The 127,199-nt window shown below is 33.1% G+C and overlaps 8 protein-coding genes, 1 long non-coding RNA gene and 2 pseudogenes across 11 annotated transcripts; 7 read left to right on the forward strand and 4 right to left on the reverse strand.

Annotated features, from left to right (window-relative positions):
* Window positions 1-9,811: 9,811 nt before the first annotated feature.
* On the forward strand, window positions 9,812-11,890 carry LOC107953008 (uncharacterized protein C24B11.05). 2 transcript variants are annotated; one of them, XM_016888234.2, is made up of 8 exons: window positions 9,812-9,892; window positions 10,235-10,300; window positions 10,431-10,496; window positions 10,569-10,666; window positions 10,817-10,942; window positions 11,071-11,277; window positions 11,356-11,421; window positions 11,503-11,890. In XM_016888234.2, exons 2-8 carry the CDS (start codon window positions 10,243-10,245, stop codon window positions 11,653-11,655), a joined length of 774 nt encoding a protein of 257 aa, XP_016743723.2. In that variant the 5' UTR covers window positions 9,812-9,892; window positions 10,235-10,242; the 3' UTR covers window positions 11,656-11,890. The 2 variants fall into 2 exon arrangements, with proteins under 2 accessions (XP_016743723.2, XP_016743722.2); XM_016888233.2 differs by lacking the exon at window positions 9,812-9,892 and adding an exon at window positions 10,018-10,146.
* Window positions 11,891-41,598: 29,708 nt separating this feature from the next.
* Window positions 41,599-44,264, forward strand: LOC107953009 (uncharacterized). Its single transcript, XM_016888235.2, has 3 exons — window positions 41,599-42,199; window positions 43,127-43,294; window positions 43,995-44,264. Exons 1-3 carry the CDS (start codon window positions 41,723-41,725, stop codon window positions 44,196-44,198), a joined length of 849 nt encoding a protein of 282 aa, XP_016743724.1. The 5' UTR covers window positions 41,599-41,722; the 3' UTR covers window positions 44,199-44,264.
* Window positions 44,265-44,449: 185 nt separating this feature from the next.
* On the reverse strand, window positions 44,450-48,183 carry LOC107953010 (putative expansin-A17). The gene is made up of 4 exons (XM_016888237.2): window positions 47,435-48,183; window positions 45,464-46,901; window positions 45,019-45,340; window positions 44,450-44,914 (listed from the first exon to the last, which is right to left on the reverse strand). Exons 2-4 carry the CDS (start codon window positions 45,606-45,608, stop codon window positions 44,605-44,607), a joined length of 777 nt encoding a protein of 258 aa, XP_016743726.1. The 5' UTR covers window positions 45,609-46,901; window positions 47,435-48,183; the 3' UTR covers window positions 44,450-44,604.
* A 505-nt stretch (window positions 48,184-48,688) lies between these two features.
* LOC107953011 (LRR receptor-like serine/threonine-protein kinase RPK2) lies at window positions 48,689-52,527 on the forward strand (annotated as a pseudogene).
* Window positions 52,528-62,012: 9,485 nt separating this feature from the next.
* On the forward strand, window positions 62,013-65,491 carry LOC121232256 (uncharacterized). The gene is made up of 3 exons (XR_005930602.1): window positions 62,013-62,289; window positions 64,357-64,428; window positions 65,326-65,491. It is a non-coding gene; the product is annotated as an uncharacterized lncRNA (long non-coding RNA).
* A 1,486-nt stretch (window positions 65,492-66,977) lies between these two features.
* Window positions 66,978-68,578, forward strand: LOC107955836 (mannan endo-1,4-beta-mannosidase 1-like; annotated as a pseudogene).
* Window positions 68,579-80,887: 12,309 nt separating this feature from the next.
* LOC107953012 (glucose-1-phosphate adenylyltransferase large subunit 4, chloroplastic/amyloplastic) lies at window positions 80,888-85,994 on the reverse strand. Of its 2 annotated transcripts, XM_041117901.1 has the most exons (17): window positions 85,749-85,906; window positions 84,877-84,984; window positions 84,620-84,761; window positions 84,381-84,503; window positions 84,104-84,277; window positions 83,791-83,883; window positions 83,529-83,612; window positions 83,382-83,437; window positions 83,001-83,094; window positions 82,801-82,913; window positions 82,487-82,559; window positions 82,296-82,376; window positions 82,118-82,204; window positions 81,916-82,020; window positions 81,576-81,682; window positions 81,358-81,418; window positions 80,888-81,147 (listed from the first exon to the last, which is right to left on the reverse strand). In XM_041117901.1, exons 3-17 carry the CDS (start codon window positions 84,620-84,622, stop codon window positions 81,046-81,048), a joined length of 1,356 nt encoding a protein of 451 aa, XP_040973835.1. In that variant the 5' UTR covers window positions 84,623-84,761; window positions 84,877-84,984; window positions 85,749-85,906; the 3' UTR covers window positions 80,888-81,045. The 2 variants fall into 2 exon arrangements, with proteins under 2 accessions (XP_040973835.1, XP_016743727.1); XM_016888238.2 differs by having other exon boundaries at window positions 84,620-84,984; window positions 85,749-85,994.
* An 820-nt stretch (window positions 85,995-86,814) lies between these two features.
* Window positions 86,815-89,264, reverse strand: LOC107953013 (uncharacterized). Its single transcript, XM_016888239.2, has 2 exons — window positions 89,006-89,264; window positions 86,815-88,540 (listed from the first exon to the last, which is right to left on the reverse strand). The coding sequence occupies exon 2, from the start codon at window positions 88,451-88,453 to the stop codon at window positions 86,885-86,887; it is 1,569 nt and encodes a 522-aa protein (XP_016743728.2). The 5' UTR covers window positions 88,454-88,540; window positions 89,006-89,264; the 3' UTR covers window positions 86,815-86,884.
* Window positions 89,265-110,530: 21,266 nt separating this feature from the next.
* Window positions 110,531-111,042, forward strand: LOC121232257 (uncharacterized). Its single transcript, XM_041117902.1, has one exon. It carries the CDS (start codon window positions 110,531-110,533, stop codon window positions 110,933-110,935), a length of 405 nt encoding a protein of 134 aa, XP_040973836.1. The 3' UTR covers window positions 110,936-111,042.
* Window positions 111,043-111,107: 65 nt separating this feature from the next.
* Window positions 111,108-113,851, reverse strand: LOC107953014 (pentatricopeptide repeat-containing protein At4g01570). Its single transcript, XM_016888240.2, has one exon. The coding sequence runs from the start codon at window positions 113,665-113,667 to the stop codon at window positions 111,241-111,243; it is 2,427 nt and encodes an 808-aa protein (XP_016743729.1). The 5' UTR covers window positions 113,668-113,851; the 3' UTR covers window positions 111,108-111,240.
* Window positions 113,852-115,386: 1,535 nt separating this feature from the next.
* Window positions 115,387-118,791, forward strand: LOC107937025 (ribosome production factor 1). The gene is made up of 11 exons (XM_016869837.2): window positions 115,387-115,854; window positions 115,943-116,023; window positions 116,121-116,216; window positions 116,335-116,418; window positions 116,534-116,603; window positions 116,735-116,817; window positions 116,985-117,064; window positions 117,771-117,869; window positions 117,962-118,070; window positions 118,302-118,391; window positions 118,500-118,791. The coding sequence occupies exons 1-11, from the start codon at window positions 115,618-115,620 to the stop codon at window positions 118,536-118,538; spliced, it is 1,068 nt and encodes a 355-aa protein (XP_016725326.2). The 5' UTR covers window positions 115,387-115,617; the 3' UTR covers window positions 118,539-118,791.
* The last annotated feature ends 8,408 nt before the right edge of the window (window positions 118,792-127,199 follow it).

Genomic DNA, 127,199 nt, shown 5'->3' on the forward strand with positions numbered 1-127,199 from the left:
GGACAATTCTTGTAGACTTTATCAATTAATATATAATGACCTAAGGGGTTTGATACCTTAACCATAAATTCAGTGGACTCAGGTAAACACTTACTAGACACTAATCTCGTACACACATAAGAATGGGTTGATCCCAGATCAATCAAAACAGTTATATTAGTGTTATAAAGAGAAAAAGTACTGGTGATAATGTCTGGCACCGATGCATCCTCACAAGCGTGAATAGTGTAAGCTCTAGCTGGCGTCCGTGCCTTAGACCTCACAGCAAAATCTCTCGTTGCACCTCGTCTACCACTCATATTTCCAGTATTTCGAGGTGGTCTCCCTCTAGCAGTAGTATTGCTCGGTCGAGTAGTCGGATGTTTATCTTTCTCGAGTAACTCAAGACAGTCACAGATAAAATGCTCCTGTGAACCACATCTAAAACGGGCTCTGTCATTCATTCGACATTCTTTAAAATGTCCTCTTCCACATCTTTGACACTCCTGTCTATTTGCCTTAACACTACCAACGCTCGCTACTAAAGTGGCTTAAGCTTTTGAACTTACCCCACTGAAGCAGTCGAATGGTTATAAAAATCCTTTGATTTATTTGACGAAGAATGATATGACTTACCCATTGATCTCTTTATCGAATCTTTAGCCTTAGAATAGACTCTTCTCTTTTCTTTGTTAAGCTACTCGGCTTTGTAAGCTCTATCAACTAGAACTACAAATTCTTTCAGTTCAAGTATTCCGACTAAAAGCTTGATGTCTTCATTCAACCCGTCTTCAAACTGTTTACACATAACCATCTCAGTTGGAATACACTTACAGGCATACTTACTCAGTCTCACGAATTTTCTTTCATACTCGACTATGGTCATATGACCCTCTTTCAACTCTAGAATTTCTTTGCACTTTTGATCAAGAAACTGTTGACTTATATACTTTTTTTCTGAACTCGGTTTGAAAAAATTCCCAAGTGACCCTTTCTCTTGATACTGCAGATATTAATGTATTCCACCACTGATATGCGGTATCTTTTAGAAGAGACACAACACATTTAACGAATTCTGATGGTGTACAAAACAACTCATCGAAAACCTAGATCGTATTTTCTAGCCAAAACTCAGCTCTCTCGGGGTCATCATCAACTGTAGCCCTAAACTCTTCATCCCCATATTTTTAAATTTTATCAACTGGCGGTTTGTTCATGTGTACTAGCTCTAAGACTTGAGGAGCTACAGGGACTGGTTGGGGAAAAGGTGGGGGTAGAGGTTGCTGAGCAGCCGGACTCGTTCGAACAAACTCTGTGAACCACCCATTCATCATTTGGAAGAAGGTTCCCTTAGCTTCTCTTCCACGACCCTCAGACACGGGTCTAGATCCAAACGATGGTACCCCGCGAACGGATGCCGGCGCGTTGCTCTTAACATCATTAGAGTCTACTCGATTGGAATCCATTGTTATATGAAAAACATGATTGTAAGCTGTCAGGAGTTGTCACACTTTTACAGGTTAATAAATGGCATGTATAGCTAGACTCACATATTGTAACACCCCAAACCCGGCCTAGAAGTCTAAACCAAATTTAGATTGCTAAATAAATCACCGAAGTGATCGTGAGGAAATTTTACAAATCAATTTATCCCAGTAAACCAAAAGCATTTAAAATCGTTTAATAACTAACCAGTTCAAATTTAAAAAAAAAACTCAAAGTAAAACCTGTTAAAAATATACAAGTAAGGCACAAATTGAAAACGGTGCCACAATATTATAAATCCTTACATTTCAAATTAAACCAAATAACAAATAAAAACTAAAGTGAAACTTATAGTTTAGTTCATCTAAGCTTGTCTGAGACCTCCGCGTACTGATTCCAGCATCCAGAATTCAGAACTGTACCTAAAAAGGGGAAACAGAAGAGGGGTGAGCTACTCGAGCTCAGTGTAAGAACAAAACCAGTAAAGCTACGGAAACAAAAACAGAACAGAGACATAAAAGCTTTAGAACAGTTCAGGTTTAGTGGCGAAGTAGAACCAACCTATCGAATTGCCCGGAACCAGCCGATATATGCAAAGCAAACCCTACTGTCAGATGATAGTCGAGTATGTACGCCAGTAATCAACTTACCCCATATATAACTTTACAGTCATATGGCCCAATCAGTTACAGTAGCAGAAATTTCCATTAGTTACAGGTTTGGCCTAAGCCTTTTCCAGAATCAGTATTACTAGGGTCTTAGCCCATCATATTAACTATCTAGTGAGACAATCCCAGTCAAGTCTATGAGGTTTTCTTAGGCATAAGTGCCTTTCATTCGATCAGTCAATCACATCCAAGTACAGTATCACGTTCAGTCAAACATATCATTCAGACATCTCTATCGATCAGTATAGTCACATTTAGTCAACACACCATCCCATCATCCAGCCAATACTTCCAGTGGGGATTTAATCAACCCACTCATCCCTACACTCTGAGTAAAACCTCGAAAAGCCTATCCAACCTTACACTCTATAGGATGTCATCCCGGGTTACCCGGCAATGATGATCAGCAGCATTTTTCTCGACCCTCAGGGAATTAGGATCCCCCTCGACCCTCTGGAAAACTGCCAGTCTCATATATTACACAGCAATACTAGCGTATAAGCTGTACTATACACTGCGGTAAACCGCGGTACAGACGTACAGTATGAACTACTAAATCAGATAATGGTACGTAGCATAGCTAACGTACATGCGGTATAGTGCAACGTGGTAATCCATTATACCGTTATGACGTCATTCCAAGTTGTCCAAAAAAGATGATCATTCGTATTGTCCACGACCCTCAGGGTATTGGGACCGCCCTAGGACTTCTGGGAATTGGGGATATTAGAATGCAGATAAACTTCCAAATCATAAATCTCCCTTCTCTTCAACATCCTACCCCAAAAGCTTTGTATACAGATGTATCAATTCAGAATACAACTTCAAATAGTCATTCACAATCAGTCAATCAGAATCAGAAATGCATAATTCATTACTTGAGTTCAAATAACCTCGCTTATCAGTGACACGCAGTCAGACAGTCAGATAAAACTAGTTGTGCACATACTCACCTAGCTAACCGGGTTCAGAATCAAACATGTTATACAACCAATCACCAATAACGCATTATCCAAACTCAGAACAAAGTCATACTTACCCTTAGTAAATTTCAGTGACGGTTGGAACACACAGAGTTGCGATTGCACTTAAATTGCCCTAAAATCAGAACTTGGTGAGTTAGGGCCACATGCCCATATGCTTTGGTCGTATGGGGAAATTTAGGCTTTATGGGGGTCCAAATGCCCGTGTGAAGAGTTGCATACGACCATGTGGCAGAGGCACACGCCCGTGTGAACCAGGGACACGACCGTGTGAACAGGCCGTGTAACTCACTGTCTAAAATCACTAAAATAAGGTACAGGGAAGACATGGTTGTGTGAGGGTCTCACACGCCCGTGTACCCACCAGAAACGATCGTGTATTCTGAAACACACGCCCGTGTGGGATCCTTAAATCCCCAAATCAGCCACACGATCGTGTAGCTAGACCGTGTGACTCCCAAAACTCAGAATCCCTAATTCCCAAACCCACACGCCTATGTGCCTAAAGGACACGGCCGTGTGAATTCTGACAAAATCTCTAAATCAGCCACACCGTGTGGCACCCAATATTGGTCAAAAACCCTAATTCTCAATTCCACATGTCCGTGTGCCTCGGTACACGCCCGTGTGGCAGTCAAGGAAGCCACGAAACCACCCTAACTCAGCCCGAAACAGTTGTTTAAGCCACCGTAATAGTACCTAACATTCACCTTATCAAGGCACATCAGAAAAAGTAGCTTTCCTTTCACTTCCTACGACTAACACACAAATTTCTGAGTTAAAGCTCAATCACGAAAAACTGATAGATATTTGCAAAAACAGTCAAGCAAAACAAACAATGTAGTCAAGTTTGAGTCCTACACTTGTTAGTTGCAATCGGAGATGGTGGCAAGGAGCGAAAATCCCAAATTCACAAGTCAGAACCGAAAAACTAAAAAGAAAAGGGAAGAGGGAGAGGAGAAGAGAAGAGAAGAGAAGAGAAGAACGTGAAACTAATAGAGATAAAAAGAGAAAAATAAATAATAAATAATAAATAATAAAAATAATATCAATAATAATATGTTAAAGAAAATAATAAAAATTTAAGTAGCACCAAAAGATAACTTAATAAAACCCAAAAATAAAACATCCATTCACGCATAGAGACTCGAACACATGACTTTTAGCAACTTAACACTCTCTTTAACCACTAGACCAGCAGTCCCATTCTTGTCACTAAATTGCACAATCAATCACATGTGTGCAACCCTCTCACTACCCCTAAGCTCAAAACTTCAAACTTCTAGGCCCAAAATTCGGGGCGTTACACATACGCTATGTTAGTCCAATAATCGACTAAATTGTAGCTCTGATACTAATAAATGTAACACCCTTAACCTGTATCCTACGCCAGAACAGGGTTATGGAGCATTACTGAACTTATAATTCAAACATTTCAAATTCATTTCTCATTCCAAACAAAAAAACATTCAAATTCATTCATATAGTCCCTAATACGAGCCCTCGAGGCCCAAAATAGAAATTGAAAATGGTTCGGGACTAAACGGAGTACTGAAGGAATTTTTAGAAAAAACATGAAAAATTTTCAAAGTGCAGGGGACACACGCCCGTATGGATTGACCATGTGGCACAAGTCAGTATATTCTCCAGTTTTCACATCGCCTAGCACAAGGCTTGGCACAAGGGCATGTGAGTCCAATTTGAAGAGTACACGGCCTAGCGCACTGGCGTGTGGTCTGGCCGTGTGACTCAAGTCAGTGAGTTACACGGGGTAGGACATGGGCTGGGACATGGGCTGGGACACGACTGTGTGTCCCTATTTCAAATGCCCACATGGCCTGAGACACGAGTGTGTGTCCCTTGCACTTTGAAAATTTTCCATGTTTTTCTAAAAATTCCTTAAGTACTCAGTTTAGTCTCGAACTACTTTTAATGTCTATTTTGGGCCTTGAGGGCTCGTATTAGGGACTTTATGAATGGATTTGAATGTTTTTTTTTGTTTGGAATGAGAAATGAATTTGAAATGTTTGAATTATAAGTCTGGTAATACTCCGTAACCTTGTTTCAGCGTCGGATACGAGTTAGAGGTGTTATAAACTAATTTTAAAAAATCAATATATAGGTGGGCCAGGTTGGGCCCAAGTTTACCTTTCTTAAATGGGGTTAGGCTTGGGCAAGAAAGTAAGCCCATTTTTTGGGCCGAGCTCAACCTTGAAAAATTGGTCTAGATACCTTGCATGGGCTCGACCTGAACCTAGTTTGGCCTGGCCCATGAGCACCTCTATATTAGAGTAGTTGACTTGGGAACCAATACAGATTAATTGGGTGGTTGAATCGGTTAAACCATTTTTTTTAATATTTTTATTTTTATGATTTTTTAATAATTTATTTAATAGAACCAAACAGACCAATCGAACCAAGTGGACTAACAAACCGGTGGCCTAATTAGTACAATCATATAATTTGATTTACTTAAGAATTAATTAAAAGGCAGGGATTTATAAATTAAAATTGTGGAAATTACAATATAAATGAAATTTTTGAATATTTGTACTACATTAAATTGAATGCATGAAGCTTTTTTTATTGTTTGAATAAGAAGTCAGATGGGTTGACTAATGAACTGATTGAATTAGTTGAATCAATTCTATCTATTTTTAAATATTTTTATTTTTAATAATTTATTCAATTGAATTGATTGGACCGATTGAATAGGTTGAACATGAAACCAGAGGTCTGACCGGTTTGTTTACGGGTCAAATTTTAAAAACCTTGAGCTTCGTCGATGATATATTATAAGTAAAATTAATTGTTCATATATTAAAAGAAGTGTGAAAGAAGAGAGAACAAAAAAATTCTCATGTTTTTTTAATCAATCTTAAATTTTAAAATAGATTTTAAAATCCAAAATTTATTTTTTATGAAATTGAACTTGTATCCACACAAATTCAAATCAATTTTTTATTATTTGTTGTATTCAAATCAAAACTTTTTATTTATTATTAAAAAAATTAAAATTTTAAATTCAAATTCAAATTTTTGATATGAAATCATGATTTCCAAAAATAACTATATTTGATTAAATTTTGTTTTTCATTTTGCTGTCTTAAGTTACTCTAAGAGAAGTTACCATTGGTATACTTTATAGAATCCTTTCTTAGCCATAATCAACATAATTAATTATTATCATGGATGAAGTCATGAATTTGATATTGGAGCTAAAATAAGTTATAAAAATTTTGTAGTAAAATTAAGAAATTTACTTTTAAAGGTTTAAATGGAACTATTGATTATTGTGAGGAATTAAAAATGTTATAACTTCATTAATAGAGTTCACATCAATTCAAATTTTTTGAATTTTTAAATGTCGACATAATAAATTATTACTAAACCATATTAAATTAGTTTGGTTTGGATTTCAAGTTTTTATATTATTTTTGAGCTCTGAGTTTTTGGACTTTATTTAAGCAAAATTGTTTTTGGATTTGTACATTTCAACTTTAATTAAATAAAATTATCTTTGTCTTATATTTCTTAGACACTATTTGACAATTTTAAATTTGTTTCAATTATACATAAAATCTCAATTAATATATTTATCTAAAAAATAATTTGTAAAATCTATAATTATAAATGGCTATTAAAAATCTAATTAAATCTTGATTTAATCACTTTCAATTTTCACTGAAAATAATCAAATGCTAAATTATTTGTATTTTATAACTCTTAACGTATAATGACTTCTAAAAAACACCCAACTTGAAAATGTTAATAATGATAACCAGAATTTTATAAGTTTTAACAACAATAATAAAAGAACACAATACATAGTAAGTAAAAAAAAGATGAACATTTGAATTCTTGGAAGTTTTAATAACAACAATAAATAAGTAATGAATTCGTGAGAGATTGACACTGAAAATAGATTTAAAGTTTTTATTTTTACTTAATTATAGAATATGTAAATGTATAATAAAAGTTATATTTAGAATTTAGAAGCAATGAGTTTTGTTTGGGTTTTAAATGAGTTTATATATTAAGTTTATATGTTTAAAAAATATTGGATTTTTCTTTGAAATTTTTAAATGGTTATTTTTGGATTTTTCACATCCTAATGGAATAAACCAAAAGTGAACTAAATTGATGTGGCATAATAACATCATCAAATCGAAACTTAAACCAAATAGAACTATAAAGAAAACTCGAACCAAACCAAATTGTTGGTTCAACTTGGTTTCTTGATTTGGTCTATCCATGAAATCAAGAGGTCAAGGCTCTTACTTGTTTTTTGGCTATAAGCTTGATTACAAGCGGTAATTAAACTCAAATTGATAAACAATAATATATCTCAATGATTAACTAGAATACGTAAGTAAACTCACACATGGTGACATTTGAATATAGAGAATTTAGTTAGTTATTTACAAGTATATATTAATTTGAGTAAAATTTGAAGTTTATATTTTGAATTTAATTGAACTTAAGTAACTATATTTGATATTAGTACCATGTATCCATTTGACTTAAATTCATCTATAAACACTTCTAATTTCTAAGTAAGTGTTAGCTTTTTTTTGTTTTTAACTTTGTTGATTTCTTTTTTTTACTTCAATTTCAATTGAGATTAATGGATGACGATGTGTGTGTTAGTGCATTCGTACTTAACTTTCAGGTAAACTTTATTTTATAGGTAGCATCGTATGTTGGATACAGATTAAGAATGACCCAACTTTAGGTTCCACTTTTTCTTTCTTTTCATGTATTTTATTTTTATAGTATTTTTCTTCCTTCTCAACAATTGTGTAACTATTCATGGTATCAAAGTCATTTTTTTACTTTATATTATTCCATGGAAGTTTTTTTTCCTTTTTTTTTATTAGAAAAAGCATTTTTTTTCCCTTCTTTAAAACTACTTTATGTGGAGGTTGTGAAAGGAATGGTAGATAAAACTCTTTCAAGTTTCGGATGAAAAGAAAATAAACATATTTGCAAAGCTAAGATTCTACACCTGCTCATGAGACGAGTAGGGCTCGTCCGAAAAATGAGAAGATTTGAGTAAAAATATAGGCCCGAAAAATAGGTTTCGGTAAAAAATAAGACTCGTTTAGAAATGAGTCAGGCCTCGGGTAAAACATTTTTGGCCCAAGCCTAGCTCGGCTTGAATTCACAAAATGACAAAAAATCTGCTACTTTTCTTGTTGTTTTCTCTCTATTTTGCTACTATTTCACTATTATGTTACTACTTTTTTGTTGTTATTGTTTGAATATTGTATAACAATTATTTTATTGTTAATTTTGTTATTATTTTAGAGGGATTTACTTGTTAAGTTGTATCTATATTAGTATTATTTAAGTATGCATATTTTTTAAAATTTATTTTCAATTTGTTGGGAAATATTTATTTTAATATTTTTAGTATTTTTAATGTATTATATATTTAAAAATTATATAACAAATTAATACATACAGGCTGAGTTGGGTCTAAGTTCTAACATTTTTATCTGAGTTAAATTTAAATAAAATTTTAGATCTATTTTCAGGCTAGGCTAAGCCCAAATCTAATAAACAGACCTAATTTTTTGTTGGGCCTAGCCGACCCACGAGCACCTCTACATAAGACACATCGGCTGCATGCCCTATCCCTTTTACAGCCATGCTGGCCATAAACCCAAAAATATTCATCATATATACTCTCTTCCCTTGAATTTTCTTTTATCTTTTCCTTTTAGTACCAAGCGTAAAACATTATGCCATTACATGTATCTTGTCGACTTTTTGTTTTCAATATAGTTATGTCAAACATTTATATAAAAATAACTCCTCAAAAAAAAAATTTAAAACATTCTTGTCAAACATATATCCATACCCGATACTAGCATCGGATTCCGAATGTACCTTATCTGCTAAAGTTCTTATTACCAATCTTGGCAGCAAAGATGGGTTGATAGAATAAAGGGCACTCTCCAAGAATAACACTGGTTTGACACTGAAAGCAAGAGTTGATGTGGTTTTGGCTTAAGTCACAAGGCACGATCTAGAAGCATGTTATACTTGGTTAATGATTTCAATTGCCTCCTGCTGCCATTGATGTTAGTATTAGGAAACTACTCATTTAATTTCTATTCATGGCAGCTGGTAGATTCAGTTCATTTATACATCTTCTAGTTCAAGCAAATTATAGCTTTTAAGCTCCATGTGAAAGGTTAACCCATTTGCTGGTAAGTTTTTTATTCTATATGCTATTATGCTTTTAAAAAGGAATATAATACTCATCTTAAGTTATTCACAACCCCACTTTGATGTTTCTAATTCTAGCCCCTTATTCTGTTCCCCTAGATTCTAGACCAACTTGGAAATCATTCCTTACTCTCTGATATAGCAAAGTGCATTGCAAATCATGCATCAATATATTGTATTTTATTATTATTATTGTAAGTGACATCTACAAAGGTATGAGGTGGCTAACATGCATTGGAGCCCACGGAATTTTTATTTTATTTTGGGGTCCAAAATCAGTACATTTTGTATAGCAAGTCAGCAACAATCACAGAAAAAGGACAGGTAACTTAAAGCAGGATAGTTTTAACAATTCAGAATCACATATCTTTATGTGTTTGGTGACTAACTACTTCATAATCATATTACTAAAACAGAGAAAATATGCTGGCCACCTCAGCCATTTCAGCATCAACCTCACACATTAAAATAATCCATATAAATAGGTCCTATCAGCCACTATGAATTGTGCATCAACTGTTTTTCATCCATTACTCTAAGGTATCATTGCACTATGATGTTTAATTGTTTTCTTGCTGATTGTTTTCTTCTAATAAGAGTTTTTGAGACTGTTCTCTCTTGGTTTATGTGGTTAATATTAATGGGACTGCCTTGCTTTCATCATAATCTTAGTGGAATTTGCTGAATATGCTTTCATTCTCAAAATGAAGACACAAGGCTATTTTGTCTATAAATAATTAAGCTCTAAGCTCTAGTCTCTGCTCTTCCATAGCTTTTCTTGATGGGTTCATTAGGTCTCTCTCAGATTCTATAATTTTACTGCTAAATATGCATAGGACTGCAGGGTTATGTCTGATGGAACTTCTTTTCTTTTTCTTACAGGTACAGTCATGAAGATGGACACTGTTGGGAGGGCCGCTGGAGCTAAATATGAATGCTTGCTTTTTGGTATATATATGTAGCACGATTAATCATTAAGAACAAAATCATGTGATATAACAGTTTTAGCTCAATCATCCTCTGGTTTTCAGGCTTTTAGAACTATTTCTGATTTCTGGGTTCCGATTATGATTTACAGACATGGATGATACTCTATACCCCTTGAGTACAGGTTTCAACTTGGCTTGCCGCAAGAACATAGAAGGTATGGCCCTAAAACATATACATGATTTTTTTTTTGTTACGATACAAGCAATTTGACTTGTTTTAATGGTAGAATTCATGCTGAAATACCTGAATATTGAAGAAAGTGAAGTTCCAAGAATGTGCTTGGAATTATACAGGGAATATGGAACAACAATGGCTGGTTTAAAGGTGCCTGAGAATATTATTCTGTCCTAAATCCCTTCTTTTGTCGGTTCTTTTTTTTAGCTCCTTTTGCCCTTGTCTGCCAAAAAAAAAAAAGAGCAACGGATTCACCGTTCATGCATCTGAAAATTAGAGTCCCAAATGCCAAAATTTCAGGTTCTGGGATATGAATTTGACAACGATGAGTTTCATGCCTATGCTCATGGAAGATTGCCATACGAAACACTGAGACCAGATCCTGTGTTAAGGAACCTTCTGCTTGCCATGCCACAGCGGAAAATAGTAAGTGAAAGTATGAATTCCTTTCAATTAAACCAAAAAAAAAAAAAAATAGTTGATTGAGAAAACATATCTTGTCTGTTCTAAGATGTTCATATCTTGTCTGTTCTAAGATGTTTCTTTATGTTTAGATCTTCACGAATGCTGATAAGGCACATGCGCTACAAGTTCTGAAAAGATTGGCCTTGGAAGATTGTTTTGAAGGCATCATATGCTTTGAAACACTTAACCACCCTCCGCTGCAACCACCTGCTTTGAAGTCACCAATTCTATGTAAACCCTCGCTGGAAGCTTTCGAAGCTGCTATTCGGGTCGCAAATCTTGATCCAAAGAAAACAGTACAAACCCCATCCTTAATTAGAACACAGACACAGTTGTTTTTTTCTTTGTTTGATTCTTTTTCCTTTTTTCTCCAGATTTTCTTTGATGATAGTGCTCGAAACATAGCTAGCGGCAAAGCAGCAGGGCTTCACACAGTTATAGTAAGCTACATAATTTGGTTTTCAATCTAGAAAGCTGCCTATAAACGATTCAATGGGTAACATGGGAGAATATGATGGCAGGTGGGGAACTCAACGCTGGTGCCAGGTGCAGATCATGCCTTGCGTAGCATCCACAACATCAAAGAAGCAATACCTGAGATATGGGATGGCGATGAGGAGCAGATGGAACAAGTTATACAAGCAGCTGCTGTTGAAACCGTGGTCCTTGCTTAGATTTCAGTTCAAATTGAAAATTAGAGAGGCTGCCCTTGTTATATTATTATGGACATGGGAAGCATTCATCTTAAGCTTATTAAATAAATGACTAAAGCTCACTAATATATCGATATGTACTTAGAATATAAGCAAATGGTTCTGTATTTATATTGTATCTAAGATTTATGTACTAAACCCAGACTTATGGGTAGGGATGGTATCACCCTTTAAAAATAGGCTTAAGGCTTTGCCATACTCATTTTTAAGTATATAATATATATTCAAAAATAGACTCACGCATCAGTTCCCCTGAGAAGCACACACCACTGCAATACAGACCAGAAAATACGAAGGGAAAAAGACACCCCCAAAATGAAACAAAAACAGTATAATTAGCAAAACACACACAGCACTAGAAGGAAACTGTAGGCTGAAACTATTCTTGCATTGCATTACGTGGATTTTGCTTCCTCTGTTTCGTTTTTAATGCAGTTTGAGGTTGACAAACTTTTTTATTGGATCAGGTTGAGAAATGGATATATTATGATCCAAAGGAAATTGCTTCAAGGTTTCCCAAAATTTTCGATAATGATAGAAATTTATGCGGCCCAAATTCTTAAGGTACCAGAATGATTAATCTGTTTATCAAACTTAAAATTACAGGGTAAACATAGATATCAAACCTTTAAAAATGTTATATTAAAAATAATATTTAAAAAACCAGGCCGTGGCCCAGCCCAAAAAGTTAAAACCCATTCAACATATATCATATAGGCATCGTATAAAATCCCAAATGACCAAACCTCGGACCGAAATTAAGATTCTTATATACATATTCTAGTATATAATTTTCTAAAATTATTTTAGTGAAATGCATAAGTTAAAAGATATATATATATAATAAGGAAATAGTAATAAAGTGTAAAAAACAAAGAAAATGGGAGAAGGTAATTTTATTAATCAAATAGGGATGTTTATAATAATTTTTCAGAGTCTATATTTATAAACATAATAAGTATAAATGAAATAAAATTATATTTTTAATGACTATTAGAGTCCTCAAGTATACCAAAATTATCTTGACATTGATGGACATTTACTTAATAATAAAATATTTATAACACTCCTCCTTGGATGTCCATTGGTAGATATGTGTTTCGTTAAAATTTTACTAAAATAAAATTATTGTGAAGAAAAAAAAGTACACACATCTATAATACGTATAATATATTGCCTCATTAAAAACCTTACTAGGAAAACCTAGTGGAACAAAATATCGATTAAGGAAAAAATAGTACAACGTGTATTTACTCATGACAACATCACATAATATTGCATATTCCACATATTCAATTTTGAATACTAGCTTTTCAAATGATCACTCGAACGAAGTTTGATAAACGTTTATATCATCACTCTTTTGAATGTCATGAGTGAGGAAGAGTTTTGGGGAAATATATTTTGATCTCTTTAGGAGTTCTAACAATAATCATAACAAACTTTAATCACGACTCTTCTAAAAATACATGTGTATTTTGGATCATTTTATAATCTTCCTTCAATAACCATTCACTAAGTCAAATTTACCACATATATTCAAATTATTTCAATTCATATAAATGTTTACGCAAACATATTGAACAATTTCCTGAGAATTTCTATATGCTTCTAGCATTCTAAATCATTCAAGAATTTTAATAAAAACTTCACTATATAGTGATTCATATGATAGGTGTAACAACAAACACTAGACGCATGTCAAAATATGTCATGAAACACTAGATGCATCTACCACAAAGAAATATCTTTCATAATTAATGTCATTCCAAGACTCAGCAAGTTTTCAAAAAACTACACATTTGTATCCCCACTGGTCTTATATATTTAGATGTTTGGACCACTAGTCCAAAAATTTTCTAAATTTAATTTTACTTGCATTGCGTCTTTCCATTTTGGCTAATTTATTCCATGTTTATAATTCTTGATAAATTTATTCAAGAACCTCATTAATTAAAAAGTACTATTGCATACAAAACTATTGTTGACAACATTTCATTATCGGTTCCACATTTTCTTCTATAAATTATCGAGACCTCTTTATTTTCACTATTTCCATCTTTAGGTACCTGAATCTCTTTTGAACTTTTAATAATTAGTTATGTTTTGGGTCTATTTGGGAGCACTGCCTCCATTATATGACTATCTTGATTTATTATTTTAATTTCTTTTACGAGAATTTTCATCTTTGAAACCAATTAATCTACCATGCTTCAGGCATGAATTAGTTTCATTTATTCTAATAGGTTGTCCTACTGGGACTTCAACACATTAGCTGGTATATAATACTTGATTATTCTCATTAGGTTAACTTGAAATAAAGTGAATTACCCTTTTTAAACTTCTAGTTCAAATTACTTTCTATGAGGATCTAAATAATGATAATTTATTCTAAGTAATTATTTCATTCAACTATTATTTCTCTCCCCCTAATGTTGGGTAAACTGTCAAATCAAAATACTAATAAACTTATATCTTAATTAAATATTCAATTTGTTCGAAACATCTAATAATAAAAAGAAGATTCATAATTAATATTGTAATAGGCTAATTTTGGCCTGGGCCCCTCAAAAAATAATAACCGAATAAATAAAGACAAAGGATGCAATCGGTCGAAAACGAGCCAAAAAGAGCCAAATTGAAAGACAATCATTAAATTGTGGCCAAATCAAAAAGATGGAGAAAGCCAAGGAGTTCAAAATTTGTTGATTTGGTAAAAGGCTAAAAATAGGAAGATATGATTTTATTTTATTTTATTTTATTATTAAATTATTTAGGCTATTTTTAGTAAACCCCATGTATATAAATAGGGGTATTTTGTTTTTTGAAAGGGGGAGACTTTGATGAATTACTTTTGTATTCCTACTTCAATTTGAAATTTGATTATTCTTTCTTTTCCTATTTCCATTGAAATTGAATTATTTTCTTTTATCTTTCAATTACGTGGGAATTTGTCCATTTCATTTCAATTTCTTTGTTTTTTCTAAATTCATTCAATTGCTTTTAGCTCTTCCGTTTTTTTATTGTTTTGCAATTAATTTTTTTTGCCCTAAAATTTGTTTTGACTGCATTTTGGTCCTCCTTGAAGTTGTGCGTTTTGGAGGGTGGGAATTATTTCCCTTTTGGTCCCTCCTTGTTATTCACATGTTCAAATTGGTCCATTTCCTTTTATTTATTTCTGATTTTCCCCAAAATTTTGCTTTAAGGTTCGATTTAATCTTTTTTTTATTTTCGCTATTTTATTATCAAATTAACTATTTTAATATATTATTACTATTATTATTATGTTTTTATTCATATTTATTTTGTTATTCTAATACTATTATTATTTATCTAATTTTTATTTATCTATTTATATTTCTACTATTATTATATTTCTATTTATTATATTTTATTTCTATTTATATACTAATATTATTTTCATTACTATTTTTCTTATATATGTTTTTTACTTTTGTTATTAACATTCTATTTATTTATTTTATATTTTTTGTTATTATCTATTTTAACTTTTTATATAATGCTCATTTCAAATTTTTATACATTATTTACTTTAATATTTTCATAAATTATGTATTTCAAACTTTTTTTTCACACATTATATATTTTGAATTGTTTATATATTATTTTTAAAGAGTTTTATATATTATTTTATCTTGAATGGATACTAATTTTTTTAAAATTATTTTATACACTTTAGGTCGCTTTTATAATATCCATTTTAAATTCTTTTTATGTATCATTTGCTTAGAATTGTTTTATATTTTATTTTAGATTTTCTTACTTTGTATTTATTTGTTATTTGTGATTCATTATTATAACATTTTGTTTATGAATTATTACTTTGCATTGTACATTATTATTCCATTGCATTTTATTCATTTAAAAGGTCGTGTTTTAATATCGTTTAAGTTTTAAAATCATTTTATTCAAAAGTTTTCAAAATAAGACAATACTCGGTATTTGGCATCTTCGACAAGATTGTGCCCTAACTTACTGGGTCCCAATTTTCCTCGTTGAATCTAAGTAACCGAGTACCCCTTTTTCAATCAAAACGCATAAGTTTCAAATAAAAGCTTATTCTCAGGAATTCGAGGTGTTGTGTCCTAACTTACTGGATATGACATTTTGTATCTCGAGATAAGGATTCTTAAAAAAATAAAGGCAATGTTCTATGTTTGGAAATTTGAGAAATCGTGCCCAATCGTGCTGAGTTTCGATTTACCGTTTGACCAGATAATCAAATATCCTTTTGAAATTCAAATGCATAAGTTTTGGAAATTATGAGATAATCTTGTACCGGGGGTTCGAAATGTTGTGTCCTAACGTGCTGGATATGATATTTTATTTCTTCTGAACGAGAGAATCTCAATATCCAATTCAAGTTATCCAAACATTTTTAAAGGAATTGTATTTTAAAATCTTTTCAAGTTTTCAACATTAGGGCGTTAATCGATCAATACGGTACCAATTTTGGGCGTTGCGAGGGTGTTAATCCTTCCTCGAGCATAACTAATTCTCGAATCTGTTTTCTAGCTTTTCGTAGACCAAAAACATTGTTTTAATAAACCAAAATGCTTTATTAAAATGATCGATCACAAGGTGACCCGATCACACCTAAACAAAAAGGATTAGTGGCGACTCCATTTTCGCTTTAAAGTCGACCCATTTTTTTCAAAATAAAAATGGTTTCGACAAATATATATCCAAACTTTCTTTGAATGCCCATTTTGTGCATAATGGTAGAGCAACTTAAACATATATTGCATATTCAAAAATTCTAAAATGGGTTGTATTTGGCTCTTGACTAAAAGTCAGTTGTAATAAGGAGTATTTATCATAACTTATTGACTTGATGTATACGAATGTCGATTCATATAAAATTTAATATCCTTATACATATATATACAAAAAAATTTATTCTCAAAAGATATGTTTTAACTACTAACTGGAGGCATTTACTTCATAAATTCTGCTAAACCATTTTATATGTATAAACAACACACTTTTTCAATATTTAATTGCACTAGCAATCTAGCATTCAATAATCATTGAAAGCCTGATAAATGAACTCACTAACATTGGCAAGAATTGTCTCGATTGCATAATATGAAAGTTTTGTTTGTAATCAAATCATTAAACAAGTAATCTCACAAACTACATGTTGCAAGTTGATAACTTACATGTGATTAACTTGTATATGTGTCTAACAAAGTTATATCAAAACATCCACTTGTTGGATAAATGAGTTCATATTTCTTTCAAAACTGCTAGAGATTCAATCTCGACTTTTGTTAGTGAGATTATAATAATTCATATTATTTGAGAATAAGTAGCATTTAAAAAATCTTTAAAATAAAGAATCTTCAGGTGTTTTAATAAACTTCCATGTAAATTCTCATTTTGCCACATTATTATAGATCAAGATAGTCTAACTGATCATGCCAACTAATTAGTATACTTGGACTAGTAAACTTCCAATTTACTATGCATATTATTCGATGATACCAGTGTAAACTTCTAGTTTATCATCTCATGATATTTAACCATATACAAACTAGAGAAAAGATGGTAATTTCCCAACACAAAATTCTTGCCCAATATAATAGATGTAATATATAGAAATCAACTGTCTTCTCATCTATAATCTCAATATGATATTTGTTATAATATATATGATTTGTCACAACATTGTGACAAATTAGAGTCTTTTCGGCACTTAATGAGCTTGCTTTCAAGTCATTTTATATTATTTTGTTACGTTTTCCATTTATAGTAGTTTATATTGAATTTTAGTAAAATAAATATTTTTACGTATATTTTGGTGATGTAATGACCTAATAGGCCAATACGAGCCTATAGAAGGATTGATAAGTCAATTTTGTGTGTAGAATACCATTTTTAGGCCAACACTAAGGACGACACTAGCATTGTGAAACTAACATGAAGTGTCGCAACATCACATTTCAAAACCAAAGAAGTCCCCTGCGAAGTTCAATGTCATGACAATGGACCGACGAAAGACAAACATAAGCTAAGGGTCTTTTTGTTGGAAAATGTGTCCATATTATAGTAAACATGTAATTGTTTTCTATGTATTTGAAAAATGAATAAATAAATAAAATTAATTTCATATTTCACTATTCTGTCTTTCATGTTTTGCATGTATAACAAAATTGTGACAAGCAAATATTAGCTCATTGATTGTCTAATTTCAAATGGATGATAAGTGGCACTGTAAGAATGTTTACATTGCGAGAAAGACATACATTGTGAGAAAGACAACTTACTTCAGTAGATAATCTAAACGAGTTCGTAATCCCGTAAAAGAATCAAAGTGAGTGTTTAATTCAAATGCTTAGAAGGATTATTATGTTGTCTACAATTCTAATTGGGGAGATGTCTAATCTTGGCTATCAGAGCAGTTGACTCAATGGATAGAGATATAGATGTATTTATTGGAAGAATAATACATTAGACTGGACCCAAGATGAATTAATTTTGGATCCCATTGTGAATTAATTCACTGCTGATGTTCATGGTGTGATTTACCTAAATCCTGAGTTAGTCATTGACCATGTGTATGTAACTCATGTACTTTGATATAAGTGAAGGCTTATACTCTAAAAATGATTGAGCCTATAGCCAGTATGTTGGGTACATGACTAGTGTATGGCATGGCTTTACTAGCAACAATGAAATTCATAACTCGATTAAAGAGTTAACAATATCCTCTCATTGGCATTGCGAGGGTTGATAAATATGGAACGTGGGTGTTAAACTAAGCTTTATTTGATAATATGTTTTGATATAACAAATTAAAATGTTTTTGAATAAAAGTTAAAGTTGAACAAAATTTGAAAATGATAAAATCAAGTTAAAATGGTTTCAATTGAGTTAAACATTTTCAATCAAGTTAAAATTGTTTTAAAACAAGTCAGTATTGCTCTTGGCCAAAAGCATCAATACTTTTTGGCCTTTGACCAAGTATGATTTTTTTCAAAATATCGATACCCATTCTAAAATCAATACTAAATTGACATTCTATTTTCAATTTACACAAAAAAGTATTAATGCTTTTTACTAGGTACCGATAATTTTTCTTTGGTATAATTGTAAACTAAGTTCAATGATCATTGAATCAGACATTAAATGCTAATAGTATAGATACTCATAGAAAAAGTATCAATACATTTTGTAGCAGGTGAATTTAATGATATGATATTTTTATCCCCAACGACTCTATTAACCTTCACAACAACCCCAATAGTTGGAAATGTATTAGAGGGTATAAACACCATGTTCCAAAGGTCCCACAGTAAGTACAGAAATTATCAAGCTTAAAGATCAATCAAAACAACCATAGTGTTTAATTCTTTCATATCCTTATTGCAAACACTTGTGAGCTTTCATTGTATTCATTCAGCTCAAGTGTTATTCTTTGTAATTGTACTTAATTGGCAAACACATCAATCTTGTAAGGATTAATTCTTATTTTGCTATTTGTTATTCTCTTTGAGAGGGTTGAGTTTTAAGGTTTGAGTAGAAACCTTAAGGGAGTTGCAATTTTAAGATTTTGGGTAGAAATCTTAAAGGAGATTGTAAGGTTAAACCTTACCCTCAAAGGTTGTCAAATTAGTGAATTTAGGAAAATACTTAGTTGTGGAAATCTAAGGTAGTAGAGTAGGCAATTGGGGTTGAACCACTATAAATTGTTGTATTCATTGTTGCACATTCTTTTGTTACTTCCAAAATTTTTCTTAAAGGTTAATTCACCCCCTCTTGGTGAATTCAAGTTGATATTTTGAGCTAACAATTGGTATAAGGGTTAGTATCTAAAGATAGTTTAACAACTAACAGAAGATCCTCAGAGAAGCTCAAACGATAATCAATCCATTCTACAAAAATGACATCTACTTTCAGGTCAATTTTTTTAGTGAGTCTCGATTTATCTTTAAAACTTCTTATTTCAATTGTGCTAACTCTTCTTATTGGAAGACTAGGATGATGTTGTTCATCCAAGCAAATAGTATTTCCAAATGAGACATTATTATAGATGGTCCTTCAATTCCATCCAAACAAAGAGAGCTTTTAGTTCCAAAAAGTAAGAAGAAATGGAATGAGAAAGATAGGAGAAGCATTCAACTCAATGCCAAGGCAATGCTCATTCTATTTTGTGCACTTGGGCTGGATGAGTATAGTAGAGTTTTGTCTTGTTCAAATGACAATGATATTTGGGACAAGCTTGAAGTCACCCATGAAGGTACTAGCCAAGTGAAGAAGTCTAAACTTGGAATACTTACACTCGACTAAGAAACTTTCAAGATAAAACTTGAAGAGGATATCAAAGAAATGTCTAATCGATTTACAATCATTATAAATGGATTGAAGTCTTATGGGAAGACTTATTCAAATGAAGATATGGTAAAGAAGATGCTTCGAAGCTTACTTACATCATTGGAAGCCAAGGTGATCGCAATTGAAAAAGCAAAGTGTATCGACTCGTTTTCGGTGAAATCAAAACAGTGGTTTCGGGATAACAAATTTGATGTCATAAAATTTATTTTAATATTATTTTTTGGTCTATAGCATGTCATAATTATGGTATAAAAATTTCGTTAAGAAATTTTACCATTTTTATGCTCAATTTGTGAAATAGGACTAAATCGCATAAAGTGAGAAAGTTGAGTTCTATTAGCTAAATGTGTCAAATAGCTATAGCAATTTAAAGTAGAGGTCCTTATTGATTAATTAGACCACTAATTGAGTTAGTGGATGTACATGGAGTAAAAATCATAAAAAAATTGTAAGGTTAGGTGATATTAGGTATTAATAGATAAAATTATAAAACAAAAAGATTACAATAGTTGCTCATCTTCTTCTCTACCAAAAAATTCAGCAAAAGAGGAGTTCTTGAAACTCAAAATTTCATCCACTTAGTTCTCTGCCATGTAAGTTACTTTGGTGATTATTTTTGTTGATTTTTATGTTTTTGGAACTCTTATAGCTTAAGCTAGCTAATTAGGGGGAAAATTTGCAAATGGAAAGTCATGGGTTTTTCCATGAGAGCCTTTTGGTTGTTTTTGAAGTTTAATGGAAGAAAATGAATCTTGATTGTTAAATAAACAACTTTTGTTAAAAGATTTTTAATGAAATTGTTTATTAAGGGCTTAATAGAGAAATATGAAAATCTTGTATTAAATGTGGGAAATTGTAAAATATATGGGCTGATATAGGTATACATAAAATTTGACTAGGCTTATATGTGAAAGAAATTACAAGAATTTCATTTTTACGAGCCTAGGGACTAAATTGTAAAGAAGTCAAATGTTTAAAGGCAAAATGGTAATTTTTCCCTAATATGAAATTGAGGTGAATTAAATTGAATAATGATTAAATGAGTTAAATTTGATATTATATAGATCAAGAAAAGCCATGTTCAAACTTAATCCAGGGAAAAGAAAAAGTAGTGGATTAACGGTTGACTTACTCCGTATTAATTCAAGGTAAGTTCGTATAATCACATTTTGTTTTTATATACTTTAATTGAATTATATGTATGTGAATTTAATAATTATGATGTATATATATAGAATGCATAACTAATATAGTACTATAAATGTTAGGCCCCATTTTAACCCTAGAAATTCGTACGATACAAATGACATGTCATGTCATTAGGGTTACCAATTTTGGTTGAGATCCTGCGTATGTTGCGGACTCACTGTAGCTTGTATGAGCTTATCGATTCTCAGCTCGTAAGAGCTTACTAATATTCAGCTCGAATGAGCTTATCGTTTATCGCTCGTATGAGCATACATGTATAAGTATTGGCGGTTTGCCGTTCAGTACACTTCATGTGTACCACTCACGTATCCTACGATATTTTAGATGGTTTAATGGACATAGTACTATTAGGGATTATACAAGTCCGATATGACAAGTACAAGTATTTGCATGGAAATGGTTGATATTTGATATATGATTATATAGCATAGATGTTACATGTACAGCGAATTTGATAAATTGATGAATTCATATATGATTTTTAGTTTTATGTGAATATATGACTAACTTGATTATGGTTTGTATTATAGGCTTTGGCCAAATTGAATTGAGTTATGTTTTGAGTTATTTACCTAAAATTGTAGTTATATGGTAAGTTTTATTCTTTGAATTACAAACTTACTAAGCTTAATTGCTTACTCTGTTTATTTGTTCATGTTTTATAGTATTTTGAAAGCTCGCTTGGTTTGAAAATTGTTAGAGATCGTGTTGCACTATCAAACTCTATTTTGGTACTTAGACTTTACATTTTGGGTTAAATGGCATGTATAGGTGTTTTTGGCTAATGTGGCCCATATGTCTTATGTTGTTTTTGGTTATATGTATAGCCATGTGATTTGGCTTATTTTGGTATACTTGGTTTGTAAATATGTATAAGTAACCTTTGAAGTATGTTGGGTATGTTTTAAGGTGATTGAATGAATTCGTTTGTTATATCATGTTGTGGTGTATATGTTCATGTTATAAACTTGATATTGGTTGGTCTTGAGTACCTATTTAAGCCATGGTTGTATGACAACTGATGTGTATAGGTTGGTACTAATGTGGGTGAGGAATATGGCTTGGAAAATGGCCCATTTTTGTCCACACGGGCAGAGACACGGGCGTGTGTCTCAGCTGTGTGTGACACACGGCCAGGTGGCACGGCCGTGTATCCCCTGATGTTTCTTTTAAAACTAAGTCTGTAGCCTCACACGGCCTAGCATACGGGCATGTGGCTTGGCTGTGTAGCACAAGTCAGTATACTCTTTCGTTTTTACACGGCCTAACACACAGCTTGGTACACGGGCGTGTGAGGCCATTTCGAAGGGTACATGGCCTGGCACACGGGAGTGTAGTTTGGCCGTGTGACGCAAGTCAGAGAGTTACACGGGGTCAGACATGACCTGAAGAACGGGCATGTGTTATAGCCACATGGGTGTGTCCCTTGTCTACACGGGCGTGTGACCCTTCCACTTTGAAAATTTTTTTCATATTTTCTTAAAAATTCGTAGAGAACTCAGTTTAGTCTCGAACCACTTCTAATGTCTATTTGGGGCATTGAGGGCTCATATTAGGGATTATATAAATGTATTTGAATGGTTTTTTATATGAATGATATATATATATACGACATGTATGATTGTTTGACTTATAAGTTCGGTAATGCTTCGCAACTCTATTCGAGCGTCGATTACGGGTTAGGAGTGTTACACAAAGAATTTAGAAACTTTAACATTGGATGAGCTCATCAGTTCTTTGTTTACACATGAGATGAGACTTAACAAATGGGCTAAAGAAGAAAAGGCCATGAAGAAGAATGTTGGTATTACTTTAAAATCCACTACAAATGAAGGTAGTGGATCAAGTGAAGATGTAACACTGCAAACCCAGCCTAGACTTTATGGCCGAATCCGGAAGTGTCACATGAAATGGGTTGCAAAACTATTGTCGTTAAGTTAAAACCTTTCAAATTCATTAGCCTTTATTGCTATTATTAATTTCAAAGTTTTCTTTCATTTAACTATTTAGAGATAAAATGTATTTGTAGCGGAAGCTTGTAAAATCATTGTGTCCAGAAAATTTGTTCAAGATTTTAGAAAACCTTTGCTTTTGGTAAACCATCACAGTTGTAAATAAGTAAAAACAAAAAACCCAAAACCAACGTCAAACAGTTTAAAAGAGTCCCAGAAAATACAACCTCAATGCCAAAACTTTATAACCATAAAACAAAACAAAATTGTAAAAATAGGTGGTCACTGTCGAGTCCTCCATTGCATTGATCCACCTAAGACTGTGGGTTACCTGTACAGACAAACAGAGAAGGGGTGAGTTTATGTAAACTTAGTGCGTAACTCAGCAGAGTTAAGCAAGTACACATACAGAATACTACAAATCAGACAGATTCAAATTCGGGCCTGGGCCCATGTTAGATGCAGATATAGATTTGGGCCTGAGCCCATTTCATATGCAGACACAATTACAGTTATGCAAATCAGATATCAGAATCCTACCCTTATCCTCTACACACCATCTTCGACCATCCCTACACACCATATGGGGTTTAAAACACCTACCCAGCCCTACACACCATGCTGTACTAATACGACACATATCAGATATAATGCAATCGTGCTACTAGATATTAGGCATAATCTGGTTTTCAGAACACTTCCTCCAATATACATCATCCCACCCTAATTATAGTAACAGAACACGCATACAGAATTAATAGATAAATCATGCTTAACATGCTTTCATAAATAGATAACAAATAAACAAACATAGGCATGCTCATAACCATATTTCAGTCTAACAGATCATTTGGTTATAGGGTTAGATAGCATTTACCGACCCTACGATAGGCCCACAGTCGATTAGGATGACCTGTGCAACCGTACGAAAAATTTCAGTACAATGGGCCCATATGCCCGTGTGGGCCCACACGCTTGTGTGGCCCACACGCCCAGATTGGCCTTACTCTTGTGGATCACACTGCCTGGACTAATTATCACACACACCTGTCGGCCCACATGCCTGTGTGGCCCATACGCTGAATCTGGCCTAGCCCGTGTGGCTCACACTACCATACTCTGGCCATCACACTGTCGTGTCTTGCGCATTGTCTGGCCTTCGTCGATCACACAGCAGTGTCATCGCACATGGCCTACCACACGGCCTACCACATGGCCGTGTGGCATTGTCACTGGGGTTTTTGGCTTCTGTCGAATCTCATTTTTCTGCAATTTAGGTACACACATTGTACTGTTTTACAGTGGATACATTCCTTAGTCTCTTGAAACCTAAAACCTGAATATCCATCATTGATGAGCAATTAATTATGGATTTCGAAAATAATGAACTAACAGGAACCTAACTTACCACCAATGGAGAACCTTCGTTAACACTTGTTAAACCAAAGAAACAAATTTCACTGCTCGAAACCTTCGCCTACACCAACAATTGCAGTAGAAATCAGATTTCTTAATCGCTCGTTACATTACTATGACGAACAGAAAATAGAAAACTTACCGAACCAGCACTAGTGCAATTCACGTTGCTAAAAGAAAAGATGACTCAGAGAAGCAAAAGGAAAAGGAAAAAGGAGAAGTTTCAAAGGAATTTCGGTAGAGTGCTGAGAAAAACAAAACGTCAGATAGAGAGAGATTTTCAAAAAAAGAAAAGAAAAGAAAAAATGAGGATAATTCCCACAACTCCCCATCCCTCAAGTCTCTCCACTAATCCCACTAACAACCACTACTTAGGCTTTTCGTTCAATCGAAACTCTACAAGTCAACAGAGCAGAAATATTAGCAATCATACTTGCGCAAAGATTTGAACACAAGACCTCCAACAAGCCCACACTCCACCTAACCACCAGACTAGCAGGCCCATTCTAACATCCAATAGCAACAATTAAAAATAAACCCACTCACCAAGGATAAGGCTTAATTCCAAAAAATAACAAAAATTGCTAAAGGTAAGGCTTAAACTTGAGACCTCTCATACACACCCAGAACACTTAACCACTGAAGCAAATACACATTTATGTCAAAATTTTTACAGAAGCAGACATAAGAAATTTGGGGCGTTATTGCTCTACCCCTAAAAGAAATTTCGACCTCGAAATTTACCTGATCAGAATAGATAAAGATATTGCTGATGCATCGAGTCCTCAGGTTCCCACATGGCCTCCTCAGTGCTATGATTTTGCCACAGCACCTTCAGTAATGGAATGGACTTCTTCCGCAGAACCTTAACATCTCGATCTAGAATCTAAACCGACTCCTCCTCAAAGGTCAAATCTGACCTAACATCGATCTCGCCAACCGAGACAATGTGAGATCGGTCAGATCGATACCGTCTTAACATCAAAACGTGAAAAACATCATGGATATGATCTAATTCAGGGGGTAACTCTAACTGATAGGCAACTGGTCCCACACGTTTCAAAATCTAGTACAGCTCAATAAATCTAGGGCTTAACTTGCCCTTACGATCGAACCTCAATATCTTCTTCCATGGAAAAACCTTAAGAAATACAAAGTCCCCCACAGAATACTCAATCTCACACCTCTTCAGATCTGCATATGATTTCTTTCTGTCAAAACCTGCTTTTAGATTATCTCGAATCAGTCTAACCTTATCCTCCGTTTCGAAAACCAACTCAGGACCCAAAACTCGACGTTCGCCTAACTCAGTTCAACACAGTGGAGTATGAAACTTACAACCATACAGAGCCTTGTAAGGTGCCATCTGAATACTAGTCTAGAAACTATTATTATAGGCGAACTTAGCCAGCGGCAGATAATCCTCTCAACTACCTTGGAAATCAATCACACAACTCCTAAGAATATCCTCCAGTATTTGAATCACCCTTTCGGATAGGCCATCTCTATGAGGATGGAACAGTACTGAAGTCCAATCTGGAACCCAGAGCTTTGTGTAACTTCTTCAAGAACCGAGATGTAAAATAAGAATATCTGTTAGAAATAATCGACACCAGAACCCCATGCAGTCTAACTATCTCGGAGATATATAGCTTTGTCAACTTCTAAAGAGAAAAGTCCGTTTAAACCAGAATGAAGTGAACAGACTTGGTCAATCGGTCCACAATGACCCAAACAGAATTCTTTTTTGTGGGTGTCAAAGACAACCTACTAACAAAGTCCATCGTCACACGTTCCCATTTCCATAAGGGAATCTTGACTAGCTGCAATAAACCCGAAGGCAACTGGTGCTCAGCTTTAACCTGCTGGCACATCAGACATCGAGCCACAAAGTCAGTAACATCACGCTTTAAACCCGGCCACCAGTACAACTCGAGGAGGTCGCGATACATCTTATTATCGCTAGGATGTATAGCATAAGGACTACAATGTACCTCTCTCAATATCGATTGCCTCAAATTCGAATCTTTTGGCACAAAAATCTAACCTCAGAAAAATAACACACCTCTTTATTCAGCCCAAAATCTGAAGTGCCACCACTCTCAATCTGTTGAAATCGCACACCCAGAGACTCATCCTCCAACAGCTTAACTCGAATCTGATTAATCCAAGTCAACTTAACTTGCAACTCAGCTAATAGACCCCCATCATCAAACAAACTAAGGTGAGCGAACATTGCCCTTAAATCTATCGTGCTGTCGTAATCTTTGAGCAGCTCAATTTAATAGTGCTGCCTAAGATTCAACTCATTCTGAGTAAGAAGGTACTTGAGACTCTTGTGATCAGTGTAGTTAATAACCTCTCTCTGTACAGATAATGCCTTCAGATCTTTAATGCAACAACCACCGCAGCCAGCTCGAGATCATACGTCGGATAATTTACCTCATGCGTCTTAAGCTCTTGGGATGCATAGGCCATAACTTTCCCCTCTTACATCAACACACATCCCAAACCAACAAGTGATGCATCACTTAATACCACAAACTTCTTGCCAGATTCAGGCTATATTAGAATAGGAGCCTGAGTGAAAATAGTCTTGAGCTTCTCAAAGCTCGATTATTGTGTATTTGTCCAAAAAACGAAACCTCCTTACGTAGCATCTTAATTAATGGAGCGGCGATCAAGGAGAAACCCTCCACAAAACACTGATAATAACCCACTAGATCCAAAAAATGAAGATTTTAGACACAGTCTTGGGTTGTTTCCAATCTAACACAGCCTCGATCTTTCTAGGATGGACTCGAATCCCTTCAGCAGAAACTACGTACCCCAGAAAAGTCACTTCACGTAGCCAGAACTCGCACTTGCTGAATTTACTGTAGAGCTACTTTTCACACTAAACCTGAAGCACTAATCTAATATGTTCGTCATACTCATCTTCGGTCTTAAAGTAAACCAGAATATCGTCAATGAATAGCACGATGAACTGATCCAGATAGGGTTGAAATACTCAATCTATGAACGCAGCCAGTGCATTCGTCAAACCAAAAGGCATAACTAGGAACTCGTAATGTCCATAACGAGTTCTAAAGGCGGTCTTATGAACATCAGCCTCCTTAACCCTTAAATGATGATACCCTGAATGAAGATCGATCTTAGAGAACACAGAAGCCCCTCGAAACAGATCGAATAAGTCGTTGAACCTCGAAAGTGGATACTTATTCTTAATGGTCAACTTGTTCAACTGCCGATAATCTATGCATATCCTCACGGTCTCATCCTTCTTCTTAACAAACAGTATTGGTGCTCCCCACAGAAACAAACTAGGATGAATGAAGCCATGGTTCAGAAGTTCTTGCAGTTGAGCCTTAACCTTAGTAAGCTTTTTCGGTGCTATACGATAGGGAGCGATGGACACTAGTGTTGTACCCGGAAAAAGCTCAATCTCAAATTCCACTTCTCGATTTGGTGGTAATACTGGTAACTCCTTAGGAAAGACGTCCGGAAAGTCCTTTACTATTCTGACATTCCCAACAGAAGAGTCTCTAGAATCTAAAACATTATATAGGCCAAGTACGTCTCATATCCTTTCTAGACCAGTTTCTCAGCCGCAAGCACAAAGATCACGTTAGACAAATAATTCTGACGCTCATCGATTACCACCACTTTTCTATCATCCTCAGTCCTCAGGACGACCCTCTTAGTTGCGCAGTCCAAACTAACTCGGTGCTTAATCAACCATTCTATACCCAAAATCAGGTCGAACTCCCCAAACGAAAACTCTATCAAATTAGCCAGAAGTATCTCCGCTTCAACCTCTAACGGGACATCCTTATACAGTTTACTAACCTGAACAGACTACCCCAACGGACTTATCACAGTAACCTCACTAGAAGTACTCTCAATCGATAACCTCAGAAACACAAGGAACATACCGATGATGACGTTAGGAGCATCTCTATCCTCTCGGCGACGTGCAGTATAAGCCAAAGTAGGCTACCTCACCTCTATCTAACCAGCACCTCATCTCGGTGCTCTCTTCCCTCGGCCCAAACCATTACCACCCCTAGTCGCTCCATGGCCCTTAGGTGGCTACTGAACTACCCTCGGCGGCTGTACATGACCTAGAGCTTGTGTCTGATCTGCTCACTGTGGACACTCCCTAATACGGTGCTCAAGAGACTCACACCTCAAACACGCCCCAGTTCAACTCTATTACTCACCCGGATAGCATCTCCCACAATCTCCATAAGGTAGCACCCTAGTAGAAGTAACAGGGCCTTCTACTCTAACTGGCCCATCAGATTTTTAGGCCTTTAGAACTCGAGAACTATGAATCCCTCTTGTTCTTACCTTTCTCCCTATCTCTATTCTGGTATTCCGCATGCTTAACATCCTCGTCGATCTTCGTCTTCCCTACCAGAACATAAAAATCACGCTCCCTTTGTGAAGCAGTCAGAACATTCAGATTATTTCTTAGGCCATCCTCAAACCTAACACACCTCTCATACTCGGACGCCATCATGCCTCGAGCGTAGCAGCTCAACCTCAAAAATTTGGCATTATACTCGACCACAGATCGATCACCTTGCGTTAGGTTCAGGAACTCACACTTATGAGCATTAACGTAGCTAGCTCCCACATACTTGCTTTGGAATGTGGTCTTTAAGAATTCCTAAGTCAGACGATCAGGCTGAATGCCCTCATTAACGGTCAACCACCACTAGTATGTCTCGTCACGAAGCAAAAAGATTGCACTCTTTAATTTTTACTCAGAAGTGCAGTCTAAGTCATCCATAATCCTCTCAATAGCTTCCAACCAATACTCAACCACATTAGGGGCAACTCTTGTGACACCTCTAAATAACTCAGCTCCATTAGATCGAAGTCGCTCAGGTATTAATCCTCGACACCTAGATCCAGAATTGGGTCTGGCGACCTTCTCTAATATCCTAAACATGGCTTGGGACAGTGTGTCGTCCCTAACCAAACGACTCTGAGACCCAGTCATAGTAACAGGTGACACAGGTGTCTCACTAGTGTCAAGATTCGGCATACTGCCCAGAGATGAGAACTCAGCTCGAGCCCCCTACGGCCTCTACCTCGGCCTCGAGTTCCACGTCCACGGATACCTCGTGTGCTCATTTTAATTTTAGAGTTTATCTACATTAAGAATTTTATGCATCAGTTTCAATTTTTTATTAGTAAATATTTTATGTAATAAATATCATAAGTTCGGTAACATTTTCTTAAGCTTCAGTCCTTATTCGTTTTACTACAGTTTCAGAGTGTACTAACTATAATGTTTTTATAACTATATACAGTATTTCAGAATAATCTATTTAAGTTTTAGAATACTTATAGGATTTGCGCCGGAGACTCGGTGTACCACACACTTAACCAGAGTTTTTAAAATCATTTGAAAACCAATTCTTTAAAACCAAATTTTGGAACCTAAAATCCACAATCGAGTTTTTTAACCTGGCTCTAATACCACTAAATATAACACCCTAAACCTGGCCTAGACGTTATGGCTGAATCTGGAAGTGTCACAAGAAATGGGTTGAAAAATCATTGTCGTTAAGTTAAAACCTTTCCAGTTCATTAGCCTTTATTGCTATTATTAATTTCAAAGCTTTCCTTCATTTAATCATTTAGAGATAAAACGTATTTGTAGTAGAAGCTTGTACAATCGTTGTGTCCAGAAAATCCGTTCAAAATTTTAGAAAACCCTTGCTTTTGGTAAACCATCACAGTTGTAAATAAATAAAAACCAAAAACCCAAAACCAACTTCAAATAGTTTAAAAGAGTCCCAGAAAATACAACTTCAATGCCAAAACTTCATAACCATAAAACAAAATAAAACCATAAAAATAGGTGGTCACCATCGAGTCCTCCGCTGCACCGATCCGTCTAAGACTGTGGGTTACCTGTACAGAAAAATAGAGAAGGGGTAAGTTTACGTAAACTCAGTGCGTAACCCAGCAGTGTTAAGCATGTACACAGTAACAGCCCGATTTTAGCTAAATCAGAATATTGGTTTTGGGACCACCAATTTGAGGTTGTAAAATTATTTTAATATTATTTTTGGTGTTTTATAGCATGTGAATATATATGTGTGAAAATGTCGTGAACTAATTTTATCGTTTAATAGCTCAATTTGAGAAAAATGACTTAATCACGTAAAATGCAAAAGTTGCATTCTACTTGTTTAAAGTGCTTAATTGCCATGGATTATTAAATGAAAGGTCCTTATGTTGTAATTAGACCATGGATAGTGGGAATGGACATAAATGGGCATTAATTGGATGATATTAAATGATATTAATCAACGTTAATTTAGTAATTAAATAAATAATGTATATTAAATAAAACAAAAGATGAAAACATATTCATCCTTGTTTTATTTCAACCGAAATTAGAAAAAAAGAAACCATGGGAGATCTTTTAGGGTTCGGCAACTTAGAAGTTTGATTAAGGTACGGTTTAGACTTGATTTTTGATGATTTCTATGTTTTTGTGATCGTTGCTTTGAGTACTAGCTAGCCCGTACCCTAATTTCTGAAATTGTTGAAGATTTAGTGAAAGGCCATTGATGAATCCATGAGTTTTATGATGTTTGATGATGAATTATGCAAGCTTGGTGTTTGATATACATGTTTTGTAAAGTGATTTTTGACAAAGATGTCAATTGGGGATTAAATTGTGAAAAGTGTAAAATGTGTGGTTAAATGTGTAGAATAAATGAAAATATGGGCTGATATAAAGCTATATAAAATTTGGCTAGCATGAAATTAGAAAGAAACTGTGCAATTTGTGATTTGTGAAATAAGGACTAAATTGTAAGAAATGTGAAATTATAGGATTAATATGTAAAATGCCCCAAATTGTGTGCTTTGGATGAAATTGAATGGATTGAGAAATAAAAGAGTTAATTTTGAATTTATATAGATCCTGAAAGAAAGAAATCAGAATTAGATCGAGGGAAATTGAAAGTTATCGAGTAATCGATCCGATTCATATGCAAATAAATGTCTTTGAATTGAATTTTATATGTTTTATTATCATTGAATTGCTACGAATGTCGAACAAGCAAGTACTAGCATGAATTGACGAAGTTATGACATTCGAAAGTTCTGTACGAACCCTAGGAATAGTATAGGATACAAATGTCATGACATTAAGTTATCGAGATGTGATTACATGTAAGACCATGTCTGGGATATTTGGCATTGTATTGGATTATGTGTAAGACCATGTCTGAGACATTGGCATCGTTAGTTGATTTTGTGTAAGACCTTGTCTGGGACAATGGCATCGATGTGTGATAACATGTAAGGCCATATCTGGGATATGGCATTGTACGAGCTTATGTGATTTCTGAGTATCTTTAACGATTCTGAATAGCTCAACGGGCAAAGTCAAGTTGAGAAAGAATATGTGTATGAGCTAAGTGACTCAGGTACGTACAAAATTTATACAGGTATTGAAAAGAGGAAATATTTGATGAACTTGATTAAGACATTGAATATATGTTCAATGGAAAGGTTTGTGAACTTGATTGATATTAGCTATGTTAAACATATTTCAATTGAAGTGCAAATGTTTATGTGATAGCTTTATTGTATATGTCTTACTAAGCTTTTAAAGCTTACTATGTGTGTTCTTTCCATGTTTTATAAATTATTGAAGCTAACTCGGACTCGGGGACCTTTGGGAAACGTCATCACACTATCGATCATTTCGTTGGTACTTTTGGAGCTTTGTATATATGGTATATGACATGTATAGGCTAGCGTCATTTTGGTATGTTTTGAGATATGATATTAGCCATGAGATTTGGCTTGTAAATGTTGATATGTAAGGCCATGTAAGTTGGTTTGAATTATGGGTTTAATATGTGATACATGAGATGTATATAATATCTTATGTGTTGGCTTGTTTTGGTTTGGTATGTGGTTGCTATTATGGTTAGTTATAAATTGGAGTATTAAGATTGGAATGATGACATATTTTGGCTTGATTGTATGAGGTTGAAATGGTAAGTTTTGTGGCATGAAATAGGTGATAAGGTGATGATGAAATTCATTTAGAAGTTATGCAAGATTAATGATTCTGGTATATTGTTTTGTTATGAATTTGGTTGAGAATTTAAGTAGTGAAATGGTTGATTATGAAATAGCATGAAATGTTGTGAATTAGCATGTTTTGGCCGCTCAAATTCGTGATGAAATGATACCAACTTGATGGCTACGTGAGCATGAGAAAATGGTAGCAAATTGGCCTTGCAAATGGCCTATTTTTGTCCATACGGGTAGAGACACAGGCGTGTGTCTCAGCTGTGTGCAACACACGGTCATGTTACACAGTCGTGTGTCCCCTGGGTACCCTTCAAATTAAAGGCAGTATGCCCTATAGGTTTGACACAGCTTAGACATACGGGCATGTCTACTGGCCGTGTGTGGTACACGGGCTGGCACATGGGCATGTGGTTGGCCGTGTAACCCATGTCAATAACCCCTCTTAGATTTCACATGGCCTAACACAAGAACGTGTCCTCGGCCATGTGGTGCAAGTCAATATGTATGCACTGTTTTCACACGGTCTGTAACATGGGTGTGTCTGGTGGTCGTGTGAGGCACATAGCCTGTTCACACGGACGTGTGACCTTAAAATTAAAGAAAATTTTCTAAGTTTCCTAATGTTTTCAAATGTTATCGATTTAGTCTTGAACCACTTCTAAGCATGTTTTAAGGTCTCGTATAGCCTTATAAGGGACAATGTGAATAATTTGAATGTATTTTGATTATGAATGTGTATATGTATGAATTATGTTGTGATTGATCGGTAATGCCTCGTAACCCTATTCCGACTAAGAATATGGGTTAGGGGTGTTACATACACATACAAAATACCACAAATCAGATAGATTCATATTCGGGCCTGAGCCCATGTCAAATGCAAATACAAATTCAGGCCTGAGCCTATTTTAGATGCATACACAGTTATAGGTAGGCAAATCAGATATCAGAATCTTACCCCCATCCTCTACACACCATCTCCGACCATCCCTACACACCATGTGAGGTTTAAAACACCCGTCTAGCCCCACACACCACGCTGTACCAATGCGAAACATATCAAATATAATGCAGTCGTGCTGCTAGATATTAGGCATAATTTATCTTTCAGAAAACTTCCTCTAATATACATCATCCCACCCCAATTACAGTAACAGAACATGCATACAGAATTAACAGATAAATCATACTTAACATGCTTTCATAAACAGAGAACAGATAAACAACCATACGCATGCTCATAACCATATTTCAGTCTAATAGATCATTTGGTTATAGGGTTAGATAGCATGTACCGACCCTATGGTAGGCCCATAGTTGATTAGGATGACCCGTGCGACCTTACGAAAAATTCAGTACAATAGGCCCACACATCCAAATTGGCCTTGCTCGTGTGGATCACATGGCCTAACCCAGTTATCACGCACCCGTGTAGCCCACATGGTCACACTCTGGCCATCACACGGTTGTGTATTGTGCACGGCCTGGCCTTCGTCGATCACACGGCCGTGTCATTGCACACGGCTTACCACACAGTCGTGTGGAGTCGACAGTTGGGTTTTTCTACTTCCATTGAATCATTTTTTTTTGCATTTCGGGTACACACTTGGTACTATTTTGTAGCGAAAACACTCCCAAGTCTCTCGAAACTTAAAACCAAAATATCCATCATCAATTAGCAATTAATTACGGATTCTAATAGTAATGAACTAATAGGAACCCGACTTACCACCGATGGAGAACCTTCGTTAACACTTGTTAAACCAAAGAAACGAATTTCACTACTCGAAACCTTCACCTACACCAACAATTGCAGTAGAAATTAGATTTTTTAATTGCTTGTTACACTACTATGACGAACAAAAAATAAAAAAACTTATCGAACCCGCACCAGTGCAATTCACGTTGCTAAAAGAAAAGATGACTAATGGAAGCAAAAGGAAAAGGAAAAAGAGGAAGTTTCAAAGGAATTTCGGTAGAGTGCTGAGAAAAACAAAACTCCAGAAAGAGAAAGATTTTCGAAAAAAGAAAAGAAAAGAAAGAACGAGGATAATTCCCATAACTTCCCATCATTCAAATCTCTCCACTAATCCCACTAACAACCACTACTTAAACTTTTTGTTCAACCGAAACTCTACAAGCCAACAGAGCAACAATATTAGCAATCACGCTTGCACAAAGATTCGAACACAAAACCTCCAGCAAACCCACACTCCATCTAACCATCAGACCAGCAGGCCCATTCTGACATCCAATAGCAACAATTAAAAATAAACTCACTCACCATGGGTAAGGCTTAATTCTAAAAAATAACAAAAATTGCTAAAGGTAAGGCTTGAACTTGGGACCTCACACACACACCCAGAACACTTAACTACTGAAGTAGATACACATTTGTGTCAAAATTTTTACAGAAGCAGACATAAGAAATTTGGGGCGTTACAGAAGAGATGGATGAAGACAAAAGGATGGAGATGTTTGCTAGGAAATTTAAGGGGTTTATGAAGTCTAATAAAGGAAGAAGATTCTAAAAGATGGAGGAATTAAAGCTTGATCTACCAAGGAGAAATATCTCATTATCTGTTATGAGTGTAAGAAACCGAGACGCATCAAGTTTGATTATCCTCAATGGAAGAAGAACGGGTCTAGCAAACAAAAACACAAGGTTTATGTTGTTGCTTGAAGTGATGAGGATTCATCCGATGATAAAGATCAAAAAGTTGCCAACCCATGCCTTGTGACTATCAATGATTCTAAGGTAACTTCTAACTCATTTATTTCAAATTCTTATTCTTTTGATGAGTTGTAAGATGCCTATGATGAATTAGGTTTGAAGTTTGAAACTATGGTTTCAAAATATAAGAAAATTATTTCTAAATTAAAATATGAAAATAGTTCACTCTCTAAAGTCAATCATAAACTAGAAAGTAAAACTCATGATATGCAAGCTATTTTAAATGATTTAGAGAAAAAGAACCAAGACTTGCATAATTTGCTTTCTAAAGTTCATGATGATCATTAAAAGCAACTTGAGTTGCTTAAGAATAAAAATGCTCACTCTAACAAAGTAAAACTTTGTTAAAAATAACTTTCATTTCTATAAACATATAGATCTCTCAAGTTTTTACAAAAGAAAAATTGTTAAGAGTATATGGGTCCCTAAAGGACTCATTACTACTAAAGTTAAGGATATACTTTCTAAATGGATACCTAAGGGGACTAGAATCTTGGAAACTAATGGTTATGGACCCAAAAGAAATTGGGTAGTTCTATGTTTGTAGGGAAAGGAGTATTGCTTCAAAGTGAACAACACAAATGCAAATTCTATGTGATTGCACCTTAATGTTTTTTGCTATGATAGTTCACTTGTTCTCTATTTTTAATATCTATCTTTGGACTAACCACTTCCTTTTCCTCTTAAGCTTTATTTGATTATTTTTTATATAACAAAAAAGGGAGAAGATAAAGGTAAATTTTATGGTTGATTGATTATGATTAATTCATTATATGCCAAATTTAGTGACCATGTTTTCAAAGTAAAATGAATGTCAAATTTGATATTATATCAATTTTTTAAGCCTTAAATTGAAAATGAATTTTATTAAAGGGGAGCAATTTATTCAAAAACAAATTTACCAAATGTTTTGTTATATCAAAAAGAGGGAGATTGTTAAACTAAGCTTTATTTGATAATATGTTTGGTATAACAAATTAAAATGTCTTTGAATAAAAGTTAAAGTTGAACAAAATTGACAAAATGATAAAATCAAGTTAAAATGGTTTCAATTGAGTTAAACATTTTCAATCAAGTTACTGTTTTAAAACAAGTCAGTATGGCTCCAGGCCAAAAAATATTGATAGTTTTCAAAATATCGATACCTATTCTAAAATCAATACCAAATTGACATTCTGTTTTCAATTTACACAAAAAGTATCGATACTTTACAAAAAGTATCGATACCTTTTACTAGGAATTGATAATTTGTCTTTGGTATCATTGTAAACTAATTTCAACAGTCATTGAATTAGCCATTAAATGCTAATAATATCGATACCTTTTGTTGCAAGTAAATTTAATTATCTGGTATTTTCATCCTCAATGGCTCTATTAACCTTCACAACAACCCCAACGGTTGAAAATGTATTAAAGGGTATAAATACTCCAAAGGTCCTACAATAAGTAAAGAGATCATCAAGCTTAAAGATTAATCAAAACAACTTTAATGCTTAATTCTTTCATATCTTTCTTCTAAACACTTGTGAGCTTTCATTGTATTCATTCAGCTCAAGTGTTATTCGTTGTATTTGTACTTAATTGAAAACACATTAATCTTGTAAGGATTACTTTTTAGTTTGTTATTTGATATTCTCTTTGAGAGGGTTGAATCTTAAGGTTTGAGTAGAAACCTTAAGGGAGTTGTAATATTAAGATTTTGGGTAGAAATCTTAAGGGAGATTATAAGGTTAAACATTGTCCTCAAAGGTTGTCAAATTAGTGAATTTGGGAAATCCTTAGTTGTGGAAAGCTAAGGTAGTAGAGTAAGCAAATTGGGGTTGAAACACTATAAATTGTTGTGTTCATTGTTGCACATTCTTTCGCTGCTTCCACAAATTTTCTTAAAGGCTAATTCACCCTCTATCTTGGTGATTTTGAGTTGATCTTTCAAGCTAACAGTGGGCACGGGTTGCTTGTTCTCGAACGATCATTTTATCACAGTCATCTGTTGATAGTGATCATATTAATCATTAAAAAGATACAATGGTGACAACGAGATAAAATAGGATTGTATTGAGTGAGCGGATTTAGCTCAAGGGAATTAAAGATATCATATGAGGGTAACACACACATGACGGGGTCATTGGATAAAACAATTGGATGAATTGCTTTCGTAAATAGTCTATAATAAAGTGCGAATTATCAGAACAATACTTCTAGATATAATAGCAATTACTCGAGCCTAATTGTATATGTCTGATTGGCTCTTTCGCAACTCAACAAAAGCTCGATCGGACTACATTTGAATTAGAAGAAAATTCTACTACTTCGAAAATAATTTAATTGAGTGGATTTTATTTGATGTGAAATTAAATTAGGCAGTCGTGAGAGTTGTTCAACTAGAAATTTTGATTAAAGAATTTTCTTGAAAAATTAATTTGGAAAATTTTAGTGATTTTTGGAAAAATTAATTTTGATCAAGTAAAATTAAATTAATCAAATAAATTTAAATAAATATAATATTTTTAGAAATTAATTTTTAAGCCAGACAATTGGTCCAATGGATAATTGAACTTGAAAATAGACCTGAGAATGAAAATTGGGCACAAGAACCCAAAATCAAGACCAAGACCCAAAAACTGGTCGAATCAGGCCTTGTATGTGAAACAGGGCCGGCGGTCCAATCGGTGGCTAGATCAAACCGGTCAAGTCGTCACTGGCTCGGACCAAACCGAAAATAGCTGAATTGGCTCAGAGTGCCGTGAGGGTGTCACACTTGCGATGGCACTGCCAGGCATGACGGTGCTGGCGACTGTGACATTTCGGTGGCCGACAGATAGTCAATGATAGTGGTTCTTCGATGATTGAGCAATGGGTCATTATATAAATAGAGTTATGGGTAATTATTTTTCAAATACTTGAATTTAAGGTTGTAGAGAGAAAATTCACTGATGAAATTATTTCAGAGAATTTATAGAGATATTTTTAATATTTACAACTTGACCCCAGAGTTTAAAGAAATTGTAAAATTACCCCACTGGTAATTTTTGTGAAAATTTTTATGATTCGAAGCAAGTTTACGCTCGACAGACGTGAGTTTGAGGATAGCGGAGAAGACTGCTAGGTTGAAGCGTTCATCTTAGATGAGTAAAAAAGGTACAATTTTAATTAAGTATTTATTACTTTAGATATCATAACCAAGTTCCTATTTTTGAAAAAAAAATTTAAACTCTAATTTTTCCTCAAATACATTTTTTGCTGCATTTTTCAAACTCGATTTTCCAACAATTTTCTTCTGTGCAACACATTTTATTCAACCTTATGGCTTGTAATTAACCTAGTTAGGCTAGAAAACATTTCTCTATATATTCAAACCCAGGCTAAATTAAAAAGAAGGGGGTTTAGAGAGTTATTTTTAGAGTAGATTTTTATGATTTAATTTTGGTTTCAGTTTATTATCAATTTAGTCTTTTGTTCTAAAAACAATTTTTTTTCTTGTTTTGACTTGGATTCAATTTGGATTCAAGGCTTTGTTTATTTAGTTCTTTTTAAATTTCTTTTGCGTCTTCTCTTGCGGCGCTTTTGTTTTTGTTGGTATAAGTTGTAAAAAATGTCACTATAACCCTATTTTGTTGTAATGAATTTTCAAGAAAAAGTTAAAAGGATGGTAGTAGGATGACATGGAAAAACAAGATACTCTCCTTATAGTCTTTCTTATCATGCTAGAATAAATATATTTTTCTTATGCTTTTTTTAAAAAGGTAAATTCATTAATTCATTCAATGAACGGAACTATACAATTTAGGGGGAAAAAATAACAAATACTCGTCGTAAATGGTGAAGGACAAGCTCCATCAACACAATAAAGGTTTTAGTCTCAACATCAATAGAACATCATGACACGTTGACAATTGACTTTGTTACAACTCAAGCACAACACAGTTAGAGTGATTGCAAGCGCTTAATAAATAAGGAAATCAACCTCGAATGGTCCAAAGCGGCGAGCAAAAATCGAAAAAAGAATTGACCTTTTACCAAACTAGAGAGGACAACAACAAAAACATCCTTAAAATCACTTGTAAAATTAAGGTTACATGTATAAGCCAAACTAAAAAATGTACTACAAGAACATACAAAAACTTTTAAAATTAAAAACTTATTAAATAATGGAAAAACAAACAAAAAAACATATAAAACTTAAGACAACATGAGTCCAAATTGACTTGTGACATCATTTATTATTCTAAAATGCTCTTAAAATAGAAACAAATTAAGAAACTGATGAAAAACCACCCACTTTTCAAGAAAAACTATTGGTGATTGGTGGAATTTAAATGAGTGATAGACGTCATCATTTATCCATCATAACTTGTGAAGACCGCAAAAATTATTTTTCTTATATTTTAATCATTCATCGTTTTTATATTTAGCAAGTTTAATAACAATTTTTTCTTGAGTCAACAAGAATTCCTATTTTAATATAGAATTATGTGTTTAAAAGACCAAAAAAAAAATCAATTAAACCGTACTTTTTTTTTTCATCCAATTGCATTGTTGACTTGAGAATTTCAGTCAAAACAAGTTTGCTAGACTCATGTTAACCAATAATTCGGGTAAAAAATGGGCCGTCAACTGCTTCGTGGTGTCTTGCCCGCTGTGTAAAAATGCTAATGTGGCATATTATTTTGAAAATTTTCCACTTGTTTTGTGACATGGATGTTGCATTAATTAACTTAATATTTTGAATAGGAAATGAAATCACTCCTTTGCCCATTATCCTCAACACAAAACAAAACTCAATCTAACAGAAATCAAAACCTCATATTTTGAAGAAAAACTTTCACTTCACATTATCAACAACCTACCCTAATTACTTTTTTTTTGTCTTTTAGAACTGATGATATGATACTCGTCTAGGTTTATAAGTCTGTTAAAAAGTGAGAGGATTTAGATAAAAATATAGGCTCGAAAAATAGATTTAGACAAAAAAATAAGGCCTATTTTCTAAATGGACTAGGCCTCGAGTAGAATTTTTTACTTGGGTCCGTCCCAAATTAGTTATTTTGTTGTTGTTTTGCTACCATTTCGCTATTATATTGCTCTTTTTTATTGTTAATTTTGTTACTATTTTATAGGTATTTGTTTGCTAAGTTGCAACCACATTAATGTTATTTAAGTATAAATTTTTTTTAATGTATTTTCAATTTGTTTGAAAATATTTATTTTAATATTTTTAGTGTATTTGATGTATTATATTTTTTTAAAATTTATTTTTATATAAAATATCTAAAAAAATTAATACAAACAGGCCAAACAAAATTTAATATTTTTAATCTGGTTGGATTTAGGTAAAATTTAAATCTATTTTTTAAATCGAGTTAGATGTGAGCCTACTTGAAAAATAAACATGATAATCCAAGTCTTATAAATACTCTTCCATCAGCGACAACAAAGAACAAACCCAACCTTTGTTACCCATGGATAAAATTTGTGAAAGTAGAAGAGAAGAAGAGGGTTTGTTTTAGGGTTTACTTCTTCAAGCCTTTCACGTATTTCTACTTTTTAAGTTTTAGTCTATTTTTATTTTGTGATTTTCTAATCTCTTTGATTCAATCCATTGAATCCAAGCAAATTGAAATAGAAAATTTTGACATTTTAGAAACCATCCTTCTAAATTGCTCCAAATGGAATTGTAGAATTTCCATGTAATGTCATCTGCTACAAATTTGGGTTCACGTTTAGGATATATACATTCTAAAATTTCTAAATCTAAAAGCGAAAAATATTATTTAAGAATGAAATTTGAGATTAATCGATATATATGTTTTTTTAATATATATTTTCAAAATTTTTTAGTAATTTATTAATTTTTAAATTCTAGATTAAGTAAGAATTGAATATTTGATAATTCAAAACAAATACATAATAAAAGAAATTAATATCATTTGTTCAAAAAATTTCTTTAGCTAACCTTTTACAATGAACTCCATTTTTCTACCTCCGTCCCAACAAACTACACTTTCTTGGGGTAATTTTCGTACTTATGATAATCAAAGTTTCACCAAGCCCAAAATGAAAATGGATCTAAATTAGGGTTTAAGTGCCGGTAGAGAGTCACTAGGAAGCCCAACCGGCATGAAACTATTGGGTATGAGTCGCATTTTCTATTTTAATTTAATTTTAACCCTCATGGTGCTATTCCTAAAAGGAAGCGGGTGGTGGGAAATCCCCTGAAAATTCAGTAGCACTGAAAAATGTGGGGCTGTGCTGCTATTTCAGTTGAGCTAAACAAAATATGCGCGCCTCTCCAATTTCACCCTCGCTACCTGCTGTTTCCACCGTCGTATTCCCGCCTTTCCCCGCCACCACCCGCTTCCTTCTCCACTCACCACCCTCCTACAAAGCCACCGCCTCTCTTTTCCTCTCAATTCCCTGTCCCAGGTTTCTTTTCTCCAAATTCAGGCCCTGCCCTTTTTGCTCTAACTCTGATGCTACCACAAACGAGGAGGATGATGTTTATTTTGACGTTGACGATGATGGGATTGTTTCTTCAGATGGTGAGACACAACCATTATCTGAAGACGGTGTCTTTATTGAGATAAAAAAGCTTGGAGGGAATTCTCGTAGAATTCGGTCCAAAATTGGGATTGAAGCCAACCTCGATACTGTTTGGAACATCTTGACCAACTATGAGAAGTTGGCTGATGTTATTCCGGGTCTTGCTGTGAGCGAAGTTGTCGAAAAGAAACACAAATTTGCTCGACTTTATCAGGTAAATCATTTATCTCCCGTTTCTTTTCATTTCCTTTTTTATTCTGTCTTCTGTTTATCTAAATTTCAGTTGCATGTGAACTTTGGCAATGTCGTACTTATGTTAATTAAAACTTTTAAGTAAGATGCAAACAAATTTAGGATTTTTAGAACAAAATGAAGGCGTTTCTGGGTTTATCTAAATATGAGTAGGAATTTGTTGCACATGTTGAGGGTTTAAATGTGAGTGCCAATTGCTGGGTGGATCATTTGGAAAAAGAAAAAGGGCTATTTTGAGTTCCTTGAGTCCTACAGAGGGATGAGAGTAGAATGTAAGTACTGGGATTGAGAAGATCTATTATATTAATCTTTTGATATTCTGGGCAATGAATCCATTTCCTTCACTCCATTACCTTTACTAGGACTCGGATCGCATTTTGCCCCCTCCACTCAAAAAACTGAGCAAATTAGTCCCTCTATGTTAGATTATAGAGTTATAGAGTAAATTGTTCTTTTGTTAAAATTTTTGTTGGTAAAAACTGGTCTTATGAGGTACACAAAGGCACGCCATATGTAACTTTTTTATTATTTTGTCAGCCATACCATTTTTTACGGGTAGAAATTTATGAAAATTTTAACTGAAAAGACTAGTTTTCCCTTTGATTTAACATATAATAACTAATTTGTACCTTTTTTTTTTGAGTAAAATGACAAAATGCAATTTGACTCCTAGTACAAAGGCCTCTATTGTACTTTTACCTTGGAAGTGAGGGCGACCAGCCAAGCACATGTTTGTAATTTATAAATATTGGTTTATTGATGATACATGTCCCTCAATCTCACATTGCTAATAGTATTCTTTTATATATAATTACTTGATGTTTGGTCCTTGGGTTGAGTGATTGTCTTCTGTTATCGATGTAATCAGTGTGTTACATTCTTTTGACAGATTGGACAGCAAAGCTTGCCATTGGGTTTGAAATTTAATGCTAAAGGAGTTATAGATTGTTATGAGAAGGATCTTGAGATTTTGCCTTCTGGGAAAAAGCGTGAGATTCAATTCAAGATGGTTGAAGGTGACTTCACCATGTTTGAAGGAACATGGTTGATCGAACAGGTAGTGAATTAATTATTCTTAAGCTGTTGTGTACGTTTAAATCTTCTCCTTCAGTCTGGTTTTCACGAAGTATAAAGTCACAATCTCATTGTTAAAGTTTATAAAAAAAAATATTTAGCTTTTAGAATTTTCAAGGGAAAACCAAGAAAAATTAAACCCGTTTTAGCCCAAATGGTTATTAATGCACCCTTGAAAACAGGGGATTTCCACCCGAAAGGAAGATCTCATTTCCTGCTAAACCGAGACAGAATTTTGATCCATTGGCTCGTGCTATAAGTTTATATCCTCTGCAGCAAATGACTGAACTGTATGATATGATGAATTTGCATTGGCTTTAGGCACAGTTATCACTTGTTTTTCTCTTATCACAAATGCACTTCACGTACACTTTTACTTTTGCAATTTTTGTTGTCCCATTTTATGTTGTCGCTGGTGGTCTATTCCGGGTTTTGAGTGCTGTTTGCCCAGAGTTGCTCTTCAGGGTTGCATCTACAAAGTTGCATCTTTCTTGTTGGCATCTTTGTATTTTCGCTTCCTTTCTAAGGTCATGCAGCTTAGAGTTTGCAACCAGATTTTTCTGGATGAATAGGTTGTGTATGTAAGGTTTGAACCTTGAATGATTTAAATATCTATTTTAATGAGTGAATGTAAGGTTCATTATCCAAAGGCTAATGACTTTCTTAATTGATGGGCTCTGCAGTTTAATAAAAGAAAACATGAAGGCGAAGAAGCATCTCTTGGTGAAGAATTTCAGACGACCCTCTGGTATTTAGTTGATCTTAAGCCGAAGATATGGTTGCCTGTTCGCCTCGTTGAGAACAGGCTTTCTATCGAGATAAAGGCAAACCTTTTGTCTATTCGCGAAGAAGCGGAGACAGTGATAAGTGCTATGAACTCTGCATAAAACTATGTACTTGGACATATAATAAACTCAAAAAGTATATAATCTACTGAAGATCAAGTTTTTCTATTTTGGATAATTTTATTGAAGATTTAAGTCTCACATTGCAATAATGATACACCTCAAAATTCTAGCTCAAGCTTGAAGTTTATGCATTTAAATATGTTTTATTTTTTGGGAACTGGATAAATGTAATTTAAGGACTAAAGATTCTAAATTTCAATGCTCCTACAAAGTGAATACAGTTGCCAATGTTGGGCTTAAATACTCAACAAACTTGGTTGCTGGGCTTCATTGCAAACCGCAAACCTAAGTGCTTAATACTTTCTATGTTACATCTTGGGAGAAAACTGTATGGCAAAAATGAAATGCAAAACAAATGCATGAAAGGTGTAAATAAAACAAAGATCTAAAACTGCACGTTGCTTTTGAAGGACTGACCAAATTGCCAACCGGAAGGTACCACATTAAGAGCGACTTTAGTCCTTCCGTTGCCGGCTTGAATCTTGAAGGATAAGCTCTGGCCGCTTAGATAGCTTAAGCTCTGCCATTTGGCACCCCAATTTCTCGACATTGCTTCCCATTTATTGCTCCTGGACCCCTTTACCCATACCTTGTTAATCTCTCCAGCACCCCCAACGTTTGATATCAGTACTAGCTGAAAATAGTTCCTTCCGTTGATGGTGAATCTAATGCCCCCACTTCTCCTGCATGTAACCCTGGTAACCACAAGGATTTAAACCGGTGATGTCAGTTACTAATATCGTGATAAAAATGTTACAGTACTTAACTGCGGTTATAAGGGAAGAATCGAATTTCATACTTCCTGTAGAGGATTGGTACAATTCCAGCCTTGTATTTGGCTATGGTCTCAAACGCAGGTTGAGACATGTCGAAGTGTGGTCGGGGAGGATTACACCAACCACCATTGTCACTTGGGAGTGCATAGTTCGGAGGACAGAAGTTGGTGGCGGTGATCGTAATTGATTTACCCTTGGCACACCATTGGGGTGCATTTTTGGCATCACAAACTATTCTATAGCAGCCTCCACATGACTTTCCACCATTAAACAAAACTGTGCTCACTGCAGCTGAGTTTGTTCCATAACCATCTGTAAAGAGATTACCATAACCACAAGCTCCTCCTGGGAAAACCAACATGGTAATCAATAATCATCTGTTCAAGATCAACAGCTCTTTTATAGAAAATAATTTATATGAATTGAGACCAGCACAATGGAGAGGAAGAAAAAGTTGTTTAAACTTACCCATTGTGCCAGAAGCATCAACCCCACCATAGAATGTTGCATGGGCTGGGAACCAAACTGGAGCAGTTCCTGCTATGTTAAATCTAGTGGAAAAATATAACCCCACAAGGAGTATCGCAGTAGTGAATTGATAGGAACTCTCCATTATTCTATTTCTTTTCTCCGTTTCCTCTAAAAACAAAAGGATTGTTTCTTTTCAATGGTAATGCGCGTAGAGCTAAGAATGAGTTTGATGCAGCAAAGGGAGAATCCTATATATTTATAATCACTGCTGGACCACTAGGTAGTTGATAGAAAAGATTGTTGATGGAATTTTTTAACATTAAGATATCATTGCTCTATGATGATCCATATATGATAAAAATAACCGTAAATCATGATGTCATACGGAAAATCTCATTTTATATTCAAACCCATGTGACAGTAGTTAAGAACCTTGATGCTGCACTTGAGTTTCCAATCTATGCAGTCTTGGGTTAAGGTGAAATATAATATTGTCAAGCTAAATGCATCATCGAATTTTCGTTTTATCAAAAGTAGAAGTATTCAATCATTAATATTGCCTTGTTACAATATAACCAAAAAGAAAAAGGAATCATCTTGGAACTTCTAAATTCTACAAATGGAATTATTAGGGTAAGAAAAAAATCAACCATCAATTTATCAAAACTGAACCCTGAAAAGATCAGATGCAATACCACACGACAAACCTTTTATGTCAATTCCTTATATTTAAAAGTTCTAATACTAATTTTATCAACATGTGTGAAAAAAAAAGAGAGATTGGGAAAAAAAGGAGAGAGAAAATTGGGAAGATTATAATCCATATGGACAGATCACTGCATCAAAAAATTATTTAGCTGTTGAATAATATAAATAATAAAGAAAATACACCGACAAGATCCTGTTGAGATTAGATCGAAGCAGGCTCTAATTATAATTGGCAATGACAAGTGATTTCCTACTTAATTTCATGGGATTCAGACGGTGCTGGGATTTTTATGTAAATTCAATGTATTATACTATCCGTGGTACCATATAAATCTGCAGTACAGTAGTGCTTCAAATTGTCAAGCAGGCAATATAAAATTACAAGAGGAGTTTAAATAGTTTCTAGGCAGAAACCATATGCTTTAAATCTTGTAATCCATTTCTTAATTTCTGCAACTACGATTTTCAACAGTTACGAAATTCTGCAAGTGCAACCTATATTATCTGCACTCAGATGACTGTTAGATGCAGATTTAGGTTCGAACATGAATATGTTGATATATGACTTTCAAAAACAAAAGGATTATACCTTCTATAGGCATATAAAAAAATGGAAAGTCCAAAAACGTAGACTGCTACTAAAGAATCAAAGTCAACTAACCTATAATTAATCCACGTTTATACAGGTTTTGTAGCAGCAGTACATTGCAATGCAACCATCATGAATCTGCAATTGTTGTAGCCTTATTTTTATACAAGAAAAACAGGCAATAAATACATATTCTATGGTTGATAAGTACAACCATATATCATGGCATGTCTTAAGGGACATACATCTATATAGCACATGGGTGATACCATGCCATCTCTTACTAAACTTTTCATCTAAAAAAATTGCTCACACGTGGCTTCACGTTCATAAATTTAATTGGTTGTTAAGGGAATTTGTATTTAATTTTTATTACTATAAGAAAAAAAGTGAAATCAAGAGGGCTACCTTTTAAAGAGGCTTTTACATTGTAAATTCTATCTACCAAACAAGTAATTAAGAATGGGATACCTTAGGCACGTATTGATTTTCATCATATTAGCTGATATCAAGAAAGCATATAAAAACAGCAGCGAATGGATTTAATTATTATTCCAACCAGAAACTACTAAAAAATCTGGAAACCATCTAACCTCAACAAATCACTTAACTTCTATGTTCAAGAACAAATGTACATGGAATTTGAAATGGAATACAATACGAGAGTTTACCTTTCAAGAATCAAATATAGGATTCTGAAGCAAAAAACGAGCATTATTCAACAGAGCACTAGCCTCCTCGTTTGATGCATCTACTAATCTCAGTTCCTTGATCTCTTCCTGCCATTTCTTCATCTGCTCTCTATGTATCCCAAAACAAAACCATAAATCTAAATTTAGAAAGAAAAAAAAAGGAAAGAATCTCATCCATCTATAGATTATAGAATAGAGATCAGCCGTTGTTCAAATTCATTGCTCAGTTCCTTGAACATTGTCTCCCTTGATTCCAATAGCTCCGAAACCTCCATAAGTTAAATGAAAACAAATAGTTATATAATTTATGAACAACTGCGTATATAAACCAGAAAGGACTGTGATTAATAATGCTTATGGTTGCCAATTGTGTAAAGCGCTCGATCCTTTCAAGAATATGAGAGATATTCAGTTCCATTTCTTCTAATCCAGCAAGGTGTGTCTCAGATTGTTCTTTCTCTATTACTTCCATAACATTTTCATTGCTAATTTGATCTTAATTTGATTGATGAACAAAATAAAAATCAAAGAGGCTTTACGTTTGGTTTCATGCGTATCCTCAAAGCTTCATTCCTTTCACTTTCCATCTCAACACCATCATGAAATCCAGCAAACAAAAGGGATTGAAAAATATTCCTTTTAATAAAACTCACCCAACAAATCATTGAGAAAAACTTACCTGAAAGAGAGAGCAAGATAGAGTTTGGAAATTGGAAAGACACTCGGTTTTTTCAAATTTGAAAATCAGGAATGCGCGCGAATTTTATGTAATTTGGGTTTTAAATTGGGTTCAGTGGCAAAACGGGTCGGATCCGAGGGATGGTCCGCAAGAAAGATTATGATTGGGCCTTTTTAAGGGCGAAGAAGGAGATTTATTTTTGTATTTTTGTGGGTTAAAATTCAAACCTAACCCATTTAAAAATAAAACTAAAATCCAAAGCTTAATACAAAACTAATCTTCAACCAAAGATATTTGACCTTTTTTTTCTTATTCTTCTATTTAATCATATTATTGGCTTTATTTTTCTTTTCGTTTGGACTTTTAATCAATAACGACAGATCTTGATTACATATAATTACATATAATTGCAAATATAGTAAAAAAAAGAAAAAGAAAAAAGAAAGAATATACGAATGGCATAATTACATTAGTTAATTAAATTGGTGACTAATACAAGTTGACACAAACTAAAGGAGGTAAATGTGATGGAAAAAGGAAAATAGTACTGAAAAGGAGTTTGTTTGAGTTTAATTCCCTAGACACTCATGCACTCTACAGTCCTATGTTCACACTTTGGAACTTTACCCAATCTTCCTTCTCCATCTGTTTTCTAATTTCTTCTCTTTGACGGTTCATTTCGTTGTCACCTTTTACACTTCTGCAGTTCCCCAGTTTCACACTTCAAATCAAACTCCTTCTACCTTTCGAGTTCCAGCCCGCCCATATCTCCATATCTCCATGTTTAAATTCTCGCTTCACTTTTCAGCCCCCTACAGCTTCTTTTTCTTCATTTTTTATTCCTTTCGTCGTTTGAAACTTGAAACGGAAACCTCCATCAGGGCAGCAGAAATATGCCACCCGCACCCAAGTTTCAAAAACATCGTCTTTCACTTATTACACTTCTCTTCTCTGTTCTTGCTGGTCTATTGGTGTGCAAGGCAGTTAGCTTGGCAGCTGTTTTAAGTGATAAAGATGCTTTACTGCAACTCAAATCTGCTATAGTTGAAGACCCACTAGGGTTCACTTCTAGTTGGAACCCAAATGATAAAGACCCTTGCCTTTGGCATGGTGTTTCTTGTGACCCACTTAAAGGTCGAGTCATCACCCTTAATCTTTCCTCTAACCTCAATTCTACATGTTCTGTGCTTCAACTCTCGGCATCAAAAACAGCAGAAGTGAAGGGTGATCAAGTTAGAGGTAATTTTACTTTGCTATATCCTTGTTTGCATGTTGATGTTGATGACAATATTTCATTTGTTGGATTGAGGGGTAGGTTATCTCCTGCTATTGGCCACCTTACAAAGCTTAGAGTTTTGTCACTTGGGTTCAATGAATTCTTTGGTGAGCTGCCTTTAGAAATGGGAAAGCTTAATCTTTTGGAAGTTCTTGATTTAGGTTTTAATGCTTTTCATGGTCCTATACCAGCCGCCTTAAAGAAGTGCACTTCATTGAGGGTTATTAATTTATCTGGGAATCAATTGAATGGAACCATTCCTGCAATTTTTGGGCCGATTACAAGTTTTCAAGTTGTTGACTTTTCTTTCAATAAATTGAGTGGTGAAATTCCAAATGAGTTAGGCGAAAATTGTGGGAGTCTAATGCATCTCCATCTTGCAAGTAATGAGCTTTCAGGTTCAATTCCGTCCAACTTGGGTAACTGTGGTGAGCTCAAGTCTTTGATACTGTCTTCTAATATATTGCAAAATGATATTCCTTCAAGTCTTGGTAAACTCGAGAATCTTGAAGCGTTGGACTTGTCCAGGAATTTCTTGAGTGGACTTGTACCGCCGACTTTGGGGGATTGTAAGCAGTTGAAATTGCTTGTGTTGAAGAACAAGAATGGTCCTCTGTTTTCAAGAAAAGGCTCCAGCTTTATGTTTCATCAAGAGGAGTACGGGGAGGGAGATTACAATTTTTTTGAGGGTGAACTGCCTGAGAGTATTGTTAAACTTTACGGTATCCATGTCCTTTGGCTGCCAAACGTGAATTTGGAAGGCATTTTTCCGCAGACTTGGGGATCATGTTCTAACTTGAAAATGTTGAATGTAGCACAAAATTTCTTGACTGGACAAATACCTGCGTCCTTTGGTAATTGTAAGAACTTGTATTTCCTTGATTTGAGCTCCAATAACTTGTCTGGTTCGCTTCCAGCTGCAATTCCTGTTCCATGCATGGTTGTATTCAATATCAGCCAAAATTCCTTGTATGGGAACATTTCAAGATTTTCTCATGGTGAGTGCTCTAATGGTTCCTTGAATTTGTCAATGTCATATATGGACCTGGTTGGATTGTACTCTTCTTTCTTTTATAGGAATGCTCTCATAAATATTGGTTCTGGTCCTTCCCCATTTTCATTGAGTGAATTTGTTGTATTGCATGATTTCAGCAGGAATCAGTTCACTGGCTCAGTTCCTCCCTTTATTATTTCTTTATATACTTTGTCTGCTAAGCTGAATTATGGTTTCTGGTTGAATGGGAACAATTTTGAAGGTAATCTTTCTGTATATTCTTTTGATCCTTGTCTACGGTTGGATGGTTTGATCTTTGATGCTAGCAACAACAAAATCGTAGGTGAACTTCCTTTAAACATGGGTCACACTTGCAAATGCTTGAAAATTTTGAGTTTGGCGAGCAATGAATTTGTTGGCTCAATTCCTACATCATTCACTGACATGGTTTCTCTGCTTAAGCTTAACCTCAGTGAAAACAGATTGCGAGGTCCTATTCCGTCGTATATTGGAGAGATGAAGGAGATAAGGTACCTCTCACTTTCTAATAATAACTTTTCAGGTGCGATGCCTTGGGATTTAGTTCAACTGTCATCGTTAGAAGTTTTAGAGCTTTCTTCAAATTCTCTCTCAGGAGAGATACTACCTGATTTGGCTGAGCTCAAGCACCTCAGTGCTCTGCGGTTAGATCATAACAAGCTCACTGGGCAGATACCATTTGGCTTTAGTAACATGACTGCACTTTCAGTGTTCAATGTTTCTTTCAACAATTTGACTGGATCTATCCCTCTGAATTCGATTTCATTAAATTGTGAAAGTGTGAAAGAAAATCCTAACCTTCAGCCATGTCACACTGATCAATCATCCTCTGAATTGGAGCGACATCACTTTGGAAATATTTCACAAGGGGGCCGTTCTCCCAGGGAAAACATACAAAAAATTCGCAGTGAGTTCAATCAAATAGAAATTGCCTCCATCACGTCGGCTTCAGTAATTTTTTCTGTCCTCATAGCATTGATTTTCTTCCTTGTATGCATGAAGAAATTCGCATGCAATGCTGTATCCGATCATGTATCGGGGAGAAAAGAGGTGGTAACTTGCAATAGTATCAGCATACAGCTGACATGAAAATGTTGTTAGGGCCACAGGTTGTTTCAATCTCCAAAACTGCATTGGTAGTGGAGGGTTCGGAGCTACATACAAGGCTGAAGTAGTTCCAGGAGTTGTGGTTGCGGTGAAGCGGCTGTCATTGGGTAGGTTTCAAGGTGTTCAACAGTTTGCTGCTGAGATCAAGACTCTAGGACGGGTGCAGCATCCAAATCTTGTAACTCTTATAGGTTACCATGTTAGTGAGGCTGAAATGTTCCTGATCTACAACTACTTGCCTGGTGGCAATTTGGAAAATTTCATTCAGGAGCGCTCAAGGAGGACTGTGGAATGGAGGATGCTACACAAGATTGCTCTGGACATAGCATGCGCCCTTATGCACTTGCACGATGAGTGTGTCCCTCGAGTTTTGCACCGTGACATCAAGCCAAGCAACATTCTTTTGGATAAACACTTCAATGCATACCTATCTGATTTCGGCCTTGCTAGGCTTCTTGGCACATCTGAGACTCATGCAACTACTGATGTTGCAGGAACTTTCGGATACGTTGCCCCCGAATATGCCATGACGTGCCGTGTCTCTGATAAGGCCGATGTGTATAGTTATGGTGTTGTTGTTTTGGTGTTATTATCCGACAAGAAAGCCTTGGATCCATCTTTCTCTTCCTTTGGAAATGGTTTCAACATCGTGACGTGGGCGAGCATGCTTCTAGCTCAAGGACAAGGATGTGAATTTTTCATGGCCAGGCTATGGGATTCAGGGCCTCAACATGATCTAATCGAGGTGCTTCATTTGGCCGTAATGTGTACAGGTGAATCTCTTTCATCCTGGCCTTCAATGAGGGAAGTTGCCCGAAGGTTGAAAGCCATTCAACCTCCCACATCTTAAAATGCCTTTCTGTAAGTCATCAGTGCCATTGATTAAAGGGGGAGAGTTAGGACTATGATTGATGTCCAATTAGTAGCTCCTATATGCCTTTCTTAATGCAGCACAGGCAAATTGTCATTTTCTTTTATCTTCAGCCTCAGCTAAATTATACATGATCATGCTTGTATTTTAAAATATATTCTTAAATATTTTATTTAAAAATGATACGAGAAATTTCAGTTTAGTAAATATTGGTACGTCTAGATTCATACAACTTTGAGAAATTAAACTTATGTCTATAAAAATTAAATTAGATAACGGAAGTATATACTCTTTTGTTTTTTTAAAAATAAAATTAAAAAACTAAAAGCATACCTAAAACATAATGCTTGGATAATTTTTCATTTCCAAAGTTATTGATATTCTTATCCCATGTTATTGTTTTTAACTAACTTTAACATTCAACTTGAAAAACAATTTATAAGTCAATTTAAAAAGTTGAAAATTCTAGATTTAAGCAATTTTTAAATTTACAAATAATTTATATTAATTACTTAGAAAAACATTTAAATTTTATATTATATATACACATCATAATATTAACAATTTATTACCATAATTATTTGTATTATAATCTAAGTTAAATATTTATTGATACCAAAATAGTAATAACATGGAATTGCGGTAATAATAAAGACACGGGAAAATAAGATTAAGTTATATTTTAGTAAATTATTCTATCACTTACGAAATTTTTGTGAACTTAATATAGTTATATTTATCTAAAATATGATTCATATATTAAAATTAAATTTTACAAATAATTTATATTAAATATTTAAAAACATATAAAATTAAATTTTCAAATATCGTAATATTAATAAATTTGAATATGATTTAAATTAATATATATTTTACATGTGTAAATTGATGGGGGTATTTGGTGCACCCATGGTTTGTGTGCATCTGATCGGATTCATAATCAACGTATGAATAGTGAGGTGGTTGGTTGGGAATCCAGTCGTGTTGGTTGATGGTTGAGCTAGGCATCTCTTGGGCTTCCCCCTAAATATTGGCACCTCATGTTTAGCCATAGAACTTGACCTCTCTTCATGTGGAGCTTTGACTCCGCAACATTATCATTTGGGCAATATTTATATTATAAAAATTTAAATTAATTGTTTTAGTTTAGGTTGCACTAACTTTTTCTTCAAATTTGTGCAGAGCCACCAATACTCAGGAATAACATATTTAAATAAACATGTTTAATCCTTTCAATTTCTCTTCTTTTAGATCTTTTACGGGTCTTCTCCAACTACAATAAATCTACCAACTCTTACCTACTTTCCTATTAATCTTCAAACTTACAATATTGTTAATTTCAAGTCATTATTTATTATTTTTTAAATTGTTTTCACTATTTATTGGACATACTAATTTTAAAAAAAAGAGAGAGAGAATAAGGCGTACATGTGCTTATATTTATGCATTTCCTCATATTTAATCCTATTTTTTATACAATTTAATTCAAAAACAATGATGACATTAAATTAACAATGACAATGATGCATCAATTATTCAATGGTTTATATTTGATGTATTATTTAATATATCAAATTTATATATTTAATTAATAGGTGATAAATAATTTGTCAAGTGTGAATCATGTAAATATTAATATTAATATTAATTTAAATTTAAATTTGAAATATCCTTTTCACTAAGACTTATTTTCAATTGAACTCCATGTGTTGGCTTAATGGTCAAAGTGTTCACGACATCATGTGTGATTTGAGTTCGAATCATATTAATCACATTACTATTAAAACTTTATCATCCTCTTGTAATTCACCAACAAAATTATTTTCAATTTACTCATAAGTATCAATTAAAATTAAAATTATATCTAACAAAATACAAACTATTAAATCTACAATCTTTCTCTCAATATAAATTAGAGCTTTGCACATATAATTAAGACTTAAATCATAAATTCAAATCACAACAAATAATGCAAGGTTTGTTCATAGATAATTTTCTCTTCTTTTATACATTATATCGGCTTTTTTTAAATTATATTTTAATCATTTAAAAAAGTTATATAATAATCACTAACGTTATTAAATTGTTATATTTTTGTCACTTAATTTTAAACTCCCATTAAAAAAAATACAACAATAAATAAAAAATTCATATAAAAAATCAATTGCAACAAGGAAAAACCAAAAGTTTTGCAGCTAATTTTTCCACATTCAATCTCATCAAAATCATAGTCTTTGATCTTTCACAAAAAAAAAAATACCCATTCATTTTGATCTTACTCATTTTTTCATGTGCTTTTTTGTTTTATGCTCTCTTCTTTTTCATCTTTCTTTGCCTTTTTTTCATGCATATCCGCGTTGGCTCCACTTTTCCTATATCATTAAAAATAACATATATGTTTTATTTATACTTGAAAGTAAATTCTTCACTTGAAATGTGGGAGAAGAAATGGTTTTGGAGAAGAAGAAGAGCACTTTATATTGTAAATTTTAAAAATTCAAAATTCAAAATTCCAAAACTAAAAGTTACTCAAAAACCCAATCAATCTAGTAACGAGAGTTACAAAAAATAAATTATGAATTTAGAAATGAATTAGGGTAATTTGTATAATAATTAAAAAAAACTCAAATTTCAATTTTTTGAAATTTACCGAAGAACCCAAACAATGTAATAAAACATTTTGCTTTTCTCTATTGCCCTTTTCTTTCTTAAATTTTTGCTCCTTTTTTTTTCAATAATTATTAGGAAAATCCGGCAAATAGATTGTTGATGGTAGAAGTTTTTATGATTCTTAAGAATGAAAGTAGTATTGCAAACCTAGATTTTGTTTCTTGGAAACTCAAGCAGTAATAATCGGCTTAATAGTGGAATCCAAATCTTGTATTTAGATGTATTTTGCTAGGATTTTAGCGCTTTGAAAAAAAAATAAAAAAAATAAAATAAATTTTGCAAAAAAATTTCTAGGTAAAACAACATGAAATTGATGTGATTATGGCAAACAAATGAAATTTAGTTTGAAATTTTTAATTCTTTTATATAATAAAAATTTACAAGAAATGTAAGTTTAAATTTTTTTAACTTTAAATTTAATAATTTTTTTTACCAATGATTGACTGGGTGTTTATTGATAAAAAACTAAAAACTACAAAGGGTTCAGGCTTGTAAAGATGAGCCCAAAATTCAAATCGGCCTACCTCAGATCTTAAAAACAAAACATTAAAAAAATAAAACATTAAAAAAAATAACAAAACACTAAAAAATAAAGTGAAACGGTGAAAATAAATATGCCTTGAAAAAAGGAAACCTACTCCACCCAGTCAATCTTCCAACGGCTGAAACCCATTAGTTGCTCTTGACATTTCTTATCAGCTTTCCCATCCGTTCTCTCCTTTTGACGATAGCGTTTCCCAAGGTTTTCATTGTTTGCTATCTCTTTGTAGACATAAGTTCTCTTCCAGTCTTCTTAGTCTAGATTTCTAGTCCATTGTTCCTCTGCTCTCTTATCACGCTGAATCGGCTCCTCGTTCTCCAGGTGATTTCTCTCGCTATTCTGTAGTGCTTCCTTTGCAATATATGGGCTTTAGTGTTCTCTATTTTCTGTATGTGTTTAAACTCAATCTTCTGAAAATATGGTTTCTTGCTCTGTATATCTCTGATAATGGCTCCAATGTCTGAGTAATCTATTGTAGATGATTGACCTTTCTTGATTACTATTAGAGAATCGCCCAGTATTTGGATTTCCTGAAAACCCATTTCGATTCCTAACTTAATTGCTTCTAATCCTGCAAATGCTTCCGCTGCAAATGGAGAAGCAACATTACGATGAATAATCGATTTCGTGGTCAAAACTTCGTTCATCGGACCCCTAACTACCAACCCCGATGTTGATCTGAACTCTCTGTTGTTAAACACGGCGTCGAACTGGATCTCCATAATCGATACGTCTTCCCCATTTCTTTGATTGTGCCTGGTATGTGATGAAGTCATTTTAACTTTAATCCCTTTGTATTCTGCCACACGATCCTGAATTTTCTGTGCAAGGTCTTTGCTCGTTGTGTGGACCCGTTCATGCAACAGTTGGTTCCTTGAATGCCATAGTATCCATAAGCCATAACAAAAATACCTGTATTGTTCGTTTGTTCCTTGGTTGAAGATCAGGGTGAGCCATTCCCAGAAATCTTGATGTGCAAAAGTTGTGATCCATGATAAATTTCCATGATAAATTTAAAAGTTGCCAGACCTCTATTCTTGTGGAACATTGCCAAAAAATATGATGACAATCTTCATTTTCATCACTGCACTGGGGACATCTGGCATTAGTCACTAACCTTCTATGTCGTAAATTGCTCAATGTAGGAATGTAATTCCATGATATGCGCCAGATTATGATTGTAATCTTAGGTGGTAATTGTAGTTTCCATAGTTTACTAAAAAATTCCTTAGCTTCGGCCTGTAACAAATAATGACTAGAATCCAGATTAGCAATTTGTAATAGTTTATAAGCACTATGGACTGAGTATTCCCCTGTTAGTTCGCCCCTCCAGACTTGGAAGTCCTCGTGGGCTGATTCTGATAATGGAATCTGTAAGATTTTGTGAGCAGCCTCCGGGTAAAAGGTATGGTTAATTAGCTCTACCTTCTAGTTTCTAGTCGTACTATCAATAAGATCCGAAACAAGTTCTAATAGCATACTGTCTGACCTGTTGTGCCTTTCCAGTAAATCAATTCCTTGGACCCATCGATCATTCCATATGGAGACTTTGTTCCCTTTACTGATTCGCCAGCTTAGGCCTTGTTGAAGGAGCCCCTTAGCTGCCCAAATACTCTTACAGGTAAGTGAAGGTAAAGTTCCTAACTGAGACTCTAAAAAAGTTGAATGCGGATAGTATTTTGCTTTTAAAACCCTGGCTAGTAATGAATTAGGATAATGAATCAAACTCCATCCTTTTTTAGCAAGTAACGCAACATTAAATTGACTCAAATTTCGAAAACCAAGGCCACCATTCTCCTTTAAAAAATAAATATTCTTCCAAGTACACCAATGAATTCCACTTTTCCCATGTCCCTTCTGCCACCAATACTTCGCTATAATACTTTCAAGATCACCACATAGAGAATTCGGCAATAGAAAACATGCCATCGTGTAAGTCGGAACTGCTTGGAGAATTACTTTAATAAAGACTTCTTTACCTTATTGCGATAAAAACCTGTTACACCAGTTATCAATGCGTTTTTTAAGACGATCCTTCAAGTTCTGAAAGCTTCCTTCTTTCTCCTTCTCACCATATTCGGCAATCCTAGATAATGTTCTGGCTCGGTTAAACTTTGAACACCCAGTAAATTGACAACCATGTGCTTTTCTTCTTCTGAAGTGTTTTTGCTGAAAAATATCGTTAATTTATCAAAATTCATACACTGTCCCGAGCAAAGTCCGTATTCTTGCACTATGTTTTTGAATAAATGCGCTCATTTTCTTGTGGCTTCTCCAAATAAGATGCAATCGTCGGCAAATAGAAGGTGTGAAATCGATGGACCATTCCTGCTAACCTTGACTCCTCTTAGACTTCCTTCTCGCTCTGCTATCCGCAATAGACTAGATAATCCCTCACCACATAAAAGAAATAAAAATGAACTTAATGGATCACTTTGACGAAGCCCTCTGGTTGGTTGAAATTCCTCTCCTAAATGTCCGTTCATAACCACTGAATAAGAAATAGTAGTAACACATTGCATGATAGTCTCTACCCATTTGTTTGCGAAACCCATTCGAAGCATTATCTGTTTTATGAATTCCCACTTGACCCTATCATAAGCTTTACTCATATCGAGTTTAACTGCCATGAACCCTTTCTTACCCATTCTCTTCTGCTTCAACGTATGTACAATTTCATATGCTAACAGCACGTTATTAGAAATTAGTCTTTTTGGCACAAAGACACTTTACGCAACATCTATACATTTTTCGATCACTTTTCGAAAGCGGTTCGCAAAAGTCTTTGCCAAAATTTTATAGAGAACATTACAAAGACTAATTGGACGAAAGTGCATCATATTATAAGGGCTAGAATTCTTCGGGATTAGTACAATATATGTAGAGTTAAGGGATCTAACCTCCATATCACCGTTTAAAAGGTGCAAACAGAAATCGGTAACTTTATCTCCAATAATGTGCCAACATTTCTGATAAAAAAGTCCTGGAAGTCCATCTTCTCCCGGCGCTTTCGTAGACCCTATGTCGAACACTGCCATTTGAATTTCTTCTTTTGAATAATTTGCAATTAAATGTTTATTGTCCTCTTCATGTATGCAACGTTCAATGCCTGATAACAGATGTTCATAAGGACCCCTCTGTTCTATTGAAAAAAGTTGTTGAAAATAAGAGCGAGCGATTCCCTTCATATCCTGTAAGGTCTTCATTTCTCTGCCATCGTCAGTTTGCAACTTACGAATACAATTTTTCTTCTTTCGTTGTGTTGCTTGGCTATGAAAGAATGTCGTATTTCTGTCTTCGAACTTCAACCAATTCAATCTGGCCCTCTGTTCCCAGTACCGCTCATTCTTCTCGATTTCAAAGTTTAACTGTATTTTTGTATCAATCAACTCAGCTAAACTGTTGTCATCTCTATCAGCATCATATAAATCGATTAATTTAGCCGTAAGAACCTTCGTCTTCTTTTGTCGATTTATTAGGATCAGTCTAGCCCATTTGGCCAAGTCCTTCTTCAAATTCTCTAGCTTTTGCATTAAGTCTCCTGAATACATTTCCCAGATTTTCGTAACCTCACCAAGAGTCCTTTAGCACCCACCAGGCTTCAAATTTGTAAATTTTGTTCCTCAATCTTTCCCCTACGTTGCTTGTATCAGTTAAAAGAGGAAAATGGTCTGAGAAAGAATGTACTAAATGTTGCACTTTCACCTCCAGGAACATGGATACCCATCTCGCATTAGCCACTCCTCTATCCAGCCGTTCTCGAATGTTCGTCTCTGGAAGGTTACCTCTTTCCCACGTGAACCATCTACCAAAATATCTTATATCAGACAGTTGACAATCCTCGAGAGTTTTTCGAAATAGATCCATTTTCCTTTCATCCCTAGGTAACCCTCTTTTTTTTTAGATCCGTACATTATTTCATTGAAATCCCAACAGATAAACCAAGGGATGTCGTCATCAACTTTTAGACTTTTCAGAACATCTCATGAATTATTCCTGTCATGTGCATACGGGGATCCATAAAAACTTGTAAATCTCCATTTAACTTCTAATTCCTTATCCTCGATATCCACATCAATGTGTCTCTTTGAATAAGAGCGAATAATAATCGAAATATCCAATCTTCATCCCAAACATAAACCTCCTCTACTGCCATCTGAATCAACCTCAATACCATTCCCAAAACCATATTTTCGTCGCACTCCTTCCATCTGTCTCTTATCAAGTTTTGTCTCCATAAAGAAGACAATTTGGGAATTGTGTGTCTTCAGTAGATGCCGAAGTCTTCGTATCGTCGGTGGTCTCCCCAAACCACGGACATTCCAACTTAAGAGTTTCATTGCACCCGGTCGGCTTGCCTATTGGCAGTTACCGATAATAATTGGTTAGCATCCATTAGTCTCTTGCTCCTTACCATTAAGCAGTCCATATCTTCGTTCTTTGAGAAATCGTCCCTCGCTCTTCTAGTTCTCTTTTTTCCCTCTTCTCCAATAATGACACCTCCAAGTCGTGCTCCATCCTTGTTTGCATCAATTCTGACTGTATTTTTTCCTTTTGAGTGTCATAAGATAAGGATCCCCCTTTCAGGCTAAAACCCAATATTGGATCGATAGCCTTCTCACTCTTTCCATTGCTATATGCATTCCATATTCGATTTCTTGGGGCCTAATTGTTTCTCATATCCCCTTCATGATTCTCATCATCCTCTTTTCGAAGCCAGATACTGTTCATCGATAAAGCTCTACATGACTAGGCACGCAAAGACAGATCCCACCCTAATTCTACAATTTCCACTTCAAGCAGCATTTTAACTTTACAAAACGAGTCGCTATGCCCCAAACGGTCACAGTAAAAATAGAACAGAGATAATCTCTCATACTTAAATCTGACATATGAACATCTTCCGTTAAACAAAACCTATTTTTTCCTTTTCGAAGGTCGTCTGATGTCAATCTGGGCCTTTATACGCATGTAGTTACGATTCTCCTTCCCTAAATTTGTACCATCATACTCCAAAAAATTCCCCAAGAAATTACCCAATTGTACTGCTAATTTTTCAGAAAATAAACCATCAGGGGCATCATGAATTTGTATCCAAAAAGGGGTAAATATTAATGGCACCTTTAACGGGTCCTCCCCCAATTGCAATTTGTAAAGAACAAACAAATGATTGTTAAAAGTCCAAGGTGACCCCTTTATAACTTGCTCCATATCCATTATGTGAAAAAATTGGAATATATACCTTTTATCTCCCAGATCCCGGAACTCCACAGACCAAATGCCACAAATTTGCCATCGTGCTTTTCATGGTCGGAAAGTGGATTATACTGGCTGTTAGAAAGCAACCTACTAGTTGGAATTCGCTCCTGTCTCTTCCTAGGATTGGATCCATTGGAATTTCCAAAATTTTATCCTCTTCTTCATTAAGTGACAAACCTGCTAATGCAGTTTCCATTATTGCAGGTATCGAACACCAATCTAAATAATCCTTAATTCAAGCAGTGACTAAAGGCTAATTTGTGAAGAAAGATTTGCAAAAAGACGAAAGAATGCCAGAAAACAAAAGACAAGAAACAAGAAAACGTAGATACTCATGCCAGCGGCAGCAGGCTTTGACTTGCTAGGGTAGCAGACTTTTTTGTAATATTTTTTAGATTTATACATATTTAAATATGTTTATATTAAAAAATTATTTTTAATTGTCTTTATAGATTTTCTAATAAATTTTAGTCTAATATTTTTAATTTTATTTTAAAAATTGTTAAGAAAATTTTAAAAAAATTAAAATGATTTTATAACTACAACTTAAGAACCAAATTAGCTATTAACCTTTTGACTTAAGTGCAACATTATTTTTTTTAATAAAAGTTAATAGTTGAGTGACAAAAATATAACAATTTTATAACGTTAGTGACTATTATGTAATTTTTGAAAGTTGAGTGATTGAAATGTAATTAAATAAAGTTTAGGGACAATTGATGTGGTTTACCCAAAAAAATCAAACTTGAAACTAAACAAAAAAACATGTTGATAATTAGCGACAACATTGACTGTGTTTGGATGAAGAATTTTAAATTTTTTAAGATTTTAAAACGCTAGCCTTTTAGATTTCATCAATTCAAAAGGCTAACAATTATAAATACTCTGTTTGGATAAATAATTGTTTTAAAAAAATAGTTTATTAGATTTTTATGAATTAAAAAATAATTATAAAAGAAAAATAGTTATACTAAAGATAAATAATATGAAAAAATTCAATATGTATATTATTATATTTCTAAAATATTATAAATAATTTTAATAAAATAAAAATTTTTTAAATTATATATTAGAATTAAATAAAAATAATTTTTGAAGTTTTATTATTTATCTTATACTAGGACTACGTGTATTAAATAAAATAAAATGATAAGGAATTTTGAGAAACTTTTATTTAGGCAGAATTTTAAAAGAGAAATTGAACTAAAATTCTTCTAAATTTTTATCAACAGATAAGCCGACGTTAATAGCAGGTCTAATTCCTCGATAAAAAAGCTCTGTTTTTGAACAAATTTGTCCATCAGTAATGGGGATCACATTGGTGGGAATATAGGCCGATACGTCTCCAGCTTGTGTTTCAATGACGTGTAAGGCGGTCAAGCTACCTGTGCCTGTCTGGTCCGATCGTTAAACTCTTAGAATTTTGAAAACCTTTTTAAATCCAAACATAGATATTACAAAAGCTTATATGCAAAGCAATTTAAGGAAAGTTTGCAAAAGAAAATTTGGCTAAAGTTTTTACGAAAAATACTTTCAGCATTTTCTGATGTTTATTTCATGTGAGATAAGATGATCAACGTAGAAAGTTTTTCAATCAACGTAAAATTACCCTTTTAATCCCGTAAAAAGTCTTATCAATTTTTTTTCTGTAAGACATTTTCTAAATTGATAAGGCTCTGTTTATCAAATGTCGTTAGACATTTTTTAGCCGGTGTTAGCTACGAATTGACATAAAACATAGCACTATCAATAATCAACCGATTCACATTCAATTATCAATTTATACAAAATTTAAATATTATTCAATTTAGTCCCTAAAACCGAGACTAACATAACTTTCGATTTAAAACTTCGAATTGAATTTTGATTTCACTATTATACATTAGGGACCTCCTATTTCTTATTTTTACAGTCAATTTCACATTTTATTCTGTTTAGTTCCTAATGCACGAAACTATCAAATAAGCTTTACAATTTAGTCATTTCTCACATCTAAGCTTAAAATCTATCAATTTAACACCTAAACCTTCAAGAAATCAACAATGAAAACTTTATAAAACTTTAATAGTTTTACAAATTGTTACATGGATTAGCTAATTCAATCTCCCATGACCTCAAATCTATAAAAATTACAAGAAAATAACCAATAACTTACTTGAATTTTGAAGTTAAAAGCTTGAAGCCCTAAGAATGGTGTCTCCCTAATTGTATTCATGTTTTACAATTTTATCATAGATCTAAGCCCCTTTATTCTACTAATTGAATAATAATAAATTTGTAACAGCTAGTTTTTTAGTGGTGTAGGAAACAATGGTTTTGGGGCCACCAAATTCGACGAGTAAGTTCGTAAATATTATTATTTAATATTTACGAGCCAAGTGTGATTTTTAAAAAGGTTTTTGATTTGATAATTTATGTTATATAAGTGATTTATTAAGTTTAAGTGGTTTTAGAAAATGAGGTATCAGAATCTTATTTTTATAAACTGAGCCATAAATATTTTTATAAATATTTACAGAGTGTCATTAAGGTGGTGCTAAAGTTCCATTAAAAAATTTTAACGTTTAGATAGTTAATTAATTAAAAAGGACCAAATTAAAAAAAACTGCATTCTCGGGACTCCATTCCCGTAAATTGGACTAATATTTACGAAGCTAGTTGTGTAGTTAATTAGATTTCAGTTAAGTGTATTTGCATAAATTAAAAGTAATTAGGAATAAGGACTAAATTGCATATAGAGTGAAAGGTGAATTATAGATTAAAGAATAATTAAAGGGACTAAAGAAGTAATTTACCCATTTTTATTTAAGCGGGATTATATGTAAATTTAATTTATATATATTATATTATAATAAAAAATCTTAATTGTTAAGTATATATATATTATATTTATAATAAAACAAAAAGGTAATAAAAGAAAGAAAAAGAAAGAAAGCCAAACAAAATTAGAAAGAAAGAGAAAGAGAAAGAATAAAATGAAACAGAACCCACGACCTAGGGTTTCAAATTGTTCAAAGTTTAATTGGTTAGTCAATTTAGTCTATTTTTTTGTATTTTTTATGTTTTTGGAATCTCGGTACCTAGGGTTAACTGACCCATGTTGAAATTTTAGCATTGATTGAGTTTTTAAATGTTGTTAATGTTGAATAATTTTAGTAATAGGGATTAAATTGATAGATTTTTAAGCTAGAAGTGAAAAAGGATTAAATTGTAGAATAATTATAAATTTTGAGTAATAGGGGCTAAATTAAAAAATTTAAAATTTAGGGGTTTAAGTGAAAATAGGGAGTTAAATTTAGTTTAAAGTGGAATTTGTATGAAAATATAGAATTAAATGTGAAGAATAAAAATTAGTCTCGGTTGGACTAAATTGAAATTTAGGCAAATATTGACTAAAAATTAAAATATTCAATATGAAATTGAATTGTGTTATATTGATGAATTTTAATTGTTTTAATTTCATAGCTAACGTCATACCGGAATCCTTGACTAAAAAAGGGAAAGATAAAGTCAACGTTGAATAGCTCGGAATTCCTGGTTTGTATTTCTATAATCCGAACCTAGTTGTTAATTGTTATAATTCAATTTAATGCATACGATAAGTATTGAGGTGAGTAATTGACATTTGGTAATTGATTGAAATGGATTGAATTGGTAGATGCATATTGAATGTATTAATGTGAAATTTGGGTATTTATTATTATAGATTGAATTTAATTCATGTGTATATATGTAATTATATGAAAAATTAGTATTGGATATTGGCTATATCTGAAATGTGAAATTAAATCCTATTAACTGTATCGGGCTGAGTCGGATATAGATGGCATGCTATAGGATAGAAAGAGTTCAGAGAATTCTTCGACTTCAAGTTGATGAGGCACTGGGTGTCAATTTACTTCGGTTTAACCGATGAGACACTAGGTGTCAATTTATATAGCGCTGGTAGTAGTTATACTCCGAATTTATCTGATGAGGCACTAGGTGCCAAACCGGTTTGTTGGTTGGATCTGTGTATCCGTCCGAGTCCGAGTCGTGTTAATAGGGGTAATTAAATAAAACGGTACTATGATTGATATTGGATGATATTGTATATGAATTGAAAATGAGATAGTGAATTGAAACATGAAAATGAGAAACATGAATTATGTATTTATGAATTGGAATGGATAATGTTAATGTTTATATGATATGTGGATTAAATTGTAAAACCTTATTATATAGCAAGTAATGGGAATTGAGTGTGGTATAAAATGATGTATTTATGATTTGAGTATTGAATGACTAATGCCATTGTATGAATAAATGTGATTTTAAATATTCAATTGTGCTTATAATTAATATGTGTATATTATATTATCTTGTCTTTAATATTCGGATTATAGAAATACCACTGAGTTTTACTCAGCGTATGGTTTTGTTTTCCGTGTGCAGGTTAGGTACTTAACTTTCAACCGCTGATTCAGCATCCAACAACAATTCCGAACTCAAATGTGGTGATGTCTATTTTTTGTGTCGGCATTTACCTAGGATGTCTAAATAATAATTATTTTGTGGATTGATTGTAAATGAGGTTATAACTTTAATGTTAGTTTGTTATATATATATGTAAACATGTGTTTGTTTTGAAGTCATATCATGGCATCGTAAATTGAATCAAATCTAAATATGTGCATGTGAATTTAAGTTGGTGTTTAAGTGCTTCTGAACTAGGCAAAATGGATTGAATTTGGTTGGTGTTTAAGTGCTTCTGAACTAGGCAAAATGGATTGAATTTGGTAGGTTTATAATTTGGATTTGAATGATGCTTTGATGATATGAATTGATGATATAAATGTGGTACCAATGAGGGCACATTAGTTAAGCACCTAGGATGATTGTTTTGGCATGTTTTGAATGTGTTTGATCATGTTTTGAACAGGTTAAATGAATGGTTACTAAGTTGTTTAATGCCCAACCATGTAGAAAATAGTAAATTGGTTATTTAAGGCACCTTTTAGGTTCACACGGCCAGACACACGGGCATGTGACTCGGCCGTGTGAGACACACAGCTAGCACACGGGCGTGCAAGGACATTTCGAAAGGGGTACATAGCTGTATGAACCTTGCAGCTTTGAAAATATTTTCTGAGTTTCTAAATTAGTCCCAATTATTTGTAATGCATATTTTGGGCCTCGAGAGCTCGAATAAGGGGTAGTATGTATGAATTTGATTGGCTTCTAATTTGAATAGTATATGTTGTGAAATGTTTGAAATTTCTGTCTGTTTGATCTATAAATTCTGGTAATGCTCTGAAACCCTATTCCAGCGAAGGATACGGGTTAGAGATGTTACAAAATTAGCTTTTATTTAATCTTTATTTTAATATTTTTTAAGCTAATTTATTATTATTCAAACAAATACTATAGTCATCATGTGGTGTACTACTAAATATGCACTTGGATAATATTATTAATTTAATGTTATATAGTACTAATGTGGTTTGGAAGCTAATTTATTATTATTCAATCTTCGTTTTTTGTTTTTTTTATAACACAATCATGAATCATCTGTTCACTTTGATTGTTTTCAATTTATAATTGTTAATATTCTAGCTTAATAATTGAGTAATATTACATATTTAATTTAATATATTTATTTATAAATAAATCATGGTAATATATGCCAAAACAATGCAAAATATAGATTTATAGATATAAAATAAACTCAATTAAATAATGAAAAGATAAGAAAACCTTAAATGTATGTTTGTTTCATTAAAAATAGCTTTTATGAAGTATTTTCAAGAAATCTGTCAAATAATAGAAAATATTTTACAATAAAAAAATCATTTATAGTGAAACGAATGGAGCCTTGTGAGAAAAAGATTAAAATCTATATAAAGAAATGATAAATATATTAGAATAGATAATTCTTTTTAAATAAATTTTTATAAGAGTATAATACTAAAATGATTATTACGTGAAGAAAATTTTTAAAAATGTCTTTATCCAAAAATAATGATAAACATATTTGAATGTGTAAATTTTTTATAATAAATTTGCACCAGGCAATATTACAACTAATTCATTTTCATTTTCACGAATTAAAACTTCTTCAAAGTTTGTGTGTGCAAATATTTTGAAAGAAAAAAAAAAGTTTGGATGTGCAAATGGATTTAAGTCATTGTTTCATCCGGCTAACCTTGATGATTCTAATATTACAGTGCAGGATTTGTTTTATTGGATGTTTGGCTGATTGTAGCGGCTTCGTTGGAACAAGAGGAACTAGTTTTATTGTGAATGGAAAGCCTATATATTTAAATGGTTTTAATTCTTATTGGTCCATGATGTTTGCTGTTGATTATTCTACAAGGAACAAGGTTATTGATGCTTTCCAGAAGCTTTCGAGACTGGCCTGAATGTGGCAAGAATTTGGGCTTTTGACGATGGTGATCACAAGCCTCTCCAGAGTTCACCTGGTTCTTATAATGAAGAGGTTTTCAAGGTAATTAACATAAATTTCTTCTTTTGACTTCTTTTCAAGGTTATAAAATTGATGGTTGGTGGTCGTTGTTTAGGGATTGGACTTTGTTATAGCCAAAGCTCAGAAGTTGGGAATTTACATGATTCTGAGTTAAGTGAATAACGGGAAAGATTATGGAGGAAAAGCTAAGTATGTTGAATGGGCAAATCAACACTATCATAATATTAATCCTAACATTCGCAACCTAACCGAAGATGATTTTTTTATAGATTCTCTTACCAAAAAGTACTATAAAAATCATGTTAAGGTACGTTATTGTCGCTTTCTTTTCTGAATTGGAGACGAAGATCTTTAATTTTTAAAAGTTAAATAATGATGATTGCAGGCAGTGCTGACAAGAAACAATACGATTACTAGAGTAGTATATAAAGACGACCCTACCATTCTTGCTTGGGAACTCATGAGCGAGCCTCGTTGCCCTAGTGACCCCACTGGATCTAATCTTCAAGTTTTTACACGTTGCCTCTTCATTTCTACCTAATTTTGCATGGTATGATATCCTTTTTCTCTATTTATAGGATTGGTTAAAAGAAATGGTTGTGTATGTGAAGTCCATTGACAACAAACATTTACTGGAAATAAGACTAGAAGGATTTTATAGGGAATCCAGACAATAGTACAATCCAAATTCAAATCTCGATAGGACTGATTTCATTGCCAATAATCAGATCCCTGACATCGATTTTGTTACTATTCATATCTACCCAGAGTCTTGGTAATATCTCTATCTTTGTCTTTCTCCAAAGCCCAGTATTGGCGGGAATTTTTATTTTTTTCCTTTAATCTTACTGCAAGTTACCATCAACAAATAAAACTGAAGCGGAACAACTTGCTTTTGTGGACAAATGGATCGAATCTCATGTGTTGGACTCTAATGCAGTGCTGGAAAAACCAATTGTGATATCAGAGTTTGGGAAGTCGTATAAGTTAGAAGGGTATAATCTAGATAAAAGAAACAAGTATTCCCAGAAGATATACGATGATGTATACAACAGTGCCAAGTTGGGAGGACCATTTGTTGGTGGGCTGTTTTGGCAACTAATGACATCTGGAATGGATAATATGGCAGATGGCTATAACGTTGTTTTGGAACAAAGTCCTTCAACTGCTTCTATCATTGCTGAGCAGTCTAAAAGGCTATCGTCTCTTAGTTTGTATTAATATTTATGTATAACATACGAATTAGATGGTTCATCAAATGAATAATTGTTGGATGTTTGTCTTCTTCAATAGTAAGAGGTTCACACTAAGAGAGTAGCGACAGCCTTATTCAGTAAGAGAGTATCTTGCTATTTTTAATGAATGAAAGCTATATGCACATAATTCTTGATAAATGTCTTCTTTTCATATTTAATGAATATTTTTGGAGTCAGGTGTCATTTTGACGAGCTTTACAAGTGTTGTATGAAGCATGGCGGAATCTTTGTCCTCGGCGAAATTTTTGATACAGTGAGTGAATAATAACCACAAAGGCTTCATGGTTTCTTGCTGCTCCTGCAATTCCAAATTTGTCTTGCTCATCAAACACTGCATCAAAATTGACTATCTATAAATCCCAAGTAGTAGCCAAATGTTGAAGATTTACTTCAGTTATCATAATCTAGCTATTTTTAGATATAATCATAATTTTGATTTATTTCAAATTTTTAGAGATTTTTGTTAAAGATTATGATTCTGTTATTAGCCTATTTTTAATTAGTAGTTGTTAACTTGTTTACTATATAAACAACTAGTTTCAGTTCCATAAAACACACATTTTTCATTTCAATTACTTTACTTCTCAGTTCAGTTTTCTTTTTTGATAAAATACCAACAATTGGTAATCAGCGCTTTCTTTTCGAGGGACCTGTGTTAGTGTTTGTTGCATTATGGAAGCTGAAATTAATTTCTCTTTGATTGCGCCGCCTATTTTTGATAGAGATAATTATCAGATTTGGACAGTGCGAATGGAAACTTACCTGGAGGCTATAGATCTTTGGGAACCCATGGAAGAAGACTACGAGATTCCTACATTGCCTACCAGCCCCACCGTGGCACAGATCAAAACACAAAAAGAAAAGAAGAAAAGGAAATCAAAGGCAAAAACCTGCTTGTTTACTGCAGTTTCACCAACTATTTTCACAAGAATTATGTCTCTAAAGGAAGTAAAGGAGATATGAGATTATCTCAAAACTGAGTATGAGGGAGACGAAAGTATTCGCGAGATGCAAGTGTTGAATCTTATATGTGATTTTGAGCTGCAGAAGATGAAGGAGATTGAAACAGTCAATGAGTATTCTGAAAGGCTTATTAACATAGCTAATAAGGTCAAGTTGCTAGGTTCATCTCTAGCAGATTCAAGGATTGTGGAGAAAATTCTTGTAACAATACCTGAAAGGTTTTAGGCTACCATCACCACCTTAGAGAACACGAAGGATATGTCAAAGATTACTTTGGCAGAACTCTTAAGTGCTTTACAAGCACAAAAGCAAAGGCGTATAATGAGGCAAGAAGGGGCTGTCAAAGGTGCTCTACTAATTAAGCATCAAGATGATGGAAAGAACAGGAGGTCAAAGAACAAAAAGTTTCACATTGCGAGTGGAGAAAGATCTAATTTTGGGAACAAAAGTAAAATTGGAAATAGAAGATCAGGAGTAAAAAAAGATTATCCTCCATGTCAACATTGAGGCAAGAAAGGTCACCCTCTTTTCAAATGCTGGAAAAGACTAAATGCAAAGTGTAGTAAGTGTAAACAAATGACACATGAAGTTGTTAATTGTAAGTACAAAAATCAGCAACAAGGAGATGAAGTCCAAAAAAAGGGCAATTGATCTTCCAGAACTTGATGATCACATACCGGCATGTAAGGCTTGTTAATTTAGAAAGCAAAATAGAAAACCATTTCCTAAGACAGCATGGAGAACCACTTGTAAGTTGCAGTTGATTCACACAAACATTTCTGGACCTCAAAGAACTCCTTCATTAGCAGGTAGTCAGTATTATGTTGCTTTTATTGATGATTTTATAAGAATGTGTTTGATTTTCTTCTTAAAATTCAAGTCAAAAGTGGCTGGAGTATTCTGAAAATTCAAGAAGACTGTGGAAAATCAAAGTTGCAACCACATTCAAATATTGAGGTCCGATAACGGCAATGAGTATACATAAAAAAATTTCAATACATTTTGTGAAGAAGCTGGCATTGAGCATCAATTAACAGCTCCCTATACTCCGCAACAGAATGAAGTTAGTAAAAAGCGAAATAAATACATCTTGACATGACCAGATGTATGTTGCATGAGAAAAAATTACCCAAAAAGTTCTAGGCAGAAGCAGCTTATACCACAGTTTTCCTACAGAATAGATTGCCTACAAAAGCGATCAATGATCAAACACCCTATGAGGCTTGGTATGGTCATAAACCATCTTTAAATTTGCCCAAAATATTTGGTTGTTTGTACTTCACTCACGTTCCTCAGATCAAGAAAGACAAGTTAGACAAAAAGGCACTTCCAAGAGTCTTTATCTGCTATAGTACTGTTGCAAAAGCTTACAAAATTTTCCAACCACAGTCTGGGAAAATTGTTATAAGCAGAGATGTTCATTTCTTGGAAAATGAAAAATGGAACTGGGATGAGAAAAGTGGCCAAAACACAACAGATTTGAAGTTTCAACCACAGATAAAGATAAAAATTGGCTGAATGAGTTGGTGGATGATATTCCAACAAGGGGTACTAGATTGCTCACTGACATTTATGCAAGATGTAATATAGTTGTTTGTGAACCTGCAGATTTTGGTACAGTAATGAAGAACATAAACTGGGTGGTTGCAATGAAGGAGGAGTTGTCCATGATTGAGAAAAACAAAACATAGGAGTTGGTTGATCAACCCCATGATAGGAAGGTGATTGGAGTCAGATGGGTGTACAAAACCAAGCTTAATGTTGATGGCTCAATCAACAAGCACAGAGCAAGACTTGTGATCAAAGGCTATGCACAATTTTTGGCGTGGACTATTCAGACACTTTCGCACCAGTTGCTCGTTTAGACACCATAAGACTTTTACTTGCTGTAGCTACTCAAATGAATTGGAGAGTGTATCAGCTTGATGTAAAATCAACCTTTTTAAATGACATTTTGCAGGAAGAAGTTTATGTTGAACAACCTGAAGGTTTTGTGAAGAAATGAGAGGAAAATAAGGTGTTTCTTTTCAAGAAGGCTCTTTATGGACTGAAACAAGCTCCAAGAGCTTGGTACGGTAAGATGATCATTTGTTGAGCTTGGATTTTGAAAAAAATCTATCCGAGACCACTCTTTATGTTAAACGTCAAAATAATGATATTTTGATAGTCTCTAATGATCTCTTGTTAATGGGAAATGATGCACGGTTGCTTAAGGAATTCAAGCAAGAGATGATGAAGGTTTTTGAGATGACAGATCTCGGATTGATGTCTTTTTCCCTTGGAATGGAAATTAAGCAGGCTGAGCATGAAGTATTTATCTACCAGAAGAAGTATTCGAAGGAAATCTTGAAGAAATTCAAGCTTGAAGAGTGCAAGGAAGTAAGCACTCCTATGAGTCAAAAGGAGAAGCTGTGTGAAGAAGATGGAGCTGATAAAGTTGATAAGGGATATTTTAGAAGTTTGATTGGTTGCTTAATGTATCTTACAGCAACACGTCCTGATATTTTAATTGCTGTAAGTATTTTGTCATGATTTATGCATTGTGCCAGTGAATTGCAGCTCAGGGCTGCCAAAAGAGTAGTTCGTTATATCAAAGGCACGAGTAATTTTGGTGTTAAATTCACAAGAAACAAGGAGTTCAAGCTTGTTGGCTTTTCTGATAGTGATTGGGGAGGTTCCATTGATGACATGAGGAGTATATCAGGCTATTGTTTTACTTTTGGATCTGGTGTCTTTTCATGGAGCTCGAAGAAGCAAGAAATTATGGCACAATCCACTGCAGAAGTAGAATTTGTTGTTGTAGCAGCCACTGTTAATCAAGCTTTGTGTTTGAGAAAATTATTAAGTGATCTTAACCTTGAACAGAAGGAAAGCATAAAGATTTTCGTTGAGAATCAAGCTGCCATTGCAATTTCTCATAATCCAGTATTTCATGGAAAGACTAAGCATTTCAACATTAAGCTTTTCTTTTTGAAGGAAGTGCAAAAATAAAGTAACATTATACTGGTTCATTACAAAACAGAGGAGCAGGTTGCAGATATCTTCACCAAGTCGCTCCTAGTAAGCAAATTTGAAGTTTTGAGAACAACACTTGCTGTTTGCAGCAACTGAAGCAAGGAGGAGTGTTAAAGATTTTCTTCAGTTATCATAATCTAGCTATTTTTATATATAATCATAATTTTGATTTATTTCAGATTTGTTAGATTTTTGTTAAAGATTATGATTCTGTTATTAGCCTATTTTTAGTTAGTAGTTGTTAACTAGTTTACCATATAAACAACTAGTTTCAGTTCAATAAAACACACCTTTTTCATTTCAATTACTTAACTTCTTAGTTCAATTTTCTTCATCATTTTGTTTTTCTTTTCTGATAAAATACCAACACCAAAGCATAGCCCATTTACAAGCTTGACCTCCTGTTGGGTTTTTGACAGCAAAGGAAGAAAAAGAGAACAGAACAAGACAATGAAGCAGGATGCAAGAAAAATTTTTACTTGCTCACAAATGTGCAGCAAGGGAGCTTATGGCTGATAGCTCATTTTGCTCTATTTTTTAATAAGAAAAACAATACATTTATAACCAAATACATCACCAAATGCTACCTACTACCACTAGTCATACTTTGAAACAAGTAAAACTTAACTTGCACACAAGTTGATTATGTTAATCAACACCTAAAAACATCAAACCAATATCAACTTAGTTCATTTTCAACTAAGTAACTTAACAAAGTAACTAAACAACCTTGTTGATACAACAAGCTGCTGCAGCATGTTTACAAGTTGCATGTACTTCATCAGGAGATATTACAGCAGCATGGTTGGCCAATTTTCAACACCTCCCAACAAATTTCTAGTTGTCCATAGTTCATAGCCTTAAAGTTTGCCTTTCCTGAGCCAATAGTAGTTGGCTTGAACCAATCAACCTCATTCTAGAGTTCATTAAATTGAATTTTTTTGGTAAAAAGTTGCTGTATTGTAATGTTTCCTTTGAAATGGCGCAGTCTGTCAGATTCTATTGTAGCAGTGCTATGATTAAAATATGTAAGTTGTAATTTGAAATTTATTTCTTTTATTTTTATTTTTAAAATTTTTATTTTATTGTTTTTAGAATTATTAATCGTTTTTATTAAATTCCTTCCCTTGATATTTTTTTAAATACAAAATATTCACTTGGTAGTGATGTGATAAAAAATTGATAATAATTTTTTTTTATCGATGTTAACAATTGAACTTGTATTTTTAAATTCGAAAAGTTAAAGGATAAAAATTCTTTAAAATAAAAGTAAAAAAAAATAAATTTCATATACACGTACAAGGATTTGGAACATATTTTAACTTAATAACATCGTGTTAGATTTTGACAAAAAAAATCATGTTAGATAGTGATTCAAACTCTAGTTCATGACTAATTTTATTTGATAAGTTAATATTTATATTATGAGAACTTTAGGAAAAATAATTTTATTTAACATTAATCTCATTATAGGTTCTTATCATATTTGTTTTTTTTTTATAATACCTACGTCCTTTTGCGCTGAAAGTGATATCGATGTCAATCTAAGACTCAAACGACGATATAATTGAATTTTTAGCAATCAAGTAATAAACATATAAATATAAAGTAGGTTTTTAGAATAATACTTTTTTTCCTTTATTTTATTTCATTTTCTTTATCTTTCCTCTTTATTCTCTCTTTTCTTTTCCTTTGGTAAACATTAACCTCCATAAATCGTCATTGTCGCCACCAAAAGACTTATTTCCTTCCTCTCTCTTCAAATCTTGACATAGTTAGATTAGTTGAAGGAAATGGTTGGTGTTTGGGAAGATTGTGGAGGAAGGACTTGAGCAGGGTGAAGATTGATCAAGATGATATTGAAGGACCCCCTCTCCTGGGTGTGTTTTTTTATTCTTTATAGGAGGTGTCGTTGTATGCAAAGGAGAAGGAGTCAGGGGTAGCACAGTACGGCGGCTACTGGTAAGGTTAGGCTGATGGGATGGTGGCAGATGGGTAAGAGATGCTCGATTTTAACTTGACTAGCAGGTGTAGGGGTTTAAGGACCAAATTTTATCTTCTAAATAAAGTTTTGTTACAATAAATATGATTTAAATTAATTTATTAATTATATTATTAGTCTTAAAAAAACAACTAAAAGTTTAACGATCAAATGAATGCTTGTACACAAGATGATAAAAGTACTATAGGGACTCTTATAGAAAAAGTCAAATTATATTTTGCTTCCTCTTCTAAAAATATAAACAAATTAGTCATTGTACATTAGATCAAAGAACATATTAGTTTTTCTGTTAAAAATTTCATTCGTTTTACTGTTAAATGGTGATGTGGTTGACGAAGCAACTAGACAACAATACCTAATGTGCCACGTATACCATTTTGTCACATCAACAAATATTTAAAATTTTAAAAATCCTAAAAATAAATAAAATTTTTAATAATTATTTGAAAAATCACATCTAAGATGAACTTGGAGAAATAGTTGTCCAAGTTCAAATGAACTTGGATAAATAGTTGCTCAAGTTCATCTTAAACATAGTCTTTTAAATAATTATATAAAATTATTTAAAAATTATAGAGAATTGTATGTGTTTTTTTTAATTATTAAAATTATTGAAAACAACATCCAGAATGAACTTAGATAAATAATTATCTAGGTTCAAATGAGCCTGGGCAACAATTTACTCAAACTCATTATTGAGTGACTTTTTAAATAATTATAAAAAAATATTTAAAGGAATTATATGAAGTTATAAATAATTATTTTTATTTAAAAAATTTTACGAAAAGTTACTATTATATATGTATTGGAATTATAAAAAATCATAAAAATATTAAAATTTATTAGAAATTAATAATATAGAGCTGATTAACTTGGTTAAATAAATATAGCAATTTGATTAAGAAGTTGTATATGTGTACTTATATGTATATGTATATTTGAATTTTGTAAACAGGCTATATGTGTACATACATATATATATTTATCATTTTTAATAATTTTAATAATCATTTATAGTTTTTTTTTAAAATTAAATAATTTTTTAATATTTGAAAATTATACAAAATATTAATATTATTAAATATTAAAAAAGTAAAATGATATGTATATGTATATGTATATGTATATGTATATGTATAGTTTTAAATATTTTTATATTTTTATAATTATTTGATAATTATTTGAGAAACCATTATCGAGGTTCATTTTCAACATTATTTTTAAATAACTTATTAATATTTAATAATATTATTATTTTATATAATTTTTTATTTTTATAATTATTTCAAAAAAAATCATGTAGAGGATGAATTTGGACAATTGATTGTCCAAATTCTAAAGAATATAGATAATCATTTGTCCATAATCATCCTGAATATTGTTTTTAAATAATTATAAAAAAATATTATTTATTTTTTAGGATTTTTTAATTTTTTTAAATCTTGTAACGTTAGCTTGAGATAAACATGACATGTCAAGTGTCACTGTCTAGTTGCACTGTCAGTCACGTTAGAAATGAATGTAATTTAAAAAAAAAAAGGAGCAGTTCACTCTTAAATCTAACGTACATAAATTAATTTACCCTTTTTTTAGCAATGAGGTAAAATACAATCTAACTCCAAGTAAAAAAAGACCACTATAATACTTTTAAGTATACAAAATCTTTACTACTCCACCTATAGTTCATTAAATGAATTACCTCTATATATAAATATTTTACTTACACCCATGTGACATAATTTAGTATTATTAGTATTATGTAATAAATCATTTCTAAAATTTATAGAATTAATTTACAATATTTGAATTAATATATTATATAATTAAAAAAATTTAAAGTAAATTTGAATAATTGTTAATTCTATATATTTATTATTCACAATAATTGTATTAAAAATAGGGTATACTACTTAAATAGTCACTCAAGTTTTTGGGCATTTTTGTTTTAGCCACCCAAATTTTTTTTGTTAATTTAGTCACTCCAGTTAAGTCATTTTTGCATTTTCCCATTCCATTATTTGATTATCATACAGATTGCTGACGTGGCCTATTATAATAACAAATCTAGTCCTCAATGTTTACTTATTTTGTTAATTTAGTCCTGATTTTGAAAATTTTAACAAATTTAACCATCAATAGTTACACATTATTTCAATTCGGTCTTGATTCTAAAATTAAAAAATGCATAAAAATTATTAAAATTTTCAAAATTAGGACTAAATTAACAAAATGGATAAACACTGAGGGCTAAATTTGTTATTATACCACCCACATCAACAAATCGTTTGGTGACCAAACACATTTTAACGGTGGAATGGCTAAAATGCAAAATTGACTTAACATGAGTGACTAAATTAACAAAAAAAAATTGGATGGCCAAAACAGAAACGCACTAAAATTTGGGTGACTATCTGAATAGTTTACCTTAAAAATATTTCATACTTGTAACTAATTTTTTAGAACTTATTTTAATTTATAATTAACTAAAAAAATTATTGTTTATTGTTATTAATTTTTTAATAATATTATATAATATTTATAAATATATATTCATAAATTGAATTATTATCATTTATTCATTTTTATTTGTTTTATTTTAAATACTATCTTATAATTATATTAATTATTAATGTCTATTTAATATAAATTCAAGGCTTTTTCGAGTTTTGGATGGGATCTATCTTGGGCTCAATCCATCTTGGATTTTGATTATTTTGGGCTTGTAATACCATATACCCGACCCGATCACCGAGTTTGAATTACAAGGTGTCACATTCGTTGTCGAAGCAACTACGATCAATTCATAATTCAATTTATAACATAAAAATCCCAATATGAGTTAAACATGTATATAAAATGTTCCGTGTTCATTTTCAGGTCTTACACGAACTTACGAAAGCCCTATTGCTAACCCGAGGTCAAATTAGGAGCAAATTTTAATAATTTCAAAACATCAAGGGTTTCTCGTCGCGATACAATATACTGAGTAGGTCTCCTCATGACCTTGAATACGCATTGTCGCAACATGATTCTTGGGCTGCTCCTTGTCACGACATTGAGGATATGTTGTTGCAACGTGACATACTATTTCTATAAAAATCAACATGATACAAGTTTGGGGAGACTTGTAATAATACTTTACATTTCAACTATAACTAAAACAACAATATGCCAATTGCATTCAAGCTAAAATATACCAAAATGATACTTCAGAACAACATCGAGCAACTAAGTTTTAAATTCAACCGTTTTTTATACAAAATCGACTTAAACCCTAGGTACATGCCATATACTAATCAAAAGAGAACTTTACAAACTTTCCTGAGTTGGGGATCGCTTGCTAGACGTTGGATCAACTGCTAGAATTATCTAAACTCTACTATACCTGGGCAATGAGAAAGCAGATCGTACGTTGAACAATTATGCTTAATGGTAATTTCCATAATTTAAGTTACAAAATAAACTTGATCAATATGAGAATTCAATTCAAATATACTGCAATTCAACTAAAAAAATTTATGTATTTAATATAAGAATTTTATTCTCCTACTACATTCCATTTGATAATCAAACTAACATTTATAACATTCATTATATTTACAAAGATGTAACATATCTAATTCAATTACTTACATATACATTCATGTACCAATATGGTGTTTAATTTCATTTACATTCATATTTTATACGACTTAATAAATTCACATTATCATCTATAGGCACATATGCTCATTCATTCACTATGCCCAACATTTCATATCACATTTCTATCATTTTCAAGTTTTTAAGCTCTTTTAACACAATCAATACCCAAGGCATGTTTTTAGCCATTTGGCATGGTCTTTCACATGCCATCAAATATCACATTTCATTTCTATCAACTATATGGCCAAATCATATTTATATAACCCTATTAACCCAACTCGGATTAAGAAGTCTAGCTACACAAGATGGAAGACAATAATAACACACGCAATTAAGAAGTCTAGCTAGCTAATCACTAAGCATTATATTATGACAAGTAATCATTCAAAGTTAATTATACTAAACTACTCCTAGGAGGATAAAAATTGAATAATATTCAAAAGTACACAAATATCACTTCAATGAGATAAAGTGGTCAGTTGATGTCCATGTTGCTAGTCAATTCTTGGATTAGGAATCTAAATTATTTAAACTCCTAATTGGTCCAATTTTACTTTTCGGTCACTATTGTACCCAATTAGATGATTTACTCTGGTTTATCTCTTGATCTCATCAAACTAAATCAAGACAATCAAATTGGTTTGCAATAAGTTCTCCTCTCGATCTCACCAATTTAAATGTTCACTTAAAGGCATCAATTCTAGGTTTTGAAGTCTATTCAATTTAGTCTTATTTTTATGATTTAGTCCCTGACCCCAAAATTAACCATGCAACATTTCAATCAACCAACCACACAAGATTTAGTGCCTATTTGTCATCAACATGCAAATATAAATTAATTTCATGCTTAGATGATTCATTAAAAAAAACATAAAAGGGGAAAGGTTTCGAAGTTTTGTGACTCATATGGGAGTCGTCGTTGAAGATGATAGCAATAAGAAAGGTGATGAAACCACAACAAAAGATGATATTTTTGCACTTCTAAAAGCCAACAAGAATATAATTTATTGTTTACTTTAAAGAGAACTCAAAATAACAAAAGAAAGTTATGTATCTTAGTACAATAATGCTAAAGCTACAGTAAAAATGAAGAAATTAATAGCTAATAACTAACTAAGCTAAGAAATGAAAACCTACAAAACTGAAAATGGTGAAAGGAATAAAGATAATACCCAAAAAGATATACAAGAGCCTCTTTTATGTTTGGCATCAAATGACCTTTAATACAACAAATTCAATAACTCTAAGATTTGACAAAAATGCCCTTAGAGATTAGGAATTGACTTAAGTAGTTGTTGGACACAAAATTACTCTTACAGTATTTTTTACCCTATCAAACTTCAATGTTGCAACACCCAGGCTTTGGTTTCACTACATTCTTGGAAGTAGGCACAATCTTAGCTTGAGGGTTTTTGATGTTGCGACATAGCCTAGCTAGTGTCATGACATCCTCGACAGTGGCATTGGGCTCCTTCACTTCAACCATCGACTTGAAGTCGCGACCTCGAAGGATTGTTGTCAAGACATTGTAACATCCTTGCTAGACTGCTCCAGATTGGTTTTTCATTGAAGTTTTGCTCCCCTAAGGTGATAAAGGGTTAGTGTGGCAACATCCTAGCTTTAAAGTCGCGACACCCATGACAGTTGGTGTTATCCTCGAGGTTTTGCCATAGTCATCTCCCTACATAAACTTAAATCAACCATTAGACTCCCAATGACATAGAAGTAAGAAAAACTATTATTGCCACTGAAAATTTTAAGAAAAACAACAAAAAAATATGGAAAAGACTCATAAACTACTCGAGAACAAACTCATCAAGCGTTCAAGAGAGCCTAATTTGAGATATCAAATTACGACAGATTAGTGACTTGTGTAATCTGTTGTGTTTATGCTTAGGTTGAAAGGAATTTTAGTTTGGGTTTGCAACATTCTCAGGGATAACAGTGGAAGAATGAGCAATGGTGGTTCGGTCCACACTTACCGTACCAATTGTTTATATAAGTGTTCAACAAGGAAGAGTTAGGGAGGAGAAGGTGGTGGCGATTGGAAGTCGATTCACCTATGACAAACAGAGAGCTGGAATTGGAGATTAGGAAAGGAAATGAGAGATTGGAGGAAAAAGAGGGGAGATACCTGGGAAACACTTAGGTTTTCTTGGGGAGAAAGAAAGGATCCCTTGTCTTTCATGCTTTGGGGCATATATAGAATGTACCCTTGTTTGGTCGTGCCAGTTGTCAGCTAGGTGGTAGGGTTGTTACATGTCAATTGCGACCATGTGTAGTACTGTGTGGTCTTGCTCTAACATTCTCCTTATTAAGGTTGTACAAGATTGTTACGCCTTAGTGGTCCCCATGGAAGTTCCGAGCGGATGGTTTCTGAGAAGGCTCAAGTGGGATTAGAGGGTTCGTCGCAGATGGTCTTGAATGGAAGATCACCCTAGAGGATCCTAATCTAAGGTTTATGGGGGTCCTTATCAAATTGTACCATGTTTTGCCATGTGTGATTATTGGGTAGAGATATATATCAAAAGGTAATTTAATAATTTCAAAACTAAGTTGATATTATGTTGACCCGTGACACCAACTTAGTAAAGATTTAATGAAAATAGAAATAGATAATTGTACTTATTTACTCATATTCAAATAATATAAGACTAAATTGCCCCACTATTTATATTCCGTAATATTATCATTTGGCAAAATAAAATTCTAAAAAACAAATTAATGGAATAATTTACACTGCATCTTCCAATAAATCAACCTCACCAACAACTTATTCATATTTTTCTCGCTGATAAAGAAAAGTACTAAATTATTGTTCCATCCTTAATTACAGCATTTTTTACCACTACAGTAATTCCTGATCGAATATAGAATCCCTCAGATGGTCTATTTGCCTCTTCCACATTCTGCAGTTCATCCAAAAAAAAAAAAACAATATAAATACTATAGCCATCAACCACATAAGCATAATCAATTAAAAAAAAGCTAATACATAAATTAGTCCCCGAACTATATATCTCGGGTTGATTTTGTACTTTAAAGAAAAAAAATCACAATTGGATATTTAAACTTTATTTCAGTCAAACAAATTAATCCAATAGATTAACAATTCTTACATCCTTGTTTGCAATGACAACATTTTTTCCAATTCTTGTATTTGTGTCTATTATACAATTCCTGCAGGAAAAAAGTAGCAATAAGCAAGCATCATAAAGAAATTAAAACTAAGATGTTCTAAGACCTAAATGTTGTAACTGTAATGCATATCATATCATATCATATAAGATTCTCTCATAGTATGTATCTGTGAAGACACCGTTAAAAGGAAACTTACATGATTTTAGTATTTCTGCCAATGCCTAAAGGAATATTGCCCTCTGATATACAGGATGCTATTTCTGCTTCAGTTTGGTAATGGTCAGCACCCATCATCAATGTATCCTGAAAACTCTCATTTAAGTTAGAGACTGGCTGCTTCCATTGGTTCCATTAAAAGTGGTCATACAAAGTTTGAGGATTTAAACTGGTAGTAAGAGGAATGATATGACATGATATGATGCAACTGTGTAGAAGATGAAATTTCGCCACCCAAGGTTAAGGGATTGTAAGAGCTATAATGCTGTGAAGTTAATAGGAAGCTTATTGAATGAATGAATCAGAAATGTAAAAGTTACCTTCAGCTCCACCCCATATTCCAATCTTGAGCGAATTCCCACGATGGAATGTTTGACACTGCATTCTCTCAAGAAGCAGCCATGTGAAATTATGGAGTCCACGACCTACAAGAAGCAAGGGTAACTTCATGATCATTACATTTATATGAATCGAGTTAGCCATGCCAGTTAATCAGACTCGAATTCAAAACGAAATTATTACCCGGCACTGCTCTATTCTTGATGGAGGTAGATACCGAGGAGAGGTGAAAATTGGCTTTAGGGGATCATAGAAGTGAAACTTGGGGGGCTTTGAACATGGAGACAACAAGTTGCAGCTTGTTAAGTCCTAACACGGTCGGATAAGGAATAACTGCAGAGATAGTTGAAAAGAGGACTACCTTATCTGTGAGGGCCAAATTTGCATCAAAAAAGGATTTTATGGTTCCAATATCTTCCCAATAGCCATCAAACAAGTATGCCTGCCATGTACAAATAACTTAAACTTGGGGACTCCACTACAAACAAATTGTAAATGGCAAGTTTTAACTTTCAAGTAAAAGTGATCCCTGATTATCTTTTGATACTCTACCTTAACATTGTAATCTTTCATAGCCATTGGAATGATTTCAGATCCAAAATCATTGGCTTCTGGATAATGCCACCTGAAGAAGCAAAAATAATACAAAGAAACATCATCTCTTGCTGCTGCACAAACCTAAGATTACCACCATATACACCAAAATGGTCCATCTTTCACATCTAAAATAAAAACAATCATCTCTTAAACAACATGATGCATTGTTGATCTGAGAAGAACAATAATAGTATATCTTTCCTAATTGAATCAAATCAGAACATTGAAGCAGTTTATGGTAGATCTTTTGCAGCTTAAGCCTTCATTACCTGAGTAGTTTCAGTAGAACATCTGTCTTGAATAAATATATACCCATTGATGCAATGTATGGTGTTTTCTTTGCATCTTGAGCTGTTAATCCGAGAAGAGTTGTATCGACTTGCTGTTACGGTAAGAAGTATCAATAATCAATTTAAGAGTTAAGAGTTAAAACAAAATTTATGCATAAGAACAAAGGACAAGTACCAACCATTGACCTCAAACTTTCACCCTTAGGTTTCTCTAGGAACTGCCTAATCTGTCCATTTTCATCAATCTTCAGCAATCCAAAATCAGAGGCACGACTGCAGGATAAGAAGACAATTTATTTAACCAGGAAAAAGAAAAAGCGAAAGATATGTTTGAACCAATTTCTTGTATTGCAGTTCATTTTACATGTACTATATAATCTTAGACCAGGCAAGCACAGTTAACTAAAATCCTGACAATTTGTTGTTCATATTAATAAACAATTTGTTGGACAATACTCAATGTCAACTCTGACAATGCAGTTTCTAAAATATACAGTTTCTAAAATCATTACTGTAACTGAGCAATAATTTTTTTTCCAAATTATCTGTTTCATAATTACCTTTCATCCACAGGGAGACATGAAACAGATATGTCAGCACCAGAATTAATGTGCTTCTGCAATAGAAATTGACATTAATAAAGCCTACGAATTAATGTCAAAGACAAAATTGCAAAGTGAAGAATCAAGTGGGCAGCTGTAGTTCACCTGCAAGAAGTCCATGTAATCCATTCGGTATAGATGATCGCCAGATAATATCAGAATGTTCTCAATATATCTGTGTTTAGCATCCTGCAATGGTTACCACAAATTTACACAAAATTGGTGAACTCAAGAATTAATGTATAATCTACATATCACAAGGTAGCATAAAACTCTTCCACACTTATGACTTGTAGAGCACAGACCAATTAGGAAGGAGGAAAATCTTAAAAAAAAAAAAGAAAAAGGACATACAAGCTTTTCATACCTCAAACAACCATATGAACTGTCTTACAGCATCTGCTGTACCCTGGAACCACTTCTTTCCGGATTCACCTGATGTTTGTGTAGCTGCTAATACCTAAGGCAAAACAAGGAGCAGAATTAGAAGCATATGTAGCAGAGAGCGAGAGACATGATAGAGAGGTCTCATAATGTTTAATCTCGTTAACAAAATGTTGAAAGCTCCACGTTATACAATCATCCTCACTAACCCACCAGCAATAATGCAGTAACAGAGTTTGGAACGTTGATCTGGTTCTAGAAGATGAATCTTACAACTTCAGAATTGTTCAACCTACCTCAACAAACCCATCACCGAAGGTCACACCATTGCCCGAATTATAAGTCCGAGAAATGTGGCGGTTTAGAGATTGAGAATTGAACTGGGTGAGGATGTAAATCTTGTTAATCCCACTATTGATGCAGTTACTCATTGGGACATCGATCAGCCTATAACATCCCCCAATGGGAACCTAATAGATCGTGTAGTGTATCAAAGAAAACAAATGTTACAAGTATTTAGCCAAATCTAATAAAAAAGTTAAAGGTGGCATAAACCATGTCAACTTAGCTTACAGCTGGCTTGGCCCTTGTTCCAGTAAGGGGAAAGAGCCGTGTTCCAGCTCCACCCCCTAAAATGATAGAGGCAACAGTCTTGGGATCTGCCTCTTGTTTCGGATAAATGTTCGCCCGGAAAGCCTGGATTGCACGTTTAGGATTGGAGAAACACCCGAATTCAATGATCATAATTCAAAACACAAAAGAGAACTGCCAACTTAAGAATCTGCATAACGCACAAAAGAGAAGGAGGTTACCATGAAGTCTTTGGTAACATCAGCTAGAACAGCAGAGGTGGAACATCTTTTGGTTGCGGAACATTTCCTCCTAGAAATGTCGAGTTTTCCGAACCGAATACCAGAAATTGCACTGTTGCATTGCCCAATTCCCACTGCATTACTAAAGAATGAAGATGACAGAATCTTGTCGTGGTGAGATGGTGGCAGCTTTGATGATGGAACACAGCAATAACCCAACATTTTTTGGTTGTGATGTGCTAAACAGAAATTCTTACTATTAAAGATTTCTCTTGTTTAAGGAAAGAATATAAAGCTCAAAGAACAAGCCTTTTTCTTGACACTTGTTCAGTTCAGTTTGTTGCTCTTCTTTGTTATCTTGATGACTGCTCAACAATATGAAAAAGTAAGAAAAATCAATATCTTGAGAAATGGAACTTTGCTTACCTAAATTTGGATCCCAATGTTCCCAATCTCGAGATTAAAAATAAGCAAAAGCCAACCACATAACATTTTATGCTATCTAGATCATAAAATATAAAGCAGAAAGCTTGAAGAGGAGCTTACACATTCTCACTAAATTAAACAATTACATTATAAAAATGAAATAATAAAAATCTGTCTTGATTCTCTTATAATGAGAAATTTAATTACATGAAACATGATGTCGACCAAAGGGCAAATTTGACAAAGTTCCATTCGAGACAAATTAATGCCTCCTTTATAGGGTCAACATTAGAATTTAGAAGCACAGAAGAAGGAATGAAATAAATATATAAAAATTGCCTCAAAATGGAGCAAGGAATGGCTCCAAGAACAAGATGAATATCCATCATCACCGACTTTATTTCTCCTCCAAAGAAAAAACCCAGTTTAAGTTTCGAGATTCCTAAAACACGTAGAATAAAAGCCTTTACCATTTTTATAAGCTAATTATAATATTATTTTAATAAAAATATGCTCATTACGGACATTTAAAAAATATAAGCGGTTTCCCCCCTCTTCAGGTTTCTTTCTTACATGTGCATAAATCAAACATTATATCGTGCAAACCCAATTTTTATAAGCAAATTGTTACTTCTTCTATAATCAAAAGAGAAGAAATAAAAAAAAATAAAAAAATCAATAACTTTAACAGTTAGAAAGATACCACCATAGAGAAAAAATGGGAAGATTTGGTTTCCCTGTGAAAGACACCAACACTGAGATTTATAGCATTGGGATGATGAAGAAGCAGTTTTTTGTAATGCATTTTAATCATCAGAAAAAATCGGAAACCAGAGTCAGGTTTCAGGTTTTCATCAGAGAGGGACTGGAGAATACTGTGGGTTATGTCATTAAGAATTACTGAGAGTTCGAAGCAGTTAGCTAACGGCTCAGGATTACCCGGTCTTTTCATTTCTCGCTCAACCAGCTGCCAAACTAACCATTTCTTTTTTACTAATATTTACTAAATTTTGATTTTTTTAAATGGGTTAATATACTATTTGGTACTTGAGTTTGGTTTTAATATTCAATTTGGTACCCAAGATAAGCTTTAATGTTCACGTGGGTACTTGATTTTTTTCAATTTGATACTCAAGTGTTTTTCTTTATTTAGTCTGGATACCACATTAAAGATTGAAGCTAAATTCAGGTACTAAATTGAGACAAAAAAACTCAAGTACTAAATTAAACATTAAAACTAAATTTAGATACCAAATAATGTATTATCTTTTTTAGCAATGCATAAAAAAAAACAGTGATTTTACATCATTTGACAAATTAGATTTTTTCTTCCGATTTTCAACTTTTTATTTCTATTAGAAAGAGATAGAGATGAAGTTAAATTATATTTTCGTACAATCCTTTTCTGTTTTTTATATACTAAACAAAATAATCCAACTATTATGTCAAATAAAAAATGGATTATTATTATTTTTTTAAAACTCGCAAGATCAATATAAATCCATGGGTTATTATTTCCACTTCTTTTGAACACAAAAGTAACAAACAACATTGGCAATTGGATTGCATCTTGCTTAAATCCTTTTCTTAAACAACATTGGCAATTGGATTGCATCTTGCTTAAATCCTTTTCTTAGGTTAGAACCGATAACCCAATTTCTTTTTTATTACATACCATTAGAAAATGAAAGCAGATTATATCACTTCCTTTCTGCAATATATACCTGATTTATACAGAGTGGGAGCCTGAAACAAAGGAGGCATTTATGTTTAGAACCATAAGAAATGGTTTTTATTATACTAAGGAAGTAATTACATTTTTGTTCCTCGACATGCTATTTAAGATTCCCCGTTCATAGGACCCAAGAATTTAAACTTGAATGCATTTACACTGTTCCCTAAAGGTTGGTTTGATTCTTTTGAACTACTAGTTCTTATATCGATACCTGTTCTGAGTGAATTGGTGAGGTCTGATGTGTTTCTGGCTTGAGGCTTTCTTCGCTTGTAAGTCAATGGAAGGGGAAGATCATACTTAAGCCTCTTTGAAACACTAGGTTTATTTGTCTTCTCTGAATTTTCAACATTAAAATCACTTGGGGTCTTTATTTGGTTGGGAAAAGCCATAAACTTTTCCTGCATGCGATCTCCATTTCCTTTGTGTCTCTTTCCCATGTCAAAGTTCTTCCACAAATTCTCACCACCCAATTTGTGTCTCTTTGAATCAGCAAAGTCAACTTCCTTGCTTCTGAAAGTACAATCCTGGTGATTTAACATACATCCAGATCGCTCAGGATTCATTTTGCTACCAACAATGTTCTGCCATAGAAACGATGACCCACTAAAACCACCTGCATTTCCCAAGATTGTACGTTCGGGTTTGGGGTCCCGCAAAACTTGGGCACCAGCACCAACAAGCAATGCTGTTTGTGACCTTCTTGAGCACACTTTTGATAGCGATGGGAGAACAGAAGGAACTTTGGTTACTGCTTTCAACAGACCCTTTGGCACTGATAGACATTGTTCCGATTTGTCACCTACAACCAACTTCTGATTGTGGTTGTGAATTGCATTACTGCCGGAAGTGTTAACCTTCAGAACACCCTTTGTGCTGTAGTTTGCAGCAATAATAGTCATTCCATCGGCAGATGGACTGGCAACAATGTTTTTTGTACTAACAGTTTCCCAAGTCTTCATTCTCCTTGGCAAATGGCACGTGACTGAATCTGAGTTAGCATCCTCATTTAACAGATATCCATCACTTGGCACGGCATTAAGGTCAAGCAAATTGGAATCCCTGCAACTCCCCCTTGTTCTCCACATATAAAGTCTTTCTTGAACACCAGTGCTCACATTACACTCATCCCACAACCTTCTCATGTCTGTGAACATTTGTGCCATTTTGTCATGATAAGATCTTAACGTGTAGTAATATTTTCTCCTCTCAAGAAACTGCAAGGACTCTCTGAGACAACAAACCTTGGGAGGATAAAATCCACCTTTCACTCTTTTGAAAAAAGCATCCATGGGATTCCCGAAATACAAATCACTACCACCGAAGAGCTCTTTCATGGTCAACCAAAAGGTCCATTCATCCATATCTGGGAGATAGGCTGATAAACAGAATCTGTCTTCCTCTGTCAAGCATGAGTTCCATGTTTCCAATGACAATATCTCCCTCAAATCAGGTAGATCAAAGAGTTCATACGGTATACTACAAATCTTACCTTCCACCATGCACAGTTCACAGTTAATTCCCTCCAAGTCACAGTCATCGAGATCCTTACCCGAGTCTGCCCCATATACAGGGTTATCTTCCTTTCCCTTGCCTTCATCTTCTAATGAGCCAGGAATGTGAACCTGACAACTATTATCCCCTGATTTCCAAGGGCAAATCTTTGTTATGCCCATTGAAACCAGTAGGATATTTGGTTTACAGAATAGTCATATGGAGATGCCAAACAAGAAGCAAAAACTTGATTCACTAACGAAATGTACCTGCAAAGCACAAAGTTTTTTTAGGGGAAAAAGAAAGGGTAGAAGAGCAAGAACATGACATCCCAATTATAAATCTAATTTGACTTAGATCAAAACCAGCAGCATAGCTACCACATCAAACAAGAACAACATAAACATAGTCAAACTTTCACAACAATAATCCAGTGCAAAATACATATCTAATACACAGTTCATTCCAGTTAAGGGAAAAGAAGAAAAGAAAGAGAAGGCAGCAAAAAGAAGACAACGAACAGATTTACAACAACAGGATAATAAATTCTTCATCTAGAGAAAATCAATCAAGTACCATGAGAGATAAATAAGATAAAACAGCTGGAAATTTCAGTAAAAAGGGAAAAACATTAAAAGCTATCAACGACAGAAGCAAGCAGCAGAGATCAAAGCATAACAACAGGTAAAGAATTATTTCATGTTTAACTATAAGAAAGAAAGAGGAAGACTCACTGAGTAGTAGGAAAGCGAAAGGGATGAAGCAAAATTGCATGAGAAAACAAAAAAGGGAATTCAGGTAAAGGGGAAAGAAGGGAACAGTAAAGGAGAGCGTGCGTGAATCAATGTAGGGAAATAACAGTGATTTAGTTTTCTTTTACGTTTGGTCGCATTTCATAGAGAAAAGGAAATGGTGAAGCAAAAAGTAAAGAAAAAAAAACCAGGAGGATTCATTTCAATATTAACCATTCAAAGTTTCAAGTCCAAAGATTGTTGTTTCCTTTCTCTCACAGCTTTTTTGGTAGTAACGGACTTACGTCCTGGCTCCCGCGTGGCAACACTGTAACCTGAAAGATACCGGTCGTCCTCCCATGCACAGGTGTTCACCATTACCCCTGGATTTCATAAACCTTTCTTTATTAATATTTTATTTCTTTCTATTTTTCATCTTTTTTATTTAAAAATGTTAAATTATTTACATTAACCATAACCTACAATATTCGCTTTTTCCACATAATTTTTTTTAAAAAAATTTTAAAACTTTCGAAAAATTCATATAAACTAATAAATAATATTAATATTTGATAAATCAATGTAATAGTATTATAAAATTATTAAAATAATATTAAAAAAAGTACACTTCATAATTACCCATGCACTTTCTAATGTGTTAACAGATGAATTATCTACCCTTATCAATATTTTTAAAAATATGAAATAAATAATTTTCAAATATTAATAACACAATTACATTTACTAATATATCAAACAATTTTATTATATAAATTTATATACTAAAAGTTCAGGATTTAATTTTTTATAATTTATTAAAATAACAACTTAGTAAAGATAATTACTATGAAAAATTATACGAAATATAAGATAGATTGAGGACACAAAAATAAATTCGTTATTTATATATTTTTTCATGATTATATAACTTGTATTTGAGGGTTGAGAAGAAATTATGAGTAATTCTAGATATTGTATTTAAAAAAAACACTAATAGGTTTTCACAAAACTAAAAAACGACGAAGTATTTTTATAGTCATAAAAATGCAATATGTCAAACACAAGATTAACACAAACACAACATTCACGCTAGCAAAATTAATTTCTAAACAAAAATGTTAAATATTTTTAATCAATAGTCATGAAATTCAAATTTATAAATACGATCAATCCTAATTTTATCAAGAATCTGTATTAATACAAAATCTAAAATTTATTACCAAATCAAGAAGTTAGAAATCTCATATAAAATCAACATCTTAAAATCATTTAATTTTAAATTAAACTTTGCAATCCATCATAAGTAAAGTTATAATCTTAATTTTTTTTTGAGATTAATCAATAAATCTTATAAAGAAACAAAGAATTCTTATCAAATAAAAGAGAGGCACTTCAAGTATTAAAATATAGTTTAGTAAAAATTTTGGAAAGTGTGGAAAATAAGAAAAATTCGAGACAAAAATATAAATATTAGAAAATTTTGAGTTTTAGTGAGAAAAAAATATTTTTATAAAGTGTTTTTTATAATATTTTAGTGAAGGTGAATTTACTAAATTTATAAACTAAAATACATTTTTTTAAGATTTTCTTAAAAAAATATTGTGGGGTCAATTTACCACGCAAGGGTGCCTCTTCCCCTAGCTTTTTAAAAAAAAAAACTTTTATATTAATAATTTTAATAATATTATTATTCAAAATATAATTTTTCTTTTTAATTAAGAAATTTGAAACTCGTGGCGAGTTCAATTGAAATTTCTACGCCACAAAGTTTTTATTGTCTTAATAGATTTTAAGTAATAATTATGCAATAATTAAAATTCCCCTGGAAGGTGTTAAGTTACACATGAAATTTAAGAGATAGGAAATTTAATTTTACAATTAAGGGTAAAACCTTAATGCAATAACTGTACAAAATTCGAAACCTATAAGTGTCAAATTTAGATGTAATTAAGTTTTCGTCCTGTATAGTTAACCTAACCCTAGTAAGTATAATGTATAGAGCTGTGACATCTATGAATGTTGAGTTTGTAATTATTTAATTTTTGTTTATTTATCGTAAATTTAACTTTAATAAATATACTCGATAGAACTACATGTTAAGTTTTTATAAAATTAATTTTTTACAATTTACCATAAACCTAATCTTAATCACCCGTTGGTCTTGAGTTTATTTAGAAATTGAGTTTTTACAATTTAACTCAACTAACCATAATTAATTACAGATGACTCCCATATGTCTCGACTTCTTAAGGATTTTTTTTAGGATAAACTACATTAGTAGTGACCTAACTATTAATAATTTTTTTTGGTCACCCACTTATGAAAAGTTACAAAATAGTCACTCAACTATTCAATTTTGCCTTTTTTAGTAACCCAACTATCTTGAATTTTTTAGTGTTTCTATTTTTATGTTAGCCCATTGGTAACTAAAAAAGACAAAATTGAACAGTTAGGTGACTATTTTGTAACTTTTCTTAATTGTATGACAGAATTTTTTTTTCTAATAGTTAGGTGCTTACTAGACTTGATCATGGGCCAGGTCGGGTCAAAGTAAAAATTTTGGCCCATTTTTCGGGTCTGGTTGGACTTGTGCCTAAAATTTTACCTAAGCCCGGCCCAATTGTATTAATTTTTTATATAAAAATAAATTTAAAAAATATAATACATCAAATGCACTAAAAATATTAAAATAAATATTTCTCAACAAATTGAAAATACATTAAAAAAAAGTCTTTATACTTAAATAACACTAGGATAATTACAACTTAGTAAGCAAATGCCTCTAATTTAAGTATAAAGACTCTTCAAATCTGTATTACTCATTTTAATTTCAATCTTTTAAACTCTACTATGGCTATATTAAGGACAGTGAATCATATAACACAAGTAGCCAATGATATGATAATTTTTTATTAATTTATTACAGCAAGTATATATTTATTTGTAGTTTATATAATTTTAGTTTTAAAATATGTATATATTGAATTTAGAAAATTAATTTTTATTTTTATTTTTTTAATTTATGTACTAGGTTGAAGAATGAAACCTCTGAATTCGTAGTAACATAAAGCATTTGATACTTGACAAAAATGATGCTCGACTTAAAAGTCCATTTAAATTTAACAGCTTTTTTTAAGGTGGTCGAAATGCATCATATTCTATTGCAACCATCATTGCTCATTGTTTTGGTGGAAAGGTAGAGATTGGAGACTCTTACTTCTCAATTCCCCTGTTGCAAAGCAATGAACAGTTCGAAGACGTAACCCTAGTCATACGCATTCCAATTGAATGAGTCATCATTGGGATAGTTGAATTTGATGTTGAGCCAAAAATGGGGAGGTTACTCAGCCATTATCTTGACGACTAAAAAGATTTCAAAGACAGTCGAGTGAAGTTCACATAGCTGCATACATTGGTCGTGCACTCACCAACTGACAATATGATCAATGAAGAGTTTAACCAATATTTTAGAGCATATATATTGTGCAATTATCAAGGGACTTCACTCGTGTATGCTCTTAAGTTGAGGGGTCTACAATTTTAGCATTCCTATTTTGGGCTTTTAACAATAAGATTGATTAGAAAACAAAACAGCTGAATGGTTGTTGAACCCTTTTGCAAGTATTGGCCTAGATACGAATGTCCTTTATTAATAAGTGATAAAAGTAACATGTTTTAACCTTATTCTTAATGTGTTTTTTGGTGATTATTCGATGCTAATTGTGAATTTTAAACTCATAATCCTTTAAATCCATGTTTTAATACTTAATAGAGCACTTGGGAGAAAAATGAATGAAAACCAAAGCGTCGGAGTTAGCTGCAAGAGCTATACAGGCTACACAGGCTGAACCATTTCACATGGTCATGTGACCCACATGAGTATGTGGTAGGCCATGTGATTTTCATGGTATTGTGTACTGAAGTGCAGAAAATTGTGATTTTTAGGTTTTTCGAGCATTCCAAGACATATATATGACAAAAATAAGAAGATAGCAGTGTTAGAGAATATTCAAGAAAACAACTCAAAAAACACCATTGAAGCCGACTTTGAAACAAATTTTCGTCAAGATTGAAGTTTCCCAATTAATTTCTTAGGAAGTTATTATGAGTTTTTTTTTATTTCTTTGGTTATACTATATCTTGGATGTTTCTATTTTCAAACATGAACTAATTTTCTAAATACCTAGGGAGATGAACCCTACAATGGATTTTGTCGTTTGATTTTTATTTTACTCAATAAATACTTAGTTTCTTGTTCTAAATTATGTGTACTTATTTCTTGCTTTAATATTTCTAAATTATTGATCCATGTTTGGGATTCAAATACATATCACACATGAAAATGAAAACTTGGTCAAAAGCTTGGTGGTGTTTTGGTTCTTTAAAAGAATATGGTAAGGATATCTTCTTTCTTTTCTTTTATTTTTAATGTTTAAAACATTAAACATATCATATAATTTTTATAAAAAAATATAATAAATCATATTTTAATTAATATTCACCGCCCATTACCAATAAGAATGGTATAATCACCATTTAAAGAGGGTTTAATTGCACAATTGGTCCTTCAATTATTTTAAAATTTTAACTAAACAAGCTTAATTTCAATTTAACCCTAAACTAATTAAGACTTAATAAGCCAATAGCCCAAAAGCTATTAGATTGATCATATCCACCACTACTTGGACTTTTTGACCATGGTTTAATCACCATTTTAGTCCCTTTACTATTTTAAATCTATAGCGATTAACTTTTACCTCTTTTACAATACCTTAATTAACTATCAAATCACTAAAATTTCAAGATCAAATTTCAATACACCAATATAGTAACTTTGTAAATATTTAATAAAAATATTTATGGCCTCTATTTACGGAAATAAGGTTTCGATACCTCATTTTCGAAAACCACTTGACTCTTAGGGACAACTACTTAACCATTTTTAACTATCCAATTAAAAAAGTATCGAATAAAGATTTACTAAAACACTATAACCAACTCATAAATATTAATAATTACTATTCACAGACTCACTTGCCGGTATTGTGGTCTCAAAACCTCTATTTTCGACACTACAGGCGAGGGAAATTTTAGATTAACTTAACCAATAAGGAAGAGAGGGAGAGTTTCAAGCAATACACCTCCTCACTTCACACTTTAATTTAAATAGCCAAATGTACAAGCGAATTTTGGTTGAAATAAATCAAACGATTCAAATCCCCGAGCTCGATAGGTGACATTTGTAAAAAAATGGGGGGGAAAGCGAGAATGTTTGCCAAAGCTAAACAATTACTAAGTATTGGCTAGAAGTAATGCAAGCTCAAATGGATCTAGTCCCGTGAATTTGATGCAGAGTACGTTAAAATACTCCGCCAAGAAGGTCAAAAAATTACTTGTTGATGGATGGCCATTACTCATGAAAGGTTTGAATCTGCCACTCCAGCGGAGTAGTTTAAAAAGTTGGGAACATGTTAATCTACCCAGGTGAATAGGGGTGTCAACCTTTAAGTTAAGATTGGGTGGTTTTAAGAAGGAAAAAATTATCTGGACACTACTTCAAATTTACCCTGAGCGAAAATTTTGAGGACGGAATTTTCTTTAAGGGTGGGGGAGTTGTCACACCCGAATTTCCAAAATACCTAAACACAAGGAGGGGTTGAGGAGTTGATTGAATAGTAATGGAAAGCTAGGGTCACTAGCGAGAATTTAGAGATTTTGGTGGCTAGTTAGGAGAAAGTTGGACTTTTAATCTGAATTGGTTAGATTGGGACCGACTAGTTACATAGTGGTGAACATAATAATTAGGATTGTATGGTGGTGATGGTCTGTAAAGATTGCACCATGAGGGTATATATAAGAAGGGGGACGAGAGAAGGAGAGGCCTTGCATGTTGCAGCAATTGTAGGCATGGATGTCAAGAAAGGTGAAAATTGAGAGGCTGTTACTAGGTTTAAGGAGCTACTAACATTTGGTCAAGCCACAGTGACATGAATAAGGAAATAAGGTGAGTTTTTGCACCTTGTTCCTGGGTGATAAATGATTATATGTTCTTGCATTTACTAGGGAATGCATGAGTAGTCTGTTCATAAATAGGGTTGTAGTGTCACAATAAGCTAATTTCTATTGCCTTAAGATAAATGATTATTATATACATGTCTTTCATGATAACTGGGGATAAACCTCATGGGATAAATGAAGTTAGGATGGGAAATGAAAAGAAAACTTATTAGATACCGCCTTGGGGGAAGCTCTGAGCCTTGCAGAGGGAACACTGAGATGTTCGAGCATCAAGGTTAGGTGGTGTAAATGAGGTAATGAGGGGAGGATTCGGGTAAAATGAGACCCTGAAATGGTATTTACTACAACAACAATATTGATTGGTCTTTCGAGGTAACATTGTGACGATGATATATAGCGTGATATCATAGATGAAAGAAGGTATGGCGGTCTGGTATGTGGTACATAGCATAAAACCATAAATGAAAGATGTCATAGAAACATGGTACAATGTAAAGACATATGACGTAAGACTATGTATGAAAGATATCATGGCGGCAATGTATAAGCTATAGGATATAAGGTGTAAGACCATAAATTAAAGACATTATGGCAACTAGGTATATAGAGTAAGACCATGGATGAAAGACTCCTTGGCATCAGTTGATAAGATGCTAGTATGGCGGATAGGTGTAAGACCATGGATGAAAGACCCCATGGCATCTGTAGAGTAAGCCCCTTAGGACTGTAAACTTAGAATAGATAGTCCACCGAGACAGTAAACATGGGTGGTCCATTAGGACTAAAGGAATATGATGAAAGAAGGGTGTAAGATCTTAGCTAAACTAAAGCAACTAAAGGAATCCGTTGGCATACGGGCACAGATAGTCTACCAAAACATTAAACATGGGGATTATGCTGAGTCATACCATGGTAGTATGATGTTACAACATTACAAGAAATCTGTCAAATTGGTAATGTGGATTGATCCGCCAATAAGTAAGATATAAGACCCAAAAGGGGAAGTTCTCCAAACAAGAGGTACGCCATGGACTAAGATTGAAAGATAAACGTAAATAACACTATAGTCTGTAGGTATACATAAGAGAGGTGCGTCCGAAGGGCGTGGATCTCTAGATTAATGAAGGGATTCATCAAAAGTGACGTGAAATAGGGCTAACAATACGTTAACCGAGTCCGTTAGAGAGGCGACACATATTGTGAGAGTAGAAAGTAGCAAAAGTTAATCTAGTAGAACCCGAACAGTAAGGATTCATAGGTGAGGGTCCACTAGGGACAGAATAATCCGTTAACTACTTAATGGGTGGCAACTCGTCAAAAATAGCAAACAATGAGAAAAGAGGTGAAGTCGGGGTATGACAGAGTTAGATTGCCCCATCAAGTGATCTATGTTATGAAGAATCTTGCCTATGTTTCATATTGAGATTGAGTCAGGATAGCAAGAAGCTGGAAGGTTAGTGGAGAGACCATGACAACCTTGGTAAACTCGGTGATATGCCATGAAAAAAAAAGAGTCGAATTCTTTACCCAAACATTATTTCTTTTTGTACTATTTCAAGTTAGCTATATTATATTGTTTAGCAGATTCTCACTAAGTTTACTAGAACTTATAGATTTCACTACTTAATCGCAAGACAAAGCGTGACAAGAGAGGTGAATTGAGGGACCAAGCTAACCATCACCAAATCAGTATAGCGTAGTAGAAGTTGTTCGTGTATATAGAGTGGCACCTGCAGAGGCCTCGTCTCGGGGGTTAAATGAAAATTAATAATTGTAGAACTATATTGAAACAATGAAATTGTACACAGAAACTAAGGTCATAGGAAATTATTACAAAATCTTTCTAGTGTATGTTTAAGAGGCATTAGGTCTAGGCGAATAAGTTGTTTTGAATGTATATTTAATTATGGATATATTATAAATTTTAACGAGTTCTCGTAGCATCCAGCACTTGGGCTTAGTGATCAGGTTGAGTATGAGGTGTTATAGGAATTGCCTATAAGATTGAATGCCAAAACCACTAAATATGTTCATTGTCTTATTAAGAGCGGTGAACATTTGCGCTTGTTATGGCCTTTGTGTTAACATTGACTAAACTTTTTCTAATAACCTTAGTTGGCATTTTTTATACAGTATTTTAAGAAAGATGTGTTTTCCTAATTGGTGGATTGCAAGAGAATCCAATTTTGTATGTTTAATGTTCGTTTCCATATTTTGTTAAATAGAGGCTTGTCCAAACCCTTCGTTTTGGAAAAAATAGATTAGAAAATAATGTTTGTAGCATAGTGACAATGTAAAGGTATTTATAGTAATAAACTTTAGACCAAAATAGTATATGTGCTTTGAGCGAGGCAGTTTAGATCGTTTCCTAGCTTTCTACCAAACGATCTTCTCTAGTATCGTCAAACCTCGGCTTGCTTTAAGTTTAGGCTCAAACTATACGAACCAAATGCACATAATAAAAACTTTCTATAATGATCCAATTTCCAATGGTGTCGAAAAATATAGTTTCGGGACCCCGTTTTGGTAAACCAAGTCTGTAAATATTAAATAGGGATATTTACGGAGTTAATGTATAGATAAATTGGAATTTGGACAGCCAATATAGTCAAAATTGTAAAGTCCAATCACTATAGATTTTTATTTAGTAAATGGCTTAGGGACTTAAATTGCAATTAAATAAAGGTTAAAAACAACAATTATATGATGTTAAATTACATGTTAGGTATGATTAAGAGACCATTAACTTAAGTAAAATAAGGTTTGTTTAATTAAATTAAGGTTAATTAGGTTAATTTACAACTTAATCCTTGTATATAAATGGAACTTTGGTGGAAAGAAAGAGAAGTTCTTCTTCTCCAATCGATTCCAAGTGAAAAAGCAAAGTTGCTTGATTCCATTGTTAGGTTTTCCAAGCTTTTGGACTTAATTTCAAGTAAGTCCCTAGCCATTTTTCTTTGTTTTTTATGGAAATTAAATCATGGGAGCTTGATTTAGCTAACCCATGTACTAAAAACTATTAAAGTTTTAGAAAGTTACCATGGTTGAGAATTTAATGATTTTGGTGTTAAATTGTTAGAAATTAAGCTTAGTATAAAAAAATACTAAATGTTAAAGCTTAATTTTTAGTTTCGTACATAAGGAACCAAATTGAATAAAATGCAAAACTGTCATGAATTGTTGGTAATGATAGAAAATTGAGGGTCTCTAATGGGTTTTGGTGAAATCATATTTTAATCCAAAGCCCTAAAGTGAAAGTTATGCTTGTCTTGGTTTAGGGGCTAAATTTAATAATTTGCAAAATTTTTAAAATTTGGTATTTGATAATGTGATGTGTTCTATGATTTTTCTTAGCTAACGACAACATCGAATAGTCTAGAGGGAAAGGAAGAGTAAAAATCGTCAACGAGTGACACACGAAAATCTCAGTTTGTACATTTATAATTTAAGGTCAATTTTGTTGATTGCATTTGCATGTTTTCCTACATATAGGAGTGTTAGGGTGAGTATATGTTGATAGTATGACATACTTTGATTGAGAGATTGCTATGGATTATTGGAATAGAAGACTAAATTGAATAGAATAGAAAATAGTGTAAATTGATGAAAATATGAAATTGACTTTGAATTGGGCTAAAATATGTTATGTTATGTTATGTGATAAATTGATTAAATGGATTATGAATTAGAAATTATGAAATGTAAATTGTACTATATGATGAATTGGATAATTGGTTACCTTATTAATTGTTCGGGTAGAGTCAGATATAGTTGGCATGTCATAGGATTGGATTGTATACGGGTTTATGTGCTTACACACCGGGATACACTTCGGTGCCAGTTTGGTGTGTTGGTTGGACGATCCAAGTATTCGTCCAAATCCGAGTCAGCGTCCAGACTATTGTTTACTACTCATGTATTTCATTTTGGTCTTGTGGCATGTACCTAGGTATTTTGGTTAAATGGTCAAATGGTCAAATTGTATATGTTATTATCTTATGTTAATGCTTTGAATTTGTGTTTGGATGTGTTTATCTAGTTAGTTTTAAGCCATAAGGTTGTGAATACACTACAACAAAACAAGCCTACCACGACACTTTTTTTTATTTAAGACGATGTAAAAAAGGTTAGCATAGGTCATCCCGACGTTTCCCCCGATACTTCCAAAAATATTGTCTATGGTGCAGTTGGCATAGGTTCTGCAATACTTTTGAAAAAGTGTCCACATAATTCAACATAAGTTGACCTTTATTGAAAGTTTGGATGTTTAGAAAATGTTAGCATAGGTGGAAATAGACAACGGAAAAAAAGGTCGAAATAAAGCATACATATGACGATCTTTAAAAAGTTGGCTCATGCCCACGTCTAAGGCGACTTTAAAAAGGTTGGAATAGACCCGTCTAAGGCAACCTTTAAAAGGTTGGAATAGACACGTCTAAGACAAAATATTTCTATTTTTTATTATTTCAATATTATCATATTTTCATAAACATATACAGTGAATAATGATAAAAATTGTGTTTTAAACACAACTAAAAAATATAAAAGTAAAATTAAAATAAAGGTTGAATATTCACTACAACAATCGATCCAATAATCAAAATACACTAACATTTAACCGAAATGTATACCACTAGCATTCAACTGGATGTACAGAAGTGAAAAAAAAAGGAAAATAAAATAATTGCTCTAACAACAAACAAGCCAGAACAAGTTCATTGAGGTCCAACATTAAATCTACTGAACCATCTGCACAACCACACCCCCATCAGAACCTCTTTCCTCCTTCATGGTACTAAATTTTTTTCAAATGCACCTTCGAAGACTACAACCTTTTGAATCTCCTGAAATCATAAGATTTTCTTAATTAGAAAGGCAATTAAACATATTTAAAGAAGGTTCACTTGAAAAAGGAAAAGAATGAAATTTAAAGGGCAGAAGAGAGAATAGATATAAACAAACACAAAGGCCCACCTCAGCTTCACGAGTCAAGTATGTAAGAAGCAGTAAGGCTTCATTCCGTATAACCTGGAAGACCAACAGTGATCAACATCACAAAAAAGAAGAAGAAAAGAAGTACATAATATCATATCAATATCTTATCCAAAAAAAAAAACATTGAGACAAGAATGAAATTTAGGTAAGATAAGTAGAAGGTTCATGAAGATACATACTCAAAAAGCAGACCTACAACAAATCATAACATGGAAGTTAACAAAATTTGCATGAAAAACAATTGGCTAATAGAATCCATTTAAGCAACATCCAGTGAACATATATATCCACGACCTTAACCAACAAACGCAATAAGAGGACCAAAAAGTTGTTGCTTCCCTAATTATTTTTTTGTAGAAAATGCAGAGTCCAAACCATACTTTTAATAAGAAAATCAATAGGCTAAATCTAATTTACAAACACAAAGAAACTATAGGATCAACACGAACTTATATATTTGCTAAATTGGTTCATCACATTAATTCTAACATCAATCTTGAGCTAAAACTATATCAAAGTTGCAATTTAAATATGTATATATAAAAGATTTACTAGAATATCATTAGCTCTAATCAATGATAGAGAAAGAAAGTAATAATCACAAGAATTAAACATAAAACTCACCTTGTAATGAGATGTCAAATCCATCTAAGCTTAATAAAGGAGCACAAAAAATCCTGAATTAAAAAGAAAAAAAACGAAGAAATACAAAATTATTGAAAAGTGATAATCAATAAAGGAACACAAAAAATCCTGAATTAATCATGCTTTGCTTTCAACTTGAAAACTTAACATCTATACTAGCTATTTAGCCATTGTTCTGTTTTTCTTTCCCACAATTTCTCCCAATAACCATATTGTAAACGACTAAAAGCAACTTCTATTTATGTTTCTTGGGTCGGATATAAGCGCTACAATGAGTGTTACCATATTAACATCGACAACAATCGCTGCACCAAAACCTTAGGAAATATCAACGAGATTCCCAAATAAGAAACCTTAATATATAAATCAATGTAAGAGGCTAAGCATAAAAGAGAAATTAAAAATGTGATCCTAAATCATGTCCACAAAACAGAGGTTTGGGCTTGCCTTAGGGCCCGTTCTTCATTTCATTTGAGATGGACTTATGCACAATTAAGTGTTTTTTCTCCAAAAGCAGCAAAGAACAGCTAACAATGGAAAACTTTTTTTGACTTAAATTAAGTGCTTTTGGCCAGTTCCAGAAGCAGGAAAAATTGGCTTTTCTCAGCCAAAAAGTACTTTTGACTATTAATTTACCTTTTTAACCTTACTATTTCTAGACGTTACAAGATATTTTTTTCACCTTATCTCTTTTGTCTTCTCTTTTGTTTGAACTTTGTTTTTCCTCTGGTTTGTTCCTCTTCTCACTACCAGTAAGTTTTATCTTTTGCTTCCATTCTTCTCTCTTTGATTTTATGAAATAATTATGAAATTTAATAAATAATTAATATTAATTACTTAGAAATATTTAAAATTAATATTATATATTAAAATATTAACAATAAGTTATAATAAATTATTTTTTATATTTTTGCTAAAATATCATAATATTAACTAATTTAAATATTATTTAAATAGATATTTGTTACTTTATAATATCATGTCTAAAATGGACATTTTACTTCTCAAAAGCACTTTTTGACAGCAATACCAAACACTTAAATTTTTCAAAAGCACTTCTCTAAAGCACTTCTTAAAAGCACTTTTCCACAGCACTTCTCAAAAGCACTTCTCAAAAGCATTGCCAAACTGGCCCTTAGTAATAAAATGTTGGGATGGGCGAGCAATAACAGCGAGGAGACCTTGACGAGTAGCAAGAGTCATTCTTCCAGCACATCGACCTAAGGTGGGGTCTACCTCTCTCAGTATTATTTTTATTTACCATATCATCCAGAGAGGTAGGCATGAAACAAAGTTAAAACAAAAATAGAAAAACAAAGTAAAATAGATATTTATTGCTCAATCGAAGAGGAGGAAGAGAAAATTACCTGAGCTAAAGAATATGAGAAGACTTGGGCTCGGACTTAGACTCAGGAGGAAAAAGGGAAAGGAACAAGGTAATTAGTATTAAACTAATTTATTGAGAAACTTTAAAAATCACCATCTATCTCTTCATTTAGATTTCAAGGGTTTCACATTTTCTTTCTGCGTATAAAAGTAAGAATTTTGAATTTTGAATCCCTTAGGGGTTGCAAGCAAAAGATTAAGCTCTAAAAAGATATTGACGGGGTTAAGATTTAGGAGGATAAGTGGGCGGGCTTTTATTTAATTTATTGATAATAAAAAAAGTGTAAGATAATATTTTTGGTACTAAAAAAATAGATAGTGTAAATTTAATGAAATTTTGGGCATTAAACAAATAGATAGTGTAAGATTATATTTTATCTAATTTGTTGAGTTAGGCCAAATACAACACAAAAAAGTTTGGGCTAGGTCAAACGTTTGCAGACAAAAAGAAGATTGGGATAAATCATAAGCAAACAGATGCAACACAAAAAAGGTTGAGTTTGATAAAATATTTGCTATAGGTTAATATTTTCCCAACTCTTCCTAAAAAGTCAGGATATGATTAGATTTTGTCAACACCCAAAATTTTTTTTTAAAGATATAAATTTAAACAACCTAAAAAAGGGTTGGAATAGTCCAAAAAGAGTCGTCTTAGGCTTTTCATATGAAAACACTTTTATATAGTTAGGAAAGGTATAAAAAAAGTCGGCATGGTGTTGAACAAAACTGACTCTTATTTAAGCGTTGCCTTAGGCATACATATCCCGACTCTTATACAAAGAGTTGGCCAAAGAGTATGTTGGCAAGTCTATCCCAACACTTAGGAAAGTGTCGGCATAGTGTTGGACAAAGCTGACTCTTATGTAAGCGCTGCCTTAGGCATCCATATCCCAACCCTTATACAAAGAGTTGGCTAAAGCTTATGTTGGCAAGTCTATCCCAACACTTAAGAAAGTATTAGCCCAAAAGTGTCGTCTTAGGACTGTTTTGTTGTAGTGATATAGTCTTGAATATGTTTTGGTTGGTTTTTGAAAATATGAACGGTTTGAGCCAAATTCATTAGTTGATATTAGAAACTAGTAATTTGATGGTACTTGGAAGTGCCAATTTTGCACAATTTGTATTGTATGCTTTGGTAGATGTCTGATATGGTAGTATGGAAGATGTTTAAACATGTTTTCATGTCATCCAAACTTGTACCAGGTTGATTCTTGTGAAAATAGTGAGTTACGTTGCAATAGCAAACATTTAATGTTATTGACAAGTAACAGAGTAAAGTTTATGTGGCGACATCATTGCTCAAGGTTATGACGAGTACCAACAAAGAGTTGCCTAATGACGAGGAACCCTTGGCATCACGATGTCGACTCAAAACTTTGTAATCCTTACAATTTCGTGCTATTTCGATCTCCAGTTAACAAAAGAGCTTTTGTAATCTCGTATAAGACCCACAAATGATTAAGTATAGTTTTATACACTTGTTCTAGTTACATTTGAATGTTTAATGGGTTGTAATTTGATCGTAATTGCTCCGACAATGAATGTGGCACCTTGTAAATCAGATCCAACGATCGAGTTAGGTAACGAGGTGTTACACTTTCAATTAATTTTCAGTAGGAAAATTAATTTCTCTCTATGGGAAATCGAAAACTTTTTAGCTTTGTAGAAAATATAATTTATTTTATAAATATTTTTATTATTTTATGGCAGAGTAATGATGCTCAACTAGTGTGTCATTTAGGTTATCTTATAGTTCCTATTTATAGGAAAAATTAAAGTTTCCTATTTACGAAACACTAGGAGCGGTGGCAGCCCTTATTGGGACTGGGGTTTGTCGCCCCTTATGTAATAGTATAGGCTCTAGGACTGTCTCATGTACCAAGTACAATTCTATGTGTTATCTGGATTTTTAACCAACACATATAATTGAATCAATCCAATAACTACATTTTTTATTTCCTAAAATATTAATTAATTTACCTAAATAAAATATTTTCTCAACTTAATTCTTATTTCGCTAGAGTGGCAGTTTTACCGTATTAGAATATATGAGGAAATATATTTAATCACCTTGTTTAATAAGATTGCTATGAATAATTAATTTAATTCTCATTTCGAATTTCAAATATTTAATTTTAATCAATTAAACAATAATTCAAAGAAATTAATTTAATTTCTAAGTTATCTTTTGTATTTAGCTAGAAACATGTTCATTACGAATAGTGATGCATGCAATCTATTTCTCTTAATTGTCATTTTCATTCATTCCATATTATAAGTTCTACATGCAATCAATTTTGGGTTACATTGAGCTAACAAAGGGATCGATTGAACATATGTGATTATGGCTTAAATAATTTATAATTAAGTTTCAACTCTTCATTAATTAATTACAACAATAATGAAATATGGAGTCATTTCACTAAAATACCATGATTGAACTCTCCTTTATTATATATCATTAAAAAAGAAACTTAAATAAGTGTTTGTCTAATGACATTGTCATAAATGTATTACTCTCATAAGATATCCTTTATGTAACGACTTGAATTTTAGTGGTATTGAAAAATATGATTTCGGAATCCTATTTTTGTAAATCGAGTCCATAAATATTAAATATGAATATTTAAGGGGTTAATATAAAAATATATTGAAGTTTGGTAGAGCAATTTTGTAAATAAATAGTTAATTTAGGCTTAGAGACTAAATTGTGAAAATTTAATCGCTATAGATTTTTAATTGACAAAAGGCTTGGGGTTGAAATGGAAAATAGCCAAAGGTCTAAAGTGATAAATAGACCATTTTCTAATAGGAGATAGTGCTTGACGATGACACTCTCCACTTAGATTTAGGTATGATTAAGTTAAGTTTAATTATATCTTAATTAACTGATTAATCAAGGTTAATTAAATTAATCTAAAGCTAATACAAGTATATAAAGTAAAGATAATGAAATGTTTTCATCTTCCATAAACCTTCAACTATTTAAAGAAAGAAAAACCTAAGAAGAAACACTTTCCTTTATTTCAACATTCAGCCAACAATTTTTCAAGGTAATTTTCATAGATTTGAGGTCATGGGAGTTTGATTTAGCTAGCCCATGTACCAATTTGTGAAACTATTAAAGTCTTAGAAAGTTGTCACTGTTGATTTCTTGAAGAATTAGACTTGAAATTGATATATTTTAAGCTTAGATTATAAAAATGACTAGATTGCAAAGTCAATTTAGCTTGTTTGTTAACTTTATTACATCAGGGACCAAATTGAATAAATGTAAAACTTTTCATGAAATTATGTTAGAATTAAAAAATATAAGGTCCTTAATGAGAATATATGAAATCATATTTTAATCTAAAGCTAGGAATTGAAAGTTATATTTATCTCGAGTTCAAGGACTAAATTGAATAAAATGTAAAATATGAGAGAAATAAAAAAATTAAATAGATTCATGCGTATAATAACATTGTATGCAAGTGACTGGTATTGATTTGTTATAAAGAAAAATAATTGTATAGATCAAGAGTTGGACCAAAAGGAGATAATATGGAAGAAGCCAAAATTTCGGATTAGTCCCTAAAGTATTCAATCTTTTTCACATTTTGAATAGGTAAGTTCATATAGAACTTACTATCTTATTTTATTTTATGTGAAGTTTTGTGTTTGATTCCATATATATATATTTGAATACAATTAAAACATTAGTGAATTTTGCATATATGGCTAGCATGGATTGGATTGAAATGTTATGTGATATTTGGCTATAATGAAATAGTTCAGGGTACAAATGTGAAAGTCTGAATGTGTACAGGGCATATAATTGAAACATGCGATCATATATAGGGTACAATATAAAATATGAATAAATACTGGGATTTGTTATGCTTATACGTGTAAATGATGCCCATGTGAACTTAGTAAAATGTTATGATACAATTGACATGTCAATAGGGTCCTGTGCATGCTTGTACAGGGATTATTACAGATTTTAATGAGATCCAACTTTCGTTGCGGAGTCTTGGGTATTATGTGACAAAGGTTTAGCTCGGACGAGTAACTCGATGTGTCGTGATATAGGTTTAGCCCGGATGGGTAACTTGATATATATATTTATTTAGCTCAAACAAGCGACTTGGTGTGGTGTAGTTCACCCGTGTATCCGTGTCCGTTTTACTAGGGTTCCATCAGGCGAAACGGTATAAATGAATTTGGAAACTTGAAAATGTAATGAAATAGACTTGGTAATCAAATTTAAATGTCATTGAATGGATTTAATTATAATTGATACATCTTATTGATTGATAATGAAAAAAGGTGATTGTATTGAATCATGTGTACTTGGTATGATTTTATCATTTGTCGATTAAATCTGCCATTGTGATAAGTATATGAAAGTAATGTAAGTTGGTATGCTAAGGTTATATGTATTATCTAATGATCATGGATATTGCTATATGCTCACCTTGTTGATATTTTGGGTGTCATGTTCTAACCAACAATATGTTAAACTACGGTTTTCTTTTATGCTTAAATAAGAACAAGGTAAGCATAGTATTTCCATTCGAACTTACTAAACATTTTAAATGCTTATTCTAGTTGTTTTCCTCCTTTTGTAGATTGTTACCTTGTGGAATTCGCCTAGCTGGACCAGTGCGAAGCTCACACTATCTCTAAATTAGTAGTAATACGTTTATTTTGATTTAAGGTTGTAGCATGTATATAGGGATAAGGTGTTATGGAAATGGTCAATTTCTTGATGGAATGGCATGCTTGAATTTTTATTAAAGGTTAAGTTGCACGTGAAACTTAGTGTATGTACCAAATGATGTATAGATTAAGCTATGGATGATGTTATTTAAATTATGCTTTCAAGTTTGCACATGACATATTAATATGCTAAGATTTGCATATAGAAATAAATGGCAAGTTATTTGTTTGATGGTTTGAATATGTTTAGGTTTTGAACATAGATGTTTAGGCTATTTGAATGATTATTTCCGCAAGTGTTATAAACCTACTTTAGTTTGAAATTGTCATGTTTTGGTATATGTGAAATTGGTATGTGAGTTGTGTAATGGCATTGTTTTGGTTAAAGCAAATGAATAGGTACCAAAATGTTAATTTGCCAAAATAGGGGTAACGTCACGATCTCGAGTCTCCGACATCGCAACTTGGACCAACAGTGAGTGACGTCATAACATCAAGATGCCTAAAGTCGAGACGTAATCACTATTTGGGGAAGTCGCAATGTGGAGGCCATAATGTCGCGACGTCGGTCCTTGATTTTCAAAACTTTACAATTTAGTTCTAATTCAAGCTCGGATTGACAAAATAGCTTTTGTAGACTTGTATGGGGTCCAAAAATGATTATGTAACATACTATGTATGTGAATGTTACTTGCTTACATGTTTGAATGATTGAATGGTGTACAATGGTCTGTAGTTGCTCTGGCAACAAATGTAGTATCATGTAACTCGGACTCGACGACTGGGTCGAGCATATACCCTATTTTACCTCTTTAGATTAAATTCGTTCACCCAATATAACCCTATTTTACCTCACGATAACTATTGCATATACCCTCATGAAAATTTTTACTAACAAACAGTAATTAAATCAATTTTCCTAGACAAATGACCCTTGGCCACGTTACTTTTTCATCTGTTAACTAATGTCAATAAGAGGATACCATTAACCCTTTATCAGACTATGAATTCCACTATTGTAAATAAAGTTATGTCATGCAGAAGTCATATACTCAACATACCAGTTTTTGGCTCTTTAGTTATTTGAACTTGGGTTTTTAATACATAAAAGTATACGAGTCACACACACATAATTAATCACTTACTCGAGATTGAGGTAAGTCGCACTATGAATATCACAAGTGAATTAATCCATAAATGAATCTATGATTAATTTGATTTGGGTCATTTCGAATATATTGTCAATTCAGACAATCACATTTATGTTTCTATCTTTTAGGAGTCAACTGCTTTCATACTCAAGATAATATATCTCCTTTATTGGACTTGATAGACGGTATAATAGTTCTTTAATTGATTTGTTCAATTTCAATTCATCAATCTGTGGACCTTTTATATTACCTACTAATATAAATTGTTTTCTCAGATTATAATCCGATCACATAATTTAACTTAGTATTAGTTAAATGTTAAGTAATTAGTGAATTAATATTTGCTTATATTTTTCTTTGTCTGAAAAAATTACTAAGGACAAATACAAACAATATTAATGTGAATAATGAAAATTTATTAAACTGATCTATTTTAAAAATTATAAGTACAAATGACGAATAAACTACACGTAATGTACTAGATGTAACACTTTGTTCCTAGAGGAGGATTAAGAGAGATTTTTTATCTCCCTATATTTTCATTTTGTGTCACAAGGTGTTATCTTGTGATTTGTTGCAAGCCAAGGAGCAATCGTTGATCCATAGGGTTGATCCATAGGGTTAAAGTCAGTAAGAATCGTATCCCCATCTCTCATTTGCTCTTCATTGACGATAGTTACATTTTCTTTCAAGCTAATATTGAAAAATGCTACGTTGTGAAATCAATTTTAGGGAAGTATTCTAATGTTTCGAGATAGGTTATTAATCTTATGAAGTCTAATCTAAAGGTTAGTCCCAACAGTCACTCAAAGTTCATGAAGATATTCAAAAAAAAAACATGAAAGCCAAAGTTTCTAAGGAGCTAGGAACCTATTTGGGATTTCATATGGAACATCTCGGGGCTAGAAGAAAATTCTTTCAATGGATAAGATTCGTGGAAAGTTAGAAAGCTGGAAAGCAAAGCTTTTATCTCCATTTATCTCCTGGTGGTAGACTCACTTTGATCAAATAAACTCTATTCAGTCTTCCTATTTTCCTCTTGCTGTGTTTTAAGGCGACACAAAGTGTTTGTGATGTTCTTGATAAGTCAATGAGGGGACAGTAATGAAAGAAAAATCCGCTTTATTGGATGGGAAAGCCTTTGTGGGCCCAAGACTCAAGGAAGATTAGAAGTGAGGAAAGTAAACTATTCACGCAAGCTTTGCGGGTTATGAATAACAAGAGTCCTTTTATTTGTAATACCACTGTTGAGAAGTATTGGAAATCTTCCCATATGTTCTATGTTAAACTCAAAGCATCAGACACTTGGGTTCGGAGGAGCAGTTTGCATGGATGGGCTTATCAAAGGAATTGATTGGCAAATTAAGGATGGCAATCGCTAATTCCTTCAGAATAGACAAACTGTTCTTAACTTTGGAGTTCAACTTGATGAAGCTCTCAAGAGCATGTTTTGTCCTTACAAAAGAGAGTGGATTATGAATTGCTCGTCTATGGGTGGTAATCATTCTATCTATCAAACAATTGGGTCCCAGGGATTTTCCATGTTAGGAGGTGAAGATAAAATAATCTGGAAATTCAATCCTTGAGGAGAATGTTCAGTAAGCTCATGCTATAAACTTAATACTATTCTTCAGGCAAGCAAGCTGATCCGGCACAAACATTATGCGAAGTTAAAATTGTGGACTCTTCATGGTTGCATAGGTTTGAGAGGGAGGAAAATCTGGAGGGGCAAGTGGGCTAGTCCTCGGGTTTCTCATAGGAAAGCTTGGAGCATGGTTCATCTTGCGTTGTTAAAGGGAACAGTAGGCTTTGGTATCTGGTTCCTGATGGTGGATGTAGGTGGAAGATACTTGGCGCAGTTTTGCAACTCTCTTCAATGGATTAGGGAGACACCAGCTACAGCTTCCAAGTTTAATGTTCAGCAAGGAAGAAACATCCATTACGTATCCGAGCCAAATAAAATGATTTATAATTATACTTGAAAAAACTCATATTTATTTATATAACTTTGACACAGGTCTGGCGGGCATATCAACATTTAGAATTTATCCACAACTTTTCTATTCCCTCTTTTCATAGCTTTTTTTTTCCTAAAAACCTTTAGAGAGTAAGTCTACCGTTTTATGTTTTTTTCCCCTTTTTAAGTCCCTCTCTTTTTCTTCCCAAATTCGAACGTCAAAAAGCTTCTCGGGGAGTTGATTGTAAAAATGTTTGAGGGAGAAGCTGAATATATGGAATTTGTTTGTTTGGAGAATGAGAATCATCATTTTGGGGGCTGTTTTTGTTTGTTGTAAGGAAAAAGATTGAATTGCAATTGAGTAATAAGGTAAATAACGATGAGAAGCAACCAAAGGGCTGAAAAAGCATGCCATCCGGAATATAGAAACAGGTGGAGGGAGGTTTAAATTTGGAAAACAAGGAGAGCTATTTTTAAACTAAAAAACAGGGTTTGAAAAGTAGGTTGAAAAAAGGGAAAAATTCAGGTGGACGTTGGTTAAACGAGTTTTTCGCCTGCTTTGTCTCTCTTCAATCCTCTAAATGTCTTTAAATTAGCAGTATTAGGAAGCCAAATGGCGGTAGGGGTGGATTCAAAAATTAATTTCAGGAAATCCTTTCACTTGCAGCCCATATGCCGTGCTCCACGGCAACTCCACCCCACATCTTCACTGTCTTCCTCCTCTTCTTTTGTATCTGGGCACCGATAACGCAGTCGGTGCCAGATGATTCGGGATTTCTACAATTACCTTCCGATGGGTTCATCAATGTTGATGAGAGTGGAGTCTGTGCAAGATTCACCAAGCCCGCGTCATGCCCAGTCAATTGCTTCCGAACGGAGCCAGTTTGCGGCGTTAATGGCGTCACATACTGGTGCGGCTGCGCCGATGCCTTCTGCGCCGGTACTCGCGTGGCCAAATTAGGATTTTGTGAAGTTGGGAGTGGAGGTAGCGCTTCCTTTTCGGGCCAAGTGCTGCTTTTGGTTCACATTGTCTGGCTGATCTTGCTGGGATTTTCTGTATTGTGTGGTCTTTTCTAATTCTTCAAAGGAGACAGATTTTGGTTCCTTATTTCTCATTCTTAACCCTTGTAAATGAGATTCTTTGGATTCAAATAAACAATTCCATTCATTTTTTAAGGCATAAATCCAATTTTGTACTTCTTGTTGTTTTATTCATGTGACAAAAAACTCCCATGAAATTCTAAGCTTGTAATTGAAAGACAACCTTTCTATTCATAAGAAAGAAAGAGAAAGAAAATTTTCAATCCAAACTTACAACAATTCCATGAAACAGAATCTTCCCATTGCCTGAACTATTACCATATCCTTGCAATTCCCTTTCTTTAGGAATCATCCCCATTGTTGTTATTAGCGCACACGATTGATGCCTTTTGCAGCCTCAGTTTGTCGATTTCCTTTCCCAGATTATCCAAAATGGTATCCGTAACATGGTTCGGAGAACATCCTGCATCCAACATCATTTTTAAATATCTGTATGCATCCTTTAATTGACCAGCCTTGGTATGAACTTCGATAAGTGTATTGTAGCTGATGATGTCGGGGTTTATCCCACTAGACCTCATCTGTTCGAAAAGTTTGCTTGCTTCATTTATGTAACCAGCCTTTCCCAGGGCATTGATCAGGGTGTTATACATTACTAGGTCAAGATAACCACCCTGCTTCATTAATTTCTCCAGAATTGAACTTGCAATGTCTGCTCTTCCCATCTTCCCCAGGCCTTGAATTATCAGATTGTAGGTTGCTACATCTGTTGGGCACACTTTCTCATCCATTTCATTCAGGACACCCCATGCCTCATTAATATACCCCTTCTTGACAAATGAACTCATAATCGAGTTGTATGTGTAGCTAACAGGATCTACACCCATATCAGTGAATACTTCGAACAACTTGCAGGCTAAGCTCAGTTTCCCCTTGGCCAAAAATATAGATAAGAAAGTGTTCACCATATCAACATCAAAAGAACCAATCCCCTTTTCTTTAACTCTTTGCCCCCTCCTCAGCGAAAACAACCGTGAAGAATGTTCAGTTGACTTCACTTGATTAGCTAATTGATCCATATATGGTGATGATGACCACTGATCAGTTTCAATGAATGGCATCTTCGGATCCTTCTCATCACAATCTTTAGAATCAACATTATTGCCCATTGCTTGGCCAGCATAACTCCTTATCTCACTAAAATCTCCTCTGGATGGGAATAGAGGAGTGTTATCCTTTCTATTTTTAGGTGGATTTTTCATTAAAGCCTCCATATTTGCTTTCCACTTGAGAACATTGGGTACTAGATTGCCACCACGAATGTGCTTCATCAACCTCTCCGTCCAATCCCACCTACCTTGTTTATAGAATCCTACCAAGAGTGATGTTATAGTGACTAAATCAACAAGAAAACCTCTGTCTTCCATCTCTTCCACCAATTGTAGTGCCTCTTCAAGCTGACCTTCTCTACAAAGTTGCAACACAACTATGCTGTAAGTGACACCATCCACAAATTGCCCCTTCTTCTTCAAATCACAAAACAGAGTGTAAGCAGCTTCAGCCCTGCCATTCCTAAACAACCCATCTATCATAATATTGTAAGTCCAACACGAGGCCCTTACACCGTCCTGAACCATTTTCTCAAATAACTGACATGCTTCCATCAACTTCCTGGCCTTGAACAATCCATTCAGAAGAGAATTATACACAACGGTTTCTGGAGCAAACCCATTATACTGCATCTCACTAAATATTTTCATTGCATCATTAATTTTGTATGATTTCGAGCACCCTTGAATAAGAATTCTATATGTAAACACATCAGGCTCATGGCCAGACACTTTTAACTCCTCCCACACAATTAAAGCATCTTTCACCTTGCCAACCGAGCAAAGTATGTGTATGAGACTGTTATAGGTACACAAATCAGGACCGAACGAACAGGAACTGGAACTCTGTTCCTTTTGTTTCATCTCTTTAAAAAGGCTCAAAGAAGCAGCCAAATCACCCCAGCACCCAAAGGTATGAATGCATATATTATAACCACATGTATCTAATTCAAAATCCTTTTTTTCTCTCAATTTATCAAAAATTTGTTTGAATTCTGCTCTCATGTCAGCTTTTTTGAGAGCAACAAGCAACTCGTTGATTGCAACGGATCCAGGAAGCGAACTAACAACAGAATTCCCATTATCATTGCCATTACAAGCTTCTAAAAGCTTACAGAACATAGATAAAGCCAAACCCACTTGGCCTTTTCTAGCTAAAGCCACGAGAACCGAATCATAAACACTAGCATTCAAGCAAGCACCCGATTCTTCCATATAATCAAGAATTTCAAGGGCAGTATCAAACTTACCGGACCGAATAAAAGCATCAAGCAATAACTTAAAGGTACTAGAATCAACAAGAACGCCATCTTCCTTCATCAAAAACAGCAAATTAGGGACTTCCTCGACGAACCCAGATCGACAAAGGGTCCGGAATATGTGGGAGTAAGTGACGGCCGAGTGTTTGAAGTTTGGTTTAAAAGAGCGACACCAGTTAAAGAAGTCGAGCTTCTTAGAAGGCTCGAGGGAATTTTTGCGGAGGATGTGGAGGACCAGTGGCTCGGAAAGGGGGATGGAGTTCGGATCGAGGTTTCGGGTTCCGGATTCCAATAGGGTTTTGGCGAGAGAGGCGATAAGGAGGATATTGCCCAATTGGATTGATGGGTTTTTGAGGAGAGGAGAGGAGAATGAAGAAATGGGGGTTCTTCCATGGCGCATGGCATAGCGAGAGATTGAAATTGCGATTTCTGACTGAGTTAACAATTACAACGACAAAATAAGAAATGCCTGAAACGGGAGATTGGTTGGGTCTAATTCTTGTTTTAGACTAAAATTTGAGACTTCATCCCGTTTGCCTTAATTTAATGTTATTTGGCATAAAAGTAAGTAATCCATGGATTTTTTTTTTAAGATTTTGTATTTTTTTTTAGTAGAGTAAACTTTTTTCCATAACAACATTGATTATATATAATCCATTTTTTTTGTTTTATTTTAATCATTTATAACATATTTTCACTTATAATTAATTTTCTATAATAATATATTGTCTAAAATTTTAAGTAAAATTATAGGTATATTATAGGTATTTCATATAAGTAAGCTTATTAATTTTAATTTATCAAATAAAAATAATTTTAGTTAAAATATTATTTGAATAAAATAATAAAATTTCAAATGAAAAAATATTAATAATATTTTATTAAATGAAAATAATTTTAAATGAGTAAAATTTAATATATCAATTCAATAAATTATTAAGTTCCTAATTAAGTATTTTACTATTGATTTGAAACATCATAAATATTTATAAATCAATTACTTTTAATTTAATAACTCATATTGTTTAATAGATCTTGTGAGATCTTTAACTTCATAATTAATCATATGAATAAATGTAAAATAAAATATCCATAAAAGTATTAATGCGTGTACATGTTTTATGTCTTTTAATTTTGTTGATTTATTTCTCTTTTTCTTTCTTTTTTGAACATAATTCTTATTTTTTTTATTTGATAGATATTCACTATATGAAGTTTAAATTATAATATAATGTATAATATATTATTAAAATTCAATAATATTTATTTGTTATATTAATAAATTTTAGCAACAATTTTAAAATATAAGAGCATATTTTAAATTTTATTTTAAAATATTTTAATTAATTAAAAATAACCCATGCTGCGAAGCATCTCAGAGTAGCAAATCAATTTTAATATAAAACTATAAATTAATATATAATTATTGAAATTATAATGATACTAATTTAAAGGACCTCGTGTGGATGAAAAAAATATATAACAAAATTCATATAAAATTAATTGTTATTTTAATTATATAGTAAAATTAATTGTTTATATGCATTGTGTCAAGTGTTAAATCTCATTATTATTAAATTTGTATTGAATTATTATATGAAAAAATATACTTTAGTGAAAATTATAGATGTTTTTGTAATAAGAGTCGTATTGTATTTTGTAATTGGATTAGCGTTAATCATTAACTTTGCATTTTGTAGGTATAGAATAAAAGTAACATAGATATGAGATAAAATAAGTAGATATAGGATAAAAGTATCGTAGATATTTTTGTAATAAGAGTCGAATTACATTTTATTTTTCTATTAAAATATAAGTAAATTAATTCATATATATTAAATTAAAGTACAAATTATTTTTTTATTAAAATTTTTTTATTTGTTTTATTAAAAATTAATTAAAAATTAATATACTTAAAAAAATAACTAAATAATTACACATAATATATTATGTGTACAGCATATCTAATGTACAAATACCAATTTTTAATCATAAAAATTCATAAACTTTTTAACAAAAAGAAATTTTTTAATCTAACTAATGATAAAATACAATAAGACTCCTGCCAAAGTGCCTCCATAATATTTTTACTCTAGGAATTAATATAAGAAAGTATTTCTCGTCAAAAAAAAAGTTTTTATAAAGTAAATATATTTTTTTTGAACTTTCCCTTAAATAAAAATTCGGACTTGCGCTCGTCTCTCTTCACACATCGCTGCCGCCATTTGAAACCCTAAATTAACTTACTCGTGAGCTTGAGTTGTCTGCTATCTGCCTCTTCATCACTCTGCTATATTTGATTCTGTTTTGGATCCTACCGCTATTTGAAACCCTAGGCGAAGCCCTTAGAATGGGCGGAAAAAGAAAGACGAACGAAAACGAAGGGATGGAAGGAGAGGAGGATAGCAAACACAACATTAAAAAGATGAAGAAGGAGAAGAGTGAGATACTTCCTTCCTCCATTAAAAACAAGGAGAAGAGATCTGCTGTACACGCCAAACTCAAGCACCAAAAGAAGCTCGACAAACGCAAGAAGCTTAAAGCTCGCGACGCCGCCGCTAAACGCGCTCTCGAGCTCGGAGAAGAGGTCTTCCCCCTACTTTCCTTTTTTTAAAAAAAATTAATGGAGCAACAACGAACTGTTCTGAAATCTTTTCATATAATTATTTTTGCAGCCTCCACCGAAGCAAATTCCTCGCACTATTGAAAATACGAGAGAGGCTGACGAGACAGTTTGCATGCCTGATGATGAAGAGGTTAATTTATTGGTTTTATTTTCTTGGAAAATTCTTTATTATATGTATAATGCTTAAATCTGACAAGTAAATTTGTAATCTTTTTTTTTCACTCCAGTTGTTTGCTGGTAATGATGCTGATGAGTTCAGTGCGGTTCTAAAGCAAGATCGTACTCCAAAGATATTAATCACAACTTGCCGTTTCAATTCCACTGTATGCTCTTGTTTCTTACTTATTTCTCATTAATGATTGAACTATGCATCAATACAAAGCTTATTTTAGATGAATTTTCTTGCTAATTAGTCTGATGCATGGATAACTTTGCCTTCAGAGGGGACCGGCTTTTATCACAGAATTGCTTTCGGTGATCCCAAATTCTCATTACTATAAAAGAGGAACATATGACTTGAAAAAGGTGATTCTTACGATAATTTTCTTGAACTATTCTTTTATAAGATAACATTGGAAAATCAGATTTGTAAGTAGCATTTAGACTATCATCTTGAAGCTTTGTATTCATCTTCTTGTAGATTGTGGAATATGCAAATAACAAAGAATTCACTTCTATTATAGTAGTTCACACCAACAGAAGAGAACCAGGTTTGCGATAAGAATTTATCCATAACTAACTTTTCTTTGATTGTGGCCTTGTACATTATTTGATGTGGTGGCTCCAACTTTGTAATCTTCATGAGAATTATAGCTGACTAATTGGTTTAAATATCATTCAGATGCTCTTCTAATTATTGGATTGCCTGATGGCCCTACCGCACACTTCAAGCTTTCCAGTTTGGTTTTGAGGAAGGACATTAAGGTAGCACATTGATCTTTCTACTTCATGCGAGATACCATTCATGAAATATTGTGGTTTTCTTTTTTATTGATTTGGATTGGACGTTAATTTTCACGCCTTATATGTTGGATTCCTTGGAATGGAGATGTTAGTATAATCATTGAATTGCCTCCATTTTGCTCTTGTAGAATCATGGAAATCCTACCAATCACGAGCCTGAGCTAGTATTAAATAACTTCACAACTCGCCTGGGCCATCGCATTGGCAGGTTGCTTACTGTTCTTTTTTATAGTTTATTACTAAATCAAATGTTTAAATTTCGCTTAGCAAACTACAAATATATTCTTCAGTAAAAACAGTGTTGTAAAGGCATGCACCTAGGCGAGCCCGTGCCTTAGCATTATTCAACAAAAACAGTGCAAACCCTTCCAAGCAAGGCCCTTTTGATTAGGCACATACCTGATGTGCCTGGGCACGCTTTTATGTAAGGCGATAGGCATAATATAAGCCTGCCTGATTGAATTTCCCTTTAATTTCTTTTTTCGCAGTTCTCATTTGATCTACCCTTACTGGTAAGGATCATGTCAAACTATATTCTTCTCAATATTTGAGCATTCAAAAACAGACATTGACCATAAAGCAATGATACATACTGATCAATAAATAAATTGCATGTTTGTAAATAAACTGGACCATACTTCAAATTTTACCATATATCTTAAGCTTTATATATAATACATACACACACAGACTTGCAAAAATTCTTTTAGGTACATATTTACTTCACTTCACTCAGGCTAGCACTTTTTTTGCACCTTGTGCCTGAGGCAATATAAGGGTTCTAATGCCGCATACACCTTGTGCCCTTGACAACACTGTAAAATATGTGCCTTCTCTTTCCAATCTTATATTCTCCCTCATTAGGCTTTTTGGTCTGAGAGTTTCTGATTTTGTTGTTTATCTGTATTCTTTAGGCTGATTCAGTCACTTTTTCCCCAATCTCCTAATTTTCGAGGTCGGCGAGTTGTAACCTTCCACAATCAACGAGATTTTATATTCTTCCGACATCATAGGTGTGCCTCCCTAGCCTCTGAATCTATTGCATGTTGAGTAAATGATGATTATGTAGATTTCTTTCTGATACATTCTGGATTAATGCAATCAGGTATATATTTGAAACCAAGGAGATCAAACAGAGTGAGTCAAAAGGTAAAAAGGCAAAGGATACCAAGGGTGAGAGCATCAGTAAAGAAAAAGTAATAGCTCGTCTTCAGGTCAGTTTCCTTCCCTGTTTCTGTTATCACAATTGTATTTAGAGATTCAAAATTGATTTTGCTGGCTCTGGTTTATGGAAGTCCTTTTACCCTTTTTCTAAGGAGTATCATAAATCATTTTAACTTCTCTTTTTGAAATGTCTTTGCTGCCCATTTCGATAATCTGGCATTCACAACCAGTCTATTTGGCCCGAAATATGTGTTGTGGTTAACAAGTGTGTGAACATGCAGGAGTGTGGTCCTCGGTTTACACTAAAGTTGGTAAGTCTACAGCATGGAACATTTGATACAAGAGGCGGAGAATTTGAGTGGGTTCACAAGGTAACTTTTCTATATGATAACGTTGGTTGGATTCTTTGTTTTTCCTCTTACAAAACCATCTGTCTGTATAATTGGTGATATTAATTGTTTCCCATCTTTGAATGCCAGCCTGAAATGGACACTAGCCGAAGGAGGTTTTTCTTGTAATCTCGATTCTTGCATTCACTGTGTGGAATGCAACAATTTTCCATTGAAGAGGGAGGGTATCCGCAGTAAGGAAATGAAATCAATATTGAAACATTCTTCCTTTGCTTTATATATGATCAGTTTTGGCACTCGTAATCATCATGATCTTATCCTTGTTCCTAATGCCGTTTTATGCTTCACTAAGTTATGTTTGTTTGCATTCCATCACAAATAACAGATAATTGATCAAATTGAATCGAATTTTATTCTTTTATTTAATTTGTTATTTAGATATATAATTAGTAAAAATAATTCTAATATAGTATATAATAATCCTTTTAAGCAAAGTCTACAAATTGATGATTTTGAATCGATTCAAGCTGGTACATTTCGATTTGGTTTGGTTGTATTTGCCATTTGGTTTTTTTTTTTTTTTTTTTGAGTTTACAAGGACATATTTTTACTTCGTTAGTATAACACAGTTACATGTTTTAGCTAATATAAAGTTGAATTAAAAAAAGAAGGAAAAATCGCATTTCATAAATACATAGCAATTGCCGTGACTCTTTTCTTTTCGGTACGGGATTAATATTTCTTTTAGGTACTTGGTGTGATATTCACCCGCACTTCAATCTCATGATGCTCTCGTCACGGGTTTTTTGGTCAAGATTGCTTCACCTAAGCTGCCTCACTCATTGGGGTGCTTAATGTGAACAATCAACGTCTCTGATGTCACTTGTCATAGAGTTAGGGCTTGTTCTTCTGCAGAAAAAAATGCTTCTGTTTCCAAAAGTATTTTTAAAAAAAAAATCGTACAGAATAAATTATTTTTGGTTAAATTTTTTAACTTTTTAGAAGTGTTTTTTAAAAGTACTTTTGAAAGGAGATGTGAAAATTTTTAATTTTTTACTCCTTCAAGAACACTTTTATAGTATTTAATACTTTTTCACCCCTTCAACAATATTATATTTTTTTGTACTTAATTACAAATGTGTTAAAATCATTAATTAAAAATAAAAAATATTTTTTTAAATACTAATTACAAATATTTAATGGTTATATTTAAATATTTAAAACGTAGTTTATATATTTTAATTAAATTTTATAAGTAATTAAAATTTATTACTTAAAAATATTTAAAATTTATATTTCATATATTAAAATATTAACAAGTTATAATATTTTTTTTATATTCTTACTAAAATATAATAATATTAACTGATTTAAATTTTATTTAAATGTATATTTGTTACTTAATAATAAAATGTCTAAAATGGACATTTTATTTCTTAAAAGTACTTTTTTACAGTAATGTTAAACACTCAAATTCTAAACTAAATTTTTCACAGTACTTTTCAAAAGTATTGTTAAACTAAGCTTTAGTCTCCCGCCTCAAAAGATTTGTATGATAGGATTTGTAATACAGCTGCATTTAGTGAGATTTGAATTTGAATATTAAAAAATTTTAACTTTGGTATTTATTAATAATGTCAATTTTTTTTTGTTCATTTTAAAAAAAAATTATAAAGATATCAAAACAGACAAAGAATTGATATATGATTAGATTTCTTTTATGCATGATGAATTAGAGATCCACATATGATAAATGGGTATCAAGGACTTGTTCCTTCAGCCTAATGCTTTTTTTTTTTCTTTTGTGTTCCATGCGACCTTTGGGACTTGGTATAGCCTCAATCACAGCATGATTTCCGTAGTCGTGGCAAGATTCATGACCACCCATGTGGAAGGTCGAAATCTTTTCGAGTAATGTGTGAACAGCCCTTCGGAACACATGCTTTTGCGATGTGGTTGGATTAGGGATATATGGTTCGGTGGTTGTTATGGCCATTTCTGGTTGTTGAGAAAATTTGATTGCATCCCAGTTTTAAAATGTTTATCGACAATTGGAGAAAATCAAATACCATCTTTTTTGCTTCACATCCTCGACAAACACAATATCGATAAGCATCAGAGTGATAGAGCATATCATTAGTATTGTACTCGTCTATTTAAATGTTACTCCAAGTATAGTGTAAGCAAAATCTAATAAAAAGGTGGTGTTCTTTTATTTTTTTATAAAAAAATTAATTTTTAATTATTAAGGTAGAAAATTTTTTTAGGGATTGAAATTAAATTGTAATTTTTACAATAGTTAAAATGTAATTTTACTATTTTAGTAGTCTATTTTTTTTATAAGTTTTAAAGAATTAAATCAAATTTTTATTATTTTTAGGGAGTCAAAGTGTAGTTTTATCTTTACTAATTGTAAATTTCAAAAATTTTAAAGGGTCTAAATAGAGAATTTTTCATTTTAGGGGGGTTGAGTCCTTGCCAACCCATTAGTTACGTCCTGCTAATTATATTTGAATATTTTTATAAAATTAATCAAAAATTAAGATTTAATTTAATTTATTTCATATAATGATGAAATAGTGATTTTATCAAAACATGGTTATTTAAAAATGATATAACTATTTAAATTTTCATATTTTCTATATCATTAATTTATAATATAATATATTTTATTAGTTATTTAAAATTTTGATTTTGTATTATAAATTCACGTCATATAATTTTAGTGCTAATTAACAAATGAAAAAAAATATAAAAATATCATATTACATGTTGAGACATTTTTCAAGGAGTGCCTAAACTCTATTTGAGTTGGCAAATTTTGATAACAAATTTCTTTGGATTGCATTTCTTTTGGTACTTGAGATATTTGTTAGCCTATCTTTGATGTCCAAACTTCACTTAGTAACATGTCTTGGGGACTTGTTTGGATTTGGATTGAGGCAATCAACTTTTTATAAATTGCGGACTAGATCAAATTGAGCTAAAGTTGATAGTATATCTTGAAGATTTCAAGACTTATCCTATGTTGTTTTGAAGATATTATTTGTTTTAATTATCTTGTTGGTTCAAAGGGAGATTGATTGTGAAAGATATAATATGTTAGGAAGTCTCATTCACTTATATATTGTAGGGACTTGTATAGGTTTTATATTGATTTTGAGAATAATTTATTTCTATTCATTGTGGAACATTTTTGTGAGTGTATTAAGATGTAATAATGAAGTGTGTGACTTAGTTAAAGTCTTTAGTTTCAAGAGGAAAACTTAGAGGGGAGATGTTTAAATATTAGGTACAAAAGTGAGAAGTCTAAACTGATGAGTGTTGAAGTTTGAAAATACTTGTTCTACGACGTGTTAAAATAGTGAACATTCTCTATGGGCAAGGCCTTTGCAGATGTAGGGAAATCAAACTATGTAAACATCTTGTATTCTTTATTTTTTTGCACTTTCATTTTAAATGCTTGAAGCAATTGGAACTACGTTAAGCACTTCTTGTGGTGTCATTTGATTTTATCTACAAATATCAATTTGGACTCAACAATTGGTATCAGAGCCTTCCACTAAACACATTTAGTGGACTTCCTCATATTGATATTTGTCAGAAATGAAATGTGCATCAGTATCTTGTCCCCCTTTGCTTGACAGTACTAATTATGCCTATTAGAAGGTTAGGATGACTGCCTTTATTAAAGTCATTGATGAAAGAGCATGAAGATTAGTTGTTAATGGTTGAGAATATCCTTTTACTAAAGAAATATGTATTAAGACTCCATAACCTGAGGTGCAATGGATTACAAAAGAAGAAGGCTTGAAAGTGCCAATTCAAAAGCTCCCAATGGAATATTTTGTGGTGTGGATAGACAAAAGTTCAAACGTTTTTTTAAATGCGAGAGTGCAAAAAAGGCCTAATATATTCTTCAAATTGCTCATAAAGGTACAAACATTGTCAAACGATTAAAACTTATTACTAAATTTGAAAAAAAATATAAGAATGCAAGAGAGAGAAACTATTGGCGAAATCTATGCCAAGCATTGTGACCTATCCAATTAGGCTTTTACCCTTGGAGATGAATACACAAATTTAAAGTTGGTTAGGAAAGTTTTTCAATCATTGCCTGAAATGTTCAACATCAAGGAAACTACCATTAAGGAAGCAAAGGGCATTGATACCTTGTATATTGAGGAGTTGATTGGATCTTTTCAAACCTTTGAGATTAATTTAGATGAAGAAAAGAGGAACATAACCAAAGGAGAATAGAGCATTACCTTACAAGTGACAAAAACAATTTCCATTGATTAAAACACTACTGTAAATGCTTTGCAAGAGAAAATAGTGCTATTGAATCAAAACTTCAACAATGCATTAAAGTTCAAAGCTAAACGAAGTTAGAGATTTGAAAGGGAAATCCAGAGTTGTAATCAATAAGGAAGCTACTAGAGATAAAAAGAAAAGGATCCAGTGCCATGAATGTCATGGTTATGGGTACATTCAAGTAGAGTGTAAAAACATCTTGAAGAAAAAAACTCTTTGTGTGTTTCTTGGAGCGATAAAGACTTCACCAACAGTTCAAATTCTGATGAGGAACGCCTAAGTAACTGTACCACCCTGGTTTTTGGGGTTAGAAGTTGGGGCTTTTAAGTAAGAGTCAGTAAGTAGGTCGTGTATTTGGGATTGTTTCTGTGCTTTAGTATTAAAATGGGCTTGCTGGTTTGGTGGTTGGTTGTTTGTTAGTGAACCTCTAGGATTTGAATTCAAGTCCTCATGTGTGTGGTAGGGGAGATATTTTTATTAATTACTTTCCTAGATTTTTTTAATTTTATTTTTTAAAAAACTAGTTATTTACTATTAGTTTTTGTTTTACATTCTTTTTGCTTTTTTGGCACGTTCTTCTCTTCTCTTTTCTTTTTTTTCTTCTTTTTTTTAGAAAAAGGTTGTATTGTGGTTTTCTAAAAGCTTCAGGTTTGAATAGAGGTTGTCATTATGTGTTGATTGGTTTCTAAATGTCTGGATTGCGAATCAGGTGTGGGTTTCGAACCTTTTAAATTTTCATTAACGAATTGTGGTTTGTTTATGTGAAATTGGAAATTGTTGTGTGCTTATGGAATCGACCATTTGAAAGGAGTAATTATCGTGGAATAGCTTAGAATTGGGTGTGATTTTGATATATTTTGAAGTAATTAAGGATTCAGGATTGTTTCGGCAGTAAAGGCACGTTTGGTAGCCTATTTCGGTATGGTTTTATGAACACATAGGTGGTCACACGGGTGTGTGCCCCCACACGGGCAATTTACATGGTTATGTACAATTAGGAATTAGGGTTTTAGAGTAAAATTTGGTGCCACACAACTGTGTGGACGATTTGGGGATTTTAATCGATATTTATATGAGCGTGTGCAATTGAGAATTAGGGTTTGGGTGAATTGGCCTTACACGATCTGACCACACTGCGGTATGGCTAATTTGGGGATTTAGAGATCCCACACAGGTGTGTGTTTTGGGCACAAGGTCGTGTCTGGTGGGCACACGAGCGTGTGAGACCTTCACACGGCTGTGTTTGCCCTGTACTCTATTTTAGCATAAATAGACAGAAAGTTACACGGCCTGTTCACACGACCATGTCCCTGGCTCACACAGGTGTGTGCTTTAGCTACACGGCCGTGTGCCTCCTCCCACATGGGCGTGTTGACCCCCCACACAGCCGTGTGGCCCTAAGTCACCAATTTTAGTTCTTTATATGTTTTTTTATCTAAAAATGTGTCTGTGTATTTCGACCCTTAGCTAGGCTTTAATGAGGGTAGTTAAAATTCTGATTTGGGCTTTGGCTAATGTGTTATTTGTGACGGTTATGCTAGATATCTGATTCTGAACTCAGTTAGCTAGGTGTGTGCATGTCTGTTTCTGTTTGACTGTCTGTCGATGTGTTTATTGTTTCTATGAGTTGTAAGCATACATACACTTGCATAAAGTAGTTTTTTGGTTTGTTGTGAAAAGAATGAAGACTGATTTTGATCTGATCTGGTAGATTAATTGTAACTTATCGGTACATCGGTTTACCGCACTATACCGCATGTACGTCAACTTTGCTACGTACTATTTTCTGATCTGGTAGTTTAACTGCATCATGTCTGTACAACGGTTTACCGTAATGCACTGTACGGAAAATCGTTAGCTTTACTACGTATTATTATCTAAGTGGCTTGGTCCACATACATGGTGTGTAGGGTTGGATAGGCCTTTCGAGGTCCTTTGTGGTGTGTTTGATTGGTGAGCTTAAATAATTCTTTTGGGGTGTGATTAGGGGATGGAGAGGTGTGTTGGCTGGATGGGTGGGTTTTTACTACTTGAATGCATTCATACGCATCTGATTGAGTGACTGGGTGAAAGTCTATTTGTCTGTATTCTATCTACTTGTCTTAACGTTCGTGACTATTTTAATTGCAGGTATTAAGGTGTAAGCGTAATTTCGATTTTCTTATCATTGTGTTTGTGATGATAGTATTTTAGTACCAACCCGTTGATGGGTTTGCCTGTTGTGATTCTGCGTACAGTACAAGTGTTTTAATTGTTGCGTATGGTCGGGACGTAGGTTCCAAGTTTACCTTCTGTTTCTGTGTATCTCTATAAATACACTATGCCATTGAACTGCTATATGGTTTTTTGTTCTATATTTCTGTTGTATGTCACCTTTTGGACTCACACTGAGCTTCTTTTAGACTCACACTGAGCTCATGTAGCTCACCCCCTTAGTGTTTCCCCTTGCAGGTACATTATCACTTTCTGAAGCTTGGACTCGGCATGCTGGGGGTCTCGGACAATCTTGATAAGGAAACATGTTTAAGAGTCTTCTTTGTGATTGTTATTTTGGTAAATGGTTTTGAAATGTAAACAGTTATAAGAATTGTGGTATGATTTTAATTTGGGCTTTTCGTAAATGGTTTTTTTTGGACAATTTTTTTTTGTAATAACAAGACTTATTTCTAAGCATTTTACGAAACTTAAATACTGTAATTTTTTTTTGGTTTGTTAAACTAAATTCTCCACGATCACTGTGGTGATCAATCTAACCTCTGAGATTCGGCCTAAACTTCTAGGCCAGGTTTTGGGGTGTTACAGTAACTATGTGACTTTTACCTTCAAGTTGAATATAAAAAAAGCATAGTATGTATCTGATTACTGCATGATTCTAATAGTTGTTGCGAGATTCATGGCTCTCTTATGTGAATGTTGAAACTTTTGCAACATCCAATGTCCATGCTACGTAATATTTACATATGATAATTCTTATATTTATAGCTTCACATCAGCTTGGTTAACTTACTTAAAATTCTAAACAAAAATGGAATAATAAATATTTTTTAAATTTTAAATAAATAAATATTAAAAAATAATTTCCCATTTGAAAGTTAACTAAAATTTAAGAATGAACTAACTACTTTTTAAAAAATTATTTATATATTTTAAATTTTAAATTATTTTAAAAATAATATAAAATTTCACTTGCGTGATACATTCTATTTTGTTAATATTTTATATTGACCTTTATACTTGCTTGAACATGTATTTATAATCGTATTTATACTTATAAACTTTATAAAAAAAATTATTGTAAGCTCTCTAATAAAATGTTACACAATTGATAAGGAAAAAGGTTAAAATATGTTGTTATTCTCTATACTTGGACAAAATTTGAGATTTAGTCCTTGTACTTAAAAACTTAAAATTTATGTCTTCTTTCTTTTTTGATTTAAAAATCTCAGTCTAAGCACTAACATTGTTAGTATTTCTTGTCAAAATTTATCAAATTGGCACACTAATTAGGTTGTCTTCATATTATGTGACATATGATTGACAAAAAATAAGTATGTTAACAAATTTTGGTAGAGACCACCACCAACAATGATGATTGGGCTAGTGTTTTTAAATTGGAAAAGTAGGAGGATTGACTTTAAAAATATATATATTTTAAGTATAGAGACTGAATCTCAAATTCTATAAGTACAAAGACTAATAACATATTTTAATCTAGGAAAAGGCAAGCATGAAAAAACTACAGAAATATATAAATCGTTCTATCTAAGTGTCGGTACTAAAATGCAGGGAGTTCCTTTTAAAGATAAATACGACATAAAAAATGAAGCTTTGGTTTAGAGGTAAATTTAAGGTTTTACTAATGCAATTAAGATAGGTTTAAATCCCTTTGTATGCATATTTTTGCATATTACAAGTTTTCTCTAGATGATGGGCACAGGGATCAATAAGGTAACGAAGAAGGTGAGACAGAGAGAGGATGATTCTATTGATATGGGTGATTCGATGAGTGAACCTGATGAGGGTAACCAGGCATTGTTTAAAGATATTTTCTTTGGAGAAGATAGTACGAGGGAAAAAGGCTCATGAAAAAGATGATGTTAGGCTACAAGATGGTGAGGTAATTACGAAAATCATAGATGGTATTCTGTCTAACTATTTCTTAAAGAGGGTGCATTCTCTGGTTGAGAAAAGTAAGTGCCTTACAGAGATTATCAATTTGATGGGAAGGAGGGTGCAAGTTAATGCTCTCTTGAGTAAGGCATATGTTATTTGGAAATTGAAATCGATAATTCTAACTCATGGATTTAGAGAATGACTAATATATGGTTAGCTTTAATGATAAAGAGGATTACGTTAAAGCTTTGATTGTAGTACCTTGGATTGCCTATGGTGAATAATTGATCCATGGTCCTCAATGTTTTTTATGAGTCAAAGTTTACTTTAAAGGATAATTGTTTGGATTTGTTTACCAGGTCTCTCTAGAGCGCTTTACAAAAAAAAAAATTTAACTACTAT

The sequence above is a fragment of the Gossypium hirsutum genome, chromosome A07 (genome assembly GCF_007990345.1).
Source record: "Gossypium hirsutum isolate 1008001.06 chromosome A07, Gossypium_hirsutum_v2.1, whole genome shotgun sequence".
Lineage (NCBI taxonomy): Eukaryota > Viridiplantae > Streptophyta > Magnoliopsida > Malvales > Malvaceae > Gossypium > Gossypium hirsutum.

Bases quoted from the DNA above. Each gene is read 5' to 3' on its own strand.
- LOC107953013 (XM_016888239.2), bottom strand. From the start codon at position 88,453: ATGGGCATAACAAAGATTTGCCCTTGGAAATCAGGGGATAATAGTTGT.
- LOC107937025 (XM_016869837.2), top strand. From the start codon at position 115,618: ATGGGCGGAAAAAGAAAGACGAACGAAAACGAAGGGATGGAAGGAGAG. The intron at 116,604-116,734 runs GTTTGCGATAAG...AATATCATTCAG, and splicing joins CACCAACAGAAGAGAACCAG to ATGCTCTTCTAATTATTGGA. The intron at 117,065-117,770 runs GTTGCTTACTGT...TGTATTCTTTAG, and splicing joins CTGGGCCATCGCATTGGCAG to GCTGATTCAGTCACTTTTTC.
- LOC107953008 (XM_016888233.2), top strand. The intron at 10,301-10,430 runs GTATATATATGT...TATGATTTACAG, and splicing joins ATATGAATGCTTGCTTTTTG to ACATGGATGATACTCTATAC. The intron at 10,943-11,070 runs GTAAGTGAAAGT...CTTTATGTTTAG, and splicing joins CCATGCCACAGCGGAAAATA to ATCTTCACGAATGCTGATAA.
- LOC107953009 (XM_016888235.2), top strand. From the start codon at position 41,723: ATGCGCGCCTCTCCAATTTCACCCTCGCTACCTGCTGTTTCCACCGTC. The intron at 42,200-43,126 runs GTAAATCATTTA...TTCTTTTGACAG, and splicing joins AATTTGCTCGACTTTATCAG to ATTGGACAGCAAAGCTTGCC. The intron at 43,295-43,994 runs GTAGTGAATTAA...TGGGCTCTGCAG, and splicing joins GAACATGGTTGATCGAACAG to TTTAATAAAAGAAAACATGA.
- LOC107953012 (XM_016888238.2), bottom strand. From the start codon at position 84,841: ATGTTGGGTTATTGCTGTGTTCCATCATCAAAGCTGCCACCATCTCAC. The intron at 82,914-83,000 runs GTTGGTACTTGT...TTACCGTAACAG, and splicing joins GTGAAAGTTTGAGGTCAATG to CAAGTCGATACAACTCTTCT. The intron at 82,205-82,295 runs GTAGTCCTCTTT...CCATGTTCAAAG, and splicing joins ATTTGGCCCTCACAGATAAG to CCCCCCAAGTTTCACTTCTA.
- LOC107953014 (XM_016888240.2), bottom strand. From the start codon at position 113,667: ATGCGCCATGGAAGAACCCCCATTTCTTCATTCTCCTCTCCTCTCCTC.
- LOC107953010 (XM_016888237.2), bottom strand. From the start codon at position 45,608: ATGGAGAGTTCCTATCAATTCACTACTGCGATACTCCTTGTGGGGTTA. The intron at 45,341-45,463 runs GTAAGTTTAAAC...TGGTTTTCCCAG, and splicing joins TGATGCTTCTGGCACAATGG to GAGGAGCTTGTGGTTATGGT. The intron at 44,915-45,018 runs GTATGAAATTCG...TGTGGTTACCAG, and splicing joins GTACCAATCCTCTACAGGAA to GGTTACATGCAGGAGAAGTG.
- LOC121232257 (XM_041117902.1), top strand. From the start codon at position 110,531: ATGCCGTGCTCCACGGCAACTCCACCCCACATCTTCACTGTCTTCCTC.